The 144,179-nt window shown below is 43.8% G+C and overlaps 2 long non-coding RNA genes across 3 annotated transcripts; one reads left to right on the top strand and one right to left on the bottom strand.

Annotated features, from left to right (window-relative positions):
* Positions 1-47,313: 47,313 nt before the first annotated feature.
* On the top strand, positions 47,314-68,827 carry LOC137570760 (uncharacterized). Of its 2 annotated transcripts, XR_011031170.1 has the most exons (5): positions 47,314-47,467; positions 50,219-50,298; positions 59,561-59,681; positions 66,745-66,923; positions 68,683-68,827. It is a non-coding gene; the product is annotated as an uncharacterized lncRNA (long non-coding RNA). The 2 variants fall into 2 exon arrangements; XR_011031169.1 differs by lacking the exon at positions 50,219-50,298.
* Positions 66,600-105,117, bottom strand: LOC137570761 (uncharacterized). Its single transcript, XR_011031171.1, has 2 exons — positions 105,031-105,117; positions 66,600-66,906 (listed from the first exon to the last, which is right to left on the bottom strand). It is a non-coding gene; the product is annotated as an uncharacterized lncRNA (long non-coding RNA).
* Between the last annotated feature and the right edge of the window lie 39,062 nt (positions 105,118-144,179).

The following is a 144,179-nucleotide window of genomic DNA, read 5'->3' as shown; positions in this document are numbered from 1 at the left end:
ACGGAGAATCGATTATAAGATTTTCTGTTTGATTTACCTGCCAGATAGATAATTTCCAACATGTTGGAAATTATCTATCTAAAGGTGCGTACACACGCACGACAGCAGCCAATGACGGGTCCGTCGGCACCTCCCGCTGGGCGGGTTTTCAGCAGACTGTAGTGCGTAGTCCGCCGACAGTGCGTACACACGCACTACAGTCTGCTTAAAACTCGCCCAGCGGGAGGTGCTGACGGACCAGTCGTTGGCTGCTGTCATGCGTGTGTGCGCACCTTTAACCATCTAACTGCCTAGCAATTAGGCATTTTTCTACTCAGCAGGAGATAACCAGAAGACAATGCACCAGAGATAATGACCAGTCTCTACCAGTACTTTACTGAAAATAATCTAACAGAAAATCTAACAGAAAAATCTAATGCTGGGTACACATGGTCCGATTTTCCGTGCCTTAGATGCATCCGATTGATAAAATCCCTAATGTCCGATATTACTCCCGATTGATTCTGCGCTCGATTTCTCAAGGAAGGGAATGGAAAAAGATAAGAAAAACGAGCGAAGATAAGAGAATTGAGCGCAGAATCGAGTGGCAGAATCAAGCACATTACCTCCTGTCGGCGGCACGTAAGGCTTTAACAGACGTGTGGTTGCTTGGCAACCTTCTGTTATTAGATGGTGATTGAACGGCGCCCCTTGGGATAGCGACATAGTGCACACTGTTTATCTCTGGACGGAGATGGCTCCATTCAATTGGTCAGTACTTTGAGAACAGGCACACCCCATCCTGTATGACGTTTTCGTCGCAGGGAGTGGTGGGTAATAGAGATGGTCCCGTCCGGTTGGCGTCTTGCGAGTTGGCACGCCCCCTTACTATGCAGAGTTTTTGGAGGAGAATAGAGATTAAGCCTATTGGCTGACGCTTGCCTGTGGGTCCCGCCCTCTCTTCCCCTCCTCCGCTATCACACGTTTTTGAGAGCGGTCTATTGGCTGGCCTTCCGTGTTTCTCTTTTTTATTGGTGGGCATTTTTTGTTTACTATGCTGAACTAACACGGATACCAGGGTTGTGGCAATCTAAAGGTACATTAAGTGTGGGCTATGGCGCAACACCTTCCCCGATTTTTGATAAGTTGTTAGTATACTTATGATGAGGCCTAGTATTGAGGATTACTGCTTTTATTTTTTTTTATTTTGTCCCTCACTATTTGGACCAATAGGAATCTTGGGATTCTGTTGGGGGAGGGTTTGGATATGTAAAGTAGCAGTTCCCCATTAGGTCCTCTAATTAGTATATGGACTGTGATTGGATACATATGTATATATATTTGGCAATGTCTGTGTGTTATTTCAGAACTGGGCAACTTGATGATGGGCAGGAGCCCGAAACAGTGGACTGTCTTGCCATTCAGTTCTTTTTAATTTTGTATGTTATTTATTAAATAAACAAAGATACTTCTCTAAAGGTAGTGTGGAGCATTACGTCTTCTTTCTGTATCCAATATCCTGTGGTGTCCGGGATAAGCTCTCAGCACGCCTATTCATCTTTGATTGATGAAGAGCCAGAGAGTGCGGCTTCACAAAAAGAGCAATCTCAAGTATGATAGACATGACCATGTGCACTGCAATGCAATTTCTGTAATGCCATGCATGCCAGTTTCTACCTTTGCACCAATGGACAAGATGACATCCATGCTTCAACATGAGAAGCAGGAAATTTTGGCGTCAATATTTTCTATGTGGCGCAAGATATTTTTTGTTTTTGTGCAGTGCAATTGCAGCAGAAGTGTTAAGGTTGGCGTCTGTGGGGACGGTTTTATGGTTAGGCGTGTGGGGAGTTTTTAGGTTAGGCTTTGGAGGATTTAGGGTTAGGCATTGGCTGGGGAGTGGTTAAAGTTAGACATAGGTAGAGGCAATGTTCTGTATGAGAATAGGGTTATGTTTAGTTGTAGTAAAATATTGGTATTATTTACAGATATTTTACATCTTAAAGGACCACTATCATGAAAATTGTAAAGTTTAAAATACATACTTCTTATTTGTATGTGTTTACATATATTTTTAATTTTTACTTTTTAACCATTTACCGCCATCCTAACGTATTAAAACGTCATGCTTACCGCTATTAACAGCAACATGACGTTTTAATACGTCGCGCATTCCCGCCGCTGCTACCGCCGTGTGTCCGCCGCTACCGCCGCCATTACCGTCGGGATCCCGTGCTGGGCGATTGGGGAAGAGGACTGAACAGTCCTCTACCCAATCGCAGTGCCTGGAGTGAATGGACGTGACCGCGAACAGCGGCTACGTCCATTCACATAAACAGGAAATGTAACAGTTTAATAAAGTGTGTAAAAAAAAAAAAAAAAAAAAGTGAACACGTCCTATGAGTGTTCACCAGCGCCATCTTGTGGCCAAAAAGTATATTACACTTACAAAATACATACATTTTCAAGTATATACACATCATTAATAAAATTACACTTCCAACCCTCCCCCCCAAAAAAAAACACTTGTAAAAAAAAAAAATCAGCTTAAAAAAAATAAATAAATAGTTACCTTAGGGACTCAGCTTTTTTTATTCTATATTTTATGGGGGAAAATTAATTTTAATTTATTACATAGGGGCTTGTAATTATGGCCAGAACAAACAGAGAAATAACCACTTATATTTCAAAATAATATACTGTCGCCATACATTGTGGTAGGGACATAATCTAAACGGTTTAATTATCGGGACCACTGGGCAAATAAAACGTGTTTGTTTTATCCACAGGAGAATGTTTAATTTTAAAACTATAAAGGCTGAACACTGAGAAATAATGATTTTTTTTCTTTTTTTTCCTGTTTTTCTCATTAAAATGCATTTAGAATAAAAAAATTCTTAGCAAAATGTACTATCCACAGAAAGCCTAATTGGTGGCGAAAAAAACGAGGTATAGATCATTTTCTTGTGATAAGTAGTAATAAAGTTATTAGGGAATAAAAGGGAGGAGCGCTGACAACTGAAAATTGCTCTGGTCCGTTAGGATAAAAACCCTTGGGGGTGAACTGGTTAACGATAGTGGTCCTTTAATTGCCAATTTAAAAAGTAGAATACCGGTAAATTTACCAATATTCTACTGAAATTGGGTGCCTAATTAGCATTACACCTTTTTCATGCATGCCCCACATGAAGCTATAACTTGATGTCGAATGTTGCAGTGCTTCAGTGGAACCTCCATTCTAGACCATAAAGTCATGAAGTGTGTTATTTCTTTTGCAATCTCCAGCGGATGTGACCTTACAAAGCCTGATAAAGATGGATCTCTACACATGATATGCTAGTACTCATAATATTTAATTATATTACTTCCCAAATCTAACTTGGTCTGATCACTGTGTAGTGACCCTATGTTTCCTTGGCAACAACTTAGTTTCTCTGGGGGTGTTCCTAGCTCTGTTTAATAATAGCTGTTCTGTCTTTACAATCATGAATATGTGATGTGAGCACAAAGTTGCTGACTTTCTTTACTTATTTTTTTTTCATTGTTGAAATTATGTAATTCACTATTAAAAAATTAACACACTATCATATTTCATGTATAAAAAAGCAAATAAGGACATGCACCATCCATAAAACACAGCTCTTTATTTTATCTTCTTAAAATGTAAGGTAGCATACAAAATCCATAAAGCAGCTCTTTTTATGATTTACGCCTGTGAATATTGTTCGCCATTACCGCCACACACCCGTCCGCCCATGATGACCCAACATCTTGCAGCATGTCCGACTGATATCTGCGACAAATTTTGGGCCAAAGTTGGTTGCATTGTTGGTCGGGCATGCACTTTGCAGCACTGATTTTCATCCGATTCGGATTATAATAAACAAATAGGATGGTCGATCGGCCACCAAGTCGCCTAATGTATGGCTATCTTAAGCCTTTTGTGAACAGAGCCACGTCTCTGTTGAAACTTCCCTGGAGTATTCCTCCAAGGCCTGAACCATGTATGAACTCACTGGTACAGAGTCCATATTCTACGTGTGTCACCGGGCATTGGGCCTTCTGCAAACTGCTTGGATACCATTTAATATGTTGAGGGAACACAGGTGAATGAAAGAAAGTCGGCACTACTGCTTGATCTGCATGAAATGAGGGGAGCTGACAGGGTACACAGCTTCTCTAACCTTTGGCATAGTCAGCGTGCTCAGGCTTGAAATCAAACAGTGGCTGGATACAAGGAACGAAGAGTGCAAAAGTTGGCACTGCTGTTGACTGTACTTTATTCCAAAGGGTGGAAACACAACATATCACGTGCAGTAATACAGAGGTACACATACCATGAGGTGGAGGCTGTGAGCTGGTGGTGGGTGCTGGGCACAGGTTAGCCTTAAAGCCATTTTGCACTATCTATGCGCTTCTAAGGAGGTTGTAATATGTCAACTCCTTGCATGTAGAAAAGAGATGGCCCGAAGAATTCGCCCGTGCACAGTTCCCGGTGAATTTCCATGATTCGTGTTCTCGGCTAACTGTGAACATATGGCGTGTTCGACCTGCCCCCTATACATCATCATGGAGCCAAACTTTGACCCCTTACTTCACAGTCAGCACATGGCAGCCAATCACACATGGCAGCCAATCAGCTAGCACACCCTCCTGGCCCCCCACCTCCCTATTAAAAAGCAGTTGTGGTGGCCATATTGGATTCATTCTCTGCTGGCTACTGACTGTTAGTGAGAGCAGGGTCAGACTTGCTGCAGATAGGCAGGGAAAGCATTAGCTAGGCTTGTGTTCTTGTTCCTCACTTGCGGTGAAAGCACTTCAAACAGCCCTACTGAGGGCTAGCACATCGGTCTCCTGTGTTTTTTTTTTTGGTGTGTGACACTCCACAGCCTACTGACACCCAGAGCTTTGTGCACACTACTGCTGTTGCTACATTAAGTTGCATGCACAGTACCGCTCCAGTGCATCATTATTTCACTGTATTCTGGGTGTGGGCTATGTGTGACACTCCACAGCCCACACCCAGAGCTGTGTGCACAGTACTGCTATTGTTGCCTCATTAAGTTGCAGGCACAGAACCACTCCAGTGCAATTATTATTTCACTGTATTCTGATGGTACTATTGCGTTTCTCTGTGCGTAACATTCCACGGCCCACTGACACCCAGACATAATGTGAATTCTGCCCTTTAGGGATTAAAACCCGGCTTTGCGTCAACTCCGTAATTTTTGGTGGGACTTTTGCCATGGATCCCCCCTGGCATGCCACAGTCCAGGTGTTAGACCCCTTGAAACAACTTTTCCATCACTTTTGTAGCCAGAAACGGTCTTTGTAGCTTTTAAAATTTGCCTGCCCATTGAAGTCTATGGTGGTTTGCATGTTCGCGAATATTTGTGAAACGTAAAATTCAATGTTCGCGACATCTCTACTTGCATGGTCTAAACTGTAATCATATGCTGTAGTTACTGAACTTGAATTAATTAGTTAGCCTAATCATTAAGGATTGCACTGAGTTAGGCTTCCAACTAGTTCTGCTGTAGCACTGCATTTTGATTTCTTGATTTCTGTTGCAAATTTCAATGCTTCAATAGCTGAACATGAAACTCTTATGATCTGATGTTGGATAATCCCTAAATGAACACATAACACTATTTACACTATTTACTAAGGAAAATGCTTTTCTGCCAACTTTCTGTTTCTTTTTTTTAATGTTTTCTTTCCTGTTCTGCAAACACATTAATCATCCAGAAACCTTCTGTATTTCCTCCACATAGGAAAAAAAAACCCTTTATTAGCTTTATCTGGATAGATCTTTCAGTTTACACAAACATTTTCTCACCTCCGTATTTATAGCATTTGTGCTATTTCTTTGTATTAGTCTCATCGTAATCTTTAGAAAAGTTACCTTTATTGTTGTTACATGGTCATTGATTGTTTTGAAGGTTTAATATCACCTCACAAGGTCTGTGGACTGGGACTGGTGGTTTTGGGAGAGCTGTGATTGTACACTACCAGATGTGGTAAAATCTCAATACTGTATATCAGTACTGGTATTTGTGATGTCAAATAACAGTACATTTCGGTTTTTCATTTGTTTTGTGCAAATGATCTCCATTATATAGGCCTTGACAAAGCTTTTTCACCTATTTTCTGTTTTCACCTTATCTATGTTACATTTTTAACTTCCCAAGGAGCAAAAAAAATATAATTAAGGGTAAGAAAAGTAATATTGAATTTAATCAGGAACAACTTACTTTGAGTGATTATTTTGCTTGTAGATGTGCTGAAAGGTTATTTTTATTAGTCAGGTTAAAAATAAGTAATTTATGAGACATTGTGTGAATTGACTTCATTGTGTTGTATTTTGTAGTTAGCACACAGTTTTTTCACCTCTGTTTTTTGTGGAGTTCAGCTGAAAAGGAGTCTGCTATGCACTGGCTGGTCTTGTTGAGTTGTGGTACAGTACACAGCAGCAAGTGTTTTTGCATACCATATCTATTTCCTATATACCTAAAGCCATAATTTTCTTTTTCATATCCTCAAGATCCGCTGGTCGCAGTACATTAATATTGCTTACAAGAACCTTATTAAACATGAATTATTTTGTGCTGGCTAATGCAATGACTATGCATCTTGCTATATACCTCATCCTACAAGGTACTTCCTGTTTTTTTATTACTCTGTAGTGTTCTTAAAAAGCTGTTAACACTCGAGAAAAAAAGCTTTGTTTTGGGGAATAAAATATGCAAAATTTGATATGTTATTTTTTCCTAGCTGACAGAAGTCTTTCCTCAAGACAGGTGACAGGACTCCTTGATTATGTTTGCTTATACAGCAGGTCTCGCTAATTTGTCAGGGTGGATGTGAAACTCTTGAGCTATTGAACAGCTGCTAGCTTCCCTCAGACATACACATTAAAGAATAAAGCATCTTTCACCCTGATTGTTTAACAATAACAAACCGTGTAGGTGGTGCAAATAAACATAATTACTTATAATTTGTCTGTCTCTCTGGACAGGTGAATCCATTTTCCTCAACTGCCAGGGGACTTAGTTTTTACAATTGCAATTTTATTGTGTCTTCAAAGCGATTCAATGAAAATATATGTTTTAGGCTATTGTCTTTTAATTCTAAAATGTAATATTCATATCTAAAATGAGTGTGTATTGGTCTATAAATGTTGGTTTGAAGAAAAAAATATGTGCCCGTTTATAAAGGAAATGTGTGTACCTGTCCATAAAAGAAGAAATCCAGTACATATGTTGGTTCCCCTCAACCAACTATCTATTGTGACAACAGTCACCTGCTGACCTTGCACCCGAGGTAGGCATGAGTTCTACCAAGGCACTGATTGTGAAGGGAGTGGGGAGAGAAAGGCTTTGCAGGGGACTCATGATTTGTAGTGATGCCCCTGCAAGCTTGCTTTGCTTGTCAGAAATGTGAGCGGGTATTTACATTGCTGTAGTGGCAGCAAAGCCCCTTCCACCTCATAAAAAAACGTCACCACTGCTGGTAGGCCTAAGAGTTCTTTGTACACTCCTTTGTCCAGTAGGCTGACTGGTAATCAAGGTATGAAGGACTATTGTGTTATCTCCATGCCTAAATAATGGAGCATAAAATAAAAGCACCTCCACTCATGCTAATGAGTACAGAGGCCCTCCAAAGATCTTTGACCTGTTTGCCTTATACATTAAATTGGTATCATATGTTCTCTTCTTTGAACATTGGTGCTCTACTAAGGTAATTCCACTTGCCCCACCTATGTTTATAGCCACAATAATATGGCACAGTAAGGTGATTTGGCTGAGTTATGCTAGTAATGGCAATAAACTCAAAGAAGCTTTGATGGACTTATTTGAATTCTGGCCACCATTGCTATTGATGCATCCAAGCTGTGTCATCTTGCCATAATCTCTTCAGTCAACTGATTGCTCTGTTATCAAGGCATTTAAAAAGCACCGTTAACACTTGACCACTTCATTACCAGCCCCAAACTTGGGTCAAGTGGTAAAGAGCGCATATGCCACCAATTGTGGGCATGGTGCATTGTGAGATGAAGGATTTACTACTGAAGGGAGACCACACACTTATTAGGTTTCTTTCTTCTTGTTGCTTGATGTTAATGCTGAAGAGTGGATAATCCCTATATTGATGTTATTGAATCCTGTGAAAAAGTCATTAGCAAAATCTTTACAAAATTTGAACAGGGACTACATTAAGGTTTATTGTGTCAGGCCCAAAGCCATTAAAGTACTGTACTGTCATATTAAGATGAACCTCTAACTCTACAGCAAGGCAAGCCACACTGTTGCTGTCTTAATCATTGGGAGATAAAGATGAGCATTTCTATCTTACAAACATTTCATTCTCCAAAAGTTACACGGTTAAATTACAACAGTACCATATGATTTATTTTGCCCTTTCATTTTCTATTACAGCTCAGCATTTGCATACGTGTGTATAATTCATTTTCAACAAACATGGCAGAAAAATTGCTATAGTTAAATTTTTGTTATACCCAGCTGGGTAACTCTTACTGCTATGCTGTTTAGCAATACATTTTGATAGCTTCTAAACCCCTAGGGGTTGCTGAAAATTGACTGACATAGCATGGAGATAATTAGATTATGTCTAGATGTGGATTTTTGACAAGCACGAATATTTTATTTCTGACCTAATTAATTCACCTTGAAAATTTTAATTGCACTCTTTATTGCATGTATGAATGGTTTGCAATAAAGTTAGTGCTAATGCAGTAACAGACTTTTTAATGTTAAATTCAAGTTTTATGTCAACAACCTAAAGGAAAAAAAAACGTGTTTCTGATCACTCTGGTAATACAGGGTGTCGAATTAGAGAAATCAGATGCAACATCAGGAGGACAGTAAGAGTAGATCAGTTTAATATTAATATCCAAGTCCAGATCATAAGTCTCTAATTACAATTTTGTAAGTGGATGAAGAGGTCATATGATGATAATGCATACCAACAATGTTTCTACAAAAAGATTGCAATTGTGGTTTTTCTATTATGATGTTTTCGGCTTTGTCCTTTTCCCTTTTGGGAGTAGTTTGAAGACAAACAAAGTGGCCACCAGCAATCATTATCCTGTCTGTATGTGATCCAAGGCAGATTAAAACCACAGTGGCTGGTGCTGGGTTACAGTCCAGGAAATTGGTCTGCCACTATCTTATGCCCATACACATGCTCAACGGACGTCTTTTACAGTGAGCGAAAATCAAATGATTTGGGAAAAATGAACAACAGTCTTCACGTGTAGACGTGCGGACGCCTGAGCGAGAAAAGAGATAAGAAATGGCAAATGACTGTTAACAAAAAGTTGAATCATTCCGGTTGTCGGATTGATTTTCGAAACAATGGGGAAAAGTTGTGGAAAAGTCACAACACAACACGCACAACCTTGAGACCGATGGGCTACAACAGCAGATAACCCCACCGGGTACCACTCATCTCCACTACAAATAGGAAAAAGAGGCTACAATTTGCACGAGCTCATCAAAATTGGACAGCTGAAGACTGGAAAAATGTTGCCTGGTCTGATGAGTCTCGATAGTCAGAATTTGGCGTAAACAGAATTAGAACATGGATCCATTATGCCTTGTTACCACTGTGTAGGCTGGTGGTGGTAGTGTAATGGTGTGGGGGATGTTTTATTGGCACACTTTAGGCCCCTTAATGCCAATTGGGCATCATTTAAATGCCACAGGCTACCTGTGCATTGTTTCTGACCATGTCCATCCCTTGATGACCACCATGTACCCATCCTCTGATGGCTACTTCCAGAAGGATAATGCACCATGTCACCAAGTTCGAATCATTTCAAATTGGATACTTGAACATGGCAATGAGTTCACTGTACTAAAATGGCCCCACAGTCATTACATCTCAACCCAATAGAGCATCTTTGGGATGCGATGGAATGGGAGCTGTGTGCCCTGGATGTGCATCCCACAAATCTCCATCAACTGCAAGATGCTATCCTATCAATATAGGCTAACATTTCTAAAGAATGCTTTCAGCACCTTGTTGAATCAATGCCACATAGAATTAAGGCAGTTCTGAAGGCGAAAGGGGGTCAAACACTGTATTGGTATGGTGTTCCTAATAATCCTTTAGGTGAGTGTATGTGTATATATATATATATATATATATATATATATATATATATATATATATCTAATATATATATATATATATATATATATATATATATATATATATATATATATATATATATATATGTTCAGTGATTGGCCAATCAAAATTGGAGGTGTATATGTCCCTCAAGCCACAGTCATGTGTAATATCTGCCAGCAGCCCTTGAAACAAGATAGAAATGATATCCAGGACACCACTTGCATGAGAAATTTTACATACCACAAGTCAGTGTCTATGATCCAAGTGTTTCCAAGGTGGCTGACCAACTTTATAAACTTCTTATAAACAACGTGGGTGGAGTGCACCAATGCATATCCACCTACATGTTTTTTTTAAATGTGATTTTTTTTTCAGTTGTGGGACATCACTGCCTAGAGATGCCCTTGTAAGTCACGCATAACTTTGGGGTACACTAAAGGTGGCCATACATGGAAAGGTGGCCAAACATCAGGCAACTTGGTGGCTAATCAACCATCCGATTCGATAATTATTATTACATCAGATGACAATTGTTGCTGCCACAAGTATGCCCGATTGACGACCAAAATTGGTCAAATGTATCAATTGGACATACTGAAGAGTTTTGGGCCGACGTGGTCGATCGGATGTGCAGTGGTAATGGTGTGCGATAATCACGTACAATGAATGCACCGGAACACCCGGCCAGTATGTTGGAAGCCAACAGACCTCTCTCTGATCATATTCAATCATACAGAGATATGTCTCTTGGTTGAATCTGCCCATCATCGCTAGATATATGGGCACCTTCACACAGTAAAGGATCAGAACTTTGCACAGTTTATTGAGGGTAAAGGTTAAAACCTGAACAAGCAATGCATTCATCTAACAAAAATCCCTACTACTTGGTTGTCCACTAACTATACATTGGATGCTTGCCTATGATAGACAGAGAATAAAAGTACCTTTAAAGGACAAATAAAGTGAAAAGAATATGCAGGCTGCCATATTTATTTTCTTTTAAACTATACCAGTTGCCTGGCAGCCCTGATAATCTATTTCAGCAAACCAGTATATCAGCACACAATTATTTTGGGGGCTGCGCAGGGTCCCCCTTTATCAAGGCGTGTGGTTACGACACCGAAAAATGCTGCGCTGATTTACTGGATTGCTGACTTTGATTGGGGCATAGCCCGACTCTCGGTGACTGGTGTGCACACTCACAATCTTCTAAAACTGATGATCTATTTGGCTGCAGTAGTGACAATAATGTCAAACACCTGATCTGCTGCATGCTTTTTCAGGCGCTATGGCTTAAAGTGTTAGAGGCAAAGGCTCAGCAGGATAGCCAGGAAACTGGTATTGTTTAAAAGGAAATAAATATGTCAGCCTCCATATACCTCTCACGTCAAGTGTACTTTAAGCAAGCTAAAGAAAAGCCTTAGGGACTTTGAAGGGGAGTAAAGCGAAATATCCTACCTAATAAAACGCGTGTGACTCTGTGTCCCATGTCCCTGTGTGTGTGTTTTTTTGCAGTGCGCATGTGCAGGGAGGGACGCAGAGACACTGAGGAGAGCTGGGGGAATGACGCGGCGGGGGGCCAGGAGTGGTGGGCGTGTCCGGGCGGGCGCGTGCGCGCGGCGGATAAGCGGTGACAGACCTAGCCCATTTATAAGCGGACTAAGGTCACTAGTTATTTAATATTACAATATAAAACATAATACCTACCACTGCAACACCAACACAAAATTACACATCATGGCGTTCAACCTCTATTGTTCACACTCACCATAGGCAGCAGTATTGTTTTTTTCTCCACAGACAAAGCTAACTTCAGATGAAATCCTCAGGCTTTTATAATTAACTGAGCTTGCCTGTGATAAATGAAATAACTTGGCTTGACCTACAATGCCCCTTAACCACTCAGAAAGCCAGAATATCCATCTAGCACTCTCCGAGGTATCTTTTCACTTGTCCTGCTATTTGCCCTGCTACACTAGGAGCAATATAGAAAAATATACAGAACTGTTGGGAAAACACCTTTATATTATGTAGTTTTCCCTCACAGTGACTTCTCCAATTTTGTGTTGCGTGAAAGAATTAATCAAAGAAAATCTTGGCAAAACTCAAGTGCCAGCAAATAATCTAGTAATTTGGACTTTACATCAAAGTCTCTGTATTGCCATAGAAACAAGGATAATTTACAGATTTTATTTCCAGGACTTGTAATTATATTATTTAAAATGCAATTTGACATTTACAGTAATTTGGGCTTTTATTATCTATCAACAATTACATTTCAGGATAATATATATCCGAAAGAGTGAAATACATAAGTGTTGGTTATGATGAAGAATTAATGATGTACCAACTGAAGACTAAAGTACATGGATGTGCTTCATTCATAGAACATTATAAAACAGCATTGAAAAGCATAACTCTTGTTTTCACCTATCAGTTGTATGCTACAGTGGGATGCGAAAGTTTGTGCAACCTTGTTAATCATCATGATTTTCCTGTATAAATCGTTGGTTGTTACGATAAAAAAATGTCAGTTAAATATATCATATAGGAGACACACACAGTGATATCTGAGAAGAGAAATGAAGTTTATTGGATTTACAGAAAGTGCGCAATAATTGTTTAAATAAAATTGGGCAGGTGCATAAATGTGGACCCTGTTGTCATTTTATTGATTCCAAAACATTTAGAACTAATTATTGGAACTCGAATTGGCTTGGTAAGCTCAGTGACCCCTGACCTACATACACAGGTGAATCTAATTATGAGAAAGAGTATTTAAGGGGTTTAATTGTAAGTTTCTCTCCTCTTTTAATTTTCTCTCAAGTGTAGCAACATGGGGGTCTCAAACAACTCTCAAATGACCTGAACACAAAGATTGTTCACCATCATGGTTTAGGGGAAGGTTACAGAAAGCTGCCTCAGAGATTTCAACTGTCTGTTTCCACAGTTACTAAATATTGAGGAAATGGAAGACCACAGGCTCAGTTTAAGTTAAGGCAGGAAATGGCAGACCAAGAAAAATCGCAGATAGAAGCGACGAATGGTGAGAACAGTCAGAGTCAACCCACAGATCAGCACCAAAGACCTACAACATTATCTTGCTGCAGATGGAGTCACTGTGCATTATTCAACCATTCGGCACACTTTACACAAGGAGATGCTGTATGTGAGTGTGATGCAGAGGAAGCCTTTTCTCCGCCCACAGCATAAACAGAGCCGGTTGAGGTATGCTAAAGCACATTTGGACAAGCCAGCTTAATTTTGGAATAAGGTGCTGTGGACTGATGACACAAAAATTGAGTTATTTGGGCATAACAAAAGGCATTATGCATGGAGGAAAGAAAGCACAGCATTCCAAGAAAAACACCTACAGTAAAATATGGTGGTGGTTCCATCATGCTGTGGGGCTGTGTGGCCAGTGCAGGGACTGGGAATCTTGTCAAAGTTGAGGGACGCATGGATTCCACTCAGTATCAGCAGATTCTGGAGACCAATGTCCAGGAATCAATGACAAAGCTGAAGCTGCGCGGAGGCTGGATCTTTCAACAAGACAATGACCCTAAACATTGCTCAAAATCCACTAAGACATTCATGCAGAGGAACAAATACAACGTTCTGGAATGACCATCTCAGTCCCCAGACCTGAATATACTTGAAAATCTGTGGTGTGAGTTAAATAGAGCTGTTCATGCACGGAAGCCATCAAACCTGAATGAACTAGAGATGTTTTGTAAAGAGGAATGGTCCAAAATACCTTCAACCAGAATCCAGACTCTCATTGGAACCTACAGGATGCATTTAGAAGCTGTAATTTCTGCAAAAGGAGGATCTACTAAATATTGATTTAATCTCTTTTTGTGGTGCTCACATTTATGCACCTGCCTAATTTTATTTAAACAATTATTGCACACTTTCTGTAAATCCAATAAACTTCATTTCACTTCTCAAATATCACTGTGTTTGTCTACTATATGATATATTTAACTGACATTTTTTATCGTAACAACCAACCATTTATACAGGAAAATCATGACGATTAACAAGGTTGCCCAAACTTTTGCATCCCACTGTATATGGTGAGCCTTTAATATATACAGTATACATTCTATAGGTCACAGTGCATACTGTACCTTAACAAGGCTGGGGAATGTAATATCGGTCTTAGGTGTGACATTAATGAAATACTGATTAGGGATGGTAGCAATGTTCCTTCAATGTCCTAGTATACAGCTAATTAATAGGAGTGGCTGAACACACAGTTCTGACTTTTTAGATTCTGTTTGATCTCTGCCAATCCAGACCTGCTAAATGAAAAGGTTAGCTTACTAGTCCAGTTTGAAGAGATTGTTCCTTCTGTATAATCAGACTGCATGATCTAATTAGTAATGAGGGAATTGATTATGGTAGTCAATTTTGATATTTCATATGGATTAGGAGTTGAATAATGAAAAATGGAGATTCACAAACTTTCATAGCTATTTGTGGTGATAGTTCAGCCTCATTTACTACTACATCTGGAAAGTTTCCACTTATGCTCGGTTCACACTGGTGGAAAAAAGATGGTCCGTTCGCGGAACAGACCATTCTAGCCAACAAAATCCACTGGAGGTGGGGTCAAAGGAGGATATGGGGAAACGGAACGGAAGCAGCGGAACTGCATAGGAGTAAAAAAGGATCTGATTGACCAGTAATCAGATCCATTTCCACTGATCCGTTTGCCACTTAATTGCCAGTGTGAACCGGGCCTACTGTCTTGCAGGCCTTGAGGTATGATTTCGTAGACATTAGCGCATAAGAGGCTATTCACACTTACAATTGTATTTAGTACACGCAATTTTCCATCCGACTGACATGATCTGACAATTATTTCCGACATGTCAATCTGTTCCCAATTGACAGCAGAGTGATCCTTTGCACCGTTACCTTGACAATAAACTTACAACAAATAATCAGGAGAGCCGTCCCCTTAAAAATTGATTTGTGCAACTTGCTTAGCAAGGAGCCAGCAGCTTAATCACTACATAGCCAATATTCCATCTTAAATAAGACTGCCGTCTCAATGCACATAGATAACAACTTTAATATATGCCTTGGCTGCATGTATATCACATAACATAATTAAAAACCCACATGAATAAAAACATCAGTACCTGGCCAGGATATGCGCGCTTTATCTAAGAGGGACCTGATCCAGTTGACCACAAGGTATGATCGCCCAGCCGCAGCCTGCTGCTAAAAACACCCAGAAAACTAGGATCAATATGGTCCTCAGCCACCACCTGTACACCAAACACACTGTGATAAATTGCCAAACTACTCCTTATGGATCCAGTGACTTATTGCTGTAGCGGATGTTAACATTAACTTTATTTGGGCGATGAAGGAGCTACTGCAGGCTTGTGGTTCATGGACAGACAGTTGCGAACAGGGGGTCGCTGTATAGCACATTCAGGCTTCACAAACTTGTTTTATCTTGTGGTTAAACAACCAATAATACTTGCCCACTTCAGTTGGTGAGCTCCGGCTCACTGGGCCCTCCGCTGACCGCAGTGCACTGGCACCTTGACAATACCTGCTGGTTGATGTGTTGGTAGTAGTGAGAAATCTTTTCCCAATGTTGTGATCCAGTGCTGTAAACATATTACTAGCTGGGTCATGGACCACCTTTAGTGGAAAAGAATGACAACATGGGATCTGTCAGTTAGGAACTCCCAACAGCATTTACTTACCTGCCTAAAGCTTTGAATGTATTTTCTGAATGGGAGGATGGGTGAGGTGAAGGGGCCTCTTTTTTTTAGTTTCAATGGGTTCTTTATTAAATATAAACACAAAACCATGAATTGTAAAACCAAGTTAAATTACCCCACACAAGGGGGGGGGAGGACCTCATTTTTTTTAACCCCGCAGTCCCCCGGTTGTATGGGGGCATTGGGAAGCCTCCCTGTGGCGCTCCTGGATAGTGCTAATGTGGCATGAACTAATTCCCGCAGGGCGACCGCTTTGCGGTATTAGTTTTTTGACCCTGCATAGTTTGGCGTGCGAAAGCAAATGCATATTTGCATGAGCATTGCCTCATGAATAGCCAATTGAGCCAGATTTGCAGAGCCAGACTTGCTAGGGTTAAAACTTGGTGTTAGAGCACGCATACATTTTCCTCAGGTAAGCACTCATTTTATTAAATATTGCTTTCCTGATGGTTGGCTAATGTGATGGGGATCCAGGACTGAGGAGAATGTACTACTGCAGTACAGGATAATATGGAAGCCAGATAACTTGACAATGAGCTTCTCTGATGGTCTCTCTCTCCTAACTCAGAAGCTGGATAGCGTACCGGGGTGCTGCCTTTGATGTAGGGTTCAGGCCTTAGACCAGATTAAATAGGTTGGCTGATGGTTGGCTTAGAGCAAGGCTTCCTATTGGTTCTGGTTGCCCCCGGAGAACCCAAAGTGGCTGTAACTCTGAAGAGCTTTGGGTTCCCCAGTAGTAAAGTAGGATATGAAAGTTATATGTCTAACTCTTGACACACAGAGGAATAGCTAGTATTTGTAAAGATAGCCTGGTAAGAGAGATTGTGAACAAGGAAAAACTGTACACAGTACTTTCAGTTACAATAATAAAACCAAATGGATTTAATATAAAAATGTCCTTTTTTCAATTATATAGTCTAAATTCAAAATAACCATACAAATTCCCTCTAAAGCAGGGATGTCAAACCGGTGCTACGAAGTTGTCACTGTCACGGAACAGCCGTGAGAAACGCAGGTGAATCGGAAGGATTAGCACAGTCCAATTTCTGATCGCTTTCTGGTTAAATTTGTGCAGCCATTGCAGTAATCAGAAACTGACATTCCTGGTTTAAAAGACAAGTTTTTTTTCTCTCTTCCTCTCAGCAGAGGACTAGCAGTAACTTTGGTGTAGGGTGTCTTTTGATTTGCTAATGAAATGAACAGGGACAATGCTTGTGCCCAAGAAGAATGTTTACTTTTAATTACCTCAGATAGATGTCGATAGTCACCAAATGGTGAGCCTATTCAAAAAACGGCTTTCCTCACAGTTGGGCGCCAGACTGGCTGGCACCAATTTCTTGTTGGTATACGAAGACCGTATATCGCACAGCTATAAAATTCATATAGTCTTATTCGGTAAAATCTGCCCAACGTGCTGATAAAAAATTCATCGCAATAGCCATCCGGTTACTGATGTATGACCCTTCTCAGGAACTGACCCGCTGCCCTAGTCACGTCTGATGTCATATTAATCTGTATTTTCTGACCATTAGGAATCTGTTATCCACCTAAATATGACATGTATCGTTTATGAGTTACGGCATTTTATAAGTTTAAACCTAAATCTCCCCCCAAGGACTTGAACTGTGGTTGGCTGGTAATTCAGAGGGGACAGGCATGGCCACACCCCCAAACCAGCTTCATCAAAAGCACATTGCCAGCAGGCGGACCTCATTCCTCCACTTTCCACCTTCATGAGAGCTGCCGCCACCTTGAGGAACAGTGGCGGCCATCTTGTCTGAACTTAGCTCCTGAACTGAAACAAAGGAACTTGATGAGTTTCCCAGAAGGGACATATTTCCACGAACTTTAAGTATCCGTTTTCTCCATTTTTATTTTCTATACTGTGTTATCAATTTGTCTCTATAATTGTTGATTTTAACGATTTTCTGTATATATTAATTATTTATATTGCATTTCAATAAACCGACGCTATCGTCAGTTGTTTGTCCAGCTACCCTATTATTCAGCCACACACAGAAACTGAACCCGGGTCTCTGAAGAGACGCTACTATTGTCGCTAGCTAGACAGAATAGAGTGTGTTTAACCATTTTTTATTTACAGGTCTAGGCTCAGCCAGTCAGTGGGTGCCTCTGTCCCATGATAACAGAGGTGGTGGCAGTTATACCCTGAAATAGTGTGTAATTTGTAATTACCGTACCTCACAGGCTCCCTTCTAGTTGGTCTGCTGCCAAAATTCCAGCGGTTTCTGCGCACTGATCGCGACCACAGCTTGCATGGTCTGTGTGCTGAAACCGATTGGAAGGCATTCTGCGTTCCGGGCACTAGGGGCCCTGTGACAGTCACACATTTTAACAAAGCTCAAATTAACTGATGGGTCTGAATCAGGAAAGGTGTGGTCCATCAGGTAGAACACATTCCTCTCTTTCTCAGTCCATCCTAAACACTGGTATGGATCTGGCCCACCAGGCCTGGAGTTCAACACCTGTGCTCTAAAGCATATGTGTGTGGTGATAACAGGAAAATGCCATTCATTCACTTCTTGTTTGGCACACTGAAAACATAAAAGGGAGCCAATTTATTTTATGGCTCCCATAACATAAATGTTCACAGCAGCATAAAACATGATTCAACCCTGCATAAATAAACTAATCTGAATTGCTTCACATGATCAATGTTTCCTGTCCAGATCAAAATTACACATACCTGATGCATTAAATTTCAGCCAAGTTGAAGTAACCATACATTATCACTGGTGGTCACCACACCTTAACCTCCCTGGCGGGCTATTAAAAACCGTCAGGGGGCAGGAGAGCAGTTTTTGTAAAAAAAAATTTTAAATCATGTAGCGAGCCCACGGCTCGCTACATGATAGCCGCTGTGCAGCGGCATCCCCCCACCCTCTTCGATCGCATCCGGCGATCTCCGATCAGGAAATCCCATTCAAAGAACGGGATTTCCTGGAGGGCTTCCCCTGTCGCCATGGCGGCATGATGTCATCGATATCTGGGGGGGACATCATCGACATTATTGACGGGGTCTGGGGGCGTATTATCTGCACTCCAGTCTGGGATTCCCACAGTTTCACAGCATGTGACAGGCAGCTCCCCCCCCCCCCCTCAGCCTCACAAACTGCATCACAGACGAGCTGAAACTAAGAGCAGATGTGAGGGATAAACAAAGCACACAGTTATTTGTACCACCTGTATAGGGTTAAAAGTAATGTAATGCATGTCTTTTTTTCTTTTAGTGCCACCTTCTTTGATGTCTGTGAAAGTTATTAAGGTAAATGCATAAGCCTTCCTCAAACCGCTTTCCCTTAACATGTAGGAGACTGCATCACAAAGAATAGCTGCAACAATCTGGGTCAAATCACCCACAAGACCACTGAGGTAGTTGTCTTAAGGTGGCCACACACCATACAATTTTTTAAATATCTGTTCAATTTAAGAATTGCAATAAATTTTTCTGACTGATTGTAACATTTCAAAAATATGACCAATGTACCACACACCTATGTTAAATTTCCCCCCCAATTATGATAAAAATGATTGGAAACTCTGCCAAAATTGCTAGGGTGTGTATATTAGTAAATTGACAATCCAACACACACCATACAATCTTTAGAAAGATTGAAGAAAAATATCTGGCATTCCGGATCAATTAAAATCGAAGAAAACGGGAAATCCGATCGGATTTTTCAGTCGAATGAAAAAAAAAGCTTTCGATTTTTTTCGGGAGATCCGATCGTTTTTATCGAATTACTGTAAAATCGGATCATTTTATTGTATCGTGTGTGGCCACCTTTAGACCTTGTGGGACCATCTGGAAATAGGGGGGTCCACTGTGGTCCATCTTAAGAGACTCAGTGGGTCCCCTGAACTGCAGAGGGACACTGTCAGTTTGGGATAGCAAACGCATTTCAGCTGAGCAAGGAGACACTGGAGGCACACTGGTTAAAAGGAGGAGGGATTGCAATAGCAACAGAACAGGTAGAATACCAATTTTAACACAATCTTCCAAATGTATTTAATTGGAGGCAGGTGTCTTCTTAACTCTGTTATCTAGAGGTTACTTAATTCCTTTATAACATAGTGACTTACTTATTGTATCTGGAGGAAAATTGCTGCTTAGCTGCGGTATCTAGAAACACATGGCTACTAATCTGTTGTATCTGGAGGCATATGGCTACTTAGCTGGTGTATCTGAGGGCACATGGTTTCTTAATTTTTTTAATCTATTTAATTATGATATCTGGGTACCCAATTGCTTAATCTTAGTATCAAGGGCCCACTCAGTTGCCTAAAGGTGCCCATACACTCGTCAGATTGGCAGCAGATAGATAAGAAATGCATCTGATGATCTATCTGATGCGTTTTTAGAACATTTTTTACCAGGATAGAATTCCAATAGATTTCAGTTTGAAATCTATTGAAATTCGATCTGATGGCATTTTTTTGCCATCAGATTTCCATTAAGGCCAATGCAAACTGATAAGCAATCTCATCAGATCGACCTAAATTTTCCACCCTGCCAGTTCGATGGAAATCCATCGAAATCGATCGAAATCGGCCGTCGATCGGTCGATTGGCCAACCGATTTGCAATCGATCTATCGATCGATCGATCGGGATCGATCGGTCGGCCAGAAAATCGGCTGAGTGTATGGGCTGCTTTAGAATGGTAGCGCAGACACCACTCACAATCTGAATCTCTGGTATGTTAATTTGTTTGCATCACTTCTAATTTTACAGTGCATCTGAATTGCATTAAAGACGTTTATTGTCTAAAACCTGCAAAAATGCAGACTCTGTTGCTTACGGAACATTTCATGCACTTTCTTTCATGAATCCCAGAACATACGCTGTACACGTGCCAGAGCTAAATCTAGGCTACCCTCACTATCCTCCAGCTCCCCCATAGTGGTAGTGCTAGCTGCATTCTCTTCCTTTCATGATGATGGTTTTATGGTTTTCACCCTAATTAGCTCTTTTATAGTCCCGCTTCAGGTAAACGCTTTAATACCTTGCTGTTTATCCACCTCCTAGCAGTGTAATAATAAAAAGATAACTGTCTGAAAACAAGTGGAAATACTAAAAATGTCCCCAATGCAGATAGGTCTTGTTACTTGACACTACTGTCAACAGTGGGCAGAGGAGGATTAAAATCTATGTTGTTGGAGAGCTCATGATTGAGCTGCCACTCAGCCTCCCTTGCTTTGGGGTGACAGGTGAGGTTCAGATAAGGAGTGGGGTGGATGAAACTCAATTGGCATACTCCCATGGTTAGGCCTCGGTTCACACTGGCATTAAAACCGTCCATTTAGCAGAACTAAACAGATTGGATCCTAACAGATGTCAACGATTCTTAAGTTAATCAATAGGATCAGTCTGCACTAAAAAAGCGCACCCATCCAGTTGCATTGATGTACGCTTCACAGTGCACCGCACAGAAATGCATGCAACACTAAGTTTCTCAAATAGACAGTAGCACAGTGCATAAATGCGAACATTAGAATCAGTTTAAAATGCTGTACCCAGCAAAGCGCACAATGCACTGTGAAAAGCATACAGCAACGTCCTTAGTGTGACTGAAGCCTTAGGCCTGCTCCTCCGCATGTAAGGGACGTTCACTTATGAAAAACGGATGCCATTTAAAGAGTGATCTGTTGCCATCCACAGATCAGTTTTTCATCCATGCAGTGTGAATCAGGCCTAAGTAAGAGGCTGCTTGTCTATTGGTGCACAATAGCAAACTAGATAACTGGAAACTTCAGGTATTTAACACTTTTCCCAAACATTTTTAGTTGGCTTATTATACTACTGGGAGGTAGAGGAACAAATATTTAACTTATGCATTTGTGGGGTAGCATCAAATTTTAATTTCTGTTGGGAAGGGGACTCAGGATTAGGATTGCTTCATTACTTTCTCGAAGATGCTGCAGAAAAAGTGATAGCAGCCAGTGTATAAATGTCAACAAATAGAATTGGGATTTTATAAAATATATTTAAAAAAATACAAACATCAGTCTCTCAAACTCAGTGTTGCTGAGACTTCTGCATCTAATTTATCGTGTTTATAAGTGAAGCTCACTTGTAATAAGTGAGACTTAACAGGCTTGCTCAAAAGCATCTAAGTAGCTGGCAGTGACCAAACTTGATTCCAGTCCAAAGCAATGACCTCTAGAGCATGGCCTCCAATAATCACATTTCCCTGGCTCGTTTTCAGGATGGAGCAGCAGGCAATGCCTTATACAGTCAAAGTGAAAAATAAATTCTGTCTTTTACAGGCATCATTAAAATGCTTTTCTTGCAGCATTAAGTTGCTTGTGTTGTTCACTTCTTCTGGGTGTTCAATAGCTCTCAGCCTGAAGAACAAAACAACTGGGCCTGGAAAGCTGATTTTTTTTTTCCAGTTACAGTCAGTGAGTCAGCTTTATAGGGTTGTAGAGCTTTGGCTTCAAGAAAGACTTTATGTGGACAATTACACTTTATCAAAAGCTCAGTACCTAGTTAAAAATATTTTATGAGTATCAAATTACCATTAAAACAGCTTCTCCAAATATCTGGTAAACCAACAACAGCAGAAAGTGCTCACAATGCAGAGGATGCTGGTGTAGATTTATAAAATTCAGAGGAAGGAAAATTAGATAAAACAGTATAAGGGTGGCCATTAGAGTGCATACACATGCCATTGATTAATTGATGGACCAATCACTGGCCAGTTTTACCTCCTCCATGTAGCAAGAGGGCCAACAGATTTTGAATACTCTGGACAGATTGTGTATGTGAGCTCTCTCTCAATAAGGTAATAACATTGGCCAATCAAAATTAGGTTTGTGTACCAGGCTTTAATGATTTGATTGATTGATTGATTGATTGATTTGATTTATACTTGATTGTATAATCTTGACCACTTCTATGTAATATGAGTTGAAGGTGTGTACCAGGATTTAAACTGTTGCACACAAAGACCAATCACCAATAAGAATACTTGATCTTCATATCTGTTGAACCTTCGCACTGGTTTTGCTTTAGTTTTACTTTCAACGTTTTAGATAAATCTTCCCTACTGCCTGGAGCTGAGATACAGCAACATATTTTAATATCCTAAATAGATTTTTTTCCTTAGCAATATTTCAGCATTTATGAGAACATTTCACTAGCAAACTGTTCTATCAGATGAAGATGCCAGCAGGTCATGCACAGGGGCACATCTGTGGGGAGTCATGAAATGGCCTAAGCACTTGTTCTGTTGGGAGAAGATGCACCACTAGTACATGTGAGGTCATTGCAAACTCCAATGCGTTTCATTGCCATTATGCTGCAGTGAGGAGATGTGTAATGCTGGAATTGTGCTGCTTATCAGCCTGTGCTGCCTGATTTCTCCTCCAGCGTGCCCAATAATCACAACTACAGCTGTTTGGCAGTGGTGACTTCACAGGCATGAGTAGAAGAAAGGCAGCACAATCTGATGTGAGCCTTGTAAGTTGTAACTGCTTTAGTGTTATATGAAGGATTCCTCGCCATACTGCTCTTTCCACAGTGGGATTTATCAGTGTACAGCAAGTGCATTCTGGGAATCCCAGAGGGGCCCCCGAGAGTCAGGGGCTTTACATTTAAATGCAACATTTCAAATTGTTTATTTCAGCAAACCTGTGACTCTGTAGCCTTCACTACCTTTGAAAGGGCTTTAGTTTGTAAAAATTTCCCCCAAGTTCATAAAATGTAAGCCGCCCATATCTCTGCATGCATTCCTCCTAGAGACCCCAAATTTTCGGGATACTCCAAAAGATACTACCAAATATAATAAACTTTTCCACTGAAATGAAACAAATCTGATTGGCTGTTTGTGGCTCTGCCCCTTTTCTGAATTTGAACCCCAGTCACCCAATGATCGACGGTACCAAGTTTGAGGTCTCTGACATTAACAGTGTAAGAATGGCAGCAATTTGAACCCTGCACTTAACAGCGTAAGAATGGCAGCAATTTAAACCGTGTGGTTAACAGTGTAAGAATGCCTGCAGTTTACATTTCCCCAGTGAAAAATGTTATTTGGCTCCACCCACTTTTTTTTAACCTTGACACACAGTCAAGCAATAACCACACATACCCATGTATGTGAGCTTTGATGTTCCTGGCATCAGTAATGTGAGAATGTAAGCAGTTAAGGGAGCAAAAAAATCGGATTGGCAGGTTGTGGCTCTACCCCTGTTCTAAATTTAAACCCTAGTCACCCAATGACCGACTGTCAGGGGTGCCTCTAGCCATTTTGTCACTCCAGGCAAGAAAACCTGTGGCGCCTCCCCCCCCCCCCCCCCATGGTGTCCCCCATGAAAATAATTGTAATGCGGCAATGTTTTTAACCATATAATAATCTTATTGCGACAATGTTTCACCATAAAATAATCGTAGTGGGGCAGCATTTCACCAGAAAATAATTGTAATGCAGCAATGGTGCACCAGAAAATAATCATAATGCAGCAATGGTGCACCAGAAAATAATCATAATGCAGCAATGTTTCACCAGAAAATAGTCGTAATGTGGGCAACGTTTCACCCTAAAATAATAGAATGCAGCTATGTTTCACCAGAAAATAATTGTAATGCAGCAATGTTTCACCCGAAAATAATCATAATGCAGCAATCTTTCAACATAAAATAATTGTATTGGGCAATGTTTCACCAGAAAATAATAGTAATGCAGCAATGTTTTACCAGAAAATAATTGTAATGTGGGCAGCATTTCACCAGAAAATAATCGTAATGCAGCAATGTTTCACCAGAAAATAATTGTAATGTGGGCAGCGTTTCACCAGAAAATAATCGTAATGCAGCAATGTTTTACCAGAAAATAATCAGAATGCGGCAATCTTTCACCAGAAAATAATGGTAATGCAGCAATCTTTCACCAGAAAATAATGGTAATGCAGCAATGTTTCACCAGAAAATGATCGTAATACAGCAATGTTTCACTAGAAAATAATCGTAATGTGGGCAGCATTTCACTAGAAAATAATGTGCACCTGTAAAACAAAAATCATTTACTCACCTGCAGAAGACTCCTCTCCCGGCACACAGCTCCCCCGATGATCTTCCTGCAGCCAGAAGCTATGAAACTCTTGTGTTGTTACAGTCAGAGCAAGGCTACGGGAAGATGGCCTCCTAAGCCTAAATAGTCTCCAGTGCAGGGCTTCGGACACCATCTTCCCATAGCCCTGCTCTGCCTACCGGAAAATTCCAGCAGGCTGAGGTGAGCTGCAGGCTGCGCAGAGTGAACTGGCGCGGCGTCTATTAGACACCGCAAGCCAGTTCAACACCTGAGGGATCCCAAAATCTGGCGGACGGTGGGCACAGTCAGTCCTGTGGCAGCGCCTTCCCCCTGCACAGAGTCCCAGGTGACCAGACGCCCCTGCCGACTGTACCAGGTTTGAGGCCTCTGCCATTAACAGTGTAAGAATGGCAGCCATTTAAATATTCTCCTTGAAAATCTTAGGTGAATTTTGTTTGGCTGTTTTAGGCTCCACCCACTTTTCGGAATATTAATCTTACTGACCAAGTGTGCCAAGTTTTAAAACCCTGCGATTAACAGTCTAAGAATAGTCAATAGTGGTAGGGGTGATGCTGCACCCTATGGGAAAAGACACAGGAGACAAAAACGGGAGCCCAGTAGTGCAATATGTATGATACCACAGTATGAAGAGATGAATAAAAAAGCACTACTCACAAAGGAGGGTTGCTGGGGGCAACCAACCACAGGAAGCAGGTGGAGACAATAAACCCGACTCCACTCGGGGTGGTCCTAGCCAGGACCGGACGGCTGGTCGCTCTCTTAATGAAAAAAGGTTGAGACAACCACTGTGGGACCCCACTAGTGGTGTGACACCACCCCTTGAACAGGGTCTGTTCGAGGGTATACTTAGCACAATAGAGGAAAGAGGCGCCCTGGGATATTAAAAGCTTTTAATATCCCAGGGCGCCTCTTTCCTCTATTAGTCTAAGAATAGCTGCAGTTAACATTTTCCCATTTAAAATAAACGGCTGAAATTTGATTAGCTGTTTTATTATCTGCCCAATTTCCCTGAATTTTCAAGCTTGTGACCAACTGTGCCAATTTGGGGGGGCTCTAGCTACTTTGAGAATTGTAGTCTTTTATATTTTTTACATTGACGTGAATGGGTGAAATCTGATTGGGTGTTTGTGGTTCCACCCAGGTGTGCAGGGGGGAAGGGGACATGAGATCCCTAGAAAATATCTACCCAGGTAGTAAGGGATCTGCACACACACATAAAACACACACATATCCAATTTTATATATGTTTCGTCAAGAACCCCCGAAGTCCAACAACTTCGGGTTCTGGCCAGTCAAAACTAGAAATGGCAATCTCACTGTGGCCAATGTGAGAAATAAGATTCCTGATGTGCCAATGTGAGAAATGAAGCCGGCTCCTCCCCCTGCCCACCTCCTATTCAGCTCTGGCAGCTGGGGACGCTCACATTCCCCCAGAGTCGTTCATAGAGGCAGGGAAGCAGAGCTGGAAGGCTGCAGACATTGCTTCTCCCAGCAGGATTGCCTGCTGCGACGAACGACTCCTGGGGACCACGCATGTGCCCCCAGCTGCCAGAGCTGAATAGGATGTGGGTAGGGGGAGGAGTCAGAGCCGAGGAGCCATCTTCGTTTCTCACATTGCCGCCGGTAATGTAATTCATTACACACATTGGCCTCAGTGAGACGGCCACTCCTAGTTTTGACCGGGGGACTAAGGTGCCTTTGAACTATAGCATTTTATATGATCATGATATAATTATTGTAAAAAAGACCTTTACATGGTATTTTTTATACAGTAATTTTATCAGGGTTATATGAAATTTTATAGTTCAAAGGGGCCATAGTCTATAAATACCTATGAGATATCATAAAGCTCGTTGTTCTCTACATATTGGTATACACATATGATGACTGTTTTGCACATAAAGGACTCAAGAGGTGAGGATCACAATCTATTTTTACTCAGAAGTGCCGCTGCCTGATCGCCGCTCTTTATGGGTGGTCAGCGGGACACCGAGGAGCACCGTAGCTGCAGCAAGGGACTTAAATGGCTGCTGCGCGCTGGAAGAAGCCCCAGGTGAGTAAAAATAGATTGTAATCCTCGCATCGTGACTGCTTTAACAGAAGGACTCTTATGGATTTATATTCTGGAGTATAGGCAGATCGCCACTGAGATATATATACTATGCAGATGTGTTTGAAATGGGCGCTATTCTACTAATATACAGTATATTTAATATGTTGCATACCATGTCTTACATATATTTCTATATGTATACATTTATTGTTTTAGGCACTGTGTATTGACCTGAGGAAGTGAGCTAATACCCATGAAACAAGTTGTCTATCTGTGTTTTGAATAGGAAAAAAAAATCAAGTAGAACAGGTGTCCTATCTTCCAGTAAGATAACACTTCTCTTTAAAAAAAATAAAAAATAATTTTTTTTTATACTAACAGAAAACTATCATTCTAACATTCTGGCCGCCACCACCCCACAAAATCACTGTTTTTTATGGATCTCCCTCCATCCCCCAGGCAGTGTCTAGTGGTCTTCCCTCCCTCTCCTACAAAGTGTACCTGGTCTGTAGTGGTCCCCTCTCTGCTACACATCATACCTGGTGTCTAGTGATCCCCCCACCTCCCTCACAGTGGTGTAGCAATAGGGGGTGCAGAGGTAGCGACCGCATCGGGGCCCTTGGGCCTGAGGGGCCCACCCTCAATCACAGTATTAGTTCTCTATTGGTCCTATGCTGGTAATAATCACTTCTATAGGTGCTTGTATTAGTAGTAATTATTAACAAACTGTTCCCCTTCACCTTCTTGCACCTCTGGCACTGTGGTTGTCCTTGGCAGGTGTTAGTGTGTCGTATCAATTGTTATGTATAGAGCGCTTGGGGGGCCCAATGTAAACCTTGCACTGGGGCCCGCAGCTCCTTAGCTACGCCACCTCTCCCTCATACAGCATACCAGGAGTCTAGTGGTCCCTCCTCCCCTATACAGCGTAACTGCTGTCTAGTGGTCCCCCCTCTCCTATACGGTGTACAGGTAGTCCTAGGTTAACGAACGAGATAGGGACTGCCCGCTCGTTCTTAACCTGAATCTGTCCTTAAGTCAGGACAGCCTCCTTTGCCCCCGTTTAAAATGCAGAGTTATTGCAGCGGAAGGTAAATAGAGGACATCTCACCTGATCCTCGGCAGTAGAAGGTCCCCTCGTGGTGCCCGGAAGCTGCGCAGCCCATCCTCTCGCTCCATCCACTGTTCCCCAGCGGCTTCTGGCTTCACATGCGGCGCATAATGACAATAAGGAAGAGCCCCCTAGTGGCGGCACTTCCTAATTGCATCATTATGCGCCGCATGTGAAGCCAGAAGCCGCCGGGGAACAGTGGACGGAGCGAGAGGATGGGCTGCGCAGCTTCCGGGCACCACGAGGGGACCTTCTACTCCCGAGGATCAGGTGAGATGTCCTCTATTTACCTTCCGCTGCAATAACTCTGCATTTTAAACGGGGCAGAACGGGTAGTTCCCAACGGCCGTGACGTCATGCGACGAGACGGAGCTATGGTCGCGGCTTTCGTATCGGTGGGTCGTTCGTAAGTCGGGGGTTCGTAGCCCGAGGACTACCTGTCTAGCGGTCCCCCCCTCCCCTATACAGTGCACCTAGTGGTCTCCCTCTCCCATAGAAATTTCCCTAGTGGTCTAGTGGCTACCATCTCTTTTCATACATCGTACCTGGTGTCTAGGGGTCCCCCTCCCCTTATACAGCATTACCTTGTGTCTAGTGGTCTCCCTCCCCTTCCTCTCCCATAGAGTATTTCCTGATGTCTAGTGGCTGCCCACCCTCCCTCAGTTTGATTACAGGGCACAGGCAGCAGAAAGAGCATCTCACCTGATCTGGGGCTAGACACACTGAACTTGCTGAACTAGGAAACAATTGTGAGTTCTTCTTTTTCATGTAAGGGTACCAACAAAGTTTTTGAGGTTAATATCCATCTATCGATCTATCCATCCATCTATGTCACAATTTATATATACGTATTTCACCCTAGCCCATAGTGAGCGTTGGAATATAGCTTATCCTTCAGACCTCATTGAGGGTTATTTTATGGACCATTGCAATTCCAGTTTTACTTTGCATAATATTATTTTCCCAGCATACAGGAGTGGCAAAATGAGTTGGCAATAATAATATCACAATCAGAAATATTAAAATATAAGATAGCACTCCAACATGAATTGCTAATGTATATTTTAATTACAATATGAACAGCCACACATAAAATACAATGAAATGTATTGATGTTCAAATAAATTAAAATAAACTGTAATGTAGGTTAAGCATTTGGAAAAATAAGGCTGAATGTAATTATCACAAATAGAAAACATGGCATTCCAGAAGCAAGCAGTAAAGAGAAAACACATTTCATTAAATGAATATGGCATGTATCAATGTTGCATAAGTCATTCTGTTTTTTATTTGTTATGAAATTGACCTTTTCAATCATTTCAGTTTTCATCCACCTCTGATTTTTTTTTTACGTTAAATTATTCAAATTGTCCTTACTTGCAACTATAGCAACAGTACACTCTCCAGCATACAGGAATGATGACAGGCCGAAACTTTGAAGATCTTCACCTGATGTTCCCAATGGACAGTGAAGTGTCCGTTAAAAGTGTCCCCTTTCTTTTTTTAAATGTAAGGGTTCTTTCACACAAAGAAACACAGATGGCTTAGCATTACATCAGAACACATGGCCACTGAATTTTAGTCCATTCCAGAGCTGACCCTATTCAGCAGGGTTGCTAAATCATTCTTTTAGTTATACACGTTTAAGAGCTACTTACAGGTTAAACTGCACCAGGAGACGGAACCTTTTGGATGTGGGGTGGGGGTACCCAGGGGCCTTTTCACAGCAGCCCCAGCCCAAATGCATATCTTTATTGCGTCAGCATAAATGCATATCTTTCTTGTATGCAAATGTATCATTGACAATGTGTTCAGTGCACTCCAATGACCTCCACACTCAGAAGATCTTAATCCAACAGAGCTCCTTTGGGATGTGGTGGAACTTGAGAATGTTGAGATGTACAACATGTACTTAATTAAGTGACCAATGCGATTTGTTAACTTTCCTATAATTGTGTTTGTTTTTGGTCCATCTATTAGCCCACCAAATTAAAAAATGATGGTCCTTAAATAATAAAAGAAACATTCACCCACACAAGAAATGCAGATATGCAGCACATATGACCCCCAATGAAATGCAGCAAACAGTGATCCCTTATATGAAATGCAGCAGCCATTACCCCCCAATGAACAGTGCACTCACAGTAGTGCCCAACAGCAATATCTCCAAACTCTTGAATGTAGAAAAAAGGGACACTTTGAGACAGCTCCCATGCCTCCAGCTATGAGTAACAAAGAATCGAGGTCGGCACTCCACTGGCGATAATAAACTTGCGTTTATTGGAAAAGTTGCAAACACGACATGTTTCGGGGTCACCCCCTTCCTCAAGTGTACACTTGAGGAAGGGGGTGACCCCGAAACATGTCGTGTTTGCAACTTTTCCAATAAACGCAAGTTTATTATCGCCAGTGGAGTGCCGACCTCGATTCTTTGTTACTGTAAACATACGGGTGGAGTGGTGAACCATTGAGTGTCTGAGCACCGGCGGACCAGGTGTGTGAAGCCTGGGAGGTTGAGGACCCCGTCGATCTGATTTTTTGCATTGCCTCCAGCTATGCCCTAAATGAATGTGTGGCGCACACAGTGCACCATGGTGAAAAAGGGGGCATGATCATAAAAGGTTGTCATGGTCAGAGAGAAGCCAAAAGTACATGAAACTAACAGCAGGGGCTCCCTCTCCTTGAAGAAAAACATAATCTCAAGTGGGGTAGAAAATCATCTTTGAATGTTTCCTTTTCCTGCTCTGCCACTGTCATGCCCCTTACCAGTGCATCAGATCAAATGAGGTGAGAACAGGAGAGGGAGGTTCTTCCCATTGGCTCTCTGCTTTCTGCTGTCTGTTAATGCTATTGAATGCTAATTGCTAGATCATAGCTAGAGATACATACAGAACATCTCTCTTGGATTTACTGGCATGCTCTAATCATTGTGAATTGGCAGGTGTTGAGGCTCTTACCGCACAAGTCAGTAATTTACCTCACTGGTCATTAATTTCAGCTTGCCATGCGGTAGCAGCTTTAGTGAATTGACATTTCACTAAATGTTAAGTAAAATCAGCTGTTTTCTTCATTACTGCACGCGGTAATGCTTTTTGAAGCCATTGCTTCGTCCTGGAGCAGGTGAGCCTGTGAAGCACCACTGCTGTACCCTACTCTACATATAGCTGCCAGAGAGGAAGACAGGAAAGCAATTGGACCTTCTCCTGTCCTGTTAATCAACTGACCCAGTGGCCCATATCAAAGGGGGTGGAGGTAGCCTAGGGAGAAACTCCCTCTGTCCCCCTTTCCAGGCCAGTCCACGCCTGAATGGCATCTAACTAGTCACAAGACCAATATAATTCATGTGTGTCCATATTTAAAGGGATGAGTTGGCAGCAGTGCTATTCAGTATAGTAAATTGGCAGTACTGCTCTGAAATAAATGCATTAGTGAGAGTGGTAGACATTGCTTTCTATGAAATGTCTGATGTGCTTGCAAAGCCCACACTATAGGCCTTGTGTTTTTGCATTATACTGCAGGTAAAGTTGTGTATCAGTGAACATTTTACAGGTACAAAACAAACATAGAGTATTTGTTTATGAGAGAAAATAAAAGTATAATGTTTCAAATCTGCTTATAGAGAATCTGTAACATCAAAAATTCCCCTGGGGGTACTCACCTCGGGAGGGGGAAGCCTCAGGATCCTAATGAGGCTTCCCACGCCGTCCTCCGTCCCTCGGGGGTCTTGCTGCAACCCTCCGTACAGTGGCGATGTAAATATTTACCTTCCCGGCTCCTGTGCAGGCGCTCTGGGGGCTGTCGGCTCCGAAGTAGGCAGAAATACCCGATCACCGTCGGGTCTGCTCTACTGCGCAGGCGCAAGTTTCCGACGCCTGCGCAGTAGAGCGGACCCGACTGAGATTGGGTATTTCCATCTACTTCGGAGCCGAAAGCAGCCACAGGGCCCCCGTTGGAGCCAGCAAAGGTAAATATTGAATTAACAGTCAGGTCTGTCGGCGGCTGTTCGGAGGGATGCCACGAGACCCCCGTGGGACAGAGGACGGCGTGGGAAGCCTCATTAGGATCCTGAGGCTTCCCCCACCCGAGGTGAGTACCCCCCATGAGATCTTTTTGAGGTTACAGTGTCTCTTTAAGGAGGAACTTTAAACCAGGATTGAACTTCATCCCATTCAGCAGCTGATATCCCCTTTTCCATGAGAAATCTTTACCTTTTACTGATATTGTGGTAAAACCCCTCACACAGTGTGATGACATGGCCACTGTCTGTGAACCTTGTTGCATTGTGGGAAATAATGGCTTTTTCCAACTGCCAAGCAAGCAGCATCTCCCTCTGTGCATAGAACTCTCAGAACTCTTATTCTGTACAGATCACCGGGCACAATAAAAGATGTCACCATTGGTGATACATTTTAGAATATAAATCAGGCTGAGGAAAGATTTTAAAACAGGCAAACACTGACTAAATAATCTATAAATGGACATTGTGAAAAATAAGCAATTTCATTTATTATGTTATTTTCACTACAGCTCCTCTTTAATACAATTTAGAACATTATTACAGGTAACATTTTTTTTTAGTGATATTTGTACAGACACACTACAAAATATAGTGTGCAGGTTTATAAAAGAAAAGTATCATTTTCCAAATCTGCATAATACATTTTCCTTCATTATTTCAGAGAATGTTGTGCTTTCAGTCATCGTTTCATTCCACGCATACCTAAATATAATGTGTGGGAGAGGAATGTGTAGTTTCCCAACTCTGCACAATACGTTTCTTTTGCAGACTTGCACTTTTTATTTTGAGAATTTCAGGCTACAGTAGTGTGACTGACACTAAAGTGCTGTAAAAAAGAGCAACGCGGGTAAATTAACAACAGACGGTCAGCTGTGATAGTCATGGCAGGGATAGGGAACAAAGTAAACTGGTTGCAGCACACACCAGCAGGAATAATCCTTCTCAGCACACTGTAGAGTTCATGGACTAGATACCTCTGCCGATGCAGCCCCACTGTGCCGTTCTCTCCACTGGTTGGTTACCCATTACCCAGAGGATCTAATTCAAACTCCTGACTCTAACATAGAAAGCCCTCCATGAGTTGTGCCCTCCATACATCTTATCACTAATCTCAAGATATTGTCCCTCCCGCAACCTCCACTCCTCCCAAGAAATTCTCCTGGCCTCTAAGCTGATCACCTTCTCTCATGCTCGCATCCAAGACTTTACACGAGCATCATCCCTTATCTGGAACTCTCTTCCACAGCCTGTACGTCATGCTCCAAACCTGGACATCTTCAAACGCACTCTTAAAACACACCTTTTCAGACAAGCTTATAATATTCTATAGCCCTTATTTACTTATCTGACACAATGTAATCAGAGGCAAAGAGTCACTGCCTCATCCATCCTCCACCCCCTTACCTAGTGTGTCCCCCACTACCCATTAGATTGTAAGCTTGCAAGGGCAGGGTCATCTTCCTAATGTTTACTGTTTTTGTCACAATATTTGTGCTGCTTGGAACTCTGTTGTACATTTTGTTAGTGTATCTATGTTCCCCATGTCGTCTTATTGTGCTTTGTAAACCGCTGTGGAATATGTTGGCGCTATATAAATAAATAATAATAATAATAATCACTTGCTCTGGAGAGATGGCCCCTGTATCTGGAGATGGGCTGGTAAGATGTAGGGGCCACAAACAGCCCAGAGCTTCCCTGCTTCCTGTCTGTGAATGTCGGGACTGCGTACACTCAGGGCAGCTTCTAGCCCAAATAGCTAGATTTTGTAAAAATTCGCCCCTCTCCCAGAATTTGGGCACACTGTTATGATGCGGAAGCTAGAGGTGTCCAGTATAGGGGGCGAGATGCCCCCCACCGTATAGGTAGCCAGATGACTCCACCTCCACTTCCTCCAGTATAGGTAGCCAGGTGACTAAACCCCCCCCCAGTATTGGCAGCCAGATGACCCCTCCAGTATAGGTAGCCAGAGGTCCTTTTCCAGTACAGATAGCCAGATGCCCCCTTCCCCCAGTAAAGGTTGCCAGATAACCATCCCAATATAAGTAGCCAGATGACCTCCCCCAATATAGGTAGCCAGATGACCCCCCAAGCATAGGTATCCAGATGACCCCCCCCCCCCCCCCAAGTATAGGTAGTCAGTTGAACCCCCCCCCCTAGTATAAGGTAGCCAGATGATCCCCCAGTATAGGAATTCAGGTGCCCCCTCCCCCCAATTATAGGTAGCCAGAGAGGTTGCCCCATTCTGATGCAGAGTGCACAGCGGAGAAGTGAAGAGTGCACATCAGGACCCTTTCCTATGGTGTGAGCGCCATCTGTCACGTGATGATTGACTGTGCTCACCTCACACCATAGAGAAGGAGTTCCTAGGAGGTTGAAGATGGATCCAGGAGAGGGGAGTTTTTCACCTCCCCCCCCGACTGCGCACTTTGCACATGGGCCCACACGTTGCTCCTGCCTTGTGCTCCTTTGGCCAGGGCCATAAACCACCTCCGCCAGCCCCTTATAACAGATGTACTTCCACTATAGGTAAGCCTCAGGACACTTGGAGGAACTGTTTTAATATCCTGTGACAGTCTCCTCCTACTCTCCAACCTAAGAAGGAATTGTTTCCCTTTTAATACAAATTTGTTTTAGAGGGTTCCACCTTCCTTTAAGCTCAGATTGAAAGCTGGGATTACTCTTTGCAGGGTATAAACCTAATATCCCCCCCCCCCCTCAAAAAACAAAAAAAACTATTAAAAAATGAACAGCAGTCTTTTCCAGCAAATCTAAGTACCTATGTACACAGCATTTATTACTTTCACAGACAGTCTCTCTCTGCAACTGCCACAGTGGTAACTGGCGAGTCAGTAATATGACCCATCCCAGATAAGCAGAGTGTCTCAGAAGTAAAGGTGGAAAAAATGTACACCATGTACGGATAAATAAGTTAAAAGGACCACTATAGCGAAAAAAGGAAACAGTTAAAATCTGACAGAACCGACAGATTTTAGACTAGTCCATCCCCTCAGGGGGCATTCTCTTTCCTGAGAGGCAGTTGCTAAGTCTAACTGCCAAAATAGTAAGATACCAGCTAGCCTCCCAACTGTTGAAAATAAAGACAACACTGAGAATCCCCCATGAAGAGATGGACTAATCCAAAACATGTTGGTTCTGTCAGATTTTAACTGCTTACTTTTTTTTTTTTTTTGCTGTAGTGGTTTGGATAATGTTCTACAATGTAAAATTTCAAGAATGGGGGAATGTACAGTACATAATGCCACTAAAAGATTCAGAGAATCTGTAAAAATAGCTGTATACAACAAGAAATAATACCAGGTCCTCAGGCAGCATTGCATTAAAAACAGATGATTGTATACTAGAAATCTCTGCATGAGTTCAGGGGCAATTCCAAAAACCACTGTCCGCTATTGCTATATAATCTAGATGTACTGCCATTTTCTCTGAGTATGAGTTCATTTAAGGTGGAATGAGGCTAACTGACAAACGGTGAAGTGATCTCATGAAGGAAAATTTTAAGTTTTGGAAATCTTGTTAACTGTATCCTTTGGACAAGACCACCCCAATCCTGACCTTAAGGCCATCAGCAGTGCATATTTTGCAAGATACTACAGTTAAGGTCCGTACACACGCCGGACTTTAGGCAACGACGGGTCCGTCGCTGCCTCCCGCTGGGTGGGCGTGCCAGCAACAGTCCGGCGTGTGTACGCTCTGTCGTCAGACTGATACGGCTGTTTCTGAGCGATCCGCCGGGCGGATCGCTCAGAAACAGCCGTATCAGTCTGACGACAGAGCGTACACACGCCGGACTGTCGCTGGCACGCCCACCCAGCGGGAGGCAACGACGGACCCGTCGTTGCCTAAAGTCCGGCGTGTGTACGCTGCTTTAAGGTAATTAGTGTCTCAGCAGAGCTCATTAAGTACCTCTGTGGATTTCCATAAAACAGGTACTGTTGGTGGGCTTTGAGGACCGGGTTGGGGAACACTGCACTGGGCCAAAGAAGAACAACCTGGCCTGTTATCAGTAAACAGTTCAAAAGTCAGAATTTATGGTGATATGGCCTTGCATTAGTACACATGGATAAGGTAGCTTGCATATCTGTGAAGGACACATTGATGCTGAAGGATATAAATGAAGCTGTGGAATGACATATGTTGCTACCGCAACTACTTCTTTTTCAGGCAAACTTTTGCTTGTTTCGGCAAGACAATGTCAAACCACATTCTGCATGTATTACATTGGTTCTGTAGTAAAAGAGTCCAGGTGCTAAATGTGCCTGCCTGCAGTACAGACCTTTCAACTATTCTCATGAGCAATACTTTACGTGGTATGCACCAATGGAGTAAAAATAATAAATGGACGTGCTACAGACTCCAATTCTCCTGTGTCTTTCAGTATATGCGTTCCAATGAGTCAGCACCATCCATAGTATAAAAATAGCTCTTTTATTACAATCTGCCTCTGAAGAAGCTGGTTTAGGCCAGCGAAACAGCTGTCAGGCATCTGATACCCCCACTGCTATGTACCTGCTATTTTCCCCACCGGAATAAAGGGATTTTAAAGAAGCGGTGCCTCCTCTTTTGTCCTCTATTGCACTAGCTCTTTTATTAGGTATCAAAAAGTTAAAAGCTCATGGAGCAGCAATCAGCGACAGCTCCGCTGTTTAGGGCTATCCGCCCTTTCTCAAGCTGTAAAGCATAGCATCCACCTTTAACACTGCCATAACAACCATTTATATGTGGAGCTGTGGGCCCACAGGTTCCTCATCAGGTCCGCCTGAGCTTGCATGCTGTTGATTAGCCAGTTCATTAGTCACCTGACTATCTGTTTGAGGATTAGCTCAGTATATAAATGGTTGTTATGGCAGTGTGAAAGGTGGATGTTATGCTTTACAACTTGAGAAAGGGCGGATAGCACGAAACAGCGGAGCTGTCGCTGATTGCTGCAACATGAGCTTTTAACACCTAATAAAAGAGCTATTTTTATACTATGGATGGTGCTGACTCATTGGAACGCTTTCAACTATTCTCTACATATAAAGTTTGGCACACTATGAATCTGAACCGTTGAACAGCTAAAATATTATATCAGGCAAAAATGGGCCAACATTTTACTTTTCACCCTGCAGCAATTGGTCTTCTCCATTCCCAAACGGTTCCAATGTTATCAAATGAAAAAGTTCAGGTTCCCTTTAAACAAGTTGCTGGCGTATAATTCAACACAATTCTTCAAACAACAATAACACGTTTTGATTTATGTTTTCACAAAGTTAAAACTTTTTCAGAAATAAGATTGTAGAAGGTACAATTCTCATTCTCTATTTTCTTGCCTTTTAAGGTACGGTTATACAAGCAGAACACTATGAGCAAGCAAGGGAGTGGATGATACAGGTAATTTAATAATCCAGTTTGATGGGTTTATAAATTAAACTAAATCAATGAAAAGTTAGAAACTGATGAAAAAATACAGTCAGATCATTTTGGCTCTATTTTATTAGCCAAAGTGCCTAGCATGAAGCATTAGAAAAGAAGTGACTCACCTACTCTTCCATTGCTTAGAGAGGAAGAAACATTAAAAGGGAATATAGTGTACTAAATGTACCTTACTGTTATATCATCTGGAAAGGTTATTTTATAGGACAAACAAAAGCATACTTGACCAATGTTGCTTTCATTTAAGGAAGAAATTCAGACTGGGTAATTGTAACCTGTAAGGCCTATATCCATAACCGTGCTTCACGATCACCCAGGCCATGGTGTTTCAGCTCAATTACAGCTTTCCTACGGTACATCCAGAGTTACAGACTACCCAGCAAGCTTTGGTGAGCCAGAACTCATTGCAGTGTGTAAGGGGCTACAATGGACCAAAAAGCCCTCTTGCTATGAAAACAAGAGTTTGCTTCCTAAAACAGAAAGTATTTGCAATAATTCAGGTTGGAGTGAGCTCCGAGATGTCTCCCAGTGCATGAAATATGCAAATTACCCATTGTTGTCCCTGTGAACTAAACACGCTTCCAGATCCGTTGGAATGCAATGATGTGTCCGCTTTTTAATAACACAGAGCCACACAAATCCAATGTGCATACAGACTGTTTCGAATTGGTTGATCCTCATTAGTGCATGGCATGGTTTAATGTGGCTCTATGGAATAGGACTTGAAACACCCAGAGTTACAGACTACCCAGCAAGCTCATGGTGAACCAGAAATCATTGGAGTGTGTAAGTGGCTACAATGGACCAAAAAGCCCTCTTACTAAAATGCTATGAAAATAAAAGTTTGCTTTCTTAAAACAGAAAGTATTTGCGATAATTGAGGTTGGAGTGAGCTCACCACTATATCTTATCACCTCTTACTCAGTGTCTTGAAGTGGAAGTGAATTTCTAAGAATAATGATTATAAAAATCATGTAATGAAAATGAAATGAAGATTAAGGTTGCCTTCTAGGCAGCTTTACATACTAGTCTGCACTACCACTTCTCCAAGTACTATCCACTTCAACCCTCATTGGTCTCATTGTACAAAGCAACATCTGCTATGCATTACAAATGAGCAGATGATGAATATATGGAAAAAAATATATAAATATTGGACCATCAAAGAGTGCTCAGAAAACTGGAACTATTTTGCTACCAAGTTTAATGTCCAAAGGACGCTTGCTGACGTGTGGCGTGGGCCCATGATTCACCCAGCATTTGCACCACACCAGATTTGAATTTGTATACTCTGCATTTGCTGTAATGCTGTATGCTGTAATGAGGTGCTTGAACAAAGCAAACCAATGGAACAGTACCTGGATTCATTTTTTCATTTCTACACATCTAATGACAATTAGGCAGTGAACCCTAAACCTAATTTGTTTACTGGCATTACAGGATAAAGAGAGGTCACCTGTGTTGTCTCTTGTTATTTAGTTGTCTTTGACTTTCACTTCTTCTACCACTAGACACTGGTCCACAAAACCAGCAGGTGGCGCTGACAAGGAAGATGGGAATATTGGATATACATTACATATGATTGAGCACTATCATATGTTTTACATTCATGCATAGACAATCACAATGTTATTTTCTGACTACTATTTTTAGTGCTCTAAAACTCTTTTCTACTCTCAGCCTTAGATTTCCATTTATTTATATGAAAACAATCTTTTAAAGGTTGCAGATAATGTTTTCTGAGCTTCTTAGTGAAGTCTGTAATGTTTCCAATAAATATAATAATGTTCTCTGATCTTCTGTAATTGAGAGGACTCTATAAGAAGCTCAGAAAACGTAATATATATTGGAAAGATTAGAAGGTTCTGTAAGGAGCTCAGAAAATGTTGTTTTTATAGCCTGTATTTAGCAACTCAGTTACGGTATGTTCTCTTATGTGTCTTCCATTTAAGGATACAAATTTATATGGATAAACATAGAAGATTTTACTTTTACATGCATATTTACTTTAAACAGTGTTAACAACAATGAAACTGATGAACTCAGTATGCTGAGAATAGACTTAACAGAAAATGCTGCCAGTGAGTAACAAATGCAGTCACACAGATACTCAGCCTAGGAAAACCACTACATAGATCACACGTGGATGGCTGTAGACTCAGCGTCCATTCCACTTGCATTCCATGTCCGGTAGAGCCACAAGAAGCCCAGCCACAGAACTTTCTAATAGGGATAAGCAAGACCGGTTCATTGAAAAGCAAACTTGTCCTGGAAAGTGTGGGGGGTTTGAACTGTGTAAGCAAGGATTATGGTAACTCGCCTAGGCATCCAGCTCTCTTCTGATGCTCTCAACGCTGCTCTCCATCTTCTGATACTTACACCCTCCCCCCCACACAGACACACTCCGGGACAATTTTGCTCTTTGCAAAATCAGTCTTGCTCATCCCTGCTTTCTAACACTCTTTGGAAATCCTTTAGAGAAAAAGATATTTGTGTTCTAACATCACCAGGCTACTTTTACAATGGTCTAGGGCAGTGATGGCTAACCTTGGCACTCTAGCTGTGACAAAACTACAAATCCCATCATGCCTCTGCCTCCTAGAGTTATGCTAAGAGCTGTCAGAGTATTGCAATGCCTCATGGCACTTGTAGTTCCACCACAGCTGGCGTGCCAAGGTTAGCCATCACTGGGATAGGAGGTATCACAGCCCATGCTCCAACTTTGATCTAGAGCAGGCATGGGCAAACTTGGCCCTCCAGCTGTTAAGGAACTACAAGTCCCACAATGCATTGCAGGAGTCTGACAGCCACAGTCATGACTCATAAAGGCAAATGCATTGTGGGACTTGTAGTTCCGTAACAGCTGGAGGGCCCATGCCTGTTCTAGAGAAACCCTCAGCAGTGGGAGGCAGCATGCTTCCTCTTATTTAAAAATGTTACATAAAAATGTTCAAGGGATGAACTGCTAAAGCTTAACACAGAGTGTGTCTCTCCATGGATATGCTCCCCAGACCAATCACTGACCTACCACCAAACCAGTCATTGTGAAAGATGGTACAAGCAGCATAAGGTCCTCCATAGCTTCTCCAGACCCTTCCACATGTGACACATATGCTCAGGGTGAACCTGCTCTCATCTGTGAAAAGCACTGGGTGCCAGTGGCAGACCATTAGACTTCCCTCCATGCTCTTGACACTGTGCTGGGAAACAAAAAACTTTCTGGCAATGGCACCTATTGCTGTTCCATGCTGCAGAAGTGGGTATACCTGTTCAACCTCTATAGGGTACAGGTATTGCCTCATGCTAGCAGTAGTAACACTGACCATAGCCAAATACAAAACTAGTGAAAAAAAAATCAAAAAAGTTGATAAAGGAAAAATGTCCAACCATCCCTATTTTGGTGCTTGTCTCAATGCTGCACATATTGTTAAATCCATTAAAGGGAACAGGAAGCAAGAGGTATATGGAGACTGCCATATTTATTTCCTATTAACCTTTTCCCTGCCAGCAGATATGTCTTAAATGCAAACATCTACTGCCAAGCAGTTTTTAGACATTTTGCACTCATTAGGTTTACTTAGGATTTTTGACAAAAAGACCTACATGAAATAGGACATATTATATTTTTCCGTAATGAATTGGGCTTGAACACTGAAACAAAATTTTGTACTTTTTGGGGGAGATATAACAACATTTATGAGTGAAATATGTTAAAAAAAGAAGAAAAAATATTTTTCTGTTCTAATAGATATAGGTGCCCCAGTATAGGTAGCAGGTATAGGTGCCCCAATATAGGTAGTAGGTGTAAGTACTCCCAGTATAGGCAGGTATAATTGCCCCAGTATAGGTAATAGGTATTGGTGCCACTGCTGGAAATGTGTCTCCTCCTGTGCCCCCCCCCCCCCCCTGTATGGCTAGAGTGCAGCGGTGCAGTGTGTAATTACTCACCTGATCGTGCACCCGAGGGGGCGCATGTGGAGGGAGGGAGAAAGGATGTCCGCTCCCCTCCCCGCTGCTTCCCGGGGGACAAACTGGTATTGCTTAGATTGATTAGATTGTGAGCTCCTTTGAGGGACAGTTAGTGACAAGATATATATATATATATATATATATATATATATACATACATTGTACAGCGCTGCGTAATATGTCGGCGCTATATAAATACTTAATAATATTGCTTAAAATTAAATAAATATGGCAGCCTCCATATCCCTTTCACTTGGGGCCTTTTAAGGACAAAGGAAGTGAGAGTGATATAGGGCTGCCATATGTACAGTATTTCATTTTAAACAATGCAGACTGCCTGGCTATCCTCCTGATCCTCTGCCTCTTATACCTTTAGCCGTAGACTCTGAACAAGCATATGCAGATCAGGTGTTTCTGACATTATTGTCAGATCTGACAAGATTAGCTGCATGCTTGTTTCTGGTCTGATTCAGACACTACTGCAGCCAAATGACAGGCCAGCAGTGCTGCTAGGCAACTGGTATTGTTGAAAAGGAAATAAATATGGCAGCCTCCATATCCCCCTCACTTCAGTTTTCCTTTAAGACTAAAGCAGCTAAAACTGATTAACACCCCCTCTTAACTGACCACATAAATAACCAGAAGTTTCACTGACTTGATGCCATACTCTGATTAAAAAGTGTTCCTTTAAAGGGACTCCGAGCACCTCTCATGGGTATTCCTTTTCAGCATACCCACAAACAATTGAGGGTGTCGGCACACTTACCTGCCACTTGTTTTATCCAAATGCCCCCTGGTATTGCCGCTATAAAACGCATGGGGCCAGAAGACTTCCATCAAAGTCATGCTATAACCCCTCTGGAGGAGGCTCTTGCAATGGCCATGCGTAACACTTCCTCTTCCTGCTTCATTCAGTGATGCACTTCTCTAACAGAGAAGAAAGGGGTGACCCAGAAGTTATAACATAGCCAAGATGGCAGCCGATTTTTAAATTGAAATTGAACTAAAACTATTTGGTGTAGAACAGTGATTCAGGCATCAAATGCATAAAATGAAAGAGGAGAGCACAAACTACAGAATGGTATGCATCTTTAACCTCTTGCCGACCGCGTCACGCTGGTGGGCGTGGCCGCGGCGGCAGCCCCAGGACCGCCTAACGCCAATTGGCGTAAAGTCCTGGGGCTCTGTTTTGCAGTAGATCGCGCGCAGGCTGCGCGCGCATCTCCTGCTTGGGGGGTGAAGCTCCGCCCCGCCTTAAGTCTCCGAGCGGCTATTGCCGCTCGGGAGACTGTTAGACGGCGTGATCGCCGTCTATTTACTCTGTGCAGTGCTGCGATCAGCAGCAGCGCTGCACTGGGGACAGCCGTGCGACACGGCTGTCCCCCTGGGGGACAAGAGAGCGATCGGCTCTCATAGGCAGAAGCCTATGACAGCCGATCGCTGTAATTGGCCGGCTGTGGGGAGGGAGGGAGCGAGGGAGGGAAGGGATTTAAAGGAAGAGGGTTTTTTTAAAAAAAAAAGCGGCAACACAAATATTTATAAAAAAAAAATAAACATGGGGGAGCGATCAGACCCCACCAACAGAGAGCTCTGTTGGTGGGGAGAAAAGGAGGGGGGGGAAATCACTCGTGTGCTATGTTGTGCGGCCCTGCAGCTTGGCCTTAAAGCTGCAGTGGCCTTTTAAACTAAAAATCGCCTGGTCACTAGGGGGGTTTAGCCCTGCAGTCCTCAAGAGGTTAAGTACTTTGTAGTATTGGTCGGAGTCTCTTTAATTTTTTTGAGTAGTTTATTATCAATAAACAGAGCAGACATGGCTGCAATTATTACCACCATAATACCAATAAAACATCAATGCATTGGTTAAAGTGTGCCGATTCCTCTGAAACAGGAGCTTTGTTGCAGTCATGACTTTGCAACCCCACTGGCCATAATAACTAATATAGAGGCATAATCATGGTTATTTTAGTTCACTTGCCAATTATCGTTTTTCCTATTGTCTAAACTCACTATGGGTTGAGTTATACAGAAAATTACTGCAGTAAACAGAAGGCGTCTGGAGAAGAGAAGGTCAAAGCCTGTTAAGGTAAATTGGTCTGATATGTGATGTCCTGTTTGTTTATACTGCTAGGGAGGGATTGTGAGGACGTGAACTTTCATTATCTTTTCCTTTTGGGCTTTGTAACATAGTTCTGAACTTTACTCAGGATTTGATTGACATATTCCTAGCTGTTTACAGAAACAAAAGAAATGTTTTTCATTCTTACAATGTTATGGTTTGTTTTTGCAGTTTAACCACTTTACCCCCGGCGGGACGAATTTCTCCGTCCCTTTTTCCATCCTTTCACCCCCAGGGACGGAGAAATCCGTACCTTCCGCGCTACCGCCGCTGTCCGCGCTCCCGCCGCTCGTGTGCGCGCACCCACCGCTCGTGCGCGCCGCCGCCCGCTCGCCCGGAGATCAATGAACGTGAAAATCCATTCCCGTTCATTGATCTAAGCCCCTGCAATGATCCGCTGCTTCTATTAGAAACAGCGCGATCATTGTGATTCTCCCAGCCTCCTACTGCTTCCTGTAATCGTCCTTCTGGACGCTTACAGGTCGCATGTAAACAGACTCACTGTGGCCATCTAGTGGCCAAATAGTAAACTACACCCTAAAGCATTTTATACATACAATTACATTGGATTACACAATAAATTAACTCATTACCTCCCACACTCCCCAATTTTTTTTTTTTTTTTGTAATTTAAAAAAACAAAACAAAAATACAATAAAAAAACATAAATAGTTACCTTAGGGACTGAACTTTTTAAATATTTATGTCAAGAGGGTATAACACTGTTACTTTATAAACTATGGGCTTGTAATTAGGGATGGACGCAAAACTGAAAAAAATGCACCTTTATTTCCAAATGAAATATTGTCGCCAAACATTGTGATAGGGACATAATTTAAACGTTTTTTTATGTAAAAACTATAATGGCCGAAAACTGAAAAATAATATTTTCTTCCCACATTTTTGCCTATTTTCCCATTAAAACACATTTAGAATAAAATAATTCTTGGCATAATGTCCCACCTAAAGAAAGCCTAATTGGTGGCGAAAAAAACAAGATATTGTTCATTTAATTGCGATAAGTAATAATAAAGTTATAGACGAATGAATGGATGGAGCGCTGCAAGGTGAAAATTGCTCTGGTGTTCAAGGGGTAAAACCCGTCAGTGGTGAAGTGGTTAAAGTGCAGCAACAAAAATGCTTTAACTTGATTTCACACTGTGGCTCTGGTTGACTATGTTATAGCGACCTATCCACATGTTATGTTGACCACAAGTAAGGCTTATTTAGGCCTCACTTTATAGCTCTCAAATATTTACTTATATTAAAGGACAATTGAAATGAAAAGAATATGGAGGCTGCCATATTTATTTCCTCTTAAACAATACCAGTTGCCTGGCAGCCCTCAGCCCTGCTGATCTCTTTGGCTGCAGCAGTATCTGAATAGCACCAGAAACAAGCAAGCTGCTAATCTTGTCAGATCTGACAATAATGTCTGAAAAACCTGATATGCTTCTTCAGGGCCTATTTGAGGATCAGCAGGAAAATCAGGCATCTGATATTTTTGAAAAGGAAATAAATATTGCAGCCTCCATATCCCTCTTGCTTTAGTTGTCCTTTAAGTGTAGCAATGGGGATGGAAACAGAAAAGCCTGTCACGGGGGGCTAAACAGCACAATCAGAATGCCGCAGGTAAGGAATACATAAATGCACAATGATAATAATAATAATAATAATAATAATAATAATATACACACAATAATAATAACAGTCAGAGTGGCCACCAATATAAGGTGGGGCTTTGTGAAGAGGTACTCTGTCTGCCAGTGAATGGGAAGATTTATTGGATGGTTTACTGGTCACTGGGGGGAAGAGGCTTTATTAGAAGGGTTACACTGGCTACAAAAGTAGAGACTGTCATTATACATGCAAAGTCTACACGTTGCCTGTTGAACAAGTAAAGTAGGCATTGCATTTATAACCTGTCCCAAGATATACTATTTGCATAACTCGCTAGGTTGATTTTGTAAAGGCCAGTAAACTTTACATGTGCTCTCTGTGCTCATAATGTTTACTGATCTTTTATGAACATACCCCTACGTGACATGTATGTGTGTGTGTTTGTGTTTGGACAGGTTTATGTTGCTAAAGAGCAGGGCAGAGCTAAATTGCACCCAGGGCAAGGGCGTAAAAATTAAGGCGGAGAGGATGACTTCCCTCCCAATGGATAAAAAGCGGCAAACAGTGCATCCACCACAGCTATATGTGCCGGTTACAATACATTGGAGGCGGGCAGCTTCTATAACCTTAAAATTACTTTTAACGATCTGGTCGGGGAGAGACGGTGCACGTCTACAGGTGACTTTTGGTTCGGGTGTCACCAGTGTCTCAATTTTAGGGTCATTCGTGAGAATGTACCAGTGGCGCTGGAGAACACGTGTGATCTCTTTGAACTGCGCAGAATAGCGCACACACAGGCGTACATTATTTGCGTCGTCTCTCCGGGACCTGATCCCTGACAGGAATGCACTGCAATCAGCCGTGCTGGCTCTCTGATATGCTTTGCGTAATAAATGGTCTGGGTAACCACGGTCCCTAAAACGTGACCTGAGGTTGGTAGCTTCATCTTCGAAAGCATCAGGGGAAGAGCAGTTCTGTTTCACGCGGAGGTACTGGCCCACAGGGATGCCCCTGATGGTATGTCCAGGGTGAAAGCTGTCAGCCCGTAACAGGGCATTGGTCGCCGTGTCCTTTCTGTACAAACTCATAGACAGATGGCCCTAGTCATCAATCATGACCCAGATATCCAAAAAAGAAATTCTCTTGGTATCGAATGACATTGTGAAGCGCAAATTTCTTGTGTTGCGATTCAGAATTTCAACGAATAACCGTAATTCACTAATTGTCCCTGTCCAGACGATAAAGATGTCGTCGATGTACCTGTGTCTCTCATCAGAGAAGATCATGAGTTTCCACTCCCCCAGGTACAGGTTAGCGTACGACGGGGCAGAAGTGGTCCCCATCGCCGCTCCCTGCACCTGGAGGTAGTGTGACCCGTCGAATACCAAAATGCTGTTCAAAAGCAAAAATCTTAATAAATCCAGTAGAAAAATATTGTGGGCCATTTGTCGAATGTCACGTTCACCAAGAAAGGTACCCAAAGCGGCAACCCCCAATTCATGCGGGATGCTAGAATAGAGTGCCTCCACGTCCAGAGCCACCAGGAGTGTATTAGAGGGGACTTGAACCCCCCCTGCAAAATTCTCAATAAGTGCATGGTATCCCTGACGTAGGAGAGGAGAGCCTGCACATGAGGCTGAAGATGCCAATCAATGTACACGCTCACCCGCTCCGTCAGGGAACCACGCCCAGAAACAATAGGTTGCCCAGGTGGACGATCCTTACATTTATGAATTTTGGGCAATGCGTAAAAAGTAAGAGTTGTAGGGTACACAAATTTTCAGAAAGTGTGCAATGTCTTCACTTATAATATTGCGTCTCAAAGTATCATCAATAATGATGAAAAGCTGTTTCTGACATCCGGCGACCCTGGACGCGGAAACACGTACATAGCAATCCCGCTGATTGAGGGTATCCATACACATTTCCCTGTAGGCCCTCACCCCCATCACAACAACATTGCCCCCCTTATCGGAGGGTTTAATCTCCCATTTGGTCTGCTTGGTAAATGGCAGTTGATCCGTCCAACTGCCACAAGAGTATGCGGCAAGCAGGGAGGCTGCCCAGCATCTTTATATAAATCATTTTCAAGGGATGTCTTAATAAAAAATAAAGCCCATGCTGAGAATCTCCCATGGTGAGATGGACTCGACTAAAACCTGTCGGTTCTGCTAGATTTCTACTACCTACTGTAAGTGACAGCAACATAGTAGAAAAGTAATTTATGGCTCATTTTACTCTGGAAGAAACTGATTTCTTATTTGTATGTGTTAACATGTATTTTAAATTTAACAATTTTTCGTGATAGGGGTCCTTTAATAAAATACTAGCTTTCAGTACTTTACTAAGTTTGTGGATCTCTTTCCTTATCTGAACTGTGGGCTTATCAGGGTAACATCAGACCCTCTTCTGACTGCAGGAGGTCTCCATAACAGCTTTTTTCTCTGTATATTTTATTTTCTTTGTGCACATGCTATTATTAATGAACCTTTTAGTATTTTCTCATATTTTCTGTGATCAGAGGTGTTTGTGTACACCTGGAGTAAGCATCACTCTCATGCAGGACTGCCAGTACATCACTATTCCTTCATTTAATATTTTCTCATATTTTATGTGATCAGAGGTGTTTGGGTATACCTGGAGTAAGCATCACTCTCACGCAGGACTGCCAGTACATCACTACTCCTTCATTTAATATTTTCTCATATTTTCTGTAAGGGATGGTGTTTGGGTATACCTGGAGTAAGCATCACTCTCACGCAGGACTGCCAGTACATCACTACTCCTTCATTTAATATTTTCTCATATTTTCTGTGATCAGAGGTGTTTGGGTACACCAGGAGTAAGCATCACTCTCACGCAGGACTGCCAGTACATCACTACTCCTTCATTTAATATTTTCTCATATTTTCTGTGATCAGAGGTGTTTGTGTACACCTGGAGTAAGCATCACTCATGCAGGACTGTTAGTACATCACTACTACTTCCCCTGCCAAACAGGTACTTATATTACCTGTATAGGAAGCTACATTATAAAAACATTTTAATGAACACAAAATGGTTGTAAATAATTTTTAAAGCTTATCTGGAGTTTACCAAATGGTATTTTTATGTTCATCTACAATTCAGACTCATAGTATGCAACAACTATTTGGGGATATTTTTCCATTGCACTGATACAGGATGTTTATCAAGAGATGCATCGCTTATTAATATGTTATCCTACTTTTTAAGTTTCCTGTTTACTTTTTAGGAATACATTTATGTCACATGGAAGAGTTATTTAACTGTGCCGCTCTGGGCTATATTGCAGCTCTACTGTGCTCACCACATTGGACATAATTACACAGAGAGAGCAGCTTCATGCTGTGTCCTTGGGCTATGAAAATAAACAACTCTAAGATGAGGATTTATGTGACTATTAGCAGAAAAACAGTTTAAACATTTTTTTAAGTGACCCTGTGAGGAAAATGGAGGCTTCCATATTTTACCCATTTTTAAAGCTTATCTGAACTCAGAACGTTATCTCTGCTCTAAAAGATACGCAGTGTGTCTACTTCCTGCTTTCATGGAAGCAGACATATTGTTAACATCCTGTGTTTACCAATTACCTCTCTGTCGTAGCAGGCAGCTGACATAGCTAAGGGATCAAATTACAACTTGTTATTAGTAATAGGTGAGGGGGAATTAGACAGGCTAAACTCTCTATATACATACAAGGGATATTTATATGTTTTCCTTCTGTCCTGTGCAAGAGTTCAGGTACACTTTAGACAATTCCAGTTGCCTTGATGTCTTGCTGGTGCTCTGTCTATAATATTAATAACATAATAATAATATTTCAATTCATTTACCTAGAAAATATACAAATCGGGTGATATGACCAAGGTTTACTAATCACATTAGCTGCAGGCTTGTCTCCAGTCTGGGATTCAAACACTGAAAGCCAGAAAGATTGGCAGGATGGCCAGGGGATTGCCATTGTTTAAAAAGAAATGAATATAATAGGCTCCATATATCTTCCACCACAGGGTCTCTTTGAAGACATGAAATAGTATGTCAAAAATAATATTTATCATTTTTTATAACTGCCTAATTGTGCTTTACGGGATGTACTGTCTTATTATGCTTTTGGGGCACAATTTCTAATTATCTTATAGGAGCACTAATTATAGTTTTAGATTCACACTTCCTATTTATGTTTAGGGGAACACTGCCTAGTTATGTTTTAGGGTCACACTGATAAATTGTGTTTTGGGGAATTCTGCCTATTTATGTTTTTTAGGGTCACACTGATAAATTATATTTTGGGAGTATACTACTTAGTTACGTTTTGAGAAACACATTGCCCAAGTATGTTTAAAGGTTACAATGCCTGATTATATTTAGGGGAAAACCCTGGCTAGTAATGTTTTGGGTGCACACTTCCTACTTATCACACTGCCTAATTTGGAAGCACACTGCTTAATTATGCTTTGGGGGCTGATGAGTCATCTATGACGAATATGGTAGGGCAGAGCCTCAGGCGCTACAGACGAGGAGACACTGAGTAATGCGGCGGTGAGGGCGTACAGCGATTTTTATATATGCGCATGTGCTTTTTATAAATGTGAGTGCAATTCTATGCTTTTAAAATTTACAATAAATACGGAGTTACGCCATGGAAGCCGTGTTTTAAGTTTTTAAGGTATACAGTAATTTGGGATACTTTTGTGGAAGCTGAAGAGACTGGAGGAATACACATTGAGTGCTGAAAGCTGGTCTTTGCAGGATCAGCCACGCTGTCTGGTGAGCCTGCATTTATCTTATTTCACACTGGTGGAGAAGCACTGCTGGGGGAGTGTTGCACAGTGCTGTCTGAAGCTGGTGGAGGCGAGAGGTGTATAATTTGAAACTGGATTACGCTGTGTCTATTTTAATCTTGTTGTTGGGTTTCATATAGGATGACGCACAAGTGTTGGAGTGACAACATCTTGACTGAGCCTTTTTGCTGATCTGTAACCAAATCAGCCACTATTGTCGGTAAGCATATATACTACCATTTACCTGCGTATTAGATAACTGGAATCATTGAGGAACATTTGAAGTGGACTCAGTTGGACTTGTATATAATTTGTTATCTCTTCATGTAGGGTGTGAGTGCTGTACAGACTTTTCAATTTGTTACTGTGATAGGGTGGTGATACCCCCCCCATTGTGTGCAGTGATCCACCTGCCTAGTGTGAACAGGGTAGTTTACCTTATCTGACCTCTGGAGGAGCGCTCATACCATTATATAAATAATTAGCAGTAACAATTACTAATATTTTACTAACGGTATTAAACATCTACAGCCCACTTCAGATTATGTGGTCACTCATGGAATACTTTTATTCTGAATTTTGTTTTAGGCATTTAAGATAACAATCACACCAGCACTGAAAAGTTCTCCGTTCGGCAATCTAAATTTATAACCTCCCACTCACCAAAACTTTCCCTGCACCGTGTTCTGGAAAAGTCACACTGCCTCCTTTGTTCTAATAGTTTTACATTTACCTAAACTTCAACATTTTCTAATAAGCTCTTGGTGAACAAGATCTTTAAATATTTCACATATGCTGATATCGTTCTTATTTTAATGGCTCGGTGTTCAAATGAGTCCCACAAGTTTTAAATCCAATTATTATTCTCTTTCCCTGACTGCTGAAACAAAGTTTGAGATTCTGAATTCAATACATTTATCTTAAACTGGCTAGTCATACACCTAAAGGTATCCAAACTCTATTAGATTTTTTTTTACATTGGGTTACATTTGATAAAGACACCAAATCTAACAAAACTGCCCCTTTTCTTTGGTTTTAGATTGTTCTATCAGCTGAACATTGATCAGAAAGGCCATTCCTCTGTCAATAAGCACAGTGGAGCACATGGACCCTAGGCAGGATCAGTGCATGATCAGGATCTCCCTAGCGGTATTGACGGTTATACACAGCAATACAAAACATGCTGTGAACAGTATTGACATGCACACACGTTAATACTCTCCTGCACACAAGGTTATGAAAATTAATTGAATCACTTTTTGCACAGAAATCCTGGGAAAATTGAACGCTAGGGAGGTTAAGCCATGTACACACGCCTGACTTAAGTTAGCTGATGCGGTCACTAAGGACCCCCTCAGCCGACATTCAGGTGTGTACGGCACTTGACGACCCCCGATGCCCAACCCGCGGGAGATCCGCTGGACGGATGTTCCCAACCCCAGCGATGCTGATCCTCCTGATAATCTCATTGTTTGAGCCACTCCCCCACTCCCTGCATGATCTCACACATGCATTACTCATTGTTCCTCCATTGTCCCCCTGCCCCCGCATAGCAACACAGTGTGTCACCAGCTACACAGCTGACACATGTGTTTGCAGCAGGGCTCAGCGATGTTGTCCAAGGGGAATTAGCTCAGCATTGGGCATGTGTACAAGGCCTTAGTCTAAAAGTTTTTGGCCATATTTAGATTATGGCATATACTGTATGCATGGACAATGTATGGGTAGGTGTACATTGTAGAAAGGTGTACATTTTTTAAATAGATTAGATGTTAGATTTTGTAAAGATATTAACCTCCCTGGCGGTAAGCCCGACCTACGCTCGGGCTAGCCGCCGGAGAGGATCACATGGCCCCCCTGAGTGTTTTTTTTTAAATAGAATTTGTGTTAAATGGTTCAGCTAGCACTTCGCTAGCTAAATATACCTCCCAAGTCCCTCCAGTCCCCTCCGATTGCCTGCGATCACCACCGGTATTCGTACCTCCCAGGGATCCCGCGATGGCGCAGCCTCCCAATCAGCTCCCGGCTTCACTATGGTGAGGATTGGGACTGCGCATGACATCATGATGTAGATGACGTCATGTCCCAATCGTCGCCATAGCGACGAGTGACACTGATTGCTGAAGTTGCGGCTCTCGCGGGATTGCGGATGGGTAAATATTGCCGGCAGCGATCGGGGGGATCAGAGGGGCGCCAAGGGGCTTGGGGGGGGGGGGGGAATATTTAGCTAGGGAACCAATCCTCCCGCGGACGCAGCATCGGACACTGCGTACCGCCAGGGAGGTTAAATATGATGTAAATTCATTAATCAGTTTCAGTTAAAAAAAAAGGAGTCTACCTTGAACAATGTTCAGTTGTTTTTATGATCAAACATTGATCATGAAAGGCCTTTTTTAGTACATCGAGCAGTAGGAGGGCCATGATATGAAATTTGTTGGATCCATCTGTAGTTTGCATTTAGTATTGTATTTACTTTCGATGTTAGGAAATGCCATCACTGCACCTGAATCAGACTAATACACAGAGAAATACAAGTAAGATAAAAATAGCATTTGTGGTTCTCTTACTCACAATGATATTGTAAAACTGATATATGAATCCTTTCTCACATTAGAGGAAAAGTATGAAACTAATGCTTTTCTGGAGATATTTGTGATAATTTGTAAAGGCCACCATGTGCCTGGGGAGAATAAAATAAATATTGTTGCTGAGACGTTGTTTGAAAAAAGCCAGTGACACATGTCTGTGACAAAACTGTGATATTGCTATACTGATTTGTACAGTTTATGCTAGGAACAAACGCATTCCTTTTTCTGCAGTGCTGTTTGCCTATTGTTAAGTGTACATTGTCTTTACGCTTGATAGTTAGTGACACTTGTGTCTAAGAGAAGTAAATGACCAGTTCGATCAGGTCATTTATTTTGTGTGTGTGAAATAGGGGTGCAAGGAAAAATGGGTGCCCGTTCTATTCATTAAAACTATCATTCGTATCTACTGATGTTCTTTATTTTTAAAGTGTTAATAGTGTAAATTAGTGTAAGAAACTATTAGTATATATTAATAATATTTTACTACGTCTTCATCTAATCCTACTCTCACACAGAACCTTCCTCTATCCAATGCCTTACGCTAAAACCCCCCTTCTTGATGCCTAACCCTAAACCCCCCCCCCCTTACTGATGCTTAACCAACCCTAAAACCCCTCTTCCTGATGCCTAACCCTAAAATCCCCCTTCTTGACACCTAACCCTAGAACCGATCTTCCTCACATTAAATGTTCAAAGCAATACATTTCAAAATGACAATTTTCAAAAATGAATATTTTGTATAATACAAAACGTTAAAAATGTCAAAAACTATAACTTTTTCATTTTCAAAACTATAAAAATATATATATATATTTCTAGGGCTTAAATTCGCTGGTCAAGGTCATTTGCTAAAACGAGAAGTCATCACAAATCACAGCTCTGATCAAACCGATCACATTTCTCCCTGAGCTTTCAAAGATGTAAGCATTAGCACCCCTCTTGATATTAGAATACTGGAGTCTGGTGAAAGGTATTATTCTTTTGTTTGAGTTTTTTGTTTGTTTGAAGTAAAGCATGGACATGTTACTTTTGGTTTTTGTGAATGATGGAGGCATCTCAATGATGCTGGCGATCATTGACACGGGGCCTTAGATCAATGAATGGGAACTGCAATCTCCCCTCTAACAGTCGGCAGCAAGAACGAGCGAAGGAGCAAGTGGGAGTGCATGATGGCAAGGGACAAGTATCTACGTCCCTGAGAGTTGTAGAGGGATTATGCAAGGACGTACATACTCGCCCTGGTGGAGGAAAAGTGGTTAAACATATGTCCATTGTCCCAAATAAATAATTAAGGAAGTTTGTGCTGTTTGTGGCCGATTGCTCAAGCAACCGACAAGCACACATATCAGGCAATCTCCGCCTGTGCCGGATATTATGAACCTTTTTGTATCAAGTTTTTTTCAAGTTTTTGAAGAACTGTCATGCTGACCTTCATCATGAGGCCAAAAACATTTTGCGTGTGTGTGTGTGTGTGTTTGTTTGTTCGTTCGTTCGTTCATAAAAAAATCTCATGTGGGGCTGGGAATGTTAATTTACAATGTTAACACTGGAAAAGGGAGGTGTTCTGAATGTGCATATGTCCTTCGCTATAAACACAAGAATACACAAGGTAACCGGCCTCACAAATTCGACTCGGATTTTTTCTGTGAATGAGGCCACGTCCGTAATCACGGAATAGCAGTTAAGCTATTCTTAAAGCCCCCATACAAGCTACAATCCCCCAAATGTAACTTAATAATCACTCACTGGCTAGCTAAATACAAGTATACAGTTAGAGCAGTAGTAGATAGAATCACTGAGCCTGCCAGTGCCTGCACTGCACTAAGCACAGCAGTGCCAGCAATCAATCACTACACTCTCTCACTGAACTACACTGACTACAACTAACTTTAGTAATCACTCACTGGCTAGATAGCTGAATACAAGTATATAGTACATTATAAGAGCACTATTAGAAGTAAAAACGCTATGTTATTGACAAAAAATGGCCTGGAGATGATCCTCTCAGTGCCACAGTCTAGCAAGGACGGAGCATTTCATCATGACCGCCGCTTTATATACAGGAGGGGAGGGTATAGCCTCCCCTCCTATGATTGGTTGCTAGGACCTGGCTGGGGGGCCTCTGATTGGCCCAGAGACGTAATTTCCACCCAATCACAACCTATCTAATCACGACTTTTTTCCCTCGATCACGAGCGTGATCACGGCAGAATATTTGCAATTACGGCATGCCCCGTGATCGAATTCCGTGATCGAGAATTGATCATGGAGTCGAATACCGAAGCCGAATAGTGGAAAAATGCTTGTGAATCACGGCTATTCCGTGATCAGGGAAATTACCCAAGCACCACTGGTCCTTTCTCCATTTTTCTGTAAGATGTGTTTATGCCTTACATCACTTTTCATATGTAACAGTCATCTATTGTGAACACGCACTGTAGCTATATATAGCTGTATATTGGTATGTAACCCTACCCTCCCAGTGATGCTTAGCCTAGGCTGTTTAGCTATGTGGAATCCACCAAGCATTCTGGGAGACCAGGTATATTGTACTGTACTAGCTTCTGAACATTCCGCAGAGATCACCTGACAGGACTAAAGAAGTCACCACCTGTAATACATTTCAGAATGTAAGCCTGGAGAGAAAAGATTTGACAATGGCCAAACACTGACTAAATAATTTATAAGTTAGTAAAAAAAATAAGCAATTTTATTCATTATCCTATTTGTATTACAGTTCCTCTTTAAACAGTTTGCCAAGTTAATAAATAACTATCTCTTTATTCCTCATCTATAAAGTATAGCGTTTGTGTGTAGAAAGCATTAAGTGAGACCCTTACAATGCATGGCAGCTATGTACAATACAGCTGACATACAGATCGGCAGTTATTCAGTCATATGAGTGTATGCAGCTTGCTGAGTTATCATTATGCAACCTCCTTTTCAACAGTCCTCTGGCATTTTAATACAGTTCTCTCTAACAACTGCTTTGCTTTCCTGCATGATGCAAATGGGGGTGAAGTCTTTAATTACTTAGACGATAACAATACAGTAGAGTCTGCAAGTTCACTTTTAACATTAATAACTATTTGTGTTCCTGCTGTGCTTTTCAGTGGTGTAAGTATTATTTATCTACTATCACAAATATCCGAGAAAATAGCAAGCAGGTTCCAGCATGCAGTTAATCTGTTTACTCCATTACACGTTCCCCATAGAGACAGAAAGTTCAATAACTCACATTCTAAATGTTCCACAGTATGGAGGCGTGAGTCAACCTAATTTGCCTCTGCTTTGGAAAATGTGCTTATATTTATTCTGCATAAAGAAGCACGAATTTAAGGGACATTTTTTAAATTGTTATCAGCTAAAATGTTGAGGTAAAATTAGAAATCTTTGCACAATACTTTCTTCTGGTATAGTAGCAAAATAGAACTGCGGGGGAGGAGGGGGGGGGGATTGTTAATGATTCTGAATAATTTTTCTTTCCATGTTTTAGCTTTCACATTAATCAACAAATTTTTATTCATGTAATTGAGCTGGTACATTCAACCAACAGACACCATGAAGGATACAGAAACTGAATGTAATGGGCTTGATTCACTAAGACAAATAGCATGCCTTATCAGAGATAATACACCTTATCAAAGTTAACACGCCTTATCAGAGTAGCATAGCGGACTTATGCCTGCTAATTGGCAATGACGAGAGCTTCACTCGTCCTGCCCTGAGCCCCTGTGGGTTCGTAGCACTCCCTATGCTACTCTAATAAGGCGTGTGAACTTTGATAAGGCATGCTAACTTTGATAAGGCATGCTTTTTGTCTTAGTGAATCAAGCCCAATGTATGTAATGTATGGGTTCACTTCAAGTTTCATGCATAACTTTAAGGGGCACTATAGCGAATACCGTATATACTCGCATACAAGCCGAATGTTTGACCCCCAAAAAGGGGGTCAAAAGTTGGGGGGTCGGCTTGTATGCGAGTCTGGTGCTGGTGATGGTGGTCCGAGCCCCCCGCACTGTCACCCCGCAATCCCCCCCCCCCCCCGATGCCGCCGCTACCGCTGCAATTACCTGCCCGGCGCCGCTTCTTCTATTCCCCTCCAGGCCGGCTCCGTAAATCACTGCAGCACTCTTCATGGCGGCTGCAGTAGAGAGAGAGAGCGGTTCCCATAGCAACCGCCGCTACAGGAAGCCGCGCTCTTCGCTGCTTCCTGTCTGATCACAGCAGCCACCGTGAAGAGTGCTGCAGTCCTACGGAGCCAGAGAGGAGGGGAATAGAAGAAGCGGCGCCTGCTAAGGTAAAAGCAGCGGCGGCCGCGGGGGAGAGGGGAGGCGGGGGGCACTGGGGCACTACCTAGCGATACTAGGGCACTATACTAGCGATACTGGGGCACTATACTAGCGATACTGGGGCACTATACTAGCGATACTGGGGCACTATACTAGCTATATTGGGGCACTATACTAGCTATAATGGGCACTATACTAGCTACACTGGGCACTATACTAGCTATAATGGGCACTATACTAGCTATACTGGGGCACTATACTAGCTGCACTGGGCACTATACTAGCTATAATGGGCACTATACTAGCTATAATGGGCACTATACTAGCTATAATGGGCACTATACTAGCTATAATGGGCACTATACTAGCTATACTGGGGCACTATACTAGCTACACTGGGCACTATACTAGCTATAATGGACACTATACTAGCTATACTGGGGCACTATACTAGCTATACTGGGCACTATACTAGCTATACTGGGGCACTATACTAGCTGCACTGGGCACTATACTAGCTATAATGGGCACTATACTAGCTATAATGGGCACTATACTAGCTATAATGGGCACTATACTAGCTATACTGGGGCACTATACTAGCTACACTGGGCACTATACTAGCTATAATGGACACTATACTAGCTATACTGGGGCACTATACTAGCTATACTGGGCACTATACTAGCTGTACTGGGCACTATACTAGCTATACTGGGCACTATACTAGCTATACTGGGCACTATACTAGCTGTACTGGGGCACTATACTAGCTGTACTGGGCACTATACTAGCTATACTGGGCACTATACTAGCTGTACTGGGCACTATACTAGCTATACTGGGCACTATACTAGCTGTACTGGGGCACTATACTAGCTGTACTGGGGCACTATACTAGCTGTACTGGGCACTATACTAGCTATACTGGGCACTATACTAGCTATACTGGGCACTATACTAGCGATACTGGGACACACTAGGGGAATAAGGCGGCCAGCATTTCCTACCCCCGGCTTATATGGGGGTCAATCATTTTTTACTGGTTTGTTAAGTAAAAGTGGGGGGGTTGGCCTATATGCGGGTCGGCTTATATGCGAGTATATATGGTATGTTTATTTGTAATAAGTGGCAACAATGAAACAGGGCCACTCTGTCTCAGGGCCCACCTCCTTCTCCTCATGCTGCTGCTTCCTTTCAGTCCTCTATGCACTGAACTTTTATTATACACTTCTGGGTGGCATTAACGATGCCCTACACCAGTGTCAAAGTCATTTTCACATTGAAAATGGCATTTTTCGATTTTGAGAACATTTTCGTGAAAATACATCGTATTTTTACAATATGGCGAAAATTTGCAAAAATGCAAAAATAGTTATTTTTAACGAGAAAATGCAAAAATCGTTTGTATTAGCGCAAAACCAGGTAAAATTGTTTATTTTAGCTTGAAAAATTTGAATGATTACAAATTTATTACAACATGATTTTTGATGGCATTTTCACTCGAAAGTTGAATTTAACGTTATTTTTTGTAAAAACAATGCAAAAAGAATATTGACATTTTTGCTCATCACTGCCCTTCACCCATCTTTAGTTGCCACCAGTTACCAATGCGGTCTCCCTGGCGAGACCAGAGACCACACACCACACACCTGACCAGAGACCACACACTGCTACAGATTTCTCTGAACCCTGCTCCATCTATGGTCCTCCGTCCTTAGGCTTATGTCACTGCTCTACTTCTACATGCTGATGGTGAGTTGAGCACCAGGAGAGCCAAATGACGGCTCTCCCTGCTGCTGCAAAACTACCCGGCGGCGTTAAATTCTATTCCCCCTCCAAGTCGTTCCAACTCGAGGGAGGTGTAATTTGGGGTCTGGCAATTGCTGGACCCAAATTACTCTCACGTGCCCCACACAGCATAACATCGCTTGCTATGATGCACCTGGTTTTGTCGGCGCTGAACACTGTGCGCCAAAACCACCTGTTTCTTTCTACACACCATTATGAGTGGCTTTTATCCCAGATGTCATCCAGTTCATGATGTGAATGTGCAATGTGGTCTGCTGTTTTGATGGCAGAGACTGCGAAAATGGGTTGAGTTCAAACATAGCGCCACCCTTTCTAAATGGGTTATGAATTCACATGACACTATATAAACGGTGGATCTCACACTAGCTTTTGCATAAGTTTTAAAATAGTTACCATATCTTATTTTACTTTTTTCTCTTGTTTTCGCTTTTGTGTGAATTTTTATTTTTTTCTCACCTTATAAACTTTACGGATAATGACCTAACAGAGTTAATGTAGTTATACTACGTTAATTTCTAATGAAACAGATGCTTGCAATTCATTATTCATGTTAAAAATTGGCATTCATAAATTAGCAACTAGCAAATGAAGTAGCAGGTTAATTTTGGAAACTCTTTCTTTTTGCCAAGTGACAGATAGTAAAGCTGTAAGATGGTGGTTGGTGACTGTGATTATTATTTTTAGTAGAAGTATCATTCTGGCATTTCTGTGATCATTCCTGTTGACTGTCATTAGCAACTTGCCACATTTTGAATAATTAATTTGATACTCAATATTTTTCTCAAAACAGGAACTAACAGAAGACTTCTCTACAAATCTGTATTGGCTCCAAACCAACGCATGAGCAGTTAAAAAAAAGGAAGAAAATCACTGGAGATCATCAAATGGAATTCTTGAGTGGACTTCCAGTGGTGAGGAATGAGGCGCGTTGTTGCAGTTAAAAGATACATCAATTAGACCTTCTTTACTTTAAAATGGGAAGAGAGATTACAGAGAACAACAATGTGGACCAAAGGAAAACTGATTTCCAGATGGGTTTAAGCTAGGACATTTCTTAACATCTTATTTAGGCTGGGTTAGCTATATTTTTCACTATTTTTCAGCCTTGGTACTCATCTCCTATGAGTCAATTTTCCAGGTAAAGAAAGGCCAATACGTGAATATGAAGAAAAGCAGCCTGGGTAAAAGACATGGGGCCTATAGGCCGCACACACTTCTGCAGTACCTCCAGTGCCCAGATTTCCTGTTTTGGGCCTTTACACCACCTGACCTAATTTCTGCAGAGAACTATTTTTGTGTCCTTTTGCTTGCAGAAAACAACATTTCTTCAGGCAATGTGAGATTACATCTACAGATATCTTAGCTTAAGATGTTGATTAATGCCCATGTATAGCAAAGATGTTAATATAAAGGCGCGTACACATGCCATACTGTAGCTAACGACAGGTCCGACAGCCCCTCCCGTGGGCGTACGTTCTGCTGACAGCAGCACGTGTGTACACGCTGTCGCAGACTGATAAGACTGTTTCTGACAGATCCGCTGAGCGGCAGAATGTCCGCCCAGCAGGAGGGTCTGACGGACCCGTCGATAGCTACAGTATGGCGTGTGTACGTGCCTTAAGCTTGTAAATAAAGGGTGAGATAGAACAATTAAAGGTTCTAGGTAAATTTACCTGGAAGAAGCACATATAAAGTTTGTTTAGTAAGATCTTTCAAGCAATGTCCAGTAAGGATATTATGTGATGAATTGTCTGCTACTAAGTCATTAGGATTTGCTACCCTTGCATGGATAACATCACATCATAGTGAAGGTTGGTGGAAGGTATTTGAATTAAGGACCTATGGCTGTAATTGTACAATTGTATAATGCATCTACAGAAAGAGTTCCTCTAAGTAAATCCAGGACAACCTAAAATAAAGCTCTTACAGCAGGCATGTGCAACACCCCCTCCCCCTATCCCCTTTGGTGTAATCAAGCAGGTTTCTAGATCACTTTTGGACCCTCACTGATTAGTGGAAATGCTTAAAGGGACACTTAAGTCAAACAAAAAAAATGAGTTTCACTCACCTGGGGCTTCCAATAGCCCGCTGCAGCTGTCCGGTGCCCTCGCCATCTCCCTCCGATCCTCCTGGCCCCGCCGGCAGCCACTTCCTGTTTCGGTGACAGGAGCTGACAGGCTGGGGACGTGAGTGATTCTTCGCGTTCCTGGCCACAATAGCGCCATCTATGCTGCTATAGCATATATCATATACCATATAGCAGCATAGAGGGTGCTAATGTGTCTGGGAACACGAAGAATCACTCGCCTCCCCAGCCTGTCAGCTCCTGTCACCGAAACAGGAAGTGGCTGCTGGCGGGGCCAGGAGGATCGGAGGGAGACAGCGAGGGCACCGGACAGCTGCAGGGGGCTATTGGAAGCCCTAGGTGAGTAAAACTCTTTTTTTTTTTGACTTAAGTGTCCCTTTAAAGTGGAATTGCAGTGAAAAAAATGTGTATTAAAAAATTGCTTGCTTTTTTTTTTTTTTTTATAATATTCATTTATAAATTACTTAGTCAGTGGGAATATCTAAACAGCTTGGAGAAAGCATCACTGGGAGGGCGGGATTTCATAACAATATATTGCAATATTGAGATACAGGAAGTTTTTCTGATGCTGAAACCAGAGTCATTAATGTAAAAAGTGAGTATCCTGGTCAATTTACTACATTCAGCTATTTGTTGCTACAGTGCCTCTTTAAATCTAAAATATTTTTGCAGCGGCTCATGGGGTGATTGTGAAGCAGTAAAGATTTGTAACCCTCTAAAGAAGCACAGTGATTTTTTACTGTATTCTCTTCAAATATTGAGTCACTTGCAAAGAATTCCCTCTTTCCGTTAAATGTCAGTGCACCTAAGGCAGAAGTTCACACAGATAGCTGACAGGCCTTTGCAGGCAACTGGGGGCTTCTGTGCTATAGTTACATCTGAGAAAGTGACTGTCATGCTTCAGATGTTGCATTCAATAGTTTTAACAGCCTGTGGCACCCATTGTTTGTATAGACAGCACCATGTAGCTGCATTATATAAGATATACTGGATGTCTGGTGATTAATGTACAGCTGAACTGCAGTGTAAGCATGAAGCTCAACCATCGATATAAACTAACTTGGATTTAAAAACATTAGAATTTTAGGTAACTGTTACATTATTAGGGTGATAAAGTTGTCTCAAACATTGTCAGCTTACAGTATATGTGAGTAAGGTGTGTGGGACCCCAAATACATACATACTGTATGCCTGTATCTATAGTTACCTCTCCTCTCTCTTGGCAGCCATCTTCCCATCCTAGCAGCTCTGTACCACCAAAGGTCCAGGCTTCACTTTCTTCTCATTCTGGGCAACCTGCAATGAGATGACAGTGAAGCCCTGGACCTTTAGCGGCAGAAACAGAGCTGCATGGGAGATGAAAAAATGGCTACCCAGAATGAAAAGACAGTGAAGCCTACCCCCAATACCCCCCTATGGACTGTATATACCAGCCCCCCATACTGTCTCCTACATCCTCCAAGCCCTATGGACTATATACCCAAACTCCCTATACCCCTCCCTTATTCCCACAACCCCATGTTAATGCTTTGGATTTGTTTGGCAATGCTACATATATTTGGTCCTGCCAATAAAGCTTTTTTGGATTTGGATTTGGATTTAGATTTGTATGAAGAAAAGGGATGGCTGCCAGGAATGAGGAGAGGTAACTACAGATACACGCATGCTTCCAATGCGCCCTCTTAATCACATACATGGGGGAGAATAGAGGGAGAAATTGGGGTTTCGGCTTATAATCAGGTCACACATATTAGGTTTTTTGAGAGGCAAAGGCTTGGGGTCGGTCTATGGTTGGGGGGGGGGGGGGGGGGGGGGCTTATATTCAAATATACACAGTACTTAAAGAGAAACTCCTTTCTTTAAGTCTTTGGGGCCATGTTTTGCTGCTTAAAGAGCAACTCCAGTGAAAATAATGTAATAGAAAAAATTGCTTCATTTGTACAATAATTATGTATAAATGATTTAGTCAGTGTTTGCTCATTGTAAAATCTTTTAAATCCCTGATTTACATTCTGACATTTATCACATGGTGACATTTTTACTGCTGGCAAGTGATGTAGCTGCTGCTTGCTTTTTTGGCAGTTGCAAACAGCCTTAAACAGCCATTTCCCCCAATGCAACGAGGTTCATAGACAGGAAACTGCCAGGAGTACCATGCACGGTCCTCAGAGTTTCTTGTGGGAGGGGTTTCACCACAATATCAGCCATACAGCGCCCCCTGATGATCCATTTGTGAAAAGGAATAGATTTCTTGTGTAAAAGGGGGTATCAGCTACTGATTGAGATGAACTTCAATTCTTGGTCACGGTTTCTCTTTAACAGCGCTTAGTGTACAGATATGCACACTCAGTTCAGCCAAGTTCTGCCAAGGTTGGGAAGGAAGAGCAGAAGGCCCCCCGCAGCAACTGACCAAGAGTGGCAGAAGATGAGGCAGCAGCAGACATCAGATAGTTGTCAAAAATGGTCACAAATAGTCATTTCGGACAAAAAAATGTGAAATGTAAAAGGATTGAGTGTCCAGTAACAAGTACAGATTATGTGCATAAGCAGAATAAGAGTTTTAAAATGAATCCACAGACTGCATTATTAAACAGATGAACTGAACTAGCCAGACATAAAAATGCATATGAAATGCAGACTTACTATATCCTGGCACACTGCACATTATGTAAAAGACAGATCGGAGTAATATTAATTGTATCTTCTACATTATTTAGAGGTGTGTGGTGAAATAAAATGTAACTGACTGAAACAGACATAGGTGTAACTACTGGGATGTTTGCTCTGGTTTTTCTCATTTAGTTTAATAAAATCCAAGGCAGACCATCTGGTTTATTTCAGACTTGGCTCTGTGTTTAGATTCGCTGGCTTAGCTGCATAAGTCAATGGTTGCTAGGCGCACAATTCCAGAAATTATTCTCTGTGACAATCAGCCTCAAAATGTCATACATAAAGTCATTCAGAGAAATAACATTAGTTGCCTAAAAACCAAAGGCACATGAAGCGGAACAAAATGTTCGTACCGTCAATATTTCCTAGTTAAATTAAAACAAATATTGTTAGCCCGCTACTCTGCTGGAACAAGGCTATTACAGGCAGGCAGTTCTCCTTTTATAGTCTGGCCAGAGGAAAGCAACAAGGTAGATGCAGAAAGGTCTATACTGTACACTTTCTACCTGTTTATATTCACCTGCAAAAATCAATTTGTCTCCAGCCTGTGTTTTAACAATATAGACAGTCCTGAGACTTGAGGGCAAAATGTTAGGTTCTAGGACACTCCTGAAATGTCTTTTCTGTGTAGTTATTTTTCAAATCATACAAACAATTAAAATGTATAGTAAGTACGGTAACCAAAAACACACCATACTGAAAAAATAAAAAGTAACTCCAATCAACAAGTAAAATTAATGGCATGCAGGATACAATGTATATGTCCTTCATTTTAAATACTGTAAATACTTTATGGTTGGAGAGGGAGATGTCAACTATAACTGCATAAGCTTTGTCAGTGACTTTTTGGTTTAGCCTTGTATTTTGTTTAGTAGTGTATTTACATTGAAATAAAGAGACTGCAGACTTCTCTCAGAAATGTGAGATCTTTGTTGGCAGAAAGGGAGCAAGACAGAGTGGAGAACTGAAGGCCCAGGGATGGCCCTGCGAGATACTAGGAAAGACCCATGGGTCTTGGATGAGGAATACCCAAGCATGGATGTGTTGAGCCACTCATAGTCCCTTATTTGCCTATTTGGGTTCGCCTTATCGCAAAGGGGACTCTTGTTATTCTTATAAGGTTGCTGCAGCTTACTTCAAAAGCAGTCATCAGAGAAGTGACTTAGGGCCCTTTTCCACTAGCAAGCGCGATTGCAAGCGCAAATCACCTGCGCTTGCAATCACGCAGGCTCCTTTTCCACTGTCTGCGTTCTGCTGTACCGGCGCCGGGAGTGTAACGTGATTGCGATGAGAATCACGCAGGACGGTGATCACGTTTCGGCAAAAATAAATCGCGATCGAAGCGCCGTAGTGGAAAAAGAGCACCGCGATTTACATGTTATCGCAGTGCTCTAGCGATTAGAAAAACGGCTGCGATGCGCTTTTTAATTCGCATCGCAGCCAGTGGAACAGGGCCCTTAGGGAGATTGCCATATTCTAAATTCATGTGAAGGCTAATAAGATCTTGAATCTTTACAGTATATATTGCATCTGGCTAGCATTTAGGTACAAAGGTTGTTAAATTTGTTGTCTTTTGAGATGTACCCCTGCCCCATCATTGCTATATTTCTGTATATTATACTATTTTATGGACAAAACAGCTTTTGCCTAAGGTCCTAGCCTCTTGGCTATCGTTAAGAAAAACATCTCTATCATGCATCTACAGCATGCTCTGTCCATACTTGAAGTTAGTTTCAGGTCTGGAAAAGTAATAATAATAATAATAATAATAATAATGTATACATCTCTTCAAAACTGTTGTATCTAAATTCTCTGTCCAAGTTTTAAAGTGACACTGAAGCGAAAAAAAATTATGATATAATGAAGTGGTTGTGTAGTGCAGATAATTAATAGAACATTAGTAGCAAAGAAAATAGTCTCATATTTTTATTTTCAGTTATATAGTTTTTTTTATAACATTGCATCATTCTCTAATATTTGCAGTTTACACACTACACTCAGCATTCTAAATGATTTCACAGAGCAGGCTAATGACCTTTTAAACGTTCCTCTGCAGAAAAAACTAAATACAGGGACAGACAGTTGAGATAATAAGCTTCAGAAGACATAGCTCTCTGCGACTTTGAAAGTCGGAGAGTTCAGTGAAGCTCTTTTGCATAGATAACTGGAGTTTTTTTTAAACTCTTCCTGTACTGGAGACAATATTAGAATCATATCTGCTGCTAATGTTTTATTTCTTAGATGTACTACACATACAAATCATTATATCATTATATCATAAGCTTATTTTCACTTCCAATTCCCTTTAAGAGACTAAGTTTAAATTAATGGCAAGATGGCAGGCATTTTCTGCAGCCAGATATAATTGCCTTTATTCAATATGCATCTGCTAGTTAGAGAAGTATGTTTTCAAATGAAGATGTATTAATTGTTTTCTCCTATATGATGGAATTCTCCCATCAATGAAAAGATTGGAAGCTTTTATAATATGCTTAAAATGTCCTTGGAACATATATTGAATTTTTTTCCTAAAGACAACCACAGTCTTCCTGCTAAGGTACTAAGGTGACATGAGAAGTAACTTGTGGATACCCTGCTTGAGAAATTGAAAGAAAGTGAGAAGGCAGCTCTGACATGGACCTCTTAACTGCTTATTTAAAGCAAAACATAACCCAGCATTTCATCTTTGCTCTAAAACATTATTTACAGCATATTATATGCAACCAGCATTTTTTTTACTAGACCAGTATTCAAAGGGTTACACACAGAGCTTGAAAGTTCAGTGCAGTGAAATGTGGACGCATCTGAAGTTGTAGATTATGTTATCTTGTGTTTACTTAAATGTATCCAGTGAGGAATGGGACACATTCTCTGACTGTTCAGAAGCTGCTGGACACAGAGATACACTGAAAGCATGTCTGCCTTCAATAAATAATGAATAAAAACAGTTATTAATAAAATGCAAAGTCAGCTCACAAAGCAAAAATCTGTACTCTTGGGAACCTATAATTTCTAAATGAATAATAATACTTATGCACAAATGCAAATATGATAACCGTATGGCATATAAAAAGAAGGAAAACATGTTTTTATTGAATATTATGTCAGGGTTTTAAACCGCTTTAATCATAATTGTGGCTAATCTGCTCTTGTTCCTTCTATCCATGTTTAACTGGCTGAAACAGGCTTGACAGATAATTTATTTCTGTAATTCTCAGGTTACCACAACTCCAACGTTGATCCAGCTCATGTGAAAAAAAGGGAGATGGACCTGTAGTGTCTTTAAACACAAATGCCAAGGAGCTGGTGAACAGATGTGCTTCGCTGGCAGCTGCGATAGTGGTCTGAATGATCTGAAGTTTTGTCATGGCGACCTCAGTCTGCAAAAGAGTAGCAGGTGCTTAAGATGGTCTTTTTTACTTTAAAAACAACATCCTCCTTTGCCTCTTTGAAATATGAGGATATTTTTCTGGGGAGAGAGTTATAATTAGCAGCTACAGATAAAAAAGGGAGACCATTACCATACCTTATGTTTCATTTAGGGTCATATTGGTGCACAATAAAAGGATATAACACCCACCAAGCTATGCAACTGAAAGATATTCTCTTGAGATTATCCAAAGACAACGTGTGCAAACAAAGCTTTTCTGGGGTTTAAAGTACATCAGAAGGAAATGGCATGCTAAATTAAAAAAAAGGGACAAACTTGCCCAAACCCAATATGCCTGCTATTGACCCATGGATGCTAATGCACATGCACAGCAGAGTGGAAGAGAATCAGAACTGGATTCAAATGGAAAGCCCCAGCAGCTCAGTGCCTGTTAAGGCTAACTGCTTGTTAAAGAGGAACTGTAACCAAGAATTGAACTTCATCCCAATCAGTAGCTGATACCCCCTTTCCCATGAGAAATCATTTCTTCTCAAACGGATCATCAGGGGGGTCTGTATGGATGATATTGTGGTGAAACTCCTCCCACAGTGTGATGTCAGGACCATGGTCCTGTCAGCTTCCTGTCTGTGAACCTCATTGCATCATGGGAAATAGCTGTTTACATCTGTTTCCAACTGCCAAAAAAGCAAGCAGCAGCTACTTCCAGTGACATCACCTGCCAGCAGTGAAAATGATAAAGTGATAAATGTCAGAATGTAAATCAGGGAACGGAAAGATTTTATAATGGGCGAACACTGACTAAATCTTTAATACTTAATTATTGTAAAAATTGAAGCACTTTTTTTTAATTACATTATTTTCACTGGAGTTGCTCTTTAAGCAGCAAAACATGGCCCCAAAGACTTACAGAAAGGAGTTGGCCTCTTAAGTACATTTAGAATCCAGAGCAACAGGACCACTTACAGGAGAGGATGGAATAGCCTTAATTTATGAAGGAAGCAGTAAGGGCCCTTTTCCACTAGCAATCGCTAGCGTTCACGCTGAACGCTAGCGATTGCTGAATCGCAATTACTGCCGATTCCCCGACGTTCGCGGCCACGATTTTGCTATGCTATGCACTGCATAGCAAAATCGCGGCAAAAGTCGCTCCGCGGCGCGATCGCGATCAAGTAAAAAACGAATCGCGGTAGTGGAAATTACCTACCGCGATTCCTATGTTAAAAAGCAAACCGTAGCGATTGTAAAATCGCTAGCGGTTTGCGTTTTTGCGATTCAGCCAGCGCAAACGCGCTGGTGGAAAAGGGCCCTTAGGGAACCCCAGGCAGAAGCACAAAAAAAGGACACATATCTTGAAACATATCAGAAGTAGTAACCACCATGCACTATTTAAATCAAAAACTGTTTGGATAGACATCAGATCTGGGTACAAAAGTTGCTTGCATCTTGCCCACTATGCCATTCGAAGATTGTATTTAAAGATAATTAAGTATTTTGCCCTACTTTTGTGTATGCTAGCCATATAAGGAAGAATAGTAAGGCCATGTGCCTGCCATCCTGATGTCAAGAGCTTAGTCCCAATTTCAAATTGAAATATTTTTTTGTTTACATAGAGTTAGTCAAGCATATACTATATATTATTTTTCTGTATTGTACATGCACACCCAGTCACCAGTATCGCTGTCACTGTCATCAGTAGGGGTAGAATTATTGTATTAGTGCTCTCTACCATAGCCTGTTGTTAAGTTTTATGATGGTTTCTTTACAGTGTCAGATTGGAAAATGTAATCAAATGTATGAAACAGTGATGGACACTTCTTCTGAGGTTCACTGGAAAAGCAATATAGACTGAACAATGTGAGTTAATCTTTCTTTGAGTTAATAAAGACAAGCATGGAAGTTGTAAGCACATACATCTTTATGTCCTTTTCATTTAATTATGATGCTAAATAAAGTGTAATCTATCAATGTCATGTCTTTTAAAGTGGAACTCTAGTCCAAACATGTTTTTTTACTTTGGATAGAGTTCAGTTCAGCCAAAAGTAGATTTTAATTGCTGTCTGGTTTCCAGGTGACAACATTTTATCCCACCTTCTGTTGCAGTAATTGGATCATGGAGAACAGGAAATTAAGTGAATTCTGCCAAATAGGATACTGACATGATATCTTTATTGTTAGTGTGTGTGAAACATATTGGAACATCTGAGAGTCTTTTATTTCTTTTGTGTCCACTTCATGTTCCAGTTATAAAGCCACTGAGGCCATGGAATGTAGGGAACTCTTTCGAAAGTGGACATACTGTAGAACAGAAATTTGACAGATGTTTAGCCTTTCCCTAGTCTAAATTTTGAAAAATATCTGGCAGGTGTTTACTTTAATAGAACAGCTATGACATCTGAAACACGTAGAGACCAGCTGTTCTTTACTCCTTTCTAGAGGCTGTTTTATAAAGGTTGGGAACAACAGCCCAAATAAAAAGTGTCATTTGGATTTCTATATTTATAAAAGTGGCCATATTTGTCGTGAATATCAGTCATTCAGCTAGTTCTAAGCCAAAAATGTTGCTATTCATGTGAAATTCATGGTGGCTGAATTCCATAGCCACCACTGTCTCAGTCCAAAGGAAATATCTGGTAATAAGGAGGCGAAGGTTAATGGTGCTATCTGACCAGTCCAACAATGGCATCCGAGCACAACCACGGAGTACAGGGGTTTTCTAACTTCTAGGTTTTAAACGTGTGGATAAATGAACCCCAGGAAGTACACCTTATGGGTTCATTCCTATGGGCACTTTGACTTTAACTATGTCTAACTAGTCTCTGAGAAGACCTTTGCATTTACTATTCAAGGTGCAAAGTGCTTGTGCTACTTTGATTGCTCTGTTATCATCAGACCAATTGGATAGTATCATAAACCTTTGCTTTTATTTCTGGACACCCCACTAGGCCAGGGTTGTCCAAAGAGTTCAGTCTTATAGTTTACTGTACAAGATTGTAAATTCAACACATTCTGTTGGCCTAAATTTGAGATCAGTTTCTTTGGGCTACATGATATGTGATATTTGCTTTGCCCGTTAGAGTTTGCAAATTATTGTTGACAATATATTATGCTGGGAATATACGATAAGTTTTTTGGGCAAATTTACTTTACGATCAATTTTCCGATAATTTTTCTGATTGATTTCCATCACTTCTATGAGAAAATCTATCAGAAAAACGATCGAAGTCAAATCGGACCTGTCGGAAATTATCTATCGAGTCATCTCTCTGCCAAAATAACTCATGGTGTATTCCCAGCATTATTGTATATAACTAAGTTAATGAGAGCTTGGTTGCATTTTAGGATGATATTTAGTTATATTTTTATTCACTTTTGTTTAGGATATTAATAAAATGTAGGTTTTACGGATGAGTGACATATGATTCAGTGGTATCAATTCTTAATATACAATTTATCCCCATTTAACTCCCATAGACCGACCAATTTTCCTAAAATTATTGATCAGGAGGAGGGGAAACTTATTTAATTATACAGTTTAATTGGGGTGCAACCAAACTAGGTCTAATTTGAAGAATAGTGTCCAAAGAGTTGGCAGCACCATGTAGATGCATTTAAAGCTCTTTATTGCATAAAAAAGAGAGGTAGCCTAGAATAGTGACAGACGCTGTTTTGGAAGAGTATCCTTCTTGCAGCTGTATAGGCTCTCATTTTTTTCCTCTTTCCCAAAGTATTCCGCCACTGCTAATAGGCTCTCTTGGCTCTTTTTTATGTCTGTGGGCAGGAGACAGTTAAAGCAGGCCATCTGGGCACACGCACAGAGGTGCATAGCGGAAGATGACGCCGCAGCTATAGCTGCAATGCTATAGAGTATACCCCACGTAAGGCGGGGGGGGGGGGGTTCTGGGGGGGATTTGCAGTACTCTGACCATAGCCCTGGGGTGAAGCACTAATGCCTTACTTCATGGACCTGTTTATTGGCATGCTTTATCTTTGGTTTAACTGGGCACTTTTGCACTTTATAGTGCATGATTGCCTGCTGCTAAATAACAATAATCATTTAAGTTGGCATTCTTAGGGAGATAAAAACAACTCAGCATAATTACATTTTTCCAAAAGACATTAAGTAGGGATCTGATGAATTTAACAATGCAATAATGTGTCTTGAAGCAACAGTAATGACTGCAAAGCACAATACCAATAACGCTGATGTGATGTGAGTTTGGAGCCAACGGCTCACAACTTTCCTTCATTCTACTTGCTAATTGCAAACTACTGCACAGTGCTTAATAGGGGATCTGGGTAAAACACATTAATATTCTCTAAAGTTTGTCATAAATTCAATATCAGAAATGTTTCTTGGTTTGTACACTGCACAATTTTAAATAGCCTAAGAGTCAAGCAGATATTGAGAAAATAAATCTTTTAAAAATGTCCATACATTATGATTTAGCTGGGAAAGACTGTACCAAAACCTTTCATTTTACAGCTTAAATAGGTTATGCACACTATGTTATATTTATCTTTGACCAGTAGTGGTATCTAAGGGAATGTCACAGTGTTAATACCACTCCAAATAAATTTAACAGAAACTTGTGTGATAATTATTTAAATATTTTTAAAGCAGACTTTTAGGCTAGGTCCATACCTATCCGGTACAGATCAGATTCATATGAAACAGATCCAGTTTGGTAATTTTTTTCCCCTCCGTTTTGTAAATATGTTTGCAGCATACGTTTCCAGTCCATAGAAACGTATGCCTGGGGGGGGCGCCAAACTGGAGGGGGAAGCAGCCAGGATGGGGGTGACAGCGGTCGCAGGGACCTGGGTCCCCCGTCTCTGCTCCCCTCCAGCTATTTGCACAAAGCTTGTTAAAATGTAATGTCTGCAGCGAGCAGGGACACCTGCCTTCTCTCCTTGCATCTCACTGCTTGCAGCTTCACTTCCTGCAATGCCGGCCTCTATACTTCAGAGGGCGGCATTGCAGGAAGTGACGCGGCGAGCGTAGGAAGTAAGGAGAGAAGGCCGGCTTTCCCTGCTCACTGCATAAATTATATTTTAACAACTCTTGCAAAAATAGCTGGAGGGGGAGCGGGGATGGGGGTCCCAGGTGAGGGGGGGGGGGCTACCTGCTTCCTGTCGATCGCTGTCACCCCCGTCCTGGCTGCTACCCCCTCCAGCATGGCAGCCCCCTCCTCACCCACCGGCAGGGACACAGAAAACGGATCCGTTTCTGTGTCCAAGCATGACTGTGTAGAGGGGGATCCGTTTCCCTATTGAATTTCACTACCCCTCCATGTATCCAGCTCCATGTGCGGTCCGTGAAAATCATGCAAAACTGGACCATCCATTCAGGTTTTCAACACAGATCCACCTAAACGCAAATGGATCCGTTTTTAAATTGAGTGAAGAAGGCAGCTATTTTAACATTGGTATCCGTGGCTCTGTTTTTGATCCGGGCCAAAAAAAGGAGCCACGGATACGTTTTTAAAACAAGTGTGAACCTACTCTAACTCTGTTTTCTAGCTTGGTCACCTTTTTTAACTCCCCCATCCGGGGCTTCTCACAAGCATTACCTCTTCTTTGGAACTCTCTCCTACAAGCCTGTCTGCAATGCTCTGAGCCTGGAAACCTTCAAAGGTATTCTCAAAGCACACCTTTTCAGAAAAGCCTATAATTTGCTGTAGATCGCAGTGCCTCATCTCTTAACTCCTTTGTCTCTTTCCCTAGTATCTCCACTTCACTACTCTTTAGATTGTAAGCTCGCAAAAAGTAGTGACCTCCTGCTATTGTTTCTTGGTTTGCTGTAATTTACAGTATGAATGTGTACCAATATTAGTGATGTCTCAAACCACTACTATGTATGTATTTGTGCTTGAATTGCTGGAAGTCCTGATTGTACAGTGTTTTGAACTTCTCATGTATCTATGTTCCTCAGTATTTGTTTTGTACTATGTACAGTGCTACAGAAAATATTGGTGATATATAGAGTTGGGCCGAACCTCTGATTTTAGGTTCGCGAACCGGGTTCGCGAACTTCCGCGGAACGTTCGGTTCGCGGAAAAGTTCGCGAACCGCAATAGACTTCAATGGGGAGGCGAACTTTGAAAAAAAAAATTCTGCTGGCCACAAAAGTGATGGAAAAGATGTTTCAAGGGGTCTAACACCTGGAGGGGGGCATGGCGGAGTGGGATACACGCCAAAAGTCCCCGGGAAAAATCTGGATTTGACGCAAAGCAGCGTTTTAAGGGCAGAAATCACATTGAACACTGAACAGGTATACAGTGGCGGGTTCACTGAACAGGTATATAGTGGCGGGTTCACTGAACAGAACAGGTATGCAGTGGCAGGTTCACTGAACACAACAGGTATGCAGTGGCGGGTTCACTGAACAGGTATACAGTGGCGGGTCCACTGAACAGAACAGGTATGCAGTGGCGGGTTCACTGAACACAACAGGTATGCAGTGGTGGGTTCACTGAACAGGTATGCAGTGGTGGGTTCACGGAACAGGTATGCAGTGGCGGGTTCACAGAACAGGTATGCAGTGGCAGGTTCACTGAACAGGTATGCAGTGGTGGGTTCACTGAACAGGTATGCAGTGGTGGGTTCAATGAACAGGTATGCAGTGGTGGGTTCACAGTACAGGTATGCAGTGGTGGGTTCACAGAACAGGTATGCAGCCAGTTAAGAGACAAAAAACAAAAGACCGAGAGCCCAAATGGTGTGGTATTTCAAAGCAATAGAGACACAATTAATCGAAATAGATTTATACTCACAAACATGGGTTGCCCCTAGGCAACCACTCCATATGCGGGTGGGGAGAATTAGAACCTGACCCCACTCAGGTGTAAGATGTCGCTCTCTGTAGAAGAAATTAGGAAAGATCCTTGCCACCACAGGTGGACTGCATTCTGTTTAGGATAAGGACCAGAGGCGCCAAAAAGAGTAAAAACAATACTATGTTTAAAAACTTGGGGGGAAACGTATTCACCACCCTTTCAACAGACCAAAAGCCAATGGAAACCACAATGTTTGGTCAAAAAATTCATCAATTTATTGGTACTCCCAGGTGCTACGCGTTTCACGGGATTATCCCGCTTCCTCAGGCAATCAAACAGGAGTTCAAGCGATTGGGGGTCTGGAACGAGGCGCTCTAGTTCGTTCCAGACCCCTAATCGCTTGTACTCCTGTTTGATTGCCTGAGGAAGCGGGATAATCCCGTGAAACGCGTAGCACCTGGGAGTACCAATAAATTGATGAATTTTTTGACCAAACATTGTGGTTTCCATTGGCTTTTGGTCTGTTGAAAGGGTGGTGAATACGTTTCCCCCCAAGTTTTTAAACATAGTATTGTTTTTACTCTTTTTGGCGCCTCTGGTCCTTATCCTAAACAGGTATGCAGCCAGGAACAAGCTAAGCCTAACTAATCTTTCCCTATGAGAGACAGTCTGCAGCAGCTCGCCCTACTCTCACTAATGCAGGCACACGAGTGACCGTAATGGCCGCCGCTGCCTGCCTTATATAAGGGGGGTGGGGCTCCAGGGGCTAGTGTAGCCTAATTGGCTACACTGGGCCTGCTGACTGTGATGTAGAGGGTCAAAGTTGACCCTCCATGGTGCATTATGGGGCGAACCGAACTTCCGCAAACGTTCGCCTGCGGGACGCGAACGCGAACCACGGAAGTTCGCATGGAACCGTTTGCAGGCGAACCGTTCGGCCCAACTCTAGTGATATATATATATAAAAAAAGTAATTCTTCTGCAGTCTATATGGTGATCATTCCACATTTTTACAGAAATGTGGAAGCACTCATTTTTTTAATTGTGAAACTAATATAAGCAAAAGATAAGCAAGGTTTGTATCAATAAGTATAATAAAGTATCAAAATAAATCTCAACGCTCAAAGTGCTGGATTTAGTTGATCGACATTCGTTATAGTCTGTTTTTTTTGCAATAGTTCACATAGATGTACAGTTCTAGGGTCATGAGTTAAAGTACTATCAAGAAAAATACTTTCATGGAGTTCATACCTTCACTTTTTGTGTGGGTTTGTGTCTCCACACAACTCCAAAGAATATGTCAATACTATGTAAAAATTAACATTTGCATGCAATTATTGAGAGGCAGGTATCTAGATGAAAACACCTTAAAGTGGACCCAAACCAAACATTTTTTTAATTCAAAATATTTAGTTGCACCACTCTGACACATACAAAGATAAATAAACACTCCTTCAAGCCTATGAGCATTTCAGTGCATGCTTTTCATCCTTCTCTTTTCATAACTAGGATTATACAGGTGGCAGCCATTAGCAATTCCTCCTTTGCTGGACACCATCTACTTCACCAGTTTGCCAGATTCTGTCCCGGCAATATGAAAGGAAGGGAGGGGTTTCTCCAATAAATGTAAAATATTTTATATTTGTCATCGAGCAGTTGAAAAAAGGGTGCTATTTATTATTATAATTTAGAAAATAGATTTTATTTCTGAAATATTGTATTTTTAATTTGGGTCCACTTTAAATATCACACTAAGCAGGTGTTCTTCAGGATGTTGAACATCTACCAGGGGAGGACTGGGACCTTTTGGCCTGGGAGGAAAACACAAACTAGAGGCCCATGCTCATGGCAGCCTCAGCCCAAATGGTCCCCCCCCCACACACACTTATATCCAAAGAGTCCCTTCAAAAGAGGGAAAGTTGGGAGCTATGATGGTAAGAGAGCAGACAGAGTTTTTTTTCCCCATGGACCCTCCAGGCAAGCCTCTGCTCTGCATCGTTCTGTGTATATTTACTTTCCCGCCCTCTAATTGCTAATTGGACTTTTATTTCCCTCAGCCAACCTAGTGGTTCACATTGCCTTATACAATAACCTGAATGCAGCAGGCCATGCACCAGCCCTAAATCATTAAATGAAAGGCAGCCTGGGGGGAAATCACCCCCCATCCCCCCTGGCCAGTCCTCCCCTGACATCTACTTTCACTGGCAGCAGATATTCTTTTTATTTAAAAGCCCTGTCTAATCTATCTTTGAAGTGGAATTGTCAGCCATAAAATCAAATTCCATTGCTCTGTGTTTATTATGTAGTCTACATTCTGCCCCTGCATTGCAAGCATGCTATAAAGGTTTCTGTGTAAATGAATCTTATCTCAGTCAGCTTGGCTCTATTCTGGCACATTGCCAAGGAGAGGGAAGTTTGTTATCTCCCCTCCCACATTCTGGTAGTTCAGTGGGATAGGAGGCTGAGAAGGGAAATACACCCCACTCCTCTGCAGAAGCTGCTGAAATACGCTCTATGCTGTGCCCACATGTGTTTGCAAAGCAAGCTAGATATGACAGTGCAGTTTCTAGGAGAAAAAAAGAGTAAGGGAGGAAATGACATCAGGAGAATTGGCTTCAGGCAGAGGTAGTAGTAAAAATGGAAAGTGCCTGGAATAATTTTCTTTTTATTTACTGTATAACATTCACTGAAATCAAAATGTGGACAGTACAATACACGTTATGCAAGTAGAGTATTAGCATATCTAAGTGTATGTATATGTATATATATATATATATATATATATATATATATATATATATATATATATATATGTATATATATATGTATATATACATATATATATATATATATATATATATATATATATATATATATATATATATATATATATATATATATGAATATTCTTTTTTTTTCTTTGGATAGTATGGCTGCCCTTACTGCTTTAATTAAGCTATTGAGTCCTTCCCCTCTGTCTAATAAGTGTAAATTATTAAAGAGGTTGTTAGAAACTGTTCTAAATCACCTTGCTTCGACACCATCAACTTCTTATAGTTGCGTCTCACAGACTGTGAGATAACTTGACTCTCAACACAGCAAGCAGGAGATAGACTTTTCTCAGGCTTCTTCAATGTTTATGGAGTTTATTCAGAAAACAGAAATACAGATAGATACAGTTCATCATATCCTAGCCACGCCAATCTTCATGTTGCGTTACAAGCTTCTTGATTAAACTTCCTGCTGAAGTCAATCAGGTACCTTCTTTCTAACCTACGTTACACTAGACTACCTATGCACAGCATACATTATATCAGATTACAGAAAGGAATGAACATACTTAGAGGTCCCAGTCAGCATTGCGAGCTAGTGTGAAAGTAAGAAGCAGAGTGAGCTCCCATAGCTCACTCTGGCTTTAATACCAACTAGAAAAGAGTTAAATATGACATCATCTTCACCATCCCCTAGATCAGACTATTGGTGGACCCACTCGTGGTGTCATCATACACACCTACTCGATTAATATTCAATGCGGCTTTTGACATACATACAAGGATGTGGTGTTTAATAAATATGGCTGATGTTTATTGTTCTAGTGGTGTACATCCCCAGGGCAGGGAGACCTGTGGCCTTGTCCATAGAACAGCTTCTTGGTATGTTCTAGTTCTGACAGAACTGAAGATTTTCTCTCTAAGAGAAGATCCCCTTAAAGGGCAGGTCTGCTCCTCAAGCCTTTTTGACTAACTCAGTCCAAATAACTGAGCCCTACTTAAATTATAACAATCCCCCCTAAAAAGGCTTGACCCGCAGATCCCAGCTTCTGAAACCACCTGTACCTGGTTTCTTTTCTTTAGGTTTCACTTTTAGATGTCCGTGCTCACACAACTTCTCTGCTCTAGGCGGTTATCCCTGGAAGAGAGAGAGCAAGACCTCTTGGTCTTCCTGTAACCAGGCTCTCTGGGGAGGCCATACTTCTAAGTCCCTCTATACCACATGCTCAGCATTTGCGTCACTTGCGTATCACTCACAAACTTGCATGACCACAGAAAAGTGAAACTCGTTTGGTTGTTACACAACGGAGCAGTGCCAGGTGCCTTCTAAAAGAGCGCCTTTATACAATCAGCTCCATCACCGGTACTACTAAACCTATACCCGTAACCCTGTATATCGCTTAATTTAAAAATATTGGTTCATGAGATTGTTTATGAGGCACCAATCTCTTGACCAGGTTAATTTGTTCTACGTAATTTTAACACACAACCTCACCTGGATAATGATGCCTAAAGTTGTCATTCCCATCCAGACGACCAGTGGGTGTAGGAAGAACTTTTGACCTGCAGAGGCCCAGTCCGAGTGTCCCTGGAACATCACCGGAAACCTTTTCCACCAGGTCAGACTGGAACTCACCTGCTTATTTTTGTGTTCTACCTCGTTAAGATCACCTGGATCATGGTGAAATCTTACCTCTAACTTAGTGTACTGTTTGTTTAACCGTTGTAACAAAGTGTGGTCATCTTGGATCAAACCCTGTTCCCCTTCGTCCCATGTCGTGTTCTCTTTTAGGATGGGAACTTCCCGTGAAACTTTGAACTTTAGAGTTCTCTTAACAATTTGAGAAATAACGTCATCAAACCTGGATGACTGGATCCATATGGGATCTCCGCTCACCCAATATGTTCCCCTTGACAGATCCCCCTTATCGGAACAATTATGAAAATGTACCTTGAATGTGTCCTTAGACATGATGCTAAAAAAACAAACCTTTCCTTCAGCCACCGGAACTATCGGTTTGGCTTCAGGGTGGATCTTTTGAATGGTAGCCTCGCATTCTGTGTTATTGAGCCCGCAGGCTTCTTCACTAAATTTGACTTGCCCCGGCAAACACAGGTACCTCTGGGAGAATTGCCCGCATGAGGACAACTCTAGTGTTGGGCGAACACCTAGATGTTCGGGTTCGCGAACGTTCGCCGAACATCGCCGCGATGTTCGGGTGTTCGCGCCGAACTCCGAACATAATGGAAGTCAATGGGGACCCGAACTTTCGTGCTTTGTAAAGCTTCCTTACATGCTACATAACCCAAATTTGCAGGGTATGTGCACCTTGGGAGTGGGTACAAGAGGAAAAAAAATATTTGAAAAAGAGCTTATAGTTTTTGAGAAAATTGATTGTAAAGTTTCAAAGGAAAAACTGTCTTTTAAATGTGGAAAATGTCATGTTTCTTTGCACAGGTAACATGCTTTTTTGTCGCCATGCAGTCATAAATGTAATACAGAGAAGAGGTTCCAGGAAAAGGGACCGGTAACGCTAACCCAGCACCAGCAGCAGCACACGTGATGGAACAGGAGGAGGCGCAGGGGGAGAAGGCCACGCTTTTTGAGACACAACAACCCAGGCCTTGCATGAGGACAAGAAGCGTGCGGATAGCATGCTTTGTACCGCCATGCAGTCATAAATGTAATAAAGATAAGAGGTTCCATAAACAGGGACCGGAAACGCTAACCCAGCAGCAGCACACGTGATGTAACAGGAGGAGGCGCAGGAGGAGAAGGCCACGCTTTGAAACAAAACAACCCAGGCCTTGCATGAGGACAAGAAGCGTGCGGATAGCATTCTTTTTACCGCCATGCAGTCATAAATGTAATAAAGATGAGAGGTTCCATAAACAGGGACCGGCAACGCTAACCCAGCAGCAGCACACGTGATGGAACAGGAGGAGGCGCAGGAGGAGAAGGCCACGCTTTTTGAGACACAACAACCCAGGCCTTGCATGAGGACAAGAAGCGTGCAGATAGCATGCTTTGTACCGCCATGCAGTCATAAATGTATTAAGATAAGAGGTTCCATAAACAGGGACCGGAAACGCTAACCCAGCAGCAGCACACGTGATGTAACAGGAGGAGGCGCAGGAGGAGAAGGCCACGCTTTGAGACACAACAACCCAGGCCTTGCAGGAGGACAAGAAGCGTGCGGATAGCATGCTTTTTACCGCCACGCAGTCATAAATGTAATAAAGATGAGAGGTTCCATAAACAGGGACCGGCAACGCTAACCCAGCAGCAGCAGCAGCACACGTTATGGAACAGGAGGAGGCGCAGGAGGAGAAGGCCACGCTTTGAGACACAACAACCCAGGCCTTGCATGAGGACAAGAAGCGTGCGGATAGCATGCTTTTTACCGCCATGCAGTCATAAATGTAATAAAGATGAGAGGTTCCATAAACAGGGACCGGCAACGCTAACCCAGCAGCAGCAGATGTGATGGAACAGGAGGAGGCGCAGGAGGAGAAGGCCACGCTTTGAGACACAACAACCCAGGCCTTGCAGGAGGACAAGAAGCGTGCGGATAGCATGCTTTTTACCGCCATGCAGTCATAAATGTAATAAAGATGAGAGGTTCCATAAACAGGGACCGGCAACGCTAACCCATCACAGATGGTCATTGTTCATGTTACTTGGTTGGGGTCCGGGAGTGTTGCATAGTCGTTTCCAATCCAGGATTGATTCATTTTAATTTGAGTCAGACGGTCTGCATTTTCTGTGGTGAGGCGGATACGCCGATCTGTGACGATGCCTCCGGCAGCACTGAAACAGCGTTCCGACATAACGCTGGCTGCCGGGCAAGCCAGCACCTCTATTGCGTACATTGCCAGTTCGTGCCAGGTGTCTAGCTTCGATACCCAATAGTTGAAGGGTGCAGATGGATTGTTCAACACAGCTACGCCATCTGACATGTAGTCCTTGACCATCTTCTCCAGGCGATCGGTGTTGGAGGTGGATCTGCACGCTTGCTGTTCTGTGGGCTGCTGCTGCATGGGTGTCAGAAAATTTTCCCACTCCAAGGACACTGCCGATACCATTCCCTTTTGGGCACTAGCTGCGGCTTGTGTTGTTTGCTGCCCTCCTGGTCGTCCTGGGTTTGCGGAAGTCAGTCTGTTGGCGTACAACTGGCTAGAGGAGGGGGAGGATGTCAATCACCTCTCTAAAGTCTCCACAAGGGCCTGCTGGTATTCTTCCATTTTGACCTGTCTGACTCTTTCTTCAAGCAGTTTTGGAACATTGTGTTTGCACCGTGGATCCAGAAGTGTATAAACCCAGTAATTGGTGTTGTCCAGAATGCGCACAATGCGTGGGTCGCGTTCAATGCAGTCTAGCATGAATTGAGCCATGTGTGCCAGAGTCCTGCCAGAATCCTCATCATCCTCTTGTGAGCGTTGTGATAGTTGTTGTGATGCATCATAGTCGTCACCTTCTTCCTGGTCTGCTTCTGCTGACCATTCGCGCTGAATTGTGGAAGTCCAACGTGCACCACTCTGGCCCTCGTCAGTGGTGGCATGAAATTCCTGCTCCAACTCCAGCTGTTCCTCCTCCTCTTCTTCGTCATAGCTGCTGGGGCCAGCGTTTCCTGAGGCGGATGGCCTGATGTTGGTACCATCACGCTGATCGTTTTCTCCTTCAGATTCCCCCAGTTGCATCATGACAGCTGTTTCCTTGATTTTCAACATTGACCTCTTCAGTAAACACAGCAGTGGTATGGTAATGCTGACTGAAGAGTTGTCACTGCTCACAAGCAACGTGGACTAGTGGTGCTCAGCAGAGCTCGAATATTCGAGTAGCTCGAATATTCGAGCTCTTTTTCAGCTATTCGAGCTCGGTATTCGAGCTCCGAATAGCTGTAGCTATTCGAATGGGCTATTCGAGAACACTCGAATAGCCCATTCACTATTCGAGCTATTCGAGCAAACCGGCGCTATTCGAGCTCGGTACCGAGCTCGAATAGCGTCATAGCCCAGATTGATGTGCTTAGAGCCAATCAGAGGGCTCCCAGGCCCTCTGACGGCAGCCAATCACAGAGGGGGACCCTGGCCAGCCCCTACCCTATAAATAGCGGCCGCCATGTTCGGGTTTTCCATGCTTGCCTGAGACTTGTACAGAGAGAGATCTGCTCCTTTGTGCTTTGGCTTAGCAAGTGCTCTATTGTGTTCATTTACCTAGCGTTTTTGCTCACCTACACCTGCCATATACACCTGTATTGTTGTTATTTAGATAGACATTGTATTTTAGTTAGTAGCTTGTGTGTTACATTAGAGACAGGCAGCTGCTGCAAGCTTACAGGTTTAGGCCTCAGGGGGGCCTTGCCTCTGTGGGCAGCTGTCCTCTGTTTATTTCTCTCATCATCTATACCAGTATTTCTGCTGTCCTTTACTAATAGTATTGTAGTTATACTGTACTAGGAGTAGGACACTCACTGACTGTCACTGTTTATAGGCTACTAGCTAGCTCCTGCGTGTGTGCACTCACTCACTGTCTGTGTGTACACACACTCTATTTCCTTCTGATTACTGATTGATTATTGTTAGTTGTACTTACTTACTACTTACTCTTACTGTACCCGTAGGGACACTCACTGTCACTGTTCATATAGGCTACTAGCTCCTGCGTGTGCGCACTCACTGTCTGAGTGTACACACACAACACACACTCTATTTCCTTCTGATCGCTGATTGATTATTGTAATTAGTTAGTTCTACTTACTGTTACTACTTACTCTTACTGTACTAGGAGTCTAGGACACTCAGTCACTGTGTTCATAGGCTACTAGCTCCTGCGTGCGTGCACTCACTGTCTGAGTGTACACACACCCACACTCCATTTCCTTCTGATCGCTGATTGATTATTGTTATTAGTTAGTTCTACTTACTGTTACTACTTACTTACTCTTACTGTACTAGGAGTCTAGGACACTCAGTCACTGTGTCCATAGGCTACTAGCTCCTGCGTGCGTGCACTCACTGTCTGAGTGTACACACACCACCCACACTCCATTTCCTTCTGATCGCTGATTGATTATTGTTATTAGTTAGTTCTACTACTTACTGTTACTACTTACTGTACTAGGAGTCTAGGACACTCAGTCACTGTGTCCATAGGCTACTAGCTCCTGCGTGCGTGCACTCACTGTCTGAGTGTACACACACCACCCACACTCCATTTCCTTCTGATCGCTGATTGATTATTGTTATTAGTTAGTTCTACTACTTACTGTTACTACTTACTTACTCTTACTGTACTAGGAGTCTAGGACACCCAGTCACTGTGTCCATAGGCTACTAGCTCCTGCGTGCGTGCACTCACTGTCTGAGTGTACACACACCACCCACACTCCATTTCCTTCTGATCGCTGATTGATTATTGTTATTAGTTAGTTCTACTTACTGTTACTACTTACTTACTCTTACTGTACTAGGAGTCTAGGACACTCAGTCACTGTGTCCATAGGCTACTAGCTCCTGCGTGCGTGCACTCACTGTCTGAGTGTACACACACCACCCACACTCCATTTCCTTCTGATCGCTGATTGATTATTGTTATTAGTTAGTTCTACTACTTACTGTTACTACTTACTGTACTAGGAGTCTAGGACACTCAGTCACTGTGTCCATAGGCTACTAGCTCCTGCGTGCGTGCACTCACTGTCTGAGTGTACACACACCACCCACACTCCATTTCCTTCTGATCGCTGATTGATTATTGTTATTAGTTAGTTCTACTACTTACTGTTACTACTTACTTACTCTTACTGTACTAGGAGTCTAGGACACCCAGTCACTGTGTCCATAGGCTACTAGCTCCTGCGTGCGTGCACTCACTGTCTGAGTGTACACACACCACCCACACTCCATTTCCTTCTGATCGCTGATTGATTATTGTTATTAGTTAGTTCTACTTACTGTTACTACTTACTTACTCTTACTGTACTAGGAGTCTAGGACACTCAGTCACTGTGTCCATAGGCTACTAGCTCCTGCGTGCGTGCACTCACTGTCTGAGTGTACACACACCACCCACACTCCATTTCCTTCTGATCGCTGATTGATTATTGTTATTAGTTAGTTCTACTACTTACTGTTACTACTTACTGTACTAGGAGTCTAGGACACTCAGTCACTGTGTCCATAGGCTACTAGCTCCTGCGTGCGTGCACTCACTGTCTGAGTGTACACACACCACCCACACTCCATTTCCTTCTGATCGCTGATTGATTATTGTTATTAGTTAGTTCTACTACTTACTGTTACTACTTACTTACTCTTACTGTACTAGGAGTCTAGGACACCCAGTCACTGTGTCCATAGGCTACTAGCTCCTGCGTGCGTGCACTCACTGTCTGAGTGTACACACACCACCCACACTCCATTTCCTTCTGATCGCTGATTGATTATTGTTATTAGTTAGTTCTACTTACTGTTACTACTTACTTACTCTTACTGTACTAGGAGTCTAGGACACTCAGTCACTGTGTCCATAGGCTACTAGCTCCTGCGTGCGTGCACTCACTGTCTGAGTGTACACACACCACCCACACTCCATTTCCTTCTGATCGCTGATTGATTATTGTTATTAGTTAGTTCTACTACTTACTGTTACTACTTACTGTACTAGGAGTCTAGGACACTCAGTCACTGTGTCCATAGGCTACTAGCTCCTGCGTGCGTGCACTCACTGTCTGAGTGTACACACACCACCCACACTCCATTTCCTTCTGATCGCTGATTGATTATTGTTATTAGTTAGTTCTACTACTTACTGTTACTACTTACTGTACTAGGAGTCTAGGACACTCAGTCACTGTGTCCATAGGCTACTAGCTCCTGCGTGCGTGCACTCACTGTCTGAGTGTACACACACCACCCACACTCCATTTCCTTCTGATCGCTGATTGATTATTGTTATTAGTTAGTTCTACTACTTACTGTTACTACTTACTTACTCTTACTGTACTAGGAGTCTAGGACACCCAGTCACTGTGTCCATAGGCTACTAGCTCCTGCGTGCGTGCACTCACTGTCTGAGTGTACACACACCACCCACACTCCATTTCCTTCTGATCGCTGATTGATTATTGTTATTAGTTAGTTCTACTTACTGTTACTACTTACTTACTCTTACTGTACTAGGAGTCTAGGACACTCAGTCACTGTGTCCATAGGCTACTAGCTCCTGCGTGCGTGCACTCACTGTCTGAGTGTACACACACACCACCCACACTCCATTTCCTTCTGATCGCTGATTGATTATTGTTATTAGTTAGTTCTACTTACTGTTACTACTTACTTACTCTTACCGTACTAGGAGTCTAGGACACTCAGTCACTGTGTCCATAGGCTACTAGCTCCTGCGTGCGTGCACTCACTGTCTGAGTGTACACACACTAAATTTACTTGTGATTACTACTACTGATTATTGTAACTGCTAGTTGTACTTCCTGACTGTTAATACTTACTTACTGTACTAGGGGACACTCACTCAGTCACCTCACCAACCAACCCACTCCATTAAAGTACCCCACTTTTCACCCGCCCTTTTACAAAACTTTTGTCTATACGCCCAAAACATTGAAGATGTCTGGAAGTGGCAGCCAGCGCGGTTTGGGCAAGGGGAAGGGCAGCAAGGGAATCAGGAAGAGAGGGAGCAGCATTGTGGCAAGCCGCGGCCGCGGGCGCGCCACCATGCACAGTTCCGCAGCAGCAGCAGCAGCGTCAGTGGCTAACATTCCTCCCATAGCCACTGGCCGTGGACGCCTTGGGCGCCGCCCAGGAGGAGCATCTGCAACTCACGCTGCAGAGACACAGCAGCAGCAGCGTGTAGCACCTGCTCCCATTTTCCTCCAGCCGGGTCGGAAACGTCCCATTGAGGAAAAGGATGCAGACACTGTGGTGCAACTCATGACGGAGGATGAGCAGCCCGCCATCAGCTCTGCATCCGAGGCCTCCACCCTCACCACCACCACCCCTGTTCGCAGCAGCCGCCCAGCAGGGCCTGGGGAGGAGGCCAGTTCACCGTCAGTCGCCGACCTGTCACTCAGCACTCTTTTGACCCCAGGCATGATGAGTCAATTGAATGCTGTTGTTGGCGATTTGGAGGAGGAGATGCTGATGGGCACTTTGGGGGAGGAGGGATTGGACAGCAAGACTGTGGCGACAGTCAAGCGTCCCATCCATGCATCAGCAGAGGAGTTTGGGGGGTCATCATCAGAGCAGGACATGTTTCAGGAGGGGCATGATGATGATGACCCGGTGACAGACAGAGACTGGGTGCCAACACATCCAGAGGATGTCGTCCTCAGCAGCTCTGAGGAGGAGGAGGAGGATGCGGTTGTGGGCCTTGCAAGGAGGCGCATCATTGCAAGCATTGGCAGCGTCCCACAGCCTGCTGGTGTCTCAGGCTCAGCAGCAGCAGCAGCAGCATCAGCCAGTACCACCACCAGCCGCACCCAAGACCCCCCCCCCCCCCCCAACCACCACAGGGAAACAGGCAGCAGCGCTTCCATGCCGTAGGGGGATGTTTTTGTCACCAATCTGGCGGTTTTTCACCATGCCCACAGTGTACAGCAAGTACGCCACTTGCAACCACTGTCAGCGGAAGTTGAGCAGAGGTGCAGACCCCTTGAAGTTCAGCACCAGCTCGCTGATCAACCACCTTTCTGCGAAACACTTCCACCAGCATGAGGAGTTCCAGAGGCTGAAGGCATCTGGTGCTGGCAGTGGCACCAATCCCATCACTGCACAGCCTTCAGCAGCAGCAGCAGCAACAGCAGCCACCCGCCCTCCTGCTCCTCCAGCAGCACCAGCAGGAGTGCGGAAACGCCCTGCTCCTCCCCCCTCTGCAACTCCTGCCGCCGACACTGAGGCCTGTTCTGGCAGCCAGTCCTCAGTGGCCTCCTCTGCTCCGTCTGCTGATTCCCGTGCCAGCAAAAAGGCACGCCAGAGCCTTTTGAGCGAGTCCTTCCAGGGGGTGGTTAGGGCTCTGCCTCCCAGCAGCCGTCGCGTGCGGCAGCTGAACGGCTTGCTGGCACGGGCCATGTGCTCCCAACTCCTGCCGTACACGCTCGTGCAGGAGGGGAGCGACATGCGGGCGCTGCTTGCTTGTGCAGCCCCAGACTGGCAGCTCCCCAGCAGACACTTCTTCGCCCGCAAGGCCATTCCTGCACTGCACCGCTTTGTGATGGCCAATGTGGAGCGAGGGCTGGAGCACGCGGTTGGTGAAAGGGTCCACGTCACCATGGACTCCTGGAGCAGCCGCTTCGGGACAGGCCGCTACCTGTCCTTCACTGTCCACTGGGTCAGCTTGGTGGAAGGGGGTGAGGATGGGAGAGCAGCAGCGGGCACAGCAGCAGCAGCAACACAGTGGGTGGTGCCACCCCGCAGGGTCAGGGGAACTGCAGCGGGTTCCTCCGATCCTCTGCCATCCTCCGCCACACCTGGCCAAACCCCCCGCCTCAGCAGCAGTGTGAAGGCCCGCCACTGCCAAGCGCTGCTGCACTTGGTCAGCCTTGGCAAGACCAAGCTGACGGCAGCCCACGTGTTGGCCAAACTCCAGGAGCAGGAGCGGATTTGGCTGACCCCCAGAGGCCTCAGAGTCGGAGAGGTGGTGTCCGACAATGGGGCCAATCTGGTTGCTGCCATAGACAGGGGAAACCTGACCCACATCCCCTGTCTTGCCCACGTGCTGAACCTGGTGGTGCAGAAGTTCCTGCGCACCTACCAGGGGATGGACGAGCTGCTGGAAACGGCAAGGAACGTTGTGCGTCACTTCCGGCGCTCGGCTGCAGCCTGTGCGAGCCTGGAAGACGTGCAAAAGGAGCTGGATCTGCCACGCCATCGGCTGATCATTGACGTTCCGACTCGCTGGAACTCCACCCTGGCGATGTTGGAGCGTCTGGTTGAACAGAAGCACGCTGTCAACCACTACCTTGCCCTGGCCACTGTTTCCGCAGCTCAGAGAAGGGACAAGACCAGCAACATCCCGTCCATCGTCCCCGATGATGACTGGAGGCACATGCAGCAGGTGTGCTTAGTGCTGGCTCCCTTCCTGCAGGCCACAAACATGGTGAGCAGGGACCATGCTATGGTCTGCGAGTGGGTGCCCCTGGTTTCTCTGCTGAACAGGGCACTCGATGCTTTGCTGGCACAGGGAGCGGCAGCCTTGGACCAGCAGGAGCGGCAAGCAGCTGCACAGTCCACCTCTGAGGGGGAGGAGGAGGAGGACTTGGTGGAGGTCCCTGACCTGGCTGCTGATGAGGGGGATCAGCGCAGTGCAGCTGAGTTGGTGCGGGGGTGGAGAGAGGATGAGGCAGCAGAGGAGGAGGATGAGGAGGACAGCACTGACGTCGATGTGCCAGCAGACGTGGCCCGCCTCTTCCCAATGGCAGCGCACATGCTGACGTGCCTGCGCAGGGACCCCAGGGTGATCCAGATGAAGCAGAGGGAGGACATCTGGATCAGCATGATGTTGGACCCACGCCTCAAGGGGAAGTTGAGCCAGTTCCTGCCGCCTGCAGGAGGAGACCCAGCGCAACAAATAAGGAGCTTGCAGCAGGCCCTTGTTGAGCGCTTGGAGGAAGCCTTCCCCCAGCCTTCCACCCCCACTGTCCAGCAGCCAGCACAGAGGCAGCAGCAGGTGCCTGCATCCAGCAGCAGCAAGCGCCCCACAGACCTGCTGTCTCTCAGCCACGAGCTCTACAGGACTGTAGAGGCTCCGGCAGCAGTGACTAGAGAGGAGATGCATGCAGCAGCATCCTCCTCCGGTCACAGCCAGCGCCTGACCCGCATGGTGGCTGACTACATGGGGTCCTACAGCGGGCTTGACAGCGATGCCCCTGTTGATCCCATGGAGTATTGGGTCAAGCGCATGGAGATCTGGAGCGAGCTGGCGCAGTACGCCCTGGAAGTGCTGTCCTGCCCCCCTTCCAGCGTGCTGTCCGAGCGCTGCTTCAGTGCAGCTGGTGGCGTGGTCACCGAGAAACGCTCACGTCTGTCTCACAAGTCTGTGGACAGACTGACGTTTCTCAAGATGAACCAGGCGTGGGTGGAAGGCGAGTTCCTGGCCCCTGTTGTCGGCGAGAGGGGGACATGAACTGGCTGCCGGAACTTAGTACCATCGTTAATGTGCCTTACCACCCTTTACCACCTCCTGGCTCCTGCTCACTAAGCCAGCCTGGTTCACTTTGACTATTACGTCGCCTGCAGCCACACATTTCACACCTACAGTGGGCTGCTGCTGTGTACTGCCCTTCTGCTGTCTGTCTGTGTTTCCCACTGCCAGGGTACACAGAATTACCTTCTGCTGCCACTCTGCCACCAGCTATTACGTCAAAACAATAGCTATATTGGTTGTAAAACCAAAACCAAAAAAAACCAATAAAAAAAAAAAAAGGTTTAATTTTTCTGAGGTGCCCGGGTTGAAAACTGTGTTGTCCCAGTTGTGTATTGGACACAATGTGGGCTGCACGACCGCTGTCTGGGACCTCCTGTTGTGTTTATTTACAGCCCTGGTATCACCGCTAGGTACCAGGGCTATTATGTCACGCTGCCTACCTGCTGCCACACTCACACTGCTCCTCCATTCCTCCTGCTGCTGCTGTCTGTCTGTGTTTCCCACTGCCAGGGTACACAGAATTACCGTCTGCTGCCACTCTGCCACCAGCTATTACGTCACAACAATAGCTGCTCACACTGCTCCTCCATTCCTCCTGCTGCTGCTGTCTGTCTGTGTTTCCCACTGCCAGGGTACACAGAATTACCTTCTGCTGCCACTCTGCCACCAGCTATTACGTCAAAACAATAGCTATATTGGTTGTAAAACCAAAACCAAAAAAAACCAATAAAAAAAAAAAAAGGTTTAATTTTTCTGAGGTGCCCGGGTTGAAAACTGTGTTGTCCCAGTTGTGTATTGGACACAATGTGGGCTGCACGACCGCTGTCTGGGACCTCCTGTTGTGTTTATTTACAGCCCTGGTATCACCGCTAGGTACCAGGGCTATTATGTCACGCTGCCTACCTGCTGCCACACTCACACTGCTCCTCCATTCCTCCTGCTGCTGCTGTCTGTCTGTGTTTCCCACTGCCAGGGTACACAGAATTACCGTCTGCTGCCACTCTGCCACCAGCTATTACGTCACAACAATAGCTGCTCACACTGCTCCTCCATTCCTCCTGCTGCTGCTGTCTGTCTGTGTTTCCCACTGCCAGGGTACACAGAATTACCTTCTGCTGCCACTCTGCCACCAGCTATTACGTCAAAACAATAGCTATATTGGTTGTAAAACCAAAACCAAAAAAAACCAATAAAAAAAAAAAAAGGTTTAATTTTTCTGAGGTGCCCGGGTTGAAAACTGTGTTGTCCCAGTTGTGTATTGGACACAATGTGGGCTGCACGACCGCTGTCTGGGACCTCCTGTTGTGTTTATTTACAGCCCTGGTATCACCGCTAGGTACCAGGGCTATTATGTCACGCTGCCTACCTGCTGCCACACTCACACTGCTCCTCCATTCCTCCTGCTGCTGCTGTCTGTCTGTGTTTCCCACTGCCAGGGTACACAGAATTACCGTCTGCTGCCACTCTGCCACCAGCTATTACGTCACAACAATAGCTGCTCACACTGCTCCTCCATTCCTCCTGCTGCTGCTGTCTGTCTGTGTTTCCCACTGCCAGGGTACACAGAATTACCTTCTGCTGCCACTCTGCCACCAGCTATTACGTCAAAACAATAGCTATATTGGTTGTAAAACCAAAACCAAAAAAAACCAATAAAAAAAAAAAAAGGTTTAATTTTTCTGAGGTGCCCGGGTTGAAAACTGTGTTGTCCCAGTTGTGTATTGGACACAATGTGGGCTGCACGACCGCTGTCTGGGACCTCCTGTTGTGTTTATTTACAGCCCTGGTATCACCGCTAGGTACCAGGGCTATTATGTCACGCTGCCTACCTGCTGCCACACTCACACTGCTCCTCCATTCCTCCTGCTGCTGCTGTCTGTCTGTGTTTCCCACTGCCAGGGTACACAGAATTACCGTCTGCTGCCACTCTGCCACCAGCTATTACGTCACAACAATAGCTGCTCACACTGCTCCTCCATTCCTCCTGCTGCTGCTGTCTGTCTGTGTTTCCCACTGCCAGGGTACACAGAATTACCTTCTGCTGCCACTCTGCCACCAGCTATTACGTCAAAACAATAGCTATATTGGTTGTAAAACCAAAACCAAAAAAAACCAATAAAAAAAAAAAAAGGTTTAATTTTTCTGAGGTGCCCGGGTTGAAAACTGTGTTGTCCCAGTTGTGTATTGGACACAATGTGGGCTGCACGACCGCTGTCTGGGACCTCCTGTTGTGTTTATTTACAGCCCTGGTATCACCGCTAGGTACCAGGGCTATTATGTCACGCTGCCTACCTGCTGCCACACTCACACTGCTCCTCCATTCCTCCTGCTGCTGCTGTCTGTCTGTGTTTCCCACTGCCAGGGTACACAGAATTACCGTCTGCTGCCACTCTGCCACCAGCTATTACGTCACAACAATAGCTGCTCACACTGCTCCTCCATTCCTCCTGCTGCTGCTGTCTGTCTGTGTTTCCCACTGCCAGGGTACACAGAATTACCTTCTGCTGCCACTCTGCCACCAGCTATTACGTCAAAACAATAGCTATATTGGTTGTAAAACCAAAACCAAAAAAAACCAATAAAAAAAAAAAAAGGTTTAATTTTTCTGAGGTGCCCGGGTTGAAAACTGTGTTGTCCCAGTTGTGTATTGGACACAATGTGGGCTGCACGACCGCTGTCTGGGACCTCCTGTTGTGTTTATTTACAGCCCTGGTATCACCGCTAGGTACCAGGGCTATTATGTCACGGCGAGCTGCCTGCCTCATTGACTGCCTGCTGCCACACACTCATCCTCCTCCTCCTGCTGCTGAATTTACCTCCTGCTGTCTTTGTGTTTCCACTGCCAGGGAGCACATACAATGGCGCTTCCAACATGCGTGCGCCCACCAGCTATTTGTTACGCTCAAAAATAGCTGCATTTCTTTAAAAAAAAATTTGAAAAGAGAAATACGTGAAGAAGAAGAAGAAGACGATATTGAAAAAGAAGGAGAAGGAGAAGATGAAGAAGAAGATGAAGAAGAAGATGAAGAAGAAGAAGATGAAGATGAAGAAGATGAAGATGAAGAAGAAGAAGAAGATGAAGAAGAAGAAGATGAAGAAGAAGATGAAGAAGATGAAGATGAAGAAGAAGAAGAAGATGATGAAGAAGATGAAGAAGAAGAAGAAGAAGATGAAGAAGAAGAAGATGAAGAAGAAGAAGATGAAGAAGAAGATGAAGAAGATGAAGAAGAAGATGAAGAAGATGAAGATGAAGAAGAAGAAGAAGATGATGAAGAAGATGAAGAAGAAGAAGAAGAAGATGAAGAAGATGAAGAAGAAGAAGAAGAAGATGAAGAAGAAGAAGAAGAAGATGAAGAAGATGAAGAAGATGAAGAAGATGAAGAAGAAGATGAAGATGAAGAAGATGAAGATGAAGAAGATGAAGATGAAGAAGATGAAGAAGATGAAGAAGAAGAAGAAGATGAAGAAGAAGAAGAAGAAGATGAAGAAGAAGATGAAGAAGATGAAGATGAAGAAGAAGAAGAAGATGATGAAGAAGAAGAAGAAGAAGAAGAAGAAGATCTAGAAGAAGATTAAGAAAGATAAAGAAGAAGAAGAACAAGTATATACAGTAACACTACACTACTGAACCAAATTAAGGACACAACTTCTCTTTCCACATTTTTTTTTAAAGGAACATCCCCACATAATCACTTGCTGTTGTTACTTGGAAAAAAAGATGTTTCTTGCATCATTCACCCTCAAAACAAGTGTTGGAAGCTATTTTGGGCCAATTCGAATAGTCAGCTCGAATAGTGAGCTCGAATACCGACTCGAATAGTGAGCTCGAAGTCCGAGGTCGAATCGAATAGTAAAAAATATTCGACTCGAATATTCGACTGACCTCGAATAATTTACTATTCGAATTCGACCAAATTCGAATTTTTAAAAGGGGTATTTGAGCACCACTGACGTGGACTGCTTAAAATTTTGGAGGTTTTGGCAGAGGTCCAACATGTTGGCCCAATCGTATCCACAGAAGCTTGGCAGCTGTCCGGATGCGCCTCGGTACTGCGCCGTCATGTACTGGACCACTGCACTCTTCTGCTCGCAAAAGCGGGCTAGCATGTGCAGCGTAGAATTCCAGCGCGTAGGGACATCACACAGCAAGTGATGGTGGGGGAGATTGAAGCGCTCCTGCATCTTGGCGAGTGCCCCCGAAGCAGTACTGGAATTTCTACAATGTTTGGCCACTCGTCGCACCTTCAACAGAAGATCGGACACGCCTGGGTATGTCCTCAGGAACCGCTGAACTACTAGGTTCATCACGTGCGCCAGGCAAGGGATGTGTGTCAGCTTAGCCAACCTTAAAGCGCGAATGAGATTACTCCCATTATCACACACAACCATGCCCGGTTTCAGGTCCAGCGGTGCCAGCCACAAATCCGTCTGTTCCTTTATTCCCCTCCAAATTTCCTCCCCTGTGTGCTGCTTATCCCCAAGGCAGATCAGCTTCAGCAACACTTGCTGACGCATGCCAACAGCTGTGCTGCACTGCTTCCACGATCCTACTGCTGCTGGTGCTGGGTTAGCGTTTCCGGATGAGGTACAGCTTTGAGATGCGTTGGAGGAGAAGGAGTCAGAGAGGTAGGTGCTACTGTTGTTATCCAGTGGGAGGGACGGCGGTGCAGTTTTTTGCGGTGTGGGCAACACCCGCGCCGTAGCAGGTGAGGAATCGCTGCCAGGCTCCACAAGGTTCACCCAGTGCGCGGTAAGGGAGATGTAATGACCCTGGCCAAACGCACTCGTCCAGGTGTCAGTGGTGAGGTGAACCTTGCAGGCAACGGCATTCTTCAAGCTTCGGGTTATTTTTCTGACCACGTGCTCATGCAACTCAGGCACTGCAGAGCGCGCAAAGTGGTAGCGGCTGGGAACCACGTAACGTGGGATGGCCACTGACATCATGCCCTTGAAGCTGTTTGTCTCCACCACTCGATATGGCAGCATTTCGCAGGCCAGAAGCTTGGCTATTCTGGCTGTTACTGCCACGGCCCGGGGGTCATTTGCTGGCAATTTCCTCTTGCGATCAAACATCTCCGAGACAGACAACTGAATCGTAGGGCTGCACACTGAAGGGCTGTTGGTTGTTGTGTTTGATGAACACTGGGAGACCTCAAGAGCACTACTCCGGAAAGTAACAGTGTCAGCGTCTGATGTTTGTGAATGTTGTGAACCACGCAATGGCTGGGCTACTGCTGCTGCTGAGGTGGGTCTGGTGGTGAGTCTGGTGACCCCAAGGGAGGCAGTGTTGCTGGTACCCTGTCCTGCCGCGTTTGCCCACAGAGTGGGATGTTTGGATAGCATGTGGCGGCTCATGCTGGTGGTGGAGAGGTTGTTAATACTTTTCCCCCTGCTCAGGCGGGTCTTGCACACCTTGCAAATCGCCATAGTACCATCCTCAGTGCAGTCTTCAAAGAAAGCCCAGACTTTGGAGCACCTGCCTTGCTGGCGATTTCTGTTTGCGCCTCTTTTGCCTCTCACTTGAACTTCCACGCTTGTGGTGCCTGAAATTGCGCGCCGCCTACCTTGTGGCACAAGGCGAACTCGTGCAGCAGTGGGTTCTTCAACAGACTCATCTGTGCTGCTGCTACGACGGCGATGTTCTCGTTCACAAACAAAATCTGGGTCTATGTCCACATTGTCCATACCCTCCTCTTCCATTTACTCAAACTCGTCATATGTCATTGTGGGGGGCCGCCGCCGTGGAGTAGAGCTCCCCAGAACAACCTCTGCGCAGCTCACTCCAACGTCGTCTTCCAGATCTTGTCGGCCGACCTCCTGCAATTGCAACCCCTCCTGCCCAAATTGCTCTGGGATTTGGGTTTCAAAGTCCTCGGACTCGCCTTGCATTTCAGTGCGTGGTGCATTTACCACAGTTAATGGTTGTGAATCCGGGCACAACATTTCTGGCTGTTCCTCCATTGACCTTTCAAAGGTGGAAGTTTGTTGGGCTGGGAATAGCTCCTGCGAATACCCCATTGTGTCCTGAGGTAATTCATCAGACTGGTTATCTGGCAGTTGTGTGCGTGGTGTTGCTGCCGGTTGTGTCAGCTTTGTGCCCACTGGCTCCTTGTAACTGGCTGAGGACTCGGACCTCGTGCGTGATGTGCTGGTGCTGCTTAACCCACTGCTGGACGCTTGAGAGGTCATCCAAGTAATTATCTGGTCCTGTTCTTTTGGATTTGTGAGGGTTGTTGTCCTGGACAACATGGGCGGTATTGAGTGGGTTTTCTTGGGTGCTCCCCTGTGGTCTGTACGTAAACCGTCAGGGGAAACACCTCTTCCCTTGCCCCTCCCTCTTTCACCGGATTTCTTCCTCATTTCACTTATCCTTAAAGTACACGCTGACTGGCAGCAGTACAGTGGCAGTACAGAAATGCTATACAGTGGTGGGTGAGCGGTGTACCACTATTCCCAGCAGCGACACAGAGCACAATGCTATACAGTGGTGGGTGAGCGGTGTACCACTATTCCCAGCAGCGACACAGAGCACAATGCTATACAGTGGCTAGTGAGCAGTGTACTACTGTTCCCAGCAGACACAGAGTGGTTGTAAACACAATGCTATATAGTGTGGCTGAGCAAGGTACACAGAGTGGCAGTAAACACAATGCTATATAGTGTGGCTGAGCGAGCGGTGTACTACTGTTCCCAGCACACACAGAGTGGCAGTAAACACAATGCTATATAGTGTGCTGGGTGAGCGGTGTACACAGAGTGGCAGTAAACACAATGCTATATAGTGTGGCTGAGCGAGCGGTGTACTACTGTTCCCAGCAGACACAGAGTGGCAGTAAACACAATGCTATATAGTGTGGCTGAGCGAGGTACACAGAGTGGCAGTAAACAGAATGCTATATAGTGTGGCTGAGCGAGCGGTGTAGTACTGTTCCCAGCAGACACAGAGTGGCAGTAAACACAATGCTATATAGTGTGGCTGAGCGAGGTACACAGAGTGGCAGTAAACACAATGCTATATAGTGTGGCTGAGCGAGCGATGTACTACTATTCCCAGCAGACACAAAGTGGCAGTAAACACAATGCTATATAGTGTGGCTGAGCGAGCGGTGTAGTACTGTTCCCAGCAGACACAGAGTGGCAGTAAACACAATGCTATATAGTGTGGCTAAACGAGGTACACAGAGTGGCAGTAAACACAATGCTATATAGTGTGGCTGAGCGAGCGGTGTACTACTATTCCCAGCAGACACAGAGTGGCAGTAAACAGAATGCTATGTAGTGTGGCTGAGCGAGCGGTGTAGTACTGTTCCCAGCAGACACAGAGTGGCAGTAAACACAATGCTATATAGTGTGGCTGAGCGAGGTACACAGAGTGGCAGTAAACAGAATGCTATATAGTGTGGCTGAGCGAGCGGTGTACTACTATTCCCAGCAGACACAGAGTGGCAGTAAACACAATGCTATATAGTGTGGCTGAGCGAGGTACACAGAGTGGCAGTAAACAGAATGCTATATAGTGTGGCTGAGCGAGCGGTGTACTACTATTCCCAGCAGACACAGAGTGGCAGTAAACAGAATGCTATATAGTGTGGCTGAGCGAGGTACACAGAGTGGCAGTAAACACAATGCTATATAGTGTGGCTGAGCGAGCGGTGTACTACTATTCCCAGCAGACACAAAGTGGCAGTAAACACAATGCTATATAGTGTGGCTGAGCGAGGTACACAGAGTGGCAGTAAACAGAATGCTATATAGTGTGGCTGAGCGAGCGGTGTACTACTATTCCCAGCAGACACAGAGTGGCAGTAAACAGAATGCTATATAGTGTGGCTGAGCGAGGTACACAGAGTGGCAGTAAACACAATGCTATATAGTGTGGCTGAGCGAGCGGTGTACTACTATTCCCAGCAGACACAGAGTGGCAGTAAACAGAATGCTATATAGTGTGGCTGAGCGAGGTACACAGAGTGGCAGTAAACAGAATGCTATATAGTGTGGCTGAGCGAGCGGTGTACTACTATTCCCAGCAGACACAGAGTGGCAGTAAACAGAATTCTATATAGTGTGGCTGAGCGAGGTACACAGAGTGGCAGTAAACACAATGCTATATAGATATAAACAGAGAAAAGGTGAAGTTCCAGCACTCAGCTGAGATTGCAACAGGAGGCCGGGCTAGGCTTTGCTGTATTATAAACTGTAAGGAAATAGGTCCCTCTAAACTGCGTGCTCCGCAATTTCGTGTGTATGGAGAGAGAAGGCAGGGCCAGCACTGCAGTTAGGGTTCTTTATTGAAGCAAAGACAGACACTTACAGTTGTGTAGCAGCCAGATGTCAAGGCAGGTTAAGTGGGCGCCAGGTCTGTGTCCCCCTGCGGACGTCCGTTTCGCGCCAACAGCGCTTGTTCACCGCAATGGGGAGAAGTTGGGGGCGGGCTGCATCGGCGTGGGTTACATACCCACGTCACGGCGGCACTTCCGCCTACGTTAGCTGGCCACGCCCCCAGTTGCTATGTCAACCTGGGACGCCCACTCGCCCTGCAGAAAGGACGGAGAGCGTCCATGTGGCCTGGCAACGAAGGATACACCCACCGGCACGCCCCGCCACGCAGTCCGGCGCCCAGCCTCCCAGCAAAGGGGTGCACAGCAAGAGCTGCTGTTAGTAAACAGCAGCATGCGTGCACATAAAAAGACACTTACTGTATTAGAGGTCAAATTTGAGATAGCCCAATGCAAGGGAGAATGTGGGCAGCGGAGACCGAGGCAGGCGCGCCCGCGGGTGCAGCCCAAGGCGCCAGGTAAATTGAACATAAAAACAACTACCAAAAGGTATATACATTAAAAGCCTACGGAGGGAGGAGAGAGGAGGCGAAAGATAGGCAGGATGAATATGCAGGAAGCGTTAAGCGCATAGGAGGACAGATGCAGCCAAACCAAAGAGGAAAGGTAAAGAAAATTGTGCAGTGTGGTAAAATTGTGCATGCACGCGTTGCGCCAGCTAATACATGTCGCCGCGCGGGCATGCAGATAGAATGGAAAGATCTTTTGGTAGTTGTTTTTATGTTCAATTTACCTGGCGCCTTGGGCTGCACCCGCGGGCGCGCCTGCCTCGGTCTCCGCTGCCCACATTCTCCCTTGCATTGGGCTATCTCAAATTTGACCTCTAATACAGTAAGTGTCTTTTTATGTGCACGCATGCTGCTGTTTACTAACAGAAGCTCTTGCTGTGCACCCCTTTGCTGGGAGGCTGGGCGCCGGACTGCGTGGCGGGGCGTGCCGGTGGGTGTATCCTTCGTTGCCAGGCCACATGGACGCTCTCCGTCCTTTCTGCAGGGCGAGTGGGCGTCCCAGGTTGACATAGCAACTGGGGGCGTGGCCGGCTAACGTAGGCGGAAGTGCCGCCGTGACGTGGGTATGTAACCCACGCCGATGCAGGCCGCCCCCAACTTCTCCCCATTGCGGTGAACAAGCGCTGTTGGCGCGAAACGGACGTCCGCAGGGGGACACAGACCTGGCGCCCACTTAACCTGCCTTGACATCTGGCTGCTACACAACTGTAAGTGTCTGTCTTTGCTTCAATAAAGAACCCTAACTGCAGTGCTGGCCCTGCCTTCTCTCTCCATACACACAATGCTATATAGTGTGGCTGAGCGAGCGGTGTACTACTATTCCCAGCAGACACAGAGTGGCAGTAAACAGAATGCTATATAGTGTGGCTGAGCGAGGTACACAGAGTGGCAGTAAACACAATGCTATATAGTGTGGCTGAGCGAGCGGTGTACTACTATTCCCAGCAGCGACACAATGACTGGGGGACCCTGGCTAGCGTGGCTGGAGCGCGAACTACCCTGCCTGCCTACCCAAAGCTAAACCCACAGACAAATGGCGGAGATATGACGTGGTTCGGGTATTTATTTACCCGAACCACATGACAGTTCGGCCAATCAGAGCGCGTTCGGGTCCGAACCACGTGACCCGTTCGGCCAATCACAGCGCTAGCCGAACGTTCGGGGAACGTTCGGCCATGCGCTCTTAGTTCGGCCATGTGGCCGAACGGTTTGGCCGAACACCATCAGGTGTTCGGCCGAACTCGAACATCACCCGAACAGGGTGATGTTCTGCAGAACCCGAACAGTGGCGAACACTGTTCGCCCAACACTAGACAACTCTACTCGATTCACCTCCCCGTCTAGCACCAAAAAAGTTTGACCTCTCAGGTCATGGTGTAAGACATGTGTTGAGGTGGGAACTAAGGAAGTGGCGGTGCCTAAAGGAATGTTGCACCGTTTCCATTTGTTCACCCAAAAGTCTTGAAGCTTCCATGCAAAAGATCCTTCTCCAGAAAAATCGATATACCTCCCCTTGTCCAATCTCAGTTGGACAGGATCTTTAAGCATCTCCCTGACAAAATATGTCCCCAACTGATTGGACCTCTTCCCCCCTTATGTCCTGAGGCACAATATGTACCAGAGGTTGGGAAGACTGTACTCTCTGCAATCTTTCAATTAAGAGTACCTCTTCACTTACCCAACTAGCATGAGGATAAGCGGCTGCATATGGACTGTGTAATATCGTCCCCTGTTGTGACCCGTGTAGTGTGGATGGGGTTCCCTGTGTTGGCTTTCCCTCCCCCGGGACCGCTCTCCCCACCCTCTTTGTCACCTGGAAATGTGGCTCGATCTCGATTTTTACTTCTTGTTTCGAGAACCACCACCCCTCGGCTTTCCAGCCTTTACGTGTGTATCGTTGTTTCAGAGGCGCTCTGTTGGTAGTTCCAGAGTGTGATGTTGTCCCCCGCGTCTCTCCGGCAGGAGAATTGACGCCTCCTGCTCATTCCTCTCCAATCTGGAACCATCTCACTCTGGATAACCAAGACAAGGTACCCCTGAATCACACTCTCCACCTTTTGCATGTACTCATTGTACTGCAATGTACCTTTTAACAAAACTTTGGATCGGTGCATCGATTCTGGGAGTGTGACATTCAATAGCAGATTTGCACTGCCATTCAATTCATACTGCCTGCACCTCTGTCCCTTCAGACCTGTCACCCACCTTGTGCCATGAAATTTGTTTTCACCTGGCACAAGTGCTCTTTTCCTCCGTCCCTGCATGGTCCATCTGTGCCAAGCGGAGGGAGGTGTGAAAGGATTAGTACCTTTGTCACCAAAAATTAACATGCTTGGGCCTTGCATTCTCATTAACCCCTTATTATACATGAGAATGTCCTCTCTTCATTCTCCTAGGACAAAATGGCAACCTAGGATCACCATCAGCATGGTACTCTTCATTATAAAAGCACCACCTTGGGAAAGAAAAACATTAGCAATTTGCACTATGCTTTGCTCAGTCAGTTTTTTTTGTCGTTTTCCGATCTCAGGAATCTCGTGTTTTAGTCTCTTTCCAATTTCAGGAATCTCATGTTTTGGTCTCTTTCTAATTTCAGGAATCTCGCTGTTCTCCAACCTCAGATTGGCATCTGGAACCTTTCGCTTATCCGACTGACATCTCCATCTTTGCTGCCAGCACTGCAGCTGTCTCGAGTCCATATTGCCAAACTCCTGAAATCGAAATACAAACAAATCAATTCTTATTAATGATTTGGGATTCGCCCTGCGGCTTGTACTCTGTACACTTTAAATTGATCAAGATATACCATAATTGATCTCGTTGCTTTATGGTTCTCATGAACTCTGTTTACTCTTTTTGGTAGATTGGAGTTAAACCTCTCTCCCCTACCTAAGTACTATCCGAAGTACTTACCTGTGTAAAATATGCTCCCGTGGACTTCACCTTTGGAAGCTCTCACTTCATTGCAAGCTCCTTCCACATCCCCCCCATCTGTCCATGTGCGGCCGTCGCATGCACAGATTACGGATGCCACACTTGTTGCTGCTTTGCAGGTGAGCCTGCAATGCTCTTACTCATGATCGCATTTACTTATCTAGAACCTCATTGCGATACCAGCTCTGCTAGAAGTTCTGTGTGTTGTACCCTCTGACCAAGGTTTGCCGTGCTACTACCCCCATACTACAAAAAAAATGGCTGCCTCCCTGTAGGAAGGAGCACTTTGCACTTAAACTACACAGGGTGCAGGGCTAAGTATTCCAGCAACCAATGCCTGTATGCAGATCCCTGAATGCCCACTTGGTAGGTAGTCGTATGGCAAACCTGTCCTGATACACTGTCACTCTGTAAATGGCAATTCTTTCATCTTTATAATTGCCCCATGAACTGCTGTCAGTTCTTGTTCTTTGTGCTACACATATTTGACCAATCAGTGGACGGAAAAAAACGCATACAAAACAACCGCAGCCCAGCATAGACCTCTTAGTCAAACTCTGGACCTGTCCACGACAAAAACCGGAAAAAAACGTTACCGCTCTGCAGCAGCGGCGACGGATACCTGGATTGGTCAACTCCCTTTTTTTCCAACTCCGTCACCCCCTTGATGCACTTTCCCCCTTTTCTCTATTGGGAACTCATGCTGCACCACCCGGTAAGGTGCCTCACTTAAAGGAATAATCCCATAAGCAACTCAGTACAGACCCTTTCCTGATCTGTGCTGTTCCTTGTCTCCCTGCATCTAGCTGGGAAACATTTCCTATCCGTGACCAAGCTAGACTCACAGCAACTGCTTGGTGCACGTATCCTGGCATTCCTATCCCTGGACCCAGGCTATGGGGAAATATTCGGAATCCGAGATACTCAGTAGAATGTCTCATTATTTCTACCCCCCTTCCTTTCAGCTGCTTTGCCCTGAGCCGCGAGCACAGCCTGACGTGACGTAAATCCCCCAGCCCCTTCTCCCCCGCTGCCATGACGTGTGGGAGCCATGACTCTTGGGGGCGGGCCCTCCCCTATGCCACCATTTTGAGTCCTGGACTGCCAGCTAAGATGGCTGCTATCAAACTCCCGTAGCAACCTCTTGATCCTATACACTTTAGGAGTAAAACAAAAACAACAGAACAAACATTTCATGCATAGTTACACATAGCATCGATACACAGTGCAAAAAAAATCAGCATTCCGCCACACACACTGCCTTCAAAACCGGAGAAAAAAAAACCTTGTCCCAGCTGCAATTCTAAATACTATACTTCGTAGTATCACCCAGGGACGTGGAAAGCTCTCTCTCTTCACAACTATCTGATTAACACAGACATAGCTCGGACCCACTAGAGCGTGCTGTGAACTCTGAACCACTTTAACTGTTACCATCCCAGCTAGAAACTTCTTCTGAAACGAACATTTAGCAGCCGAAACTGACCAAACAACATTAAACATATGCAGACATTTAAAAACAAGCAGCTCTGACTGGAACGAGAGAGGCTTGCAGAACATCTCACAAACACCCCTATGGACAGGGAAACAAACATGCTGCCCGGAAAGAACGCGCCAGAGTACAGTCGCACTTCACCCATTATCTCAGCTGTAGCTATAACTTACTTTTACAGCGACCCAGAGACATGGCTGTGCATTCCTGTCTCCCCAGCTACCCGAAAAAAAAAACATCCTTCTAAACCTCATGTCTCACACTCCCTCTTCTGTCTACTCGTCTCCCCTCCTCTCTCCCCCTCATCCACTACTAACAGACTGAAACATTGCTGGCTTCTCTCTGCCGCAGGGGACCCCCCCCCCCCCCCACATCTGGCATCCTTCCCAGTCTCTGGGCAGGGGGAGAGAAAAACAAAAAAAACAGAGAGAGAGAAGAGATAAAAACTTGTATACAGCCTACTAACAGAACGCGAAGGAGGAAAGAAAAAACCCAGTCAACTTGTGACCCGCGAAACAAACATGCCCGTGACAAATGTGGATGTAACCACTATATAAGCTGTAACATACACCACAGGAACATTAAATCCAGTCCTATGTACGCTTTACACCGAAACTAAAGAAATACGCAGACTCCAAACTGCAATTAACACAAAACACAGAACACATTATCCTCTCCTTGTTATAACACCAAATACAACACAGATAACACCATATAACAACGTAAATCATACATGCCTGATCTGCGGACTCTTCGCAGTTCACCAGCTCTCGCAACTTTCCCTCCGCGAAATTCAGATTGGACTCCGGAACTTCTGGGGGGGGCTCCCACCTTCCCCCACAGCGGATCGACCTCCAGCGGCAGTTGCGAGCAGCCGTAGCCTCGGAGGGTTCCTTCCGACCCAGGTTTAGGCTTGTAACTGTTGTGCACATTCAGTTACAGTGTAACGTCCAAGAGTTTCGCCGCTGATATCTTCGAATTGCAGCCCGTGTGCTTGGCTCACGCACACTCCCCACACCAGCCTATCAGCTTGATAAGCTTTACAGTCCGCGTCTATTCCGCTTGTTTTGCTGTGGAATATCTTGAAAACTTCCTCGGCCCCTGGCCCCGTCTGCCTGTTTTGCTAGGCGAAGGGTTCATCGGCACCATTGTTAGAAACTGTTCTAAATCGCCTTGCTTCAACACCATCAACTTCTTATAGTTGCGTCTAGCAGACTGTGAGATAACTTGACTCTCAACACAGGAAGCAGGAGATAGACTTTTCTCAGGCTTCTTCAATGTTTACGGAGTTTATTCAGAAAACAGAAATACAGATAGATACAGTTGATCATATCCTAGCCACGCCAATCTTCATGTTGCGTTACAAGCTTCTTGATTAAACTTCCTGCTGAAGTCAATCAGGTACCTACTTTCTAACCTACGTTACACTAGACTACCTATGTACAGCATACATTATATCAGATTACAGAAAGGAATTAACATACTTAGAGGTCCCAGTCAGCATTGCGAGCTAGTGTGAAAGTAAGAAGCAGAGTGAGCTCCCATCGCTCACTCGGGCTTTAATACCGACTAGAAAAGAGTTAAATATGACATCATCTTCGCCATCCCCTAGATCAGACTATTGGTGGACCCACTCGTGGTGTCATCATACACACCTACTCGATTAATATTCAATGCGGCTTTTGACATACATACAAGAATGTGGTGTTTAATAAATATGGCTGATGTTTATTGTTCTAGTGGTGTACATCCCCAGGGCAGGGAGACCTGTGGCCTTGTCCATAGAACAGCTTCTTGGTATGTTCTAGTTCTGACAGAACTGAAGATTTTCTCTCTAAGAGAAAATCCCCTTAAAGGGCAGGTCTGCTCCTCAAGCCTTTTTGACTAACTCAGTCCAAATAACTGAGGCCTACTTAAATTATAACAGAGGTCATGTGACCGCTTCTGCTCTATGTCCTCCGTCCCTCTCAGCAAAGTGTGTGTTTAAAAAATAGCTTTGTTTATACCAGCTAAATGTAACAAGTTTGTGAGCATTGGCATGGGGAGGGGGGGAGGGGTCAGAGCTGAAAGGCAACCCGGCTTTAAACTGTTTTCTTTACACTGCGAGGCAGAGAGAGACAGAGACACAGGATTAGGCACACAGACAGAACTGCAGCTGATGATTATTTACACACATTTGAAGCTATATTTCTGCTTTATATAATTCTGAACACATTTTACTCACAGAATTAGAGCCAGTGAAGATTGTTTCTGTATGCTGGATCTGCTGGACACAGTCCCCCATAGTAATGCCCACTGTTCCCTGTAAATGTCATATTTTCTTCTCATAAGATATGAAAAGATGAAAAACAGCTTCTGTATTGCTATTTGCTAGTAATTACTGGAAATATACAAGGCATTTAGAATTTTAGTTAACTTTGATAGTTGTCCTTTAAGATGCACTCCACTCCATCCCATCAAACTCAGTTGAGGGAGAATAAGAGCCATTGGGGGTGAGGAGAGAGGAGGAGTTTGGATGTAAAGAGCTCACAGTCTGTAGATAGGAGCCTTCCTGTTATCTAAGCAAAAGAAGTCATAGTTATTTGAGGGAGTTTTTAAAAAAATCATTTACATTTAATTTAGATGACTAGAGGATAGCGGGAAGGGTGGCATTTGTTTAACTACTTGAGGACCGCAGTGTTAAACCCCCCTAAAGACCAGGCCTTTTTATTGTTAATTGAACACTGCAGCTTTAAGGCCAAGCTGCAGGGCCGCACAACACAGCACACAAGTGATTCCCCCCCCCCCTTTTCTCCCCACCAACAGAGAACTCTGTTAGTAGGGTCTGATCGCTCCACAGTTGTTTATTTTTTTTTTCAATATTTATTGTATTTATTTATTAATAAATGTTGCTTTTTTAATTTATATTATATTTTATTGCTCGGTCATACAACTTAACACCAAAATCAATTTTACCTCCTTTTCTTCTCACAAATAGAGCTTTCTTTTGGTGCTATTTGATTTCTGCTGCTGTTGTTAGTTTTTTTTTTTTCAACCAATATAAAAATACTGACATTTTTGTAAAAAAAAAATGTTTTTATCCCCACCCCCCATATGCCCTAGACTACGTTACATACACTAGAATATACATACAGTTGAGTACACAAAAGATGCTGGTTGCCCGGCACTCAGTGGTGGGGGAAGGAAAGGTCTGCTGCACCTGTATTCGTAAACAATCCCGTCCCTTTGAATCTTGCTGCAACCTGGATCCTTTGCATATAGAAGCGTGCAAGCAGGCTAAAGGATCAACACTTTGTAAACAGTACACATAGAACAGTCCGTGCACCACTTCTTCTAACACATTTATTCCTCCAGTGTTGCAATGTCAGCAAATAGATTGGCACAAATACATGACAGTTTCAGATTGCAAAACATCTTTGTAGATACATCTGACCTGTGCCTGGATGGGTGCGGGAGGGTGACCAGGGGGAAGTAGGACTGCGCGACAGCCGTTTCGCGCCGGGCGGCGCTTGCTCACGTGCAGTAGTCCTTGCTCTGTACAGCGCTGCACAAGATGTCAGCACTATATAAATGTCTATTTTTCTAATAAATAAAAAAACACAGCCTGCCAGAGCTGATCAGCCACTGGCATACTGATCACTGGGGCCCACTGTTTGCAGTGACGGGAGCTTGCGATCGTGTAAGCTCCTGTCAAATCTTGCTCCTCTCGAAATGACGCCATATGGCAGCGCTGAGGAGCAACAGAGCCTCTCTGCCACCACAATGTGCGTTAGGCGGTCGCAGAGAGGTTAATAAAAAACTTTAAAAATGTAAAATGTTTATTTAGAAAAAAACATATAAGACAAAACTTCTTGTAGACCCAAATCAGCCATTCAAGTAGGTTGTCAGTAAAAGACACCCAGGCCCATATGCAATTAACTTTTTCTCCTCTTAGGAGATAATTTTTTATATTCTCTTTAAAATAAGTTTTAACCCCTTCCCGATGGCCTATCGCTGATAGGCGTCGGGAAGGTGGTAGCCCCAGGACCGCCTAACACCGAAAGGCATCAAGTCCTGAGGCAGGGTTTTACAGGGATACGTCATCAGCCTACCAGCTGCTATGAGACTTTTAGATGCCGAAACCACTGTCTATTTACATTGTACAGCTCTTTGGTCTATGGCAGCGCTGTACTGGGGACAGCCGTGTCACTCGGCTGTCTCCTGGAGAGGCTCCGATCGCGATCCCCTCTCGTAGGCTGATGCCTATGTGAGAGGATCACCATAATTGGCTGGCGGGGGAGGGAGGGGGATGTAAAAATAAAAAAAGACACATTTCTAAAAAAAAAAAAAAGACATTTAAATATATATATATATCGAAATTTCAATCGCGAAAATAGCGAAAACTAAAAGGCGTAGGGCGGCAGTTTATATATCATTGGAAAGAGGAGAAAGAGAGCTTTAAAATGATATGCATCTTTCCATAGTTTCTGCACTGCTGGGTTTCTCTTTATAGGAATTTTGTTGACAAGTAGATATGGGCCGAACCTCTGATTTTAGGACTTCCGCGGAAGGTTTGGTTCGCGGAAGGTTCGCGAACCGCAATAGACTTAAATGGGGAGGCGAACTTTGAAAAATAGAAAAAATTATGCTGGCCACAAAAGTGATGGAAAAGATGTTTCAAGGGGTCTAACACCTGGAGGGGGGCATGGCGGAGTGGGATACATGCCAAAAGTCCCAGGGAAAAATCTGGATGTGACGCAAAGCAGCGTTTTAAGGGCAGAAATCACATTGAATGCTAAATTGCAGGCCTAACGTACTTTCAAACATCATGTGTATTCATCAATCAGGGAGTGTAATTAGAGTACTGCTTCACACTGACACACCAAACTCACTGTATAACGCACCGCAAATAGCTGTTTGTTGTGTGTTGTGACGGCCGTGCTGGACTACTGCGCAACATGGCGAGATTGCTCTTCCTCACTCAGTGATGTCAGGTAATGTATGACTTCCTTCTCAACTTTCCATGGCACTGTTAAAAAGCTTACGTTTTTTTATTTAAATTACATTTTCTATTTGCTGTGTACTTGTTCAGTACCGCTACAATGAGAATCGTATGGAGGCGGGCAAGTCTGACATTGTGACCCCGGGTAAAGGCCGGGGAATGAGGGATGGAATCCGGTGTGGAGCCTGAGCAACGCTACACATCCAAGGAGGGCAGTAGGCAGGCATACACGCCCGCCCCGAGGTAGTGACCAAAAATAACAATACAGGAGGAGGACTTTCGAGGCGCTGCTGTGTATTTGAAATTAATGTACTTTAAATCCTTTAACAAGAACCAGTTATGGCGGCCAAAGATGACACCACATTCCTTTCACGAGAATCATATGGAAGCAGGCAAGTCTGCCATTTGTGACCCCGGGTAATGGCCGGGGAATGAGGGATGGAATCCGGTGTGGAGCCTGAGCAACGGCTACCACTGCACATCCAAGGAGGGCAGCAGGCAGGCATGCAATACAGGACTTTGAGGCCCTAATTGTAATGAATCAACTTTAAAACCTTTAACGGGAATCCGTTATGGACAAGTCTGACATTGTCACCGGGGGGCATGAAGGTTGGATTCCGGCCCGAAGTGGGAGCCTGCTGAGACCCATGCTGTAGCTGCCCTGACCGTGCTTTGCAGACCAGGCATCTGTGGTCAGATGGACCCTTGAGCCAGCAGAAGACAAAACAAGTCGAAAGCATTTGCCAAGAATGTTTTTTTGTTGGCATTTTTGTAAATTGTTTGAAAATGTAGATGGTTGTATTTTTCAATTGTTTGAACCTTTAGATGGTTGTATTTTTAAATTGTTTGAAAGTGTAGATGGTTGAATTGCGTTCCGGAGTTGGAGCCTGATCAACGGCTACCACCACACATCCAGGCAAGGAGGGCAGCAGGCAGGCAGGCATGCATGCCCGCCCCGAGGTAGTGACCAAAAATAACAATACAGGACTCAGGAGGACCTTTTGAGGCCCTAATTGTAATGAATCAACTTTAAATCCTTTAACGGGAATCCGTTATGGAGGGCAAGTCTGATGGTGCCTTCACTGCGATTCACCAGGTTGGTCTCCGGCGAGAATCCGTTATGGAGGGCAAGTCTGACATTGTCACCACGGGGAATGAAGGTTGGATTCCGGCCCGAAGTGTGAGCCTGCTGAGACCCATGCTGTAGCTGCCCTGACCATGCTTTGCAGACCAGGCATCTGTGGTCAGATGGACCCTTCAGCCAGCGGAAGACAAACCAAGTCGAAAGCATTTGCCAAGAATGTTTTACGGAGGGCAATTTTTGTTGGCATTTTTTTAAATTGTTTGAAAATATAGATGGTTGTATTTTTAAATTGTTTGAAACTTTAGATGGTTGTATTTTTAAATTGTTTGAAACTGTATCCATTCAAGTGCAAGTTATGCACTGACTGCCAGGTATAATGTGCAGTCACAGATGCAGTGAAAGGTATGCAGTGACTGCAAACAGCCGTTTGTGTAGTGACGGCCGTGCTGGACTGGTGTGCACCATGATGAGAGTGCAGGTTATGGTGGCTTTTCAGCCCATATGCTCGCCCGGCTGATGTAGCTGAATGACAGAACAGTGACTGTCCAGCTGATCAAATTTGTTCTAACCACAATGAAACAACGACCTTATTATCTTTGGTGTGCCACCCCCACCCGAGACACTCATATAGCCGGCAGTCATTGCTTCATTGTGATATGCAAGCCCCTTCCCCGCGGCAAGGTAATGATCACGAAGGGGGATGGGCACATGTACATGCCTTTTGTTTTTTGTGGCAGCTGTCTGCAGTTCAGCCATAAAAATTAGGCAGGCATGTGCATGCCCAAGAAAAATTAGTATAGCGGCCGCTGCTAGCAGCGGCCTTAAAAATTCTGGAATCCGCCTAGAGTCCTGGACCCTGGTGGTGGTGGCGAAGAAGGCAGTCAAACGGCCTGCAGGCAGAGATGCTGTGTGTGGGGACTGACTTAGTCTTCGGTCGTGCAATAGCCCTCAGGGATCCATGCCTCGTTCATTTTGATAAAGGTCAGGTACTGAGCACTGTCATGACTTAGGCGACTTCTCTTCTCAGTGACAATGCCTCCAGCTGCACTGAAGGTCCTTTCTGACAGGACGCTTGCGGCAGGGCAAGAGAGAAGTTGTATGGCAAATTGGGACAGCTCTGGCCACAGGTCAAGCATGCACAACCAGTAGAGCAAGGGTTCATCCTCGCTGCTCGCAGTCGCAGTGTGTACATCCACATTTAAGGCCAGGTAGTCGGCTACCTGCCGGTCCAGGCGTTGGTGGAGGGTGGATCCCGAAGGGCTACTGTGAGGCGTTGGACTAAAGAATGTCCGCATGTCCGACATCACCCCGAGATGGCTGGAGCGTCCTGTCCTTGCCTGCATGGACTGGTGAGGAGGAGGAGGAATACTGCCAGTGGTACCTTTATTGCGTTGTACTGTCACATCACCCTTAAATGCATTGTAAAGCATCGTTGACAGCTTGTTCTGCAAGTGCTGCATCCTTTCCGCCCTGTGTGGAGTTGGTAACAGGTCTGCCACTTTGTGCCTGTACCGAGGGTCTAGTAGCGTGGCCACCCAGTACAGGTCATTCCCCTTGAGTTTTTTGATACGGGGGTCCCTTAACAGTCTGCACAACATGAAAGAGGCCATCTGCACAAAGTCGGATCCAGACGTACTCTCCATCTCCTTTTGCTCTTCCACAGTGACGTCACGCAACTCCTCTTCCTCCCCCCAGCCACGGACAATACCACGGGAACGTGGAGCAGCAGAAGCCCCCTGTGACGGCTGCTGCGGTTGTTCTTCTGCCGCTGCCGCCTCTTCCTCCTCCACAGAAACACCTTCCTCATAATCATCCGAGTCTGACTCCTCTCCTTCCCCACACGACTCCTCTTCTTCCTCCTCCTCCCCCCTCTGTGGTGCCGCAGGTGTTGAGGAAACCTGTGGTTCGGCTGAAAATTGGTCCCACGCCTGCTCCTGCCGTAGCTGTTCCTGTTCCCGCTCCTCCACAGCTTCATCCACCACTCTACACACGGCACGCTCCATGAAGTAAGCATAGGGGATCAAGTCGCTGATGGTGCCTTCAGCGCGACTCACCAGGTTGGTCACCTCCTCAAACGGCCGCATGGTCCTGCATGCATTTCGCATCAGTGTCCAGCTGTTGGGCCACAACATCCCCATCTTCCCAGATTGTGTCCTTCTACTGTAGTGGTACAGGTACTGGGTGACGGCTTTCTCCTGGTCTAGCAGGCGAGATAACATGAGCAGGGTGGAATTCCAGCGAGTTGGGCTATCGCATATCAAGCGTCTCACCAGCAAGTTGTTATTCCGCTGAATGTCCGCAAGCCGTGCCATGGCCGTATAAGACCGCCTGAAATGCCCACACAACTTCCTGATCTGCTTCAGGACGTCCTCTAAGCCTGGGTACTTTGAGACAAATCTTTGCACGACCAGATTCAGCACATGTGCCATGCAGGGTACATGTGTCAGCTTTCCCAAATTCAAAGCGGAAAGGAGATTGCTGCCGTTGTCACACACCACGTTGCCGATCTCCAGCTGGTGAGGGGTCAGCCATTGCTCCACCTGTTTGTTAAGAGCAGCCAGGAGAGCTGCTCCAGTGTGACTCTCCGCTTTGAGGCAAGACATGTCTAAAATTGCGTGACACCGTCGTACCTGGCATACAGCGTAGGCTCTGGGGAGATGGGGCTGTGCAGCTGGAGAGGAAGAGGAGATGGCAGCTCCGCTAGAGTTCAACTGACACTCAGCCAAGGAGGAGGAGGAGGTTGACAGCAAAGAGGATGTAGCTGGAGGAGAAGGAGAGGAGGTGGCAGGAGGCCTGCCTGCAAGCCATGGAGGTGTGACAAGTCGGTCCGCTGCGCATCCACGTACTCCCTGCTTGCTGCCATCGGTCACCAGGTTGACCCAATGGGCTGTGTACGTAATGTAGCGGCCCTGCCCGTGCTTGGCAGACCAGGCATCCGTGGTCAGGTGGACCCTTGACTCAACGCTCTTTGCAATAGATGACACCACTTGCCTCTGAACTGCACGGTACAGTTTGGGTATGGCCTTTCGTGAAAAATAAGTGCGGCCTGGTATCTTCCACTGCGGTGTCCCAATGGCCACAAATTTACGGAAAGACTACACCAGCTTGTATGGTAATAGCTGGCGAGCTAATAGTTCCGCCACACCAGCTGTCAGACGCCGGGCAAGAGGATGACTGGCCGAAATTGGCTTCTTCCGCTCAAAGACTTCCTTCAAGGACACCTGACTACTGCTGTGGGCAGAGGAGCAGGAACCGCTCAAGGGCAGAGGCGGTGTGAAGGAGGGTGGCTGTGAAGGTTCAAGGGAGAAAGCGGATGAAGACGATGCACCTGAAGGAGGAAGAGGAGAAGGAGGGTGGCTTGTCTTTTGAGGGGTGCTGCTTTTCCTCAGGTGTTCTTCCCATAGCTGTTTGTGCCTTTTCTCCAGGTGCCTTCGTAAGGCACTTGTCCCTACGTGAGTGTTGGCCTTTCCACGGCTCAATTTTTGGAGGCAGAGAGAACAGATGGCTTTGCTCCTATCTGAGGCACACACCGTAAAATATTTCCAAACCGCAGAGCCCCCCTGGGGTGATGGCACTACGGTGGCATCGACAGCTGACCTTGAAGGGCATGTTGGCTGGCTGGCCATAGCTGGCGATACATGGCGCCGGACACTGCCCCCAGCTGTTTCTGAGGATGAGCTCCCTCTGCTTCTATCATGGAGTCGTCTCCTCCTACTCCTCTCTGGCTCCCCCTCGGAACTGTCCCCCTGGTCATCTCCTCTATTGGGAACATACGTGACATCCGTATAATCGTCATCATAATCCTCCTGCCCAGCTTCGCTTTCCTCAGACACCTCTGTACCAACTTCAGGTGGATCATCATGCCCCTCCTCACACATTACATCCATACTATCGCCACCTAACTCAGACGTATAAGGTGGTGTACCTGCGCCTTCTTCTTGTTGTTGCAGTAGTGGCTGTGAATCAGTGATTTCACCACCACCACCACCAAATAACTCCTGCGAAGTGTCAAATGCAGCGGATGTGGCGCTTGTCGTAGCGCTGGTGGCTGCGGGAGATGAGGTGTTCTGTGTTAAATACTCAAGCACATCCTCACAATTTTGGGAAGTGATGGCACGTGCCTTCTTCTGAGCACTGTACTTTGGGCAAGGGCTGCACGAAATCACAGCAACACCACCTCGCACAGACCTGCCAGTGCCGGGTGGCCTTCCTCTGGGTCTGCCTCTACCTCTTCCTCTACCTGGTTTGTCCATTTTGTCCATCTCGGGGGGAAGGTAGGTATATGCAGTGAGGTGAGTTCACTCAACCCAAAGGTAGTTATACATGCAGTGAGGTGAGTTCACTGAACACAGAAGGTAGCTATGTGCAGTGAGGTGAGTTCACTCAACCCAAAGGTAGTTATATATGCAGTGAGGTGAGTTCACTGAACACAGAAGGTAGCTATGTGCAGTGAGGTGAGTTCACTCAGCCCAAAGGTAGTTATATATGCAGTGAGGTGAGTTCACTGAACACAAAAGGTAGCTATGTGCAGTGAGGTGAGTTCACTCAACCCAAAAGTAGTTATATATGCGGTGAGGTGAGTTCACTGAACACAAAAGGTAGCTATGTGCAGTGAGGTGAGTTCACTCAACCCAAAGGTAGTTATATATGCAGTGAGGTGAGTTCACTGAACACAGAAGGTAGCTATGTGCAGTGAGGTGAGTTCACTCAACCCAAAGGTAGTTATATATGCAGTGAGGTGAGTTCACTGAACACAGAAGGTAGCTATGTGCAGTGAGGTGAGTTCACTGAACTCAAAGGTAGTTATATATGCAGTGAGGTGAGTTCACTGAACACAAAAGGTAGCTATGTGCAGTGAGGTGAGTAAACTCAACCCAAAGGTAGTTATATATATAGTGAGGTAAGTTCACTGAACACAAAAGGTAGCTATATGCAGTCAGCTGAGTTCACTCAACCCAAAGGTAGTTATATATGCAGTGAGGTGAGTTCACTGAACAAAAAAGGTAGCTATGTGCAGTGAGGTGAGTTCACTCAACCCAAAGGTAGTTATATATGCAGTGAGGTGAGTTCACTGAACACAGAAGGTAGCTATGTGCAGTGAGGTGAGTTCACTCAACCCAAAGGTAGTTATATATGCAGTGAGGTGAGTTCACTGAACACAGAAGGTAGCTATGTGCAGTGAGGTGAGTTCACTGAACCCAAAGGTAGTTATATATGCAGTGAGGTGAGTTCACTGAACACAGAAGGTAGCTATGTGCAGTGAGGTGAGTAAACTCAACCCAAAGGTAGTTATATATATAGTGAGGTAAGTTCACTGAACACAAAAGGTAGCTATATGCAGTCAGCTGAGTTCACTCAACCCAAAGGTAGTTATATATGCAGTGAGGTGAGTTCACTGAACAAAAAAGGTAGCTATGTGCAGTGAGGTGAGTTCACTCAACCCAAAGGTAGTTATATATGCAGTGAGGTGAGTTCACTGAACACAGAAGGTAGCTATGTGCAGTGAGGTGAGTTCACTCAACCCAAAGGTAGTTATATATGCAGTGAGGTGAGTTCACTGAACACAAAAGGTAGCTATATGCAGTCAGCTGAGTTCACTCAACCCAAAGGTAGTTATATATGCAGTGAGGTGAGTTCACTGAACAAAAAAGGTAGCTATGTGAAGTGAGGTGAGTTCACTCAACCCAAAGGTAGTTATATATGCAGTGAGGTGAGTTCACTGAACAAAAAAGGTAGCTATGTGCAGTGAGGTGAGTTCACTCAACCCAAAGGTAGTTATATATACAGTGAGGTGAGTTCACTGAACACAGAAGGTAGCTAAGTGCAGTGAGGTGAGTTCACTCAACCCAAAGGTAGTTATATATATAGTGAGGTGAGTTCACTGAACACAAAAGGTAGCTATATGCAGTCAGCTGAGTTTACTCAACCCAAAGGTAGTTATATATGCAGTGAGGTGAGTTCACTGAACAAAAAAGGTAGCTATGTGCAGTGAGGTGAGTTCACTCAACCCAAAGGTAGTTATGTGCAGTGAGGTGAGTTCACTCTACAGAAAAGGTAGATATGCAGTGAGGTGAGTTCACTCAACTTAAAAGGTAGTTATATGCAGTGACGCAAGTTCACTCAACACAAAAGGTAGTTATGTGCAGCGAGGTGGGTTCACTCAGCACAAACGTAGGTGTTTGCAGTGATGAGGTGGGTTAACTAAACACAACAGGTACTAGTAGTAGGTAAATGCAGTACTGGGTAGGTAGTACAATGTGCAGCTCCCTGTCACACACACAGGTGTCACTGAATGTGCTGCTGAATGCTGGTGGGCTGCTGGCAGTGGTACACACACATTATGAATTAGCAATGCTGTCTAAGCAACACAAGTGTATCACACACACAGGTAGTAGTCACTGAATGTGCTGCTGCTGCTGGCAGTGCCAGTGGGACACACAGTATGAATTAGCAATGCTGTCTAAAAAACACAAGTGTCTCACACACACACAGGTAGTAGTCACTGAATGTGCTGCTGCTGCTGGCAGTGGGACACACAGTATGAATTAGCAATGCTGTCTAAACAACACAAGTGTATCACACACACAGGTAGTAGTCACTGAATGTGCTGCTGCTGCTGGCAGTGGGACACACAGTATGAATTAGCAATGCTGTCTAAACACACAAGTGTCAGTTTCAAACACAGAAAAAAAAATTGATCACAGCAGGATGAGCTCTGAAAAGAGCTTTTCTGGGGCACTATTATAGCAATAAGATTCAGCTAAGCAAGCTAAGAAGGCAAGAGCCTGAATAATCTGCCCCTAGAAGAACAAGTCTGCATCAGCTGTCCCTATTCTGTCTCTAGCAGGCACATGAGTGAGGCTAATGGCTGCCGGAGCCTGCCTTATATAAGGGGGGGGGGGGCTCCAGGGCTTAGCGTAGCCTCATTGGCTGCAATGCGCCTGCTGACTGTGATGCAGAGGGTCAAAGTTGACCCTCATAGAGCATTATGGGGCGAATCGAACTTCCGGGAAAGTTCACCCGAAGTTTGCCTGGAACCGTTCACCGGCGAACCGTTCGGCCCACCTCTATTGACAAGTTTAAACATTTCACCTAGGAGAAAACTGAGGAGAAAAAATTAATTGCATATTGGCCCCAGTGACTGGGATTACAGTCAGTTGGCTTTATGATTTTAAAGCCTGCAAGTCAAGGTCTTACAGGGAGAAAATAACATAAAAGAGGATAGAAGACAAAAAATAATAGAATTCAGAAGAAGGGCATGTACAGCAACAGAATGTGTGAGTGATCACTGGTCTGACACAGACAGTACATACACTGGATACATCTTACAAACACTAGATGCGCTCAACACACCATGGATCCAGATATTTTCAGCCCCATCTAGGATCTACAATACTCGCTATGTCAAGACATGCAGTAGTACGTCAACCTTGAATGCTTTACAAGCATATCTCATTTAAGTTACTTTTGACTAGCCTTTTGTTATCAGCTGACTGTCATGGCCACCCAGTGTGATAGTGAAGTGCATCACATATAGCCCTTACTGGATCAACTGGGACATCACAGCATGCAGATCAGTGTTGTACCTATTTTTTCTGGTTGAACTTGATGGATGGATGTCTTTTTTCAATAAAACTATGTAACATTCAGGTTATATGCAGTGTTGTCTAATTTTATACAGTTTAAGAAAGATTACTCTGATATATTTCTCTATGTGGGGGGAAAAAATGACATTTAATTTTATAATTATGCTAAATAGAAAAATGAGAGTTGGCTCTTGGGTGCATGAAAAATTACAAAAAAGCTTTATTAAATAACAACACTTAAGAATCATCTATTACACCAACACATACTAGGAAAAATCTGTGAAAAAATCTAAAACCTAAAGCTCAATCCCCCCGGGAAAGGTCACCCCCTCAAGAGAATTAGTGAGGCTGCAGTCCTCAAATAATCCCCATAGATGAGTCCAGCTTTCAAAAATAGATAAAAATTCCAGTATCCAAAAAGAGTAATGCACCCAGGACAGTACTATTGCTGAGATGGACTCCGGACAACGGATGAAAGGCACATCAACATGTAGAATGAAATCTGCTGATCCTATACCCCGAAACCAACAAGAGCATGTATCTGTATCAGTTCACAGTCAGAGAAAGGATACATGAATTCCTTGCATATAAATAGAGATGGAACCAGCAAACCTGATGCCCATCTTGATGCTTAACAGATGTAGGTATTAGTAGGCCAAAGCATTGTATTCCATATGGACAACAGTTAATATGTTGATGGCATATGAGCATGAAAATCTTGAATATCCCCCAATCGCAGGGAAGGTGGAAACAGACATGCACCTTATGCGGGGTACAACATGCAGAAGCTTGGTGCAAAGCGTAGCAGTTGAAGCAGAGGCACAAATACAAGCAGTTGGCAGCTCATGCACATGCCAGATGACAGTCCATAGTTACCATCCTGGTGCTAGGATAGATTGTACTCGCCTGGAAGTTCAGCGGCTCCTGGTGCTCCTGGGGTGATGTCGGGGAGAGCTGGGAGCTGTCAAGAAAGCCTGACATGTTTCGCCGCCTCTCGCGGCTTTTTCAAAGGCAGACAGCAACACATATAATGTGCACGCCATAATGGCATTTATAACTACACTGCGTGCGCCCCAAACCTACCTGTCCCCGCCCACGCCACCGCCTACGTCCACCAATGCGCGGCAAGGGTGCACCGAGCGGCCAAACGTCACAGGGTACGCCCACTGACGCGCAACGCGGACGTGTGGGCGACAACCTGCTGGGACGCAGATGCATCCCAACACACTAACCAGGAAGCGCATAGCGCCACATGGAATGGTGGATGGTAGACAACGCCCCGAGGCAGAACCAGGGCGAGGAGGGGCGGGACAGGAACACAGGCCCAGGCACATACTAAATATCTTAACCCATATATAAAGGAAAAATGTATTCAACTAAACTAATCAAACAATGAATATACGTATATTCAAATATGCAAATATCGCAAACCAAATAATGAAAATAAAACCAAAAATATAAGGACTTGGAGGCCCAGTGACCATGGCCTAAATCAAGGCAACCAACCATGATAACAGGAATACCTACAGGGCAATATTTGAGGCTGCGTCGGAATTGTACAGATGACCTTATTTTTGAAAAAGAAGCGAAATTATTACGCTCCCGGTTTAGGGAGCGGGGATATAAGGACAGATGGCTTAAAAAAGCATACAAACGTGCTAAGGCAGCCAATCGTACTGACTTGCTGGTCAAAAAGACCAAAGAAATTGATACCAACAGTACAACACGTTTGATTACGCGGTACAATGATCAGAGAAATGAGGTGGAGGGGATTCTCCATCCGCACTGGCATGTTCTGACATCTGATAGAAATCTTAGGGGATTTGTGTCTCCTACCCCGCAAGTTACTTACAGACGTAGTCAAACATTGAGAAACATGCTCACCTCGAGCCATTTTTGGGGTAGGGGTGGGCCTAGTAAACATTGTACAGTAACTGGGACATATACATGTGGGGGTTGTGTTTATTGTCAGTATCTCTCAACTGGCAAGACGGTGATGTTACCAAATGGCCGTAAATGGTGGTTACAGCATTTCGTTAACTGCAACACGGAGGGTGTCATTTATCTCCTGTATTGCAAGTGCAGATGTTTTTATATAGGTAAGACGGCAAGGGCCTTTAAAGAGAGAATTAAGGACCATGTTGGTGACATCACGACATGTAATTTCAAGTCCCCTATTTCTAGACATGTGCATCTTGAGCACAGGGGCAATCCCAGCTTCATCAAATTTGTAGGTCTGGATAGAATACATGTACATCCTAGAGGTGGAGACATAGATAGAAAATTGTTACAACTAGAATCCAGATGGATTTTCAATCTGAAGGCAACGGAGCCCAAGGGCCTCAACGATAGCATTAATTTTTGGGGTTTTTTTTACCCGACTAGGTAGGGTTGGCTCGGCTTTGATGTATTGCTCCCTTCTGTCACTTCCGGGCAATTTTATTCGTCTCCGTCCTGTTGGCATTTTTTTCTTCTCTCCCTCTGTGACATTAAGCTGATGGTGTATGCACTGGACCTGTCAAATGGTGGTTTCAGTGTGTAGTATCACATTTTTACGACTGCTTCCCCCACCCTGATTTCATGTGCTTTTTGTCCTTATACTGGTTGTTGACTTGGATGCTAATGGTGACCGTGTTCCTGTTATCATGGTTGGTTGCCTTGATTTAGGCCATGGTCACTGGGCCTCCAAGTCCTTATATTTTTGGTTTTATTTTCATTATTTGGTTTGCGATATTTGCATATTTGAATATATGTATATTCATTGTTTGATTAGTTTAGTTCAATACATTTTTCCTTTATATATGGGTTAAGATATTTAGTATGTGCATGGGCCTGTGTTCCTGTCCCGCCCCTCCTCGCCCTGGTTCTGCCTTGGGGCGTTGTCTACCATCCACCATTCCATGTGGCGCTATGCGCTTCCTGGTTGGTATGTTGGGACGCATCTGCGTCCCAGCAGGTTGTCGCACACACGTCCGCGTTGCGCGTCAGTGGGCGTACCCTGTGACGTTTGGCCGCTCGGTGCACCCTTGCCGCGCATTGGTGGACGTGGGCAGTGGCGTGGGCGGGGACGGGTGGGTCTGGGGCGCACGCAATGTAGTTATATACGCCATTATGGCGTGCACATTATATGTGTTGCTGTCTGCCTTTGAAAAAGCCGCGAGAGGCGGCGAAACATGTCAGGCTTTCTTGACAGCTTCCAGCTCTCCCCGACGTCACCCCAGGAGCACCAGGAGCCGCTGAACTTCCAGGCGGGTACAATCTATCCTAGCACCAGGATGGTAACTATGGACTGTCATCTGGCATGTGCATGAGCTGCCAACTGCTTGTATTTGTGCCTCTGCTTCAACTGCTACGCTTTGCACCAAGCTTCTGCATGTTGTAACCCGCATCAGGTGCATGTCTGTTTCCACCTTCCCTGCGATTGGGGGATATTCAAGATTTTCATGCCCATATGCCATCAACATATTAATTGTTGTCCATATGGAATACAATGCTTTGGCCTACTAATACCTACATCTGTTAAGCATCAAGATGGGCATCAGGTTTGCTGGTTCCATCTCTATTTATATGCAAGGAATTCATGTATCGTTTCTCTGACTGTGAACTGATACAGATACACGCTCCTGTTGGTTTTGGGGTATAGGATCAGCAGATGTCATTCTACATGTTGATGTGCCTTTCATCCGTTGTCCGGAGTCCATCTCAGCAATAGTACTGTCCTGGGTGCATTACTCTTTTTGGATACTGGAATTTTTACCTATTTTTGAAAGCTGGACTCATCTATGGGGATTATTTGAGGACTGCAGCCTCACTAATTCTCTTGAGGGGGTGACCTTTCCCGGGGGGGATTGAGCTTTAGGTTTTAGATTTTTTCACAGATTTTTCCTAGTATGTGTTGGTGTAATAGATGATTCTTAACCTTCCTGGCGGTAAGCCCGAACTGAGTTCGGGCTATGCCGCCGGAAGGCACCGCTCAGGCCCCGCTGGGCCGATTTGCATAATTTTTTTTTTGCTGCACGCAGCTAGCACTTTGCTAGCTGCGTGCAGTGCCCGATCGCCGCCGCTACCCGCCGATCCGCCGCAATTCCTCTCGCCGCGGCCGCCCCCCCCCCCCCCAGACCCCGTGCGCTGCCTGGCCAATCAGTGCCAGGCAGCGCTATGGGGCAGATCGGAGTCCCCTCTGACGTCACGACGTCGATGACGTCGGTGACGTCATCCCGCCCGTCGCCATGGCGACGGGGGAAGCCCTCCAGGAGATCCCGTTCTTTCAACGGGATCTCCGGATCTCCGATCGCCGGCGGCGATCGGAGGGGCTGGGGGGATGCCGCTGAGCAGCGGCTATCATGTAGCGAGACTTTGTCTCGCTACATGAAAAAAAAAAAAAAAAATTTAAAAAAAAAGATTTGCTGCCCCCTGGCGATTTTTTTGCAAACCGCCAGGAGGGTTAAGTGTTGTTGTTATCTAATAAAGCTTTTTTGTAATTTTTCATGCACCCAAGAGCCAACTCTCATTTTTCTATTTAGCATTTCTATATCGTTGGCAGGATGCATGAGATTTGATATTGCGAATTTATTGTTGAATATATAGATTATTTGATATCTTTTCTTGACCTTCTTCTTCCCAAGCTTCTGAGTCATTTGATACATAATTTTATAATTAAGGGACTTGTTGGACACATGTGACCTGTGTTACCATTTTATAAATGGTACAAGGATAATATGGATGTGTGAATGCAAATATTTATCTTATTTACAGCTATAGTTTTCTATTACCTGCACCACCATGAAAATCATGGAGTGGATTCAGGTATCCTAAAAGTAGGATGTGCATTTCAAATCGATAGACATGCAAGAGGCTCACCTGAAGCCAAAAACTGCCATTCACTTCCATGCTGCACTGCTACTGCCTGCCGCAGTGTTCATGACACTCAAACCCAAAACACAGGTATACTCTTAGCATGCTTATGTCCACAGCACTGAGTGTGACACTCAGATAAAAATGTGTGTGTTTTTTTTTTACCTTACTATAATTTACCATCTGTGGTGAACAAAATATTCTCCTAACATTATAATTAGCTCTACTCAGGAGACAGAAATTGGGATTAGCAAATCAATGTTTTTAGCAGCTGACCGATTCAACCAGCAGCTATATTAATTACTGACTGATCTGATAGTTTCAACTCCCCACCTCTCCCCCCTTTGGTGAAGTTAATTTGCATATTAGGCAGCATGGTGGCATAGTGGTTAGCGCTCTTGCCTTTAGCGGTTCGAATCCCAGCCAGGTCAACATCTATGAACTATGTCCCAACAGGGGACCTGACCTATATGTACAAAGATAGTGACGTAGGGAGGTCACTTTGTCGGTCAGCTGGGTGTTATAGTGGTGTACACCAGTGATCAACAGGTCTCTAAATAAATATATGTACACATATGGGGAGGGACCCAGCACATATTAGCCGTTATAGATCGGTCTCACCTTTGTCATTAAATATATATATATACACATTTAAAAAGCACACCGCTAGTGTAATGAGAGGTCTTTACTGATCCCCCCCCCAGGCGGCTGAAAATTAGTCAACAAGTACTGGGGTGTAGCTATTCGCATCACAGCAGGGTACTAATCCAAATGCAAGTGCAGGTATCTGGCATTTAAGATATTGCTGGGGGATTTCTTGGTGGGGGGATTACTTTTTATGATTTGTACACTGTGTGTTCTATTTCTTGACGAAGCTGTTTTTATAGAGTGAAACTAGTCCTAGTTGAATGACATCTGCACTGTAATTATTGTAAATATTTCACCCAATCGCTACCTCAGCTTTATGCCTTCTGTGAAGGCATTTTATGGCTTATTGCTACTATGGAGGAGTATCTTGGTTGATTGTGAGTGATGGTAATCTTGTATCAATCATTCACTGCAGATACACTAACCATACTCTTAAATGCCAGATACCTGCACTTGCATTTGCATTAGTATCCTGCTGTGATGTGAATAGCTACACCCCAGTACTTGTTGACTGATTTTCAGCCGCCTGGGGGGGATCACCAAAGACCTCTCATTACACTAGCAATGTGCTTTTTAAATGTGTATATATATATATTTAATGACGAAGGTGAGACCAACCTATAACAGCTAATATGTGCTGGGTCCCTCCCCATATGTGTATATATATTTATTTAGAGACCTGTTGATCACTGGTGTACACCACTATAACACCCAGCTGACCGACAAAGTGACCTCCCTACATCACTATCTTTGTACATATAGGTCAGGTCCCCTGTTGGGACATAGTTCGTTGTTTGATATTACCTGTACTCCTATTCGGATTGTTTGTGCAGGTCAACATCTGCAAGGAGTTTTTATGTTCTCCCTGGGTCTTCGTGGGTTTCCTCCGGGCACTCTGGTTTCCTCCCACATCCAAAAAAACCCAGATAAGTTAATTGGCCACCCCTAAATTGGCCCTAGACTATGATACATACACTACACCATACATAGACATACGATATGACTATGGTAGGGACTAGATTGTGAGCCCTCTGCGGGACAGTTAGTTACAATATACTTTGTACAGTGCTGCGTAATATGTTTGCGCTATATAAATGCTTAAATAGATAAAAAATAAAATATTAGGAGAATTTTTCACTTACCACTGTTACAACTTACTTTTATCTTAATGCAGAAAACTTATTAAGGAAAAAAGTTTTTGCTTTATGATATCCTTTCCTGTAATCAAATGATAGCATTTCAGTGACTGCTGCTTGTTCTGGGCAACAGCTATGTAACCTTTTAACATTAAGCTGAAGAATCCCAATGACAGAGTTTGTTTTTTCACTTACACGGATGAGCCTTCAGCAAAAATCCCATGGGAAGAAATAAGGCCATCCTGGAAATTAAACTGGAAAGAGCAATTAAAAAATACACTGCTGAAATATATCCCCCTTGAGTGATCAGCTTTGTCCTTGAGGGCTGCTCACCAGCCATGGTACAGGGATTAGCCTAATTAACACAAAGCAAATTAACACTACTATCTACAGCAGTTAGTAAAGTGCTTTATGTTTTATTTATGCACTGTGTCATGCTGAAAAACATTAAAAACAGCTGACGTTTGTTTATCTGTTTTGCCTTATTAAGTTAAGTATCTTGTAAAGACGACATTTTCAAATTATTTTTTAAGTGATAATGGCATAACCGGTTCAGCACCACAGTGCCGAAAATCTCATGCATCCGAGCAACGTTCACCTCCCATTCATTCGCCTATAACTTTATTGCTACTTATCACAATGAATTGATCTATATCTTGTTTTTTCCGCCACTAATTAGGCTTTCTTTGGGTAGTACAGTTTGCTAAGAATTTTCCCACAAGAATACACACAGACTCCGGCACTCCAACAAATCTTCTCTTTATTCACGCCACATGTTACAGGTACATAGGACGCCCCTCAGTCTACAGCTGTTTCACGTGTATCACACGCCTCTTCAGGACACGTGGGGCCTGACACTCATTACTCCTTCCCCACCTATATACAGGTAACTCCTCCCAACACCTAACCTCTCTCTCACTGAGGGGTGGGGGAGGGGAAGCACTACAAATAGGATGTAAAGTGACAGTGCAGTAAATTCTAAGTTCCTTATTAGATCCTTATTTAAAAAAAGCATTAGCCTCATCCCTCTCATTAAAACCCAGATTTCCCAGAGCCTCAGTACGAGATATTGCTAAGAATTATTTTTTTCTAAATCTATTTTAACAGGAAGATTAAGAAAGAAATGAAAAAAATGCATTATTTCTCAGTTTTTGGCCATTATAGTTTGAAATTAATATACGCTACCGTAATTAAAACTCATGTATTTTATTTGCCCATCTGTCCTGGTTATTACACAGTTTAAACGATGTCCCTATCACAATTTATGGTGCCGATATTTCATTTAGAAATAAAGGTGCATTTTTTCAATTTGCGTCCATCACTATTTATAAGCTTATAATTTTAAATAATATAATAACATATTCTCTTGACATGCATATTTAAAAAGTTCAGACCCTTGGGTAACTATTTATGTTGTTTTTGTTTTTTTTTTAATTGTATTTTTTTTTAAATAAAAAAAAGTGTATGTGGGTAATTTTTGGTGTGGGAGGGAAACTGCTAATTTTAAATGTAAAATAATATTTTTTTTTAATTAAAAATGTATGTGGGTGCAGTTTACTATTTGGCCACAAGATGGCCACAGTGAAAAAAGTCCTGGATGCGAACGATCTCGCATCCAGGAACTAAAATGCTGGGGAGAAGTTTCCTGAGGGCAGAAATACCGCGCTCTCTGGAAAGAAAGCGTCGGTATTTCTGCGGGGAAGTTAGATCGGTGAATGGGAATTATATTCCTATTCACTGATTGGGGGGCTAGCGGCGGGCAGCAGGAGCGTGCACGGGGGCGCGCCCGATAGCGCGCACCAGCCGGCGGCAGCAGCAGTGCCTATCTGGACGAGGAAGCTCGTCCAGATAGGCCGAACTGGATAATTCATATGTCTTTATACTCCCTTAAAGTTTAGCCTCCCATTTTCAATATACCTGCCAGTACTTTTTTAGTTAGTAGCAGTATCCTTTTACACCTTGCTTTACCACATGGGCCAATCGGTGGCCATAGCCCCGTAAGAAAAAGTGTCATTAGGGCCTTGCTGTAACATAGATAGTACTGTAACTATTTCAACTAATGTTGTACCCTTCTTAAACTTGAAGGTTATATACAAATGTGCTGGGCCCATAACCCAGCTTTATCGCATGGGCAAAACGGTTTCCATAGCCCTGTAAGAGAAAGTGTAATAAGGGCCCTGCCGTAACATAGATATTAGGGTAGCTAAGACTACTCCTGGGCCTTTCTTGTAGTTGAAGAGATGGGTGAACTGTAACACCACACTTAAAAAACAAAACAAAAAAAAAACAGCATTGGATTTGGTAAAGTCTTAAGCCAATGTGTTGTAAGACACAAGTAAGCTTTAGGTTAGCAGAAAAGGGTTGCATGGCCACCTAGCTTTTCATCCTTCCCACCCTTGCCCTGGAATCTTCCAGACTTCAGATTGCTGTCCTTTGCTGTGTGTGTTACACCAGCATCATCCAGGGGGGCACATGATCTTTCTGAAGTCTTGAATTGAAGCCTGTAAGCAGTATCACCATGTGTCCCACTGCTTTCATCTAGCAAATTAGGCAAATAAGCAAGCCCATTTTTCACTTGGGTATATCGCAATGGTACATGCTAGGCTGGCTTCAGCATGTAGCGTTGGTGGTACAGTGGTGAGCATAGCTGCCTTCCAAGCAGTTGACCTGGGTTCGATTCCTGGCCAATGTATGTGAGGTTGCTTTTGACATCCTACAAATCCCTAAGCAAGCTTATTTTTCTCTTGGGTATATTGCAATGGTACATGCTAGGCTGGCTTCAGCATGTAGTGTTGGTGGTATAGTGGTGAGCATAGCTGCCTTCCAAGCAGTTGACCTGGGTTTGATTCCTGGCCAATGCATGTGAGCTTGCTTTTGACAGAAGACAAGATCCATGAACAGTTAGGGCATCCCCCCACCTGAGAGAGAGAGAGAGGATCTGCAGCTGGGGCTCCCCATTGGTCCGCTGTCTGAGCCAAATGGCTCAGACAGCGGACCAATGAGGAGCCCCGCTGCAGATTCAAAGATGCTTTGCCCAGGCTCCTATGCGGACAGTAATTACAGTGTTAGATACACTGCAATTAAGCAAGGGATTTTGCGGCGAGAGGCATCGGTATGTATAATCTTAGGGGTGCCTGGCAGAGCTAGTTGGGGGGCTTCTAAAGTGTGCGGCGACCCGATGGGGAGCTCTGGGGGTCTCCTTATTAAAAATGCCAGATGCTGCGGTGACGACGTGCGTTAGCTGGTTTAGACCTACTTTTTGCAGGTCTAAGACAACGCTCCTGTCTGCCGGGAAGCATCGCTTTCCAGAGGCATGCAAAAGGTAACTGGATAATGTGTTATGAACTCGCTGGGCGATTATATCGCCCAAGTGAGTTCTTTTCCGCCTGGGGGGTCTAAAGTTTAATAAGATTAGGCGATGCCCCCATCTCCTAAGTTAAGAACTCGCCAGTGCTTAGAGCTGGCGAGTTCAGCAATAGAATATAGCCCCTAGTCTCTTTTGTAAATGAATGTTGTAATGTATAGTGACAGCATTGACTGGGAAAAACCACTGGATCAGTTTGGAAGGATAGCAAACCAGTATCCACCACAATTTCGAGCAAACCAGTATTGTCAATGGTAAAACCTTTTCATGTAACTCCCTAAAATTTTATGCAAGAATTATCCCTATCAGCATTATCCCAATCAATTATAAGGGCAGAAGGCCACCTCCCCAGGAAAGGGGTTACTTTATGTGACCACGGTATTTTTCTAAAAACAGAGAAACTGTAATAAATTCATAAGGAGTCAGTTAGACCTGGGTTTCTCGACTCATTCCTTAAAGAGAGTCTGAAGCCAAAATAATTTCCTCTTTTTATATTGTAATACTCTTAAGCATTAAGACCACAGCTGTTTCACCACATCCCCATGGCAGAACAATGTATTTATGCCCCCGAAATCCCCGGGGCAAAATTCTGTGGATCGCAGATTCCTCTTCCTGGTAGAGGCAGAACTGTATGCAGTAGCTCTGCTTCTGCTCCCGTCAATCTCAGCCGATCTCCGCCTCTCCCCACCCCTCTGTCTTCTTTCACTGAGAGAGGCGGGGAGAGGCGGAGAGCAGCGGAGATTGACTGCACTGGAGGCAGACCTACAGAGAAAAACTCTGCCTCCTTCAGGCAGCCAAATCTATGACCTGGAAAGTTGTCAAATTTTGCCCTGGGATTTAGGGGGATGAACACATCGTTCTACTGGGGAGTGTGGAGAAACAGCTGTGGCCTTAATGCTTAAGAGTACTACAAGATAAAAAGAGGAGATTATTTTGCCTTCAGACTCTCTTTAAGTACCCCCCAACAGTGCATGTTTTACAGAAAACCACAAATATTCACTGGTGAGGTCATGAGTGTCTCAGCAGAGCTCATTATGAACTACCTCTGTGGATTTCCACAAAACATGCACTGTCGGGAGTACTTGAGGACTGAGTTGAGAAACCCTGAGTTATGTAAGTTTTTTTTCTATCGATTTCCAAAGCGACAGGGTTTTTCCTTCCTCTCTCTTTCTTTTTTAATACTGAAAGCCTATAATTCTCTCCAGTTAGAAAAGTATGACAATAGTATATTAGTAAGAGAAGTCTTTGTTTCGCAAAGTGTTTTAGAAATACATATGTGACCTTTTACGAAAATGACGTACACAGTGGAATATCCATCTTGACTTTCAGTTTCATTACATCTATCATTGTCATCGCTGTGTATTTCAGCAGGTTTCTCAAGTACTTTCCTAAACATTTGCTACAGATTTATTCTCCATTTTCACCTTTTTATTACCGGCATTATAAGCTTTTAGTCATAATACTTTTCAATATTACCTCAGGGTTCCAGACACATTTTTATTTAATTAAAAAGAAAGCCATAGGCTTGTTTTCTGACTTAGCCGAGATACAGTCACATCATGCTGTGTGTCCTGCAAATAATCTTCAAGTCATAGCAGCTATTAGACACATTTAACAATGCGCAGAATAATACGCCTCTCTAACCTCTCTGCTGAAAGGTGTAAGAATATTATAATATGAATTAAAGCTATACTTCACAATGGGAAATTCATACTGTGTTGCTAAAGTTAGCTATAAATGCATTTATGTGTGAACTGTGTTCTGTAGCTGCTTATAAAGGATGGCTTGATAAAGCAATATAAGCATTTCTTAGACATCTTTCATTGTTATTAATTATACAGATATAAAGCTGCAGGAATCAGAAGCTCGTCCAAAAAGAATTGCAGTCTTATCAAAAACATAGCTATGAATTTTCTGAACAAAGGGATTTCATTTGAAATCCTTTGTGGTATATTACAATAGGGTTAAAAGAAAATGTTCAATGCAAAATGCTGAAAAACCTCAGATAGAAGCTGCAGCTCTCTGACTCCAAAGTTGAAGCCCAGGAGTTAAAAATGGCAGCTTTCATCCAAGCCTCCTCACTAGAGGAAAATGTTATTCAAAATGTGCTTTTCTACCAAATTACGAGAACTATAGAGACTGCTACTACAGGGCACAAAAAAGGATGATAAAAAATGTACTTCCAGACATGACAGAACTTCAGCAGTCCTTTAATCCCTGAAAGCTCTAGAATAGTCTATTTTCATAGGCTACCCACAATCCACAAAGAGTGGAACATAGGCAGGCCCATAATCTCGAGAATTATAGTATACAAGGTACCACCCACATCTTTAACCAACTGCCGGTCATCATTTCAGTCCCTATGGAAGTGCAATTTTTTTGGCCTGTCTAAAATATCTGCAGGGACATACCGACATACCTGCAAAGCTGAGATGGATTACAATGAAATGGAGCATTAGGTAAACAACAACTTTGGTCCCACTCTTGCAACTTACAAGTTTGAAGGGGGGGATAAAGTGAGTTGGGAGCTAGCATAAACTAGGCCCCTGAACTCTCTCCAGGCCCTAGTCACCTGTCTAAGTACAAACATGAATTAAGCAACTGTTGCACTGAGGTTATTTTTTGGGATAAGACCATACAGTATACTGTATATCAAAGGGAAATAACCTACAAGCCTCTACGGACCAAAAACCTACATACCTCAGAAATGACAGCTTCCATCCCAAACACATAAAAAAATCCATAATTGACAGCTAAGGTGTAAGGTGCTACTGGATTTCTTCTGTGACACATAAAAAAGTAGTACTGTGCAGGTGCAAAATGCTCCTGGTAATGGGAGCGCACATGAGACCAGGCCATGCATGCGCACTATGCCCCGACTGGACGGATTACTGGAAGCTGTAGTGGAGGATCCAGGAGACGGAAGAGGATGACTAGTGACCAATCAGCCTGAAGTGGGCTGGAGGAATCCCCAGGTATGTATAAAATTTCTGGTATCCATTAATCTCAGGTTTATTTTAAGACAAGACAAGACAAATAACAACTATATTGCACTGTTTTCCTGGCGGACTCAAAGCACTTGAGCTGCAGCCACTAGGGCATGCTTTATAGGCAGTAGTAGTGTTAGGGAGTCTAGCCCAAGCTCCTTACTGAAGAGTGCTGGCTTATTGAACAGGAAGAGCCGAGATTCAAATCCAGGTCTCCTGTGTCAGAGGCAGAGCTTCAGAGGAGGAGCTACAAATATAATCAACATCTAGAGGTCAGATACATTTTTTTCAAATGCTTTTATTAGTAATTTTTCAGCATATAACAAGAACATAAACATTTCCAAAAGCAAATCAGTGCATATCATGCAATTGTAAATGTGTTATACCATACCCAGCATTCATGTATGTAGGAGGCACGGCTGTGTGGGCTATACATCTTGTATTATGTTGAAGGGAGTATGGTATACATGTTCACAGGAAATCTTTAAAACATACAAACCAGAAACAGAACCCTCGAGTATAATTTGCAGTGCTATCCCATAAAAATGGTGTAGTAGCTAAGGTAACATCAATGCCAGGGTAAAAAACCCTTGGGTCTTGATTAATTTCAGTCTAGGATGGCTTTAAATTCCTCTGATTCTCTATATCCGGACCAAAACGCCCAGGTTTTCGAGCACTGTTCTGACTTTCCTATCACAGATAGGAGCTCATTGTCCATGTCTTGGACTACATCTAATTCACATAACAGATCCCTTAAGGTCGGTATAGAAGTCATGCTCCAGAGTAGGACTGTTTTGGCTGTATTAACTATGTGTCTTACAACCAAGCTTTTGTATGCCTTCATACTCCAGGTATTTGCATGCAGGAGGAAGAACTATGCGTTAAAAGAAGTCTTTCTACTCCACATTTTTAGCTAGACTTTCTGTGGCCTGCCAGAATGGCTGCAACTTGATACAGCTCCACAGGATGTGAGAGAGAGAGCCAGCCTCAGTACCGCATCTCCAGCATTTGGGATCTTTGCCAGGGAAGATCTGATTTAGCTTTTGGTCAGATACATTTTAAAGCCATCAAATTGCAACTTGTGATTAGACACAAATGAGGGGGCATTAGACAGCCTGAACTCTTTAAATACATACAGACTACATTTCTCTATGTTTTCCTTCTGTCCTGTGCAAGAGTTCTGGTCCACTTCAAAGGGAACCTGAGGTGAGAGGGATATGGAGGCTGCCATTTTTATTTCCTTATAAACAATACCAGTTGCCTGGCAGTCCTCCTGATCCTGTGTCTCTAATACTTTTAGCCATAGACTCTGAACAGGCATGCAGCAGATCAGGTACTCTGACTCAGGTTTTACTGGATTTTGACTAAGTCCCTCCTTATGCCAGAAGATAAACAGGGCTGCCAGGCAACTGGCATTGTTTACAAGGTAATAAATATGGCAGCCTCCATTTACCTCTCACCTCAAGTTCCCTTTAAGCATTACCAGTTGCCTGACTATCCTGCTGATCCTCTGCCTCTAATGCTTTTAGCCATAGACCCTGAACAAGCATATGCAGATCAGATGTTTCTAACATTATTGTCAGATATGACAAGATTAGCTGCATTCTTGTTTCTGCTGTTATTCGGATACTACTCCAGCCAAATACATCAGCAGGGCTGCCAGGCGACTGGTATTGTTTAAAAGTAAACTAATATGGCAGCCTCCATATTCTTCTCACTTCGGTTGTCCTTTAAAAATGAACCCAAACTGAAAATAAAAATATGAGACACATTTCTGTTACTGTTCTTATACATTATTTATCATTGGTACTACACATACAAGTAATTATCTCATAAGTTTATTTTCAATCCAGGTTCACTTTAAAATGTTAAAAAACTGTTCATTTTATGGTATTTATAGTATGCTAAGAACTTAAGAACATTTTAAACCAGACAAGGATATTTGTTCTGCTATAGTGACTACAATTATAAAAGTATGGCTCTGTTGGCAGCTTTAAAGAAAGGGTTGGATAGTTTCATAATTAGAGATCACTGAAAATTGTATCCAATTTTCAGAGTTTGAAATACCCTTTTCTATATAATGCAAATTCCTCTACTAAATTTACATTTACAGTAGAATGTGATGTTTAAAACAAAATTAATATTGCTGCCTCCTGATCTTGTTCACTGCAAAGTCACTATAGGAAGTGGGAAGGGCTAGAATATATGTAAGATTTTTATTCAATGGGCTGGTGCACACCAAGAGTGCTTCTGAGAGCTTTTAAAAATGCTAGCGCTTCGAAAAACGCTTGGCTAATGTATTTCACTAGGATGGATCACACTAGAGTGATGTAATTTTCTCCCAAAAGCAAATGCGGGTCCTGCAGTATTTCTGCGCTTTCTGAAGTGATTCAGCCTCAATGTTAAGTTATAGGAAAGTGGAAGATCGCTTGGAAAAGCGCTAGAACAAAGTGATTTGCCAAGCGGTTTTGTTACAGAAGTTGTTCAGTTCCAGCTCTACTGTAACAAAAAAAAAAACGCTAAACCAAAAGCTCCAAAAATTGCTAGGCATGATTAGAAAATCACTAGGCACATGCCTAGAATCGCTCTGAAAAATCACTTCAAAAAGCACTGAGCATTTGTGATCATGCTAATGCTTTTTGGTGTGCACTGGCCCTTACATTGTTCCCTGAATTATTGGCCTTGATAAGTTGAACAGAAAGTGAATGAAGCCATATCCCTGTATTGTCCCTATAGTATTATTGCTATAACCGCGTCAAGCTTCGGTGCTACGCGGTAGGTCCCGAAAACCCCTGCTTCTGGTAATTGGATAAGGGAAGGTAGAAAGGGTGGGCTTACAGTGTCATGTGATCAATCTGATTGTGTCTGAGCAGGGGATAAAGGATTAAGTTGTAAAAAAAATAAAAAAATAACCATACATATAAATTAAATGAGACGTACATAACTGGTTTTCAAATAAATTGTATTGAATTTAACTGCCTAATCCATGGCCCTTTTTCCAAATATCCCTCCTTTTTTTTATCTCATTTGTGTTTCTTCATTCTTTATATGCTCCTCTGAGCATTCGTTGAGTTGCTGTCCACAGCCACCATCAAATGTCATATACAAACTTGCCACAGAAGATTCCCATTGACCTACTCATGTGGATGCATTTGCTAAGCTGTGCAAAGCTGAAGGATTGCTTCTAGCAAACCTTGGGCTTAGTAAATCAGCTCATTATGTGTAATAGGAATGATCTCACATTTTTTCCAAGTCTACAGTTCTTCAGGCTGGTGAATTAGTGTTTGGAGATATGCTTTTACTTTTAGGGCAGCTTTAGGTGTTTTTAACAATGTTGAATTTATTAATAAAAAATAACCTTGGCTTTTAAAACGGAATTTTTAGAGTGAATTCAAACTTTTTGCAAACCCCACAAAGAACATTATAATGCCAACTTCTGCGCATTTCATTAATCAAATATTCCGTTTTGGTAACTCAGTTTTAAGTTCACTGCTTTTTTTTTTAATTTCTGGTAGTGAATTTCAAACACAAGAGGTAGTTTATATTGCTGGACTATTTCTGGACGAGGTTTCTATAGCAACTCATCCTAAAACATCCTTAAAAGCAGCAGGAAACCACAGATCTTGCTGGTCAAAATAAAGAATTTAGAGTAACTTTCATAATAAACAACAGCAAATTAACCCAAGGAGAAAAATCCAATCATCCTGTATACATCAAAACAAAACAACACAATATTTGTCTTTGTTTAATTGTGTTTTAGATAACTAACTCCCCATGCATCTGTGGATTGTGTTGTTTAATTAGCTTTTTCCAAACTTTTCTTAACTCCAATCAAACTATTTATGAAGGGTTTAACGACTGTGCTATGTAATTGCAGCTGAATGTTAAAGTTCTTCCTCACAATACTGTTTTTCCCTTTGAGATGTACCTTAGAGAAAAGCAGAAATGTTGTTCACCAGCCTTATTAGAGTTAGCTTATTTTGCACGCATAAGGAATTCTAACATAAAATACAGTACACATTAATGATGAATTTTGATTATGTTTTAGCACTAGCTGTTTTGCATTGGATTGGTATAGAGGTTCTTTAGTAAGTAGGTGGATTACATGAATATTCAGTATAGGAATTTTGTCTTGAGTTTGTGAAACATCTTATGGAAAAGCATAAGGTTGATGTTTTGCTATTGAGAGGAATATTTAATAATAAATGCATCTTACCTAAAAAAAAATCCCTGGGAACTGCGTGTTGGCTATTAACCGGTTCAGCGCCGCAGTGCCGAAAATCTCATGCATCCGAGCAACGTTCACCTCCCATTCATTCGCCTATAACTTTATTGCTACTTATCACAATGAATTGATCTATATCTTGTTTTTTCCACCACTAATTAGGCTTTCTTTGGGTACTACATTTTGCTAAGAATTATTTTTTTCTAAATCCATTTTAACAGGAAGATTAAGAAAGAAATGAAAAAAATTCATTATTTCTCAGTTTTTGGCCATTATAGTTTGAAATTAATATACGCTACCGTAATTAAAACCCATGTATTTTATTTGCCCATCTGTCCCGTTAATTACACCATTTAAAAGATGTCCCTATCACAATTTATGGTGCCGATATTTCATTTAGAAATAAAGGTGCATTTTTTCAATTTGCGTCCATCACTATTTATAAGCTTATAATTTTAAATAATATAATAACATACTCTCTTGACATGTATATTTAAAAAGTTTAGACCCTTGGGTAACTATTTATGTTTTTTTTTTTTTTATTGTATTTTTTTTATTTTTTATTTTAATAAAAAATGTATGTGGGTAATTTTTGGTGTGGGAGGGAAACTGCTTATTTTACATGTAAAATAAGCAAATTCTTTAATTAAAAATGTATGTGGGTGCAGTTTACTATTTGGCCACAAGATGGCCACAGTGAGAAAAGTCCTGGATGCGAACGATCTCGCATCCAGGAACCAAAATTCAGAGGAGTTGTTTCCTGGGGGCAGAAATACCACGCTCTCTGGAGAGAAAGCGTCGGTATTTCTGCGGGGAAGTTAGATCGGTGAATGGGAATTATATTCCCATTCACTAATCGGGGGGCTAGCGGCGGGTGCGCGCGTGGGCGCGCGCCCGATCGCGCGCACCACGCATTGAAAGCAGCAGTGCCTTTCTGGACGAGAAAGCTCGTCCAGAAAGGCCGAACTGGTTAATATAGCGCCTGTTTTTGAAATGGGCCTAATGACTTGTGGTAAATATCTAGCATAGCTTTATTAGTAGGTGTGCTTTAAGGTTCATTTGAGTTCCTTCAGAAATTCCAGTGGGTCTGGCAATTATTCATAGTTAGAAAAGAGATCTGAAAACACTGCTGGACACATTGGAAAAACAGTTCTGCAGAAGAGTGCAGTGTTTATTTAGCAAGATTGGAACAGCATTTTGATATTAATGATATATTTGTGATGTACGGTACATTTGGCAGGTTTTCACCAGTGTGCTGGGAACAAACATACAGCTGTGTTTTTAATGTCAGGGTACCATCGTCTAAAATCTTCAGAGATATAAAAAAACTAATTGTGCAAGATCACCTGTCACTAAAGCCTTTGGTCATAGCAGAAAGATAGATATCACAAGTGAAACCAACCAGAGAATGGAACGGGTTCTGTTTTTGCACCCGAGCTACATAAAGTAGCAGAGCATTGTAATTTCAAAGAGGGACTGAATGATATACGAAGAGACAGATTTGTTTGTTTTTTTGACAGTGAGAGCATTAAAAATGCTGCTGGCAGAAGATAAAACGCTGACAAAAGATACCATTACTTTTAAGACAACTATTAAATTGCACTGGCAATGAAACTGCTGTCAAGGACACCATGGAACTACAGAAAAACATAAAGCTGAAATGGAGCATAAAGTGATTTCAGCTATATAAAAACCCAGTATGAGCTACAGTAAGATGCACAAGTCACATTATAATTTAAAGACGCACTATGGAAAATATAATGAGGAAGGTCATATTCAGGCAGTTTGCTGGATGGACAGAAAAAAAAACATTTCTTAACTGAAAGAGTCTTTTTACAAACTCCATGACCTTAATCAAAGGCTGTGTTACTAACTATGATGAAGCAGACATAGTAAGTATCACCACCCTGCTATTGGAGAGTGATCTGTCATCTGGCTTACACCAAAAGTAGCAGGAATTAGATGAAATTAGACACTGAGGCAGGGGCGTAACTAGAGATCACTGCACCTCTCCACCCCACCCCCCCCCCCCCCCCGGTGAAACTTTGGATAGGGCCACCTCCCTTTCTGCACAGGTAAACTGAGAACCAATGTTATTCAATTGGCTAGTGCACAGTTGAATGTGTTTTCCTCATGCAGACCAAAAACAGACAGCAGTGAAGCACTGCAGGCATTTTCTCTATCAATTACATTAGTTTCTGTGATAAAACATGCATGTTTTCACACTTGCAGACACACATGGTGTGGAGAAAACGCATACAGAAAACAGATAAGTGTGCTCCCAGCCACAGCTTTTTATACTCACTCTGTCCATCTTTGCTGGAGCAGATTCGGCTGTGCAGACTTCTCCTGCATCACTACAGTACAGATCAATTGGGAAGGGGTAGAGAGGTTGGGGGCTGGACATTGTATACAAGAGCCTGCTGCACAGTGAATAGGGACCGTCTACAAATCTTTGTCTACAAAACTGTGTATGGTTCCTTATCAGTGGCTGATCAGATGCAGTCATTAGAACAATTGTACAGAGAGCAGAAAGCTTCTGCTCTTAGTGCCCTTGATTTCTTATCCATTTTTACGTTGATGTCTAAGAAAAATGTTTGGAAAATTGATTGTAAATCAGATCAGATAGGTTGGAAATAATTGATCTGACAGTTAAAAATTGCATCATGTGCACCTAGCATTAGTTGTCATAAAAAACAGTGTAAAGCAAGCACCCAAGGAGGGGAAAAAAATGATGATGGATGTGCTCAGGCTTGCAGCGTCTCTGCACTCCAGACGTTCCAACAACTTCTCCACAGTCAAGCCAGCACCATCTGTAATGTAGTAGCTCTTTTATTCAATAAAATAGCATGACAGACATCTTCACAGCGACAGCAGCGCTGTTTCGATCATCAGATCTTTTTCAAGCTGTATCAGGTAATGTCACACTAAGTAGACAGAGATTGAACCTTAAATACCCACTTCAATACACCCTCACCAATCAGAGCCAGGTATCAGCAGCCAATCAGAACGTAGAGGTAGCAAAATGGACCACAGAGAAAACTGCAGCCTCTAACATTCAAATTTACCTATCCCATAATAACATACTCAACTTCTTACATCTCCTAGGCAGACGTAATGGGAGACCGCTCATAAATATGTAAATCGTATGCGCATCTGCGCACACACTCTTACCTGGCTCCCCCCCGCTGTATGTATTGGTGTGTAAGTCCCATAAAAGCCACTTCTTGAATAAGCAGCATCTTCATGACGTTACGTATAGTCATGTGACCCGCATTGTCAAGGGGCGTTCTGAATGCTCCTCTCCTAACTACCAATGCCGCCCAGGATAGCGTCATCATGACAGCTAATCACGTGTCCCACGTTGCCAGGGGGCGTATACAACGCTCCTACCATGGTAACCTGCCGGTATATCTCCGCATATAGAGCGGATACATCTACCAACATAACTCAACATTCCCCACATCATAAGGTCGCCCACAGCGCCCCCAGACGGGCAAAAAAGATGCGTGACTCCGCATATAAAGCGGAGTCCGCATCCAGTCTGAATATCAACACATTATACAACGTGGGAAGGGGAGTCTTGCTCCTCCCTTCACCACCGAGTCAACAGGACTCCGGCAGCGAAGGGGTGCGCACAGCATCCCCTGGCCATTAACCTCCCTGGCGGTAAGCCCGAGCTGAGCTCAGGCTATGCCGCGCAGGGGGAGATCTCAGCCCCTGGTGGGGCGATTTTCATTTTGTAAATTGCTGTGCGCGCAGCCAGCACTTTGCTAGCCGCGCGCACAGCTTGATCGCCGCCGCTCTGCGGCGATCGGCCGCACGCAGCGGCTGAAGAGGCCCCCCCCCCCCGCCAGAGCCCTGCGCTGCCCGGATCAATGAGTTCCGGGCAGCGCTATGGGCTGGATCGTGTGTCCCTGACGTCAGGACGTCGGCTGACGTCCATGACGTCATCCCGATCGTCGCCATGGCGACAGGAGAAGCCAAACAGGGGAACGCGTTATATACGCGTTCCCCTGTTTGCTATAGATGCCGGCGACGATCGGACTAGAGGGCCACATGCGCCCTCTAGTGGTGTTTCATGTAGCTACCACTCTGGTAGCTTTACATGAAACATTAAAAAAAAAATAAAAAAAAATTGGAATTCTGCAATTTTTGCAGAAAAAATTAACCGCCAAGGAGGTTAAACAAACGTGTCCCTGGCAACAAGGCCAGCATCACATATCTTCGTTAAAAAGGAAGTGGTAAAATGGTCACTCACCAATCAACACCCTCCGCTTATGAAAAAAAGGACAAAAACCTGCCCCTACGTCTTCTGGCCGCAGCTATCCATGGCATCTGAAAGGATGAAACAAATCAAAAGAAATAGAAACATTAATAATGCAGCACAATATTAAGTACAGAAATCTATTATTCTACAGAGAGAGATCACCACTATCAAAACACCCCATTATAACTATATACATGGTAACAAATTGTATTCTCTGTTCAAGCCCCCCCTCCCCAAAGTTCCCAACCTATGAATCCACTCTGCCTCCCTCATGAGTAACGCCCTCTGTCGATCCCCCCTCCTAGGGCTTAAAGGGACATGATCTATTATTTGTACCCTCAATTGGGCCACTGAGTGAACACATTGTTTAAAGTGACAGGAAACTGCCTGATCCTCATCCCCCTTTCTTATCGCACTCTTATGTGATGAAATCCGATCTCGAAGGGGCTGTGTTGTCTGCCCCACGTACCCCAAACCACAGGGGCACTTGAGAAAATAGACGACAAAAGAAGACTCGCAGGTATAATAGCCGTTTATAAAAAAATTTTTTGCCGTTAGAGGGATGAGTAAAGCAGTCACCTTTACTAACCGACCCACACATGTGGCAATGTAAACACGGATAGGTGCCTCTCCTAACACTTACTTCTTTAGGCTGCTCAAAAGTACTCATAACCTTATCTCTAATGGTAGGTGGTCGTCTATAGGACAATAGGGGTGGATGTCTAAATTCCTCTATATGTGGGAGGCCTCCTGCAGTATTTTCCAATGTCTCTTAACTGCCAACCCAATACGATCACTCCAACTGTTGTATGTAGTTACTAGAGGAATTCTAGCACCAACTGAACCCCTAATCTTGGACTGTCGCGGCCTCATGAGCACCTCCCTTGGATAGCCTCTCCTCTCAAACTTATCCTGCATCTGCCTTACCCTCTCTATTCGTTTCTGGGGATCTGCAACTAGTCTTTCAACTCTGGCTATCTGTCCAGCAGGTATATTATCCATGATATGCCTAGGGTGAAAGCTACCATACTCAAGTAAGGAATTCCAATCAGTCGGTTTGGTGTACAGGTCCGTGAGTAACCGATCACCGGACCTGTACACCAAAGTGTCCAAAAAGGACACCTCATGCGTGGCCACATGTGAGGTCAGAGCAATACATGGGCACTTGTCCTTCAACTCCAAAATAAAATCGACAAGGGTCTAATGAGGCCCCGCCCACACGCAAAAAACATCATCTATATATCTCCATCAGCATTTTGCATGCTGGCGGAAAAGGGCACTATTGTACACAAATGACTCTTCGAATTGGCCCATAAACAGGTTTGCGTAGGACGGGGCCACATTCGACCCCATCGCTGTCCCTCTACACTGTACATAGAACTGACCCTCAAAGAGGAAGTAATTCTCATGAAGAATAACCCGCAACAGAGAGATCACAAAGGCCCTCTGAGGACCAGATAAATCAGAATGTGTCATCAGGTACCACTCTACAGCCTCTACACCCCCATCATGTGGGATGGAGGTGTAGAGGCTTTCTACATCCAGCGTCACCAATAAACAATCTGAAGGGATTGCCATTAGGTTATTTAATTTGTCAATGAACATACTCGTATCCCTCACATAGGAATCAATGGATTGGACTATTGGTTGTAATAACCTATCAATAAACTGAGCCAGGGGGACAAATATAGAGTCCACCCCTGAGACAATTGGTCTCCCCGGGGGTGCAGTCAAACTCTTGTGGATTTTTGGTAAAGTATATATTATAGGAGTCCTGGGATTGGCTTTGATCAAGAATTTAGCACACTCCTGGTCAATAAGTTCTTTCTCCACCGCATTATCAACCAGTGTTTTTATGATCTTCTGTATTTTAACCACTTCCCGACCGCCTAACGCACAGAGGCGGCCGGGAAGTGGAGCCCTGAAGGACCGGCTCACCCACAGAGGCGGCGGTCCTTCTAAGGGCATGGGCGGAGCGATCGCGTCATCCGTGACGCGATCCTCCGCCGGCGCCTGTCACCGCTCGCCCGCCGCAACATCCCGCTGGCTATACGGAAGCGCCGGCGGGATGTTAACCCCGCGATCGCCGCATACAAAGTGTATAATACACTTTGTAATGTTTACAAAGTGTATTATACAGGCTGCCTCCTGCCCTGGTGGTCCCAGTGTCCGAGGGACCACCAGGGCAGGCTGCAGCCACCCTAGTCTGCACCCAAGCACACTGATTTCTCCCCCCCCTGCCCCAGATCGCCCACAGCACCCATCAGACCCCCCCTGCCCACCCCCCAGACCCCTGTTTGCACCCAATCACCCCCCTAATCACCCATCAATCACTCCCTGTCACTATCTGTCAACGCTATTTTTTTTTATCCCCCCCCCCCCCTGCTCCATGCCCCCTCCTGATCACTCCCCACCCCTCAGATTCTCCCCAGACCCCCCCCAGACCACCACCCCCTGTTTACTGTATGCATCTATCCCCCTGATCACCTGTCAATCACCTGTCAATCACCTGTCAATCACCCGTCAATCACCCGTCAATCACCCCCTGTCACTGCCACCCATCAATCAGCCCCTAACCTGCCCCTTGCGGGCAATCTGATCACCCCCCCCACACCAATAGATCGCCCACAGATCCGACATCAGATCACCTCCCAAATCCATTGTTTACATCTATTCTCTCCTCTAAACACCCACTAATTACCCATCAATCACCCATCAATCACCCCCTATCACCACCTGTCACTTTTACCTATCAGATCAGACCCTAATCTGCCCCTTGCGGGCACCCAATCACCCGCCCACATGCTCAGATTGCCCTCTGACCCCCCCTTATCAATTCACCAGTGCATTAATTACATCTGTTCTTCCCTGTAATAACCCACTGATCACCTGTCAATCACCTGCCAATTACCTATCACCCATCAATCACCCCCTGTCACCCCCTGTCACTGCCACCCATCAATCAGCCCCTAACCTGCCCCTTGCGGGCAATCTGATCACCCACCCACACCATTAGATCGCCCGCAAACCCGCCGTCAGATTACCTCCCAAATGTATCGTTTACATCTGTTATCTTCTCTAAACACCCACTAATTACCCATCAATCACCCATCAATCACCCCCTATCACCACCTGTCACTGTTACCTATCAGATCAGACCCTAATCTGCCCCTTGCGGGCACCCAGTCACCCGCCCACACGCTCAGATTGCCCTCAGACCCCCTCCCCTTATCAATTCGCCAGTGCATTAATTACATCTGTCCTTCCCTGTAATAACCCACTGATCACCTGTCAATCACCTGCCAATCACCTATCACCCATCAATCACCCCCTGTCACTGCCACCCAACAATCAGCCCCTAACCTGCCCCTTGCGGGCAATCTGATCACCCACCCACACCAATAGATCGCCCGCAGATCCGACATCAGATCACCACCCAAGCGCAGCGTTTACATCTATTCTCTCCTCTAAACACCCACTAATTACCCATCAATCACCCCCTATCACCACCTGTCACTGTTACCCATCAGATCAGACCCTAATCTGCCCCTTGCGGGCACCCAATCACCCGCCTACACGCTCAGATTGCCCTCAGACCCCCCCTTATCAATTCGCCAGTGCAATATTTACATCTGTCCTTCCCTGTAATAACCCACTGATCACCTGTCAATCACCTGCCAATCACCTATCACCCATCAATCACCCCCTGTCACTGCCACCCATCAATCACCCCCTGTCACTGCCACCTATCAATCACCCGCTGTCACTGCCACCCATCAATCAGCCCCTAACCTGCCCCTTGCGGGCAAACTGATCACCCACCCACACCAATAGATCGCCCGCAGATCCGACATCAGATCACCACCCAAGCGCAGTGTTTCCATCTATTCTCTACCCTAAACACCCACTAATTACCCATCAATCACCCCCTGTCACTGCTACCTATCAGATTAGACCCCTATCTGCCCCTAGGGCACTCAATCACCCGCCCACACCCTCAGAATGCCCTCAGACCCCAGCCCTGATCACCTCGCCAGTGCATTGCTTGCATCTATTCCCCCCTCTAATCACACCTTGAGACACCCATCAATCACCTCCTGTCACCCCCTAGCACACCTACCCATCAGATCAGGCCCCAATTTGCCCCGTGTGGGCTCCTGATCACTCGGCCAAACCCTCAGATCCCCCTCAGACCCCCTTCCGATCACCTCCCCAGTGCATTGATTGCATCTATTTTCCCCTCTAACCACCCCCTGAGACACCCATCAATCACCTCCTGTCACCCCCCTAGCACTCCTATCCATCAGATCAGGCCCAATACAACCTGTCATCTAAAAGGCCACCCTGCTTATGACCGGTTCCACAAAATTCGCCCCCTCATAGACCACCTGTCATCAAAATTTGCAGATGCTTATACCCCTGAACAGTCATTTTGAGACATTTGGTTTCCAGACTACTTACGGTTTTGGGCCTGTAAAATGCCAGGGCGGTATAGGAACCCCACAAGTGACCCCATTTTAGAAAAAAGACACCCCAAGGTATTCTGTTAGGTGTATGACGAGTTCATAGAAGATTTCATTTTTTGTCAAAAGTTAGCGGAAATTAATTTTTATTGGTTTTTTTCACAAAGTGTCATTTTTCACTAACTTGTGACAAAAAATAAAATCTTCTATGAACTCGCCATACACCTAACGGAATACCTTGGGGTGTCTTCTTTCTAAAATGGGGTCACTTGTGGGGTTCCTATACTGCCCTGGCATTTTAGGGGCCCTAAACCGCGAGGAGTAGTCTAGAAAACAAATGCTTCAAAATGATCTGTGAATAGGACGTTGGGCCCCTTAGCGCACCTAGGCTGCAAAAAAGTGTCACACATGTGGTACCGCCGTACTCAGGAAAAGTAGTATAATGTGTTTTGGGGTGTATTTTTACACATACCCATGCTGGGTGGGAGAAATTTCTATGTAAATGGACAATTGTGTGTAAAAAAATCAAACAATTGTCATTTACAGAGATATTTCTCCCACTTAGCATGGGTATGTGTAAAAATACACCCCAAAACGCATTATACTACTTCTCCTGAGTACGGCGATACCACATGTGTGGCACTTTTTTGCACCCTAACTGCGCTAAAGGGCCCAAAGTCCAATGAGTACCTTTAGGATTTCACAGGTCATTTTGAGAAATTTCGTTTCAAGACTACTCCTCACGTTAGCGGAAATTGATTTTAATTGTGTTTTTTCACAAAGTGTCATTTTCCGCTAACTTTTGACAAAAAAATAAAATCTTCTATGAACTCACCATACTCCTAATGGAATACCTTGGGGTGTCTTCTTTCTAAAATTGGGTCATTTGTGGGGTTCCTATACTGCCCTGGCATTTTAGGGGCCCTAAACCGTGAGGAGTAGTCTTGAAACGAAATTTCTCAAAATGACCTGTGAAATCCTAAAGGTACTCATTGGACTTTGGGCCCTTTAGCGCAGTTAGGGTGCAAAAAAGTGCCACACATGTGGTATCGCCGTACTCAGGAGAAGTAGTATAATGTGTTTTGTGGTGTATTTTTACACATACCCATGCTGAGTGGGAGAAAGATCTCTGTAAATGGACAATTGTGTGTAAAAAAAATTAACAAATTGTCATTTACAGAGATATTTCTCCCACCCAGCATGGGTATGTGTAAAAATACACCCCAAAACACATTATACTACTTCTCCTGAGTACGGCGGTACCACATGTGTGGCACTTTTTTGCAGCCTAACTGCGCTAAGGGGTCCAAAGTCCAATGAGCACCTTTAGGCTTTACAGGGGTGCTTACAATTTAGCACCCCCCAAAATGTCAGGACAGTAAACACACCCCACAAATGACCCCATTTTGGAAAGTAGACCCTTCAAGGTATTCAGAGAGGGGCATGGTGAGTCCGTGGCAGATTTCATTTTTTTTTTGTCGCAAGTTAGAAGAAATGGAAACTTTTTTTTTTTTTTTTTTTCTCACAAAGTGTCATTTTCCGCTTACTTGTGACAAAAAATAATTTCTTCTATGAACTCACTATGCCTCTCAGTGAATACTTTGGGATGTCTTCTTTCCAAAATGGGGTCATTTGGGGGGTATTTATACTATCCTGGAATTCTAGACCCTCATGAAACATGACAGGGGGTCAGAAAAGTCAGAGATGCTTGAAAATGGGAAAATTCCCTTTTTGCACCATAGTTTGTAAACGCTATAACTTTTACCCAAACCAATAAATATACACTGAATGGGTTTTTTTTTAATCAAAAACATGTTTGTCCACATTTTTCGCGCTGCATGTATACAGAAATTTTACTTTATTTGAAAAATGTCAGCACAGAAAGTTAAAAAAATCATTTTTTTGCCAAAATTCAAGTCTTTTTTGATGAATATAATAAAAAGTAAAAATCGCAGGAGCAATCAAATAGCACCAAAAGAAAGCTTTATTAGTGACAAGAAAAGGAGCCAAAATTCATTTAGGTGGTAGGTTGTATGAGCGAGCAATAAACCGTGAAAGCTGCAGTGGTCTGAATGGAAAAAAGTGGCCGGTCCTTAAGGGGTAGAAAGCCCTAGGTCCTCAAGTGGTTAAACAAAGGATCTATCTCCACCTTCCTATAAACAAGTTCCTGAGAAAGCTGCTGTAATATTTCTTGCCGGTAATATTCTGCATCCAACACCACGACTGCTCCCCCTTTGTCGGCCGGTCGCACCACAATAGATTTATTCTCATGGAGTGTTTTAAGTGCCTCACGTTCCCCACTCGACAAGTTCGGTGTCATGTGGAAGTCCCTCTTATTATATTCTACTTCCAGAGTATGCATCTCCATATTAATTTTGGAAATGAACATGTCTATTACAGGGTGACTGGGGGGGTTAAACACACTCTTATTCCGTAACCCCAAAGGTTTCAATGCAAGTTCTTGCTCTTCCTTGACTTCCTTTGGTACAGGCCAGGGAGGCATTGAGGCAAAATACTGCTTTAATTTGATATTTCTAAAAAAACGACACAAGTCGACATCGATCTTAAAAAAGTCTGGTCCAGAGATAGGACAGAATCCCAATCCATGATTCAACACATGAGTTTCATCTTCAGTAAGATTATGTAGTGATAAGTTGACCACTAGTTGTTGTTGCGTTGTGAC

This window comes from Hyperolius riggenbachi, chromosome 4, assembly GCF_040937935.1.
Source record: "Hyperolius riggenbachi isolate aHypRig1 chromosome 4, aHypRig1.pri, whole genome shotgun sequence".
NCBI lineage: Eukaryota > Metazoa > Chordata > Amphibia > Anura > Hyperoliidae > Hyperolius > Hyperolius riggenbachi.
The sequence above is the reverse complement of the archived record's forward strand: the minus strand, read 5'-3'. Positions and strand labels throughout refer to the sequence as shown.